This window comes from Sesamum indicum, linkage group LG1 (assembly GCF_026168435.1).
Source record: "Sesamum indicum cultivar Baizhima isolate 11 linkage group LG1, ASM2616843v1, whole genome shotgun sequence".
Lineage (NCBI taxonomy): Eukaryota > Viridiplantae > Streptophyta > Magnoliopsida > Lamiales > Pedaliaceae > Sesamum > Sesamum indicum.
In genome coordinates this window covers 1,562,724-1,702,213 of record NC_142657.1, presented here as the reverse complement: position 1 = coordinate 1,702,213, position 139,490 = coordinate 1,562,724, and the positions used below count along the sequence as shown (strand labels likewise).

At 34.1% G+C, this 139,490-nt stretch overlaps 19 protein-coding genes, 1 non-coding gene and 1 pseudogene across 37 annotated transcripts in view; 8 read left to right on the top strand and 13 right to left on the bottom strand.

Annotated features, from left to right (window-relative positions):
- GATA9 (GATA transcription factor 9) overlaps positions 1 to 1,651 on the top strand; it is a 1,747-nt gene extending 96 nt beyond the window's left edge. Inside the window, exons 1-2 of the mRNA XM_011093705.3 lie at positions 1 to 479; positions 786 to 1,651. The exon at positions 1 to 479 is cut by the window's left edge and continues 96 nt beyond it. Of these exons, the coding sequence (XP_011092007.1) occupies positions 162 to 479; positions 786 to 1,526 (1,059 nt within the window). The 5' untranslated portion in view covers positions 1 to 161 and the 3' untranslated portion in view covers positions 1,527 to 1,651. The remainder of the gene's footprint in view (positions 480 to 785) is intronic.
- A 3,341-nt stretch (positions 1,652 to 4,992) lies between these two features.
- Positions 4,993 to 7,859, bottom strand: LOC105172146 (protein NONRESPONDING TO OXYLIPINS 2, mitochondrial). 4 transcript variants are annotated; one of them, XR_848636.3, is made up of 4 exons: positions 7,631 to 7,858; positions 7,072 to 7,241; positions 5,840 to 5,913; positions 4,993 to 5,190 (listed from the first exon to the last, which is right to left on the bottom strand). XR_848636.3 is itself a non-coding variant. In XM_088877496.1 (4 exons), the coding sequence occupies exons 1-3, from the start codon at positions 7,756 to 7,758 to the stop codon at positions 5,885 to 5,887; spliced, it is 276 nt and encodes a 91-aa protein (XP_088733622.1). In that variant the 5' UTR covers positions 7,759 to 7,859; the 3' UTR covers positions 4,993 to 5,190; positions 5,840 to 5,884. The 4 variants fall into 4 exon arrangements, 3 of the variants coding, with proteins under 3 accessions (XP_088733622.1, XP_011091832.1, XP_011091928.1); XM_088877496.1 differs by having other exon boundaries at positions 7,123 to 7,241; positions 7,631 to 7,859; XM_011093530.3 differs by lacking the exon at positions 5,840 to 5,913 and having other exon boundaries at positions 7,631 to 7,853.
- Positions 7,860 to 8,373: 514 nt separating this feature from the next.
- LOC105171952 (Peptidyl-tRNA hydrolase II (PTH2) family protein) lies at positions 8,374 to 12,033 on the bottom strand. 5 transcript variants are annotated; one of them, XM_011093429.3, is made up of 8 exons: positions 11,173 to 12,033; positions 10,882 to 11,094; positions 10,234 to 10,294; positions 10,094 to 10,130; positions 9,304 to 9,381; positions 9,129 to 9,201; positions 8,976 to 9,015; positions 8,374 to 8,654 (listed from the first exon to the last, which is right to left on the bottom strand). In XM_011093429.3, exons 1-8 carry the CDS (start codon positions 11,209 to 11,211, stop codon positions 8,611 to 8,613), a joined length of 585 nt encoding a protein of 194 aa, XP_011091731.1. In that variant the 5' UTR covers positions 11,212 to 12,033; the 3' UTR covers positions 8,374 to 8,610. The 5 variants fall into 5 exon arrangements, 3 of the variants coding, with proteins under 3 accessions (XP_011091731.1, XP_011091577.1, XP_011091661.1); XM_011093275.3 differs by having other exon boundaries at positions 8,374 to 8,637; XM_011093359.3 differs by having other exon boundaries at positions 8,374 to 8,637; positions 10,882 to 11,088.
- Positions 12,034 to 12,174: 141 nt separating this feature from the next.
- LOC105171833 (uncharacterized) lies at positions 12,175 to 14,777 on the bottom strand. Of its 3 annotated transcripts, none has more exons than XR_016063755.1 (3): positions 13,805 to 14,777; positions 12,342 to 12,418; positions 12,175 to 12,232 (listed from the first exon to the last, which is right to left on the bottom strand). XR_016063755.1 is itself a non-coding variant. In XM_011093112.3 (2 exons), exon 1 carries the CDS (start codon positions 14,664 to 14,666, stop codon positions 13,830 to 13,832), a length of 837 nt encoding a protein of 278 aa, XP_011091414.2. In that variant the 5' UTR covers positions 14,667 to 14,776; the 3' UTR covers positions 12,175 to 12,418; positions 13,809 to 13,829. The 3 variants fall into 3 exon arrangements, 1 of the variants encoding a protein (XP_011091414.2); XR_848620.3 differs by having other exon boundaries at positions 13,809 to 14,776; XM_011093112.3 differs by having other exon boundaries at positions 12,175 to 12,418; positions 13,809 to 14,776.
- A 123-nt stretch (positions 14,778 to 14,900) lies between these two features.
- On the top strand, positions 14,901 to 21,376 carry LOC105171749 (nuclear pore complex Nup85-like protein). The gene is made up of 18 exons (XM_011093000.3): positions 14,901 to 15,373; positions 15,521 to 15,623; positions 15,704 to 15,814; positions 15,904 to 15,987; positions 16,511 to 16,582; positions 16,669 to 16,725; positions 16,976 to 17,095; positions 17,171 to 17,371; positions 17,532 to 17,642; positions 17,722 to 17,759; positions 18,024 to 18,180; positions 18,937 to 19,038; positions 19,167 to 19,223; positions 19,417 to 19,563; positions 19,989 to 20,059; positions 20,145 to 20,232; positions 20,485 to 20,541; positions 20,901 to 21,376. Exons 1-18 carry the CDS (start codon positions 15,012 to 15,014, stop codon positions 21,093 to 21,095), a joined length of 2,133 nt encoding a protein of 710 aa, XP_011091302.2. The 5' UTR covers positions 14,901 to 15,011; the 3' UTR covers positions 21,096 to 21,376.
- Positions 21,377 to 23,797: 2,421 nt separating this feature from the next.
- Positions 23,798 to 27,696, bottom strand: LOC105156117 (carotenoid cleavage dioxygenase 8 homolog B, chloroplastic). Its single transcript, XM_011072167.3, has 6 exons — positions 27,300 to 27,696; positions 26,248 to 26,991; positions 25,899 to 26,092; positions 24,402 to 24,591; positions 24,214 to 24,316; positions 23,798 to 24,137 (listed from the first exon to the last, which is right to left on the bottom strand). The coding sequence occupies exons 1-6, from the start codon at positions 27,633 to 27,635 to the stop codon at positions 23,989 to 23,991; spliced, it is 1,716 nt and encodes a 571-aa protein (XP_011070469.1). The 5' UTR covers positions 27,636 to 27,696; the 3' UTR covers positions 23,798 to 23,988.
- A 15,862-nt stretch (positions 27,697 to 43,558) lies between these two features.
- Positions 43,559 to 44,948, bottom strand: LOC105171657 (ethylene-responsive transcription factor TINY). The gene has a single exon (XM_011092883.3). The coding sequence runs from the start codon at positions 44,625 to 44,627 to the stop codon at positions 43,896 to 43,898; it is 732 nt and encodes a 243-aa protein (XP_011091185.1). The 5' UTR covers positions 44,628 to 44,948; the 3' UTR covers positions 43,559 to 43,895.
- Positions 44,949 to 56,414: 11,466 nt separating this feature from the next.
- LOC105171572 (putative glycosyltransferase At5g20260) lies at positions 56,415 to 59,855 on the bottom strand. 2 transcript variants are annotated; one of them, XM_011092767.3, is made up of 5 exons: positions 59,597 to 59,855; positions 58,158 to 59,151; positions 57,941 to 58,071; positions 57,424 to 57,772; positions 56,415 to 57,205 (listed from the first exon to the last, which is right to left on the bottom strand). In XM_011092767.3, the coding sequence occupies exons 2-5, from the start codon at positions 59,091 to 59,093 to the stop codon at positions 56,546 to 56,548; spliced, it is 2,076 nt and encodes a 691-aa protein (XP_011091069.2). In that variant the 5' UTR covers positions 59,094 to 59,151; positions 59,597 to 59,855; the 3' UTR covers positions 56,415 to 56,545. The 2 variants fall into 2 exon arrangements, with proteins under 2 accessions (XP_011091069.2, XP_088741840.1); XM_088885714.1 differs by lacking the exon at positions 59,597 to 59,855 and adding an exon at positions 59,441 to 59,590.
- A 947-nt stretch (positions 59,856 to 60,802) lies between these two features.
- On the bottom strand, positions 60,803 to 62,845 carry LOC105156097 (aquaporin TIP4-1). The gene is made up of 3 exons (XM_088886046.1): positions 62,634 to 62,845; positions 62,280 to 62,521; positions 60,803 to 61,283 (listed from the first exon to the last, which is right to left on the bottom strand). Exons 1-3 carry the CDS (start codon positions 62,758 to 62,760, stop codon positions 60,909 to 60,911), a joined length of 744 nt encoding a protein of 247 aa, XP_088742172.1. The 5' UTR covers positions 62,761 to 62,845; the 3' UTR covers positions 60,803 to 60,908.
- A 6,371-nt stretch (positions 62,846 to 69,216) lies between these two features.
- Positions 69,217 to 69,691, bottom strand: LOC148789308 (uncharacterized; annotated as a pseudogene).
- On the top strand, positions 69,227 to 69,331 carry LOC148789309 (small nucleolar RNA R71). Its single transcript, XR_016062622.1, has one exon. It is a non-coding gene; the product is annotated as a small nucleolar RNA R71 (small nucleolar RNA).
- Positions 69,692 to 72,342: 2,651 nt separating the features above from the next.
- On the top strand, positions 72,343 to 75,097 carry LOC105171421 (Major facilitator superfamily protein). 2 transcript variants are annotated; one of them, XM_011092655.3, is made up of 5 exons: positions 72,343 to 72,583; positions 72,921 to 73,138; positions 73,541 to 73,757; positions 73,845 to 74,088; positions 74,160 to 75,097. In XM_011092655.3, exons 1-5 carry the CDS (start codon positions 72,496 to 72,498, stop codon positions 75,022 to 75,024), a joined length of 1,632 nt encoding a protein of 543 aa, XP_011090957.2. In that variant the 5' UTR covers positions 72,343 to 72,495; the 3' UTR covers positions 75,025 to 75,097. The 2 variants fall into 2 exon arrangements, with proteins under 2 accessions (XP_011090957.2, XP_011090875.2); XM_011092573.3 differs by having other exon boundaries at positions 73,541 to 74,088.
- Positions 75,098 to 75,350: 253 nt separating this feature from the next.
- On the top strand, positions 75,351 to 76,730 carry LOC105171341 (ARM repeat superfamily protein). Its single transcript, XM_011092453.3, has one exon. It carries the CDS (start codon positions 75,571 to 75,573, stop codon positions 76,555 to 76,557), a length of 987 nt encoding a protein of 328 aa, XP_011090755.2. The 5' UTR covers positions 75,351 to 75,570; the 3' UTR covers positions 76,558 to 76,730.
- An 879-nt stretch (positions 76,731 to 77,609) lies between these two features.
- GULLO3 (D-arabinono-1,4-lactone oxidase family protein) lies at positions 77,610 to 81,263 on the bottom strand. Its single transcript, XM_011072132.3, has 3 exons — positions 80,415 to 81,263; positions 78,942 to 79,197; positions 77,610 to 78,536 (listed from the first exon to the last, which is right to left on the bottom strand). The coding sequence occupies exons 1-3, from the start codon at positions 81,087 to 81,089 to the stop codon at positions 77,710 to 77,712; spliced, it is 1,758 nt and encodes a 585-aa protein (XP_011070434.3). The 5' UTR covers positions 81,090 to 81,263; the 3' UTR covers positions 77,610 to 77,709.
- Positions 81,264 to 82,478: 1,215 nt separating this feature from the next.
- On the bottom strand, positions 82,479 to 89,188 carry EMF1 (embryonic flower 1 (EMF1)). The gene is made up of 8 exons (XM_011092284.3): positions 88,894 to 89,188; positions 87,748 to 87,925; positions 86,769 to 87,034; positions 86,519 to 86,626; positions 86,241 to 86,348; positions 85,127 to 86,133; positions 83,143 to 84,148; positions 82,479 to 83,049 (listed from the first exon to the last, which is right to left on the bottom strand). Exons 2-8 carry the CDS (start codon positions 87,912 to 87,914, stop codon positions 82,757 to 82,759), a joined length of 2,955 nt encoding a protein of 984 aa, XP_011090586.2. The 5' UTR covers positions 87,915 to 87,925; positions 88,894 to 89,188; the 3' UTR covers positions 82,479 to 82,756.
- Positions 89,189 to 98,651: 9,463 nt separating this feature from the next.
- LOC105171149 (protein tesmin/TSO1-like CXC 5) lies at positions 98,652 to 103,407 on the top strand. Its single transcript, XM_011092204.3, has 8 exons — positions 98,652 to 99,403; positions 99,741 to 99,848; positions 100,359 to 100,536; positions 101,405 to 101,671; positions 101,924 to 102,024; positions 102,170 to 102,264; positions 102,479 to 102,853; positions 103,021 to 103,407. Exons 1-8 carry the CDS (start codon positions 99,069 to 99,071, stop codon positions 103,047 to 103,049), a joined length of 1,488 nt encoding a protein of 495 aa, XP_011090506.3. The 5' UTR covers positions 98,652 to 99,068; the 3' UTR covers positions 103,050 to 103,407.
- A 233-nt stretch (positions 103,408 to 103,640) lies between these two features.
- On the bottom strand, positions 103,641 to 110,218 carry LOC105171058 (TOM1-like protein 9). Its single transcript, XM_011092101.3, has 10 exons — positions 109,767 to 110,218; positions 108,891 to 108,969; positions 108,555 to 108,653; positions 108,351 to 108,464; positions 108,077 to 108,237; positions 107,141 to 107,222; positions 106,764 to 106,849; positions 105,904 to 106,092; positions 104,764 to 105,224; positions 103,641 to 104,542 (listed from the first exon to the last, which is right to left on the bottom strand). The coding sequence occupies exons 1-10, from the start codon at positions 109,865 to 109,867 to the stop codon at positions 103,923 to 103,925; spliced, it is 1,992 nt and encodes a 663-aa protein (XP_011090403.2). The 5' UTR covers positions 109,868 to 110,218; the 3' UTR covers positions 103,641 to 103,922.
- A 208-nt stretch (positions 110,219 to 110,426) lies between these two features.
- On the top strand, positions 110,427 to 115,401 carry LOC105170970 (uncharacterized). The gene is made up of 8 exons (XM_011091985.3): positions 110,427 to 110,890; positions 111,321 to 111,479; positions 112,321 to 112,652; positions 113,618 to 113,957; positions 114,121 to 114,269; positions 114,353 to 114,446; positions 114,795 to 114,866; positions 114,973 to 115,401. Exons 1-8 carry the CDS (start codon positions 110,534 to 110,536, stop codon positions 115,015 to 115,017), a joined length of 1,548 nt encoding a protein of 515 aa, XP_011090287.2. The 5' UTR covers positions 110,427 to 110,533; the 3' UTR covers positions 115,018 to 115,401.
- A 1,475-nt stretch (positions 115,402 to 116,876) lies between these two features.
- ASP3 (aspartate aminotransferase 3) lies at positions 116,877 to 122,106 on the top strand. Its single transcript, XM_011091860.3, has 12 exons — positions 116,877 to 117,209; positions 117,694 to 117,765; positions 117,853 to 117,914; positions 117,996 to 118,079; positions 118,930 to 119,029; positions 119,129 to 119,249; positions 119,697 to 119,860; positions 119,991 to 120,128; positions 120,532 to 120,653; positions 120,834 to 120,928; positions 121,590 to 121,710; positions 121,877 to 122,106. Exons 1-12 carry the CDS (start codon positions 116,991 to 116,993, stop codon positions 121,959 to 121,961), a joined length of 1,383 nt encoding a protein of 460 aa, XP_011090162.2. The 5' UTR covers positions 116,877 to 116,990; the 3' UTR covers positions 121,962 to 122,106.
- Positions 122,107 to 122,532: 426 nt separating this feature from the next.
- On the bottom strand, positions 122,533 to 131,831 carry MYB3R-4 (myb domain protein 3r-4). Of its 6 annotated transcripts, none has more exons than XM_020697520.2 (13): positions 131,563 to 131,831; positions 130,912 to 130,987; positions 130,207 to 130,418; positions 129,764 to 129,818; positions 128,788 to 128,845; positions 127,002 to 127,096; positions 126,772 to 126,875; positions 126,385 to 126,513; positions 124,499 to 126,245; positions 123,746 to 124,080; positions 123,537 to 123,651; positions 123,217 to 123,453; positions 122,533 to 122,890 (listed from the first exon to the last, which is right to left on the bottom strand). In XM_020697520.2, exons 3-13 carry the CDS (start codon positions 130,284 to 130,286, stop codon positions 122,771 to 122,773), a joined length of 3,075 nt encoding a protein of 1,024 aa, XP_020553179.2. In that variant the 5' UTR covers positions 130,287 to 130,418; positions 130,912 to 130,987; positions 131,563 to 131,831; the 3' UTR covers positions 122,533 to 122,770. The 6 variants fall into 6 exon arrangements, with proteins under 6 accessions (XP_020553179.2, XP_020553183.2, XP_011089667.2 ...); XM_020697524.2 differs by having other exon boundaries at positions 130,207 to 130,390; XM_011091365.3 differs by lacking the exon at positions 130,912 to 130,987.
- Positions 131,832 to 132,706: 875 nt separating this feature from the next.
- On the bottom strand, positions 132,707 to 137,092 carry LOC105170443 (DNA ligase (DUF630 and DUF632)). 2 transcript variants are annotated; one of them, XM_088884098.1, is made up of 5 exons: positions 136,887 to 137,092; positions 135,551 to 136,543; positions 134,424 to 134,599; positions 133,903 to 134,126; positions 132,707 to 133,711 (listed from the first exon to the last, which is right to left on the bottom strand). In XM_088884098.1, exons 2-5 carry the CDS (start codon positions 136,533 to 136,535, stop codon positions 132,910 to 132,912), a joined length of 2,187 nt encoding a protein of 728 aa, XP_088740224.1. In that variant the 5' UTR covers positions 136,536 to 136,543; positions 136,887 to 137,092; the 3' UTR covers positions 132,707 to 132,909. The 2 variants fall into 2 exon arrangements, with proteins under 2 accessions (XP_088740224.1, XP_011089542.3); XM_011091240.3 differs by having other exon boundaries at positions 135,551 to 137,092.
- Positions 137,093 to 139,490: the final 2,398 nt, after the last annotated feature.

Sequence of the window (139,490 nt, the reverse complement as noted above, 5' to 3'; positions counted from 1 at the left end):
CTTCACTCTTCCTCCTTCAACTCTCTCTCTCTCTCTCACCCAAATCACACACACACACACTATACTCCATTTCTCCGACACTCGTTCCTCTTCTTCAATTCACATCCCATTTTTTGTGTGTTACTGTGTGTTGCGTTGATCAAGAAAATTATAATTCCAAAATGGAAACCACCAATGCGGACTACTTCTACAGCGCCCAATCCACAGCGGAGAAACGGCCCTCCGACGGGAAAAATGGCGACCATTTCATCATTGAAGACCTCCTCGACTTCCCTACCGACGACAACTTGGTGTCGGCCGTCGACACCGGCCTCATGGCCGTGTCCTCCACCGACTCCTCCACCGTCACTGCGGTCGACACCTCATGCAATTCCTCCTTCTCCGCCGTCAGCACGGCTGAGCCGCATTTCCACCCTGCCGACATCGGCGGGCCCCGTTGCTCCGTCGGTGCCAACTTCTCCAGTGAACTCTGTGTCCCGGTACGTAATTTCAACGGACACTTGCATCATTCATGCAACATGAAATTATATCTTTTATGAGCGATTAGAAAAGATTAATTAACTTTTGACGAAATTAAGCAATAAAAATCTAATAATTGTAGTTAATTACACTCTTCTTCTGTAACCTTATGAAAATGAAAACAGACAGCCCATTTCACTTTCTTGGGAGAAAAACCCAATAAAAATACACACAGAAAAGAAGGCTGCTAAAGAAAAAGTGTATGTTGCAATTCTTTTTTTTTTTTGTTTTGAGTAAATTAATGATTTTGAACATGATGTTTACAGTACGATGATTTGGCTGAGCTAGAATGGCTGTCGAATTTCGTGGATGAATCATTTTCCAGTGAAGATCTGCAGAAGCTGCAGCTGATACAAGGAATGAAGGCCCGAACCGACGAAGCTTCGGCCGATTACCAATATCAATTCCAGCCCGAAACCACCCATCCGGGTCCCTTGCTTCCACCGGAGACGCCGGTCCCCGCCAAGGCCCGCAGCAAGCGCTCACGCACCGCTCCAGGGAACTGGACATCACGCCTTCTCGTGGTGTCCCCAACGCCACCCGCCATGTCATCATCGTCGGAATCTGACGTCACCGCGGTGAAGAAGGCGGCCAAGCCGGGTGTGCAGAAGAAACGGGAAGGGCCCGAGACTGCATCCCCTGGTGGGGAGGGGCGGAAGTGCCTCCATTGCGCCACCGACAAGACGCCGCAGTGGCGGACAGGGCCCATGGGCCCGAAGACCCTGTGCAATGCGTGTGGCGTGAGGTACAAATCAGGACGGCTTGTGCCCGAATACCGGCCCGCAGCGAGCCCGACGTTTGTCCTGACGAAGCATTCCAACTCACATAGGAAAGTTCTTGAGCTGAGAAGGCAGAAGGAAATGCTACGAGCCCAGCAGCAGCAGCAGCAACAATTCCTGCACCACCATCACCACCACCACCATCAGGCCGTGATGTTTGATGTATCAAACGGCGATGATTACTTGATTCATCAACATATCGGGCCCGATTTTAGGCAGCTGATTTAGGCATGCAGCTAGCTAGCTAGTGACAAGGCATTATTGATGGAGATGTTTAGAGAATTTTTCCTAATTAATTTTTAATTTTTTTTACAGAATTAATTTATCTTAATTAGGAACATTAATTCCTAACTCATTGAGTTTTCGCATTATTTTTGTTGGACGATTTTCAGGATAATTAAAAGAAAAAAGAATTAGGGAAGAAGGAAAAATAGAAGATTTATAGGAACATTTGTTAGCTAGCTAGTGTCCTTTATTACAGTTTATTTAATTTTTTTTGGGGCAAATTATTGAACTAAATTTTGATTTGTCCTTGAAACAATTTTACGATTAATTTGCATGCATTTATTTCAAATATATATGTATGATGGGGTGTGTGTCGGTAGCAATTGCATGCATCTATTCTTTATATTTTCATACACTCTATATGTACATTCATTTCTCAAAAATAATATCACGTAGTAAGTCTTTTTTACTATATTTTGTATTAATTTGATTTAGTTTCCGTAAACGAATATAATATTTGAAATTGAAATTAGAGAAAATAATAATATATAAAAAAAAGGACCAACATAAAATTAAATAATTTTATAAGTAATTTAACTAGAGAATCCTCTTCTTTATTAGAAAAACAATTTTTATATTAAAATATTTGAAAATGTACTTAATTTATATATTATTATTATTACTATATATATTAGCGAATATATTTATATATGTAATAAAAATATTTAATAAATTAGGTGGTGAATTTCAAGTCCACAGTCATAAAAATGAGGGATAATTATACTTTTTTGAGATTTTCGTCCAACATATAAATTTTTTCGTTAGTTAAAAATTAGATATTTAATCTTAATTAATTTATTGCGAATCAAATATTAGTGCAACATGCATGCATGGATCTAATTAATTCAATTGTACCACTAAATGCTCTCAATATTGCTCCTCCAAAAATAAAGAAAGACACACTGCACATCAACTAATTACACAATAAACAAATTGTTCTTCTAACTTTTTATTTTCAATTTTATATTTTTTAGAAGATTAATTCAATTTAATTCCAACACAAAGAGGAGAACAATTTCTTGATTTTTTCAATATATATATTATAAAAAAATTATAATTTACAATTGAATTGTATGTCATCAATTCTATTATCGTGCAGTCAAATTTCTCCAAATATTTAAATTTTACCAAGAAAAGAGAACCAATGTATGAATTTTTCTAAGTTGAACAAATTAAGTTTGAGAAATTAATAGTACTCTTTTTTTTTTTTAAAACAAAATATTTTAAATTATTATTATTTATTTATTTATTAATTAGTACAGTGGTATATATGTAATAATGTTTGGTAAGAAAGAGGTATATATATAGTAGTGTAGTGTTGTGTAAGATCCCAGACATGGTACTGATCCATAGGCCTACGCTACTACCTATCTACTTTAATTAATTAACAGAATCTTAATCTCTCTTTTTTTTTTTTTAAATATTTAATAATTCTGCTGAAGCAAACAAGTAGTACAGTATTGTCCTCTGCACCATTAATTATTTAAGTAATTAATCTTTTATAATAATTGAAGCAAATGGTGCGTAATTAATGATAAATTATTCGTAATTATATCAAATCTCAGGATAGGTAATTTTAATTTACTCTATTATTATTATCATAATATGTTTAAATTATTTTAAAATAAAATTTAAAATATTACATATTACGAGCTTATAAATTCCTTTAACAGTAAGGATCGCAATAAATTAAATACTTTATTGATGATCATATTAATTTAAAAAATTACGATATGTAATATCTTATAACCTTTTTCTGATCTTATTTCTTTTAATTACCTCAAGAATTATACAATGGATGGATTTATAAAATTTATTCCATCTACTATTATATGTGGCAAACACACGCAATATTTATTTTATTTAAAAAAAAAATATATTTGTGACGTGTATATGTTGAATAGATTATAAAATAGAATAGAATTTGCAATAAAAAATTTGATCTGCTCGTGGGGCGCAACCCATGGTATTAGTGTAGTTGGTAGGGTAAAATACAATTTACCCCCTATATTAATAGAAAAGTGCAAAAAAACTTGTTGAAAAAATGAAGTGCAATTTACCTTCTTGTGATTTAAAAAATGATGCAAGTTATCTCTCTCTGCAAATTGACGGGGGAGGTAAATTGCATTTTGTTTTTTTATAGGGACTTTTTTATTAATACAGGAGATAAATTGTATATAATCCGTAGTTGCCACCCATTTTTAATTTATTTATTTTAAAAAGAAAAAGAAAAAAAGATTGATTGGTTGATGAAGAATCATTATTTAAATTCAGTGTATAATAATAATGTATATATAACGAGGTATTATGTATGTATCTTCAACGCCACTCCATCACTTTGACCTAAATACTTCTCAAATCCCCAACTGCCCATTGCTGCTTTCTAAATGCCTTTTGAATAATTTAATGGGTAAATTATGATAAGATGGCTTTTTTTAAATTTATTATGATTATAAATATATTTTTAAAAAATATATATATATATAAATGGTAAGTTGAATGGTAATGGGGTTCCACTCCATGCATGGATGGGGATATTTCCATGTTCTTTGTAAAGTGTTTGTCTCCAAGTCTCCACCACCTTCCTGACAAATTCAGCTGCATTTCCTTTTTATATTCCCCTCGGAGGAGAAATAAAAAAAAAAAAAAAAAGAATGACGAGACTTAGTTATCATAGTTAAAAATAAAAAAAAATTATAAATACAGTAATAAATATTAGATTCATGCACTGTCAAATCATGATCAGCCATTAAAAAAAAAATAAAAAATCATGATCAGTCATGAAATCAAGACCGTTTTGTGCTTAGGCCTTGATCGTCATCTCATGGCGTACTATTTTAATTTTGGGTTGATTGTGTTGACATCTCTAAATTGTTTCAAATATATAATAGAGAACTAAATTGTAATTTTGAAAGGATAAATTTATATCGACACCCTCTGAAGATAAGCTTAATTTTCTTTACAAAATTATAGTATACTCTTTGAACGGGTGTTAGTGCAATGCACTTAGAGGATTTTTCGATAAAGTTTCACGATTGAATGATATGCATTTATAATTACAATTACAACCTCAAAGAATGTTAGTACAGTGCACTTAGAGAATTTATTATGTAAAAATGTGGCTACAAAACGTATTTTTTGAAATAATTATCCGTATAATTTTTGTTAACTTGATGGGAGATGGAATACATTCATCAGATACTTTTAATTGAGGAAACGTTTCATCAGATAATTGATACCATAGTTTTGAAGCCCGACTGTGGAATTTAAACTCAAAACTTTATGGTCATGGGGTCTTAATTTCGTTAACTAAACTAAGAGCCATTGGCATGTCGGCAGTGGGCAGACTCTATAGCAACAGAAATGTCAATGGAAGCCATGAATAAACTGGAGAAGTGGACTTTGAGAATGGAAGAGAAGTTCAACTGGAAGATGCATAACCCAAAGTTAAATCCAGGAATATTTGCTTATACAAAATTGACAAGAGTTTTTGATGCTGGAGAATGTAAATGGAAACTGATGTGATAAGAAACCATGACCATCAAATCAAGCTTCTTCTTCGAGCTTTAGCATTTCATCTCTTATCGAGGTACGCTGAGACCTAGTTCTGAAATAAGAAGGGAAACCACGCATAAGGAATAATGCCACGTAAAATTGTGTATCAGGAGACGTAAAGCTAGAATCACCCAGACACAAAGGTAAGAACTGATTGAGAGAGACAAAAATCATCGACCGTATCATCTTTGCAATATTACACATTCCAACAACATACAAAAGAGTAACTAATAACTAACAGCATCTTGTTTCCGTCAAAAGTAAAAATGTGGCGATTTACTGAGACTGAGCAACTCTAAATACATAGCAGAAGGTATATGTTTGTGAACTTTGATTTGCATGCAGAGTTCTGTCGTTTTTGCGTTGCCCGAACAATAAAGAATTGCAAAATCTCAACCTTCAAGACGGCGTCCATATGAATAACAGTTAACAATAAGTGATAGATAGGAGATGGAGATCCTATTGTGATGCAGAAAATTCCGTTGCAACCTTCTTATATCTAAAAGCCTTAAGGAAAATAAGTTTCTCATTTCTTCCCAATACTCTACATATGATCGAGAAACCGGACAAGACCATGAAGAAACAAGACAAATCTAACAAAAGGAACTATGAAACAAAAATAACATTCAAACACAACCAACCAGCATACAGGAAAACTAAGGGTACGTTATCCATTTAGGGAAAAAAACATAAACTCTTACTTAATACATGAGTGCCGCAGATGTAGACACATGGTGCCTAACTAATCAGGTGGTAGGCTGGTGGCAGCAAATCCCTTCTCCAATTGTAACAAAAGAATGAGAAAAAGACTCATAAAAAGGCCAGGAATATGAAAAGTTCTGATGGAAAGTACAAGTGACTGACTCTATAACGTACAAGAAGGTCCCCAAAATAAAATGAACAGGATTATCACGGTATGAATTAGAAGCTGCAATGATTCATCAGGTCCTATCTAAATTGTTTACGAAATTAAAGGTCAAAATATTGTGAGGGAGACGATTAGGTATGTTTGATGTTATTGAGCAACCCCGCAGGCAAAAATATAATTGGTCTAGGTGAGAGAATACAAGGAAATCCTTCTCACAAGTTTCCAAAAGCTATTACTGCAGCAAAATACTTGAATGCAGCTTTAGATACCACTAAGGATAACGTAATTTACAAGCCCATGAATGCTGCCATAGAGTCGGTACTTGAAAATTTGAACTAATTGTGACTTCTACAACATAAGATGCTAAAACATTCCAATGCCTTAAACAAAGAAGTTGCCTAGATCTGATCCTAAACTTGCAAAATTTCTACTTAAATATGTAATTCCCCTTGCACTTGACGCCAATAACTTTATATTCCTTTTTAACTGAAAATGGTTATCAAACTTAATATCTTTTACTACATCCTCTGGCAATTCAGATAACCAAGGGAATGCGCATTCGAGAAAGAGTTTTTTTGGCTCTTATTAAAAGTAAAATATAACTCCGATACATATACGCGTATTCATTAATAATGTTTTGAAATACCAAGTCTTGTAGCTCAATGTTTGCTCACTGGTCTTAAATTCTGTCACTCCCAATACCAAACTACGACATTCAGTTTGAAATGAGGGCATAAAATACAGACATCTTGACTCCAATTAAGATCAATTGGTTGGCAGCCAGTAAATTCAAAAAGTTTGATCCTAAATTCATGACATAGTCCATTCCCCAGTAATGTTCCTAAACTTTTATTAACTTAAGCTAATCTGCAAACCAAATATCTGAACAGCTAACATGAACACCCCTACGTAATGCCCAAACTGCATAGGAAATGAATATGGCACATGAGAACAACGAAAGATGCACACAACAGAAGTAACAATTAAAATAAAGAAAGAAAAGATGGCATAAAGAAAAATAAAGAAACTCTGTTAGGATATGAAAGAACAAAGAAGTATCCTTACAGAAAAATTACAAAATCTATCAAACTCCAGGGTTCGCACTGCAGAGCATACCCTGAGACAAAGACCTGCAGCCCGTGGTGTCTGCACCTAGACAAGAAGTGAGCCTCGCCGAGGACACTGCAGTGTGGAGTGGCAATAGAGACTGGAGGGCAACCATTTGAGGCAATGGCCTGAAATGCACACATTCAAACACAAAAAATTAACACAGCCACTTAAAATGGCCTTCAACTTAGCTTTGGTATTTAATGAAATCAATCTAGAAAGCATAAAACTGAATCTCGATCCAATTATTTAAACAGGCCACTTAAAGAAACCTCTTAGGGATTTTCTGAGAAACCAAGCTGCAAAAAGATTATAAAGCAACCAAATTCCCAACGAGTGCCAAGAAAATGAAACCTTGAACCAAGAACTGAGTAACGAACATGATGAAGGTAACTTCGGGTAATTCAAAGCAAACCCATTTGAAAAAGAAGCTCATAAAGTAGAAATAACTTACAAAAATCAAATCTTGACTTAAGATTTTAAATGGTTATAGAATTCTAGGGTTTGAAGAGAGCACCTTGAGAAAAGGGTCGATGAGGAGTGTATTGATTGAACAGTAAAGGCGGGTCTGCTGGATGGCTTCGTAAAGGTGGTTTTGAGAAGGTTGGTTGCTGGTCTTGAGATTGCTCTGTAACGAGACGCCATTATCGCCGAACGGTAGCACAAGAATTGGCGGATTTCTTTGCTAGTCTTATTGGAGCGTTGGTCAGACACAGAAGTAGTGAACCGAGGGTTTTGAAGAGGTATTAGGAGCTGCAGCGTGGTAGTACGTGGTGCTTGATATATTGTACGCCAATATTTTTGATATAATATTTCTGTTCATTCAGTAGCAAGATTGGTTTTGAGTCTGAGGAACTGGTTAATCTTTTTGCAGTTGAACGATCAAATATTATAAAATAAATAAATAATTTTCTATATTAAAAAATATATTATAAATAATAATAAAATATATAAATTAATACATCATATTTAAAAAAAATAAAATAAATTACAACGTAACTCTTTTAAAATTTATTATAATTATAAATACTCGATCATTTCTTAACAAATTCTAAATATATTTATGAAATTACAAATACTCTAGCAAAAAAATTAATATATAGTGTTATAAACCACCATTTGTAAGTGAAATATATACATTTTTTTAAATATATTAGTATAGATAATAATGCAAATACATGACGTTTTAGAGTAGAGATGGATTTTGGGGGGGGGGGGGGGGGAGGAAAAAGAAAAAGAAAACAGGAAATTGAACACTGATTTAGAACATCAAGAACTGCTCTTTTTCCAGCTTTGCAAGAGATCAAGTTCAGTATGATAAAGGGAAAAGATCTTCCATGGCTGTGTTGGTAATGTTACAATAAGAGTAGAAATTCATAGCAAGGTCCTATACATTAGGAGGAGCTACAGAGAACTGAAGAATTATAGCAATCAGTCTCCAAGCTATATCTATGAAAGAACAGAGCCAGCATCGTCAAAGCAGCCGCAACTTCCCAGTCACTGAATCCACAGCTGATTTATTTCCTGTTCCGCCACAAAAACTTGTGGTTCATGCAGAATACATACGTCTCACAAATAGGGAAGCAATGATATATATACACACATCTTCAAAAGAATGTTCAGCAAGGTGACAGTTAAAGCATTTAGTATAATAGACATAGGTTATCATGCTATCACAGTGAAAATTTTCTACTTCTGCAGAATGTCGTTGCGTCCAGAAGGTTGAGAGAAAACCCGTATGTTGAGTTATACTTTCATAGTCAGTGATTAATCCATCACCATGAATGCAGAACAAAAGATGCAGATAAAATCGGGCAAATGTGATAAATAAGAAATAACAAAAGATTGGATGAGGAACACACCAGGTCCAATTGCAAGAACTGTTTTAGAACCAGCAGAAACCTGCAGAAATCAGGTAAAAAAAATTGTTTAGAAGTCCCCATAATTATGTATAAAAGTACAAGAAGAGGGATTCCGGGGTTTAATAATCTGATAACGCAAGAATTGAATAACACCTGAGTTCTCCCAGCATCGGCAACTGTGAAAGTTGGAAGGCCGATGCTCTCCGCAGTATCCTTCAGCTTATTCCTGATATAATCACAAAAGTATATTAGGTCATATATGAGCATATAAAAGCAGATTCGGCTATGGAGGATATACATATTTCCAGCGAAAAGGTCACCTGCTTACATTTCTTGCTGATTCTTGCATGTAACAACTATTTTTGGTTGCCCGCAAAGTTCCCATTGCCTCAGAAGAGACCGGTGGCTGCATTTAGGTATTTCTTAAATGAAGTCAGCAGATGGAGAAGCTCATAAAACTATCATAAGGAAGATGGTCCAATGAGATAAATCCAACCAGTGAAAAGCTAAAACTCTTCCCTGACATCTAAGGAAACAGGTTAAGGAGTTTTAATTTGTTAACTATAAGTAAAGATAACAAATGTAAAGGGGACTGAGAAATACGTGAGTGCACTAAATTCTAGATTACTTTAGCCATCAAATTTGCCCCAAAAAAACAAGAAAGGTAATTCAATCTTTGATGCATCCATCTAATGATTGTTGTGGGGCCATCTTGGTAGGAAAATCAACTCTCAAATTCCTAACCACTTTGCATGAAGAAACCCTATTCTCCACCCTTCTTAAGATAGTTCAATGATCCCAACAAAAAGACTGATAAAACAATAACATCATTCACATAATTACGAGGATTAACAAAGCTATTTACCACACATGTCTAGTGTTTAGACGAGATGATAAATGGAACGTAAAACAGAAACCAGGGAATGGAGTGGAAAGGTTGGAACGACAGAAGCTGGAGGAGTTCAAAAAGGCACCAATTAATATACTAACAGAGTAAGGGAAGAATATTTCAAAGAGCTGACCAAACTAACAAAGATACAAAAATTATAGGGATGGTGAAATGCATCAAATAGGCAATCATAACAAAATATCACACAGTAATTAGGTTAAAATTAGACCTGTACATAATTTCTGAATATATGCCAGTGGCAGCATCTGCAGAGTAAGCAATATAATCATATTTCATCAAGACGTAAAATTATACATTCCTAAATAAATAGGGTAACTATAAAACCATTGACTATCAGAAACATCTTACGAGCACATTGAGAAGCGATCTTTCCACATCCCATCTTCAGGTCTTGCCTAACTACTAAAACCTGTCAAACAAGTTCAGCTTTCAGTCAGCACACTCGTCATTAGTAACATATCATCCTTCAAGTAGACTGCCGTTTATGCACGAAATAGGCTCACATTTAGAGAAAAAACACTAAAGACATCAACTTTAGGAGATATGCTTAATTGTCTAATTCTATGATAGTAATACAGACTTTTAATAATAACATGGAAAAAATTCTCAAAGTTAATTGTAATTAAAAAAATGTTTATGTAAATTCTTTATTTACACTCAAAAAGCAGAACAACAAGAAATAGCATTCATAAAAAACCCAAGCAACCTATAATTTATAATTTACTGTCTCATTGCCAGATTACCTCAGCCACCTCGAGATCTTATACCAAAAGAAATTTCAGCATCACCAATTATATCAAGAGTTTAAACCATTTTCTACATAAAAGGCCTTCATCTTTGTAGTACCATTTCACCAACCCATGAAATCCTCAAAAACCCCAATGACAAAAGATGAAAACTACGAATAACTTCGAACTATAACACCACGAAATAGAAAAAATTCCATTCAATTCTTTATTTGAAGAAAAAGTGAGTATTTCATGGATAAGAGGACACCATTTTCAGCTCTTCATCACCGTTGGTGAACATAATTCTTGGTTGCTGATGATTTCTGCCAAGCACCGAGCCGCCAACTTTCTTCCCACCAGAAGTCTTGGCGGGCTTGGATAAGTCCAACAAAAACCCAAATATGAACCCGATAATTAGGCCCGGAATGAAGTTCTCTGGCTTGAAACTCACTCCCAACCATTCTCTTTCCTGTTTCTGCACCTGTTTTTTTTTTAATTGAAGATTTTTTTATCAAACTCAACACTTTACAAAAATACAAAAAGTTAAAAGAAAAAGAACCTTTTTGGAGGTTGAGGAAGCGTTCCTAAAAGTACCCATCGTGTGTTGGTGGATTTGATAGTTTTGAAGATATGAAGATGGAGAAGGTAGGAGGAGTGACTAGCAACGGCATAGTTGCAGGATAAAACGGGCAGGAGGAGATGAATACGCCGCCGTTTTGACGATGCTTCGACTTTTGCACATCACCCCGACATTATTAAGGTTAATGAATATTTGGGCCTAAAGTCCACTAGGAAAGAAACGAGCTTGTAGTATTTTAAGAATGTAATAGGAGTTTTTTTATTTTAGTACAAAGAGAATGGGGGTTCGATAGTAGATCGAGTTTAAACCAAGATCCTCTTCTTTTAAGAGAAAATGATGCAAACTCAAGGAGTCGGTATATAATTAGAGTTTCAAGGTGCATTTCTTTAGTTACTAAGAAATTAAAGTCCCAGAGAACAACTATTTTTAAATAATTAAATTTGAATAAAACCTTTTTCACCAATTCTACTACAGTATGCCTTGAACTGAACATGAAATCTCTGATTATAATTCTAGTCTAATCACCAGTCTACAAGATATATCCATATTGCCAGTGATGCATCAATAATCAAATAAAAAAGATCATATTTTAAATAGACGATGGGCACAAAGAGAATAGAGGACAAGATGAGATGTGCAGTTTGCTTCAGTGTAAGCTTCCGCCGTGTTAGCCTCTTCGTTTATAGCCAAAAAAATATGAATCTTTACCACCGCAGGTTGAAATCTTGTGTTCTATTTTCTAATGTCTTTCCATTTCTCTTTGCCACTAAAATCTACTCCAACTTTTGTAACTGTAATTCAATCAACTGCCAATTAGTTATTTTTTCTGCTTTAGTAAAAGACACCTTTGAGCAATCAAGTTTCTGGAGGGATTGAAATAAGATTGCATTTGCCATACGCTGAAAGAAAATTCACTGGTAAGAAGCAAATCTGAAAACATTAACTGTAGATGAGTGAACAGGTGCGGATGGAATGCAGGACTTCGTGAAATGTCTGCTGAGTATTCATGAAACTGTACTCCAATAGCGAAGAGATTGCTCTGACAAAACATATATTCATTGTCAAATACTGTGAAATTGCATCATAAAAGGACCCTGATTGTCAATAGATAAGGAAGCCTAGTTACTAATTGAACATCTCATACACACCATAGCAGGTCCAAATCCACCACTAGCTTTCTTGGGATAAATCTTCAAGGCAGTTGATCAGCTGAACTGAGAAATCCCTGCCAAAAATATGAGGTCATATTTCTGATGTTTGATTAAATAGAAGCACCAGTTTTAACCAATCACCTTTACCAAAATGCAATATGCTAAACATAATTCGCTGAATTAGATCAAAAGAAGTCACGGGATGTGCGCAAGCATATAGTTACCTAAGTCCTAAGAATAATAGAGTCTATATAAGCAGCCTGTGGTTTAGATATAAGGAGTACTGAAACGGAACTATGCATCAATGCCAGGCCTAATAAATAGAGGATATCTATTGATGGTAGGGGTGATAGTACAAGGTATCCAGTCCACATGTCAGACTCATGCTGGAACTAGAGCCAGCGAGTTGGATATTGTTAATAGAGATAAGATAATATTGGGCAAAATCTAATTGGAACCAACAAAAAGTTCCACTGCCCAATGATGATCCAACTAAAAGAAGACAGCAATCTAAAATCCAAAGCGAATTTGAATGAATATTAGAATTAGAGATTTGTTCACCAGAAACTTTGAATGAAACAAATAGCATAAAAAAGTGTTACAGTTGATATTGCCCATTTTGGATTCCCTCCAATACACCCACTTCCCACCCCTAATAGATGGCAATAGTGTAAAATAGTTAGATGGCTTCAGAGCTGGATAGACATTGGGTCTGCTTCAAGCCACACCAAAAGGCTACCCGAAAAATTTTCTTGATACAATACTAACTCAAACCATTAGGTGCACAAACTTTTAAGTTCGATACTAGAGAATAAGATCAATATAGTATCCACCTAAATTAGAAAATCAGAAAACTTTGTGATTGGAGGGTATGGAAGCATTACTATAAATGAATGTAGATGTCCAAACAATCTAAAAATTATATAGCCTACATCGTGAAACTATGATCTAAGCAGGCAGATACTGTGACCGGCATTTGTTCAAACTTTCAGGATTAGGAGAATTCTTGTATTATTTTCTGAATTTTCATATCCTTTATTATATCACTGACAGAAGACTGTTTAAAGACATTAAAGACGCTTCTATTCCACTTTGGATAGCTACAAAACCAACATACTCAAGAATGCGCAACACAATAGGCAGGAAAATATGTAAACAACTAACGAACCTAACAGGCAACTCAGAGCTCACATAGTCAAAGAATTCTTATCCTTTTACCACATCATTTAGGATACAACGGTGCATAATATAAATAATTAACCTTGTATCTTTCCATATACGAAATAGATTAAACTAACACCAAAACAAATATATGAATAATCAAGCAAGACAAATCTTTACAGATAATTACTCTAAATTGAAGTTCTGAATAGATTCATACCAAGTGCAACGATACTAGCACACTCAACATGCTACTTAATAATAGTGGCATTCTCATAACATCAGAGACCGATACTGACTCACCTAAAGAAATCACCTTCCTTACTACTGCTGATTCTGCGGCGCATTGGGCGGAGGTGGCATTCCAGGCCTTGGTGGACCAAACATCTGAACTTGTCCACCTGGTGGTGGAGGCGGCATTCCCGGTCTTGGTGGCTGCTGGCCAGGTGGAGGACCTCCAGGCATTCCCGGTCTTGGTGGCCCAGGCGGTGGTGGCCCCCTCATCATCTGAGGAGGGGGCGCCATAGGGGGCCTCTGTCCAAACTGAGGTGGAGGCGCAAACCCACCTGGTGGCTGTACACCGGGCCTGAACTGTGGCGGAGGAGGCATCGGCATTCCAGGCCTTGGCGGAAACCCTCCCGGCGGGGGAGCCACAGCCGGAGGTCTAACCACCTGAGGCTGCGGAGGATAAGACATAGGCGGAACTGATATCTGAGGAGGCCTAGAGATCTGGGGTTGCATCATACCCGGCGCGGGCCCACCGACACCGCGGACAGGCCCAGCGAGTCCAGGCTGGGCCTGGGTGAGCGGCCCAGTAACGACACCACGGCCCGCAGCTCGGCCGATTCCGGGCCCAGGAATTGCGTTAGCGGAAGTGGTTTTGAGACGAGAGTCGTCGGGGGGAGGAGGGCCTTCGACGGTGAGCGAGATAACTTCTTCGCCCCTGAGGAGGACGAGGCCTAGTGTGCGGCGGTCTTCGCGCTCTTCCTTGGAACCTTTCGTCGGGGGTAATTTGCGGAACTCTTCGCAGTCACCAAGGACGAGGTTCATGTGTCGGTCGAACGCCATGAATTTTCCGATGAGTTGACGGCCATCTTGGATAGTCACCCGCATTCGGTAGTTAATGTACTGCAGCATCTTGGAACTCTTAGACATCGACATTTTCGCAAGATCAAAAATTGCAACCTCTTTCTCTCTCTAGGGTTTTGAGTTTTTGAGAGGAAGGGGGAAGGGAGTGAGAAAGGGGCAGTAGGGTTTTATGAAATTGCAGGATTTCACATTTTCTATATAAAATAAAAGAAATAGAAACGCGTCTTTAGTGAACCTCCAGACCTTTTAATTATCCCATTCAAGAATCGCTTATCACAAAATAGCGACTCTAAGGTGGAAATTTTACCCTCGCATTTCGAACAAATTTTGAAACCCTCCATTAACAAGCTCTTCCGAGCTCTACATTTACTCTCTCTCTCTCTGCCCTGCAAAACCCTGGGAGAATATTCCGGCGATATGCCCGGCGTGACGTCAGATTCCGGAGAATTGAACTCTCTCTCCGTCGTTCCGCACACCCTCGATACACAAAAACCAAGAGTTTACCCTCTACGGCTCCACCGCGTCACCCGTCCACTTGCCCGCCTCTCCATCTCCTGGGCGCGTGGAAACACGCTCCGCGTGTCTCTCCTGCAAACCGATGACGCTGCTTCTGAGCAGACTCCTGGTGGAGAAGTGGTGGAAGTGAAGCTCGGCAGTGCTGATGCAGGAGAAATCCCCGAAGCGCAGTGGCGGAGAATTGCATATGGCTCAGTCGCCCCCTTTGCGCTTCTTCAAAGCAGAAAGAATTCAATGGATGCGTTGCACTATGAAAAAGATTGGTACTTGATTCTAGTTGCCTTTGTTTTATGTTAATGCTGATTCGGAAGTTGATTAATTTTCAAAAATATGGTTTGTTATTTGCCAATAGCGTTCTGTATATTAGCGGGAGAACCATTTGAGAAAGAAATAAACTTGTTGAATAATAGGTGGGAACATGTAATGGAGTACAGCAAGGAAATAAATTCTCTTCTTGGTAATACGAAGTCATCTGTTCCTCCAACCATTGAAGACCCAAAGACAGTACTTAAGGTAAATCTTGGTTTTTGTTTTTTTATTGCCATCTGATTTTTAGGATTCCTTAATTACTTGATGATTACATATAAAATCAGAAAGTTGAGGAGCCAACCTCTTTAAAAGCTGCCTGGGAGCTGATGGAATTGTTTTATGCCGACAAGCAATCTCAGACTTGGATCCCTGAACGCCTTCTTGATTGGTTAGCTGTATGAACTTTCAAATTTAAACCTTTCTCCCTTCATTTTGTATTCTTCTTTTGCCCATGGAAAATAATATTGCGTGTTTTCTTCTACAGGATTTTGATTGTCTGTTCTCTGGAACTCAGCCAACTGTACATGCCAAACTTGTGTCTTTCCAGAATAAACTTGTTACCATACAGGTCTTTACCTTGATGCCTTTGTAGTGTGATTCTGTGATGTGGGACTACGATTAAATTTCTCTTTCACCTACTGGTATCTATTCCTTGGCTTTTTGTGTTTTACATGGACTATATCTGATCCCACCATCCACTGTGGATGATATGGCAGCTTGAAATCACATTCCAAGTCGTAGGGTTAAAATTAGTAGTACTTCCACGCACTGAAAATAATGCACCGCCTTTAAATTTTATTCTGCAAAGTTTTTCTTGATTTCAGCTTTAGTTGAAAGTAGTTTTAGGCTTAACACTTGATATATGCATTTCATATTTCGATGGCTTTTTGGGATCTAAGAGTATGTAAATTAACTTATCTCTGATTATGTACGCTAGAATGTTAGTAGAAACCATGTCAAAGAGAATTTACTTTTGTTAATGATCATGTGGAGATAGATACCACTTAGTTCTTCTTTGGCAGAATCTTGATCAGCTGCTGTGAGTAAGTTATTGGACCCTTTTATTTCATTTCTTTTACTTTCTCTCTCAGGCAGTTGAGAATCATCCAGAATATTGGGAAATTATGTCATCAGCTTTAGCAGTTGGCTGGCTTGATGTTGTTGTAAGTCCTGTTTCATTAAACAACTTTCTTAAATTTTAAGGTAATTAGCCAAGGTGTATGCTCTATATTGAACATATTACTTGCAGGTAAAACTATTGCGCTTGCATGGATCTTATCTGTTTGATCAGCTAGGAAGTCGTGAGGTTAGTAAGCACTTCAATAAGTTTGAAATGGGTTTTTATGATAATATGTGTGTGTTTTTCATTGTTATATCATGTGCTATAATTAAACTTTTCCGGAGAATGAGTTCGTCAGTTACATTTATTCGTTACATATGGCATGCACCACATCCAAAAGAAACTCTGCTTGTCATTTGTTTCAACATATAATGATTTACTAATCACACATCTCTGATGAAGAATAACATCTGAATCTTTTTCTATGTGAACACAGATAGAAAATGGACTTGTAGAAGCAGTTGCTCTTCTTATATCAGAGATGCCGCGTCTGCGCCCTGATATGCCCACAGAAAAAATAGGAGAATGCTACAGCACTAAACCTGAGTTCATGAAGGTAATTTAGAGCCTTGGGCACTTTGTATCTATTGAAGACTAATCTGTGCTATTCTTGATATATTTTATTTATCAGGCATGGGAGAAGTGGCGAGCTAAAATTACGAAGTTGGACTGCAGCGCATTCTGGCTTCAATGTGATCACCAGCAGACTAGAGTTGGACTTAAAAATATGCTTCAAGTCATGCTGGGAAATGCTAGCGTTCTCTCCAATGTAACATACCACTGGATAGAGCTCTATATTTCCCACTTTTTGTACGTCAGGCCTTTCACTGTGGTCAGTGTGACTTTTATGATTTGGTTTCTGTAATCATGAATACTTCTGACCTAGCCTGCAATGCATAGTTAGAGAGTAACAAATGAAAGGGAAGTGTAAAGCATGCAAGTTAGATCTTCTTCAATTGGTGTGCTCATTCAAAATAATTGTGCTTTGACAGGGATTGGAAAGCATGTATAGCCTGGCTCAGAAATGCATGCATTTAAAACCAATTTCCTATCGCCATAAACTGATGGGACTTATAATTGGGATTCTAGAAGAAAATACAGAGGTAAGAATCTGAACTATTAGCATTATTTAATTGCTGGCCTCTCCCTCAGCCAGAAATGACAAGTCTTTTGATGAATAAGGTTGTTCTAGCGGAATGCTCAAGATCATTTGGCCCCTGGTAAGAGAACTCCTTTTTCCTTTTGGTTTCCAGATGTGGTTCAAATGTCTTTCACATGAAAAGGTTGTGAAATTTGTGTAAACACCTTTGATTAATTATATGATTGGATGGTGGTTGTTTTCTATAATTGAGGGAAAGATGCATTTTTTCTTGTAACCTGCTAATTGGCGAGTGAATCAATAAAATAAAGAGAATGGAGACCCGAAATAACATAATTGGTATCACATGTAAGAATCTTTATCTTTTTTTTTTATCTTTGAACAGGATGACAACCCATGCTATAGAGCTGATGGCAGCTGGGAGCACTCAAGCAGAAACACTTTTGCATGAAGAGCAGTCTAAAATTGGAGGGATCTGTATAGAGGAGCTCCATCGACTTACTTATGCCCAAATTCTATCCTCTCATGCCTTGACATGGAATGTAGGTTGTCATTTTCTGGAGTTGATGTTTTTCCCTCTTAGCATTTGGTTTCCTCAACTACTAAGTATTTAGTACAGGTTTAGTTTTTAATATGTGAATTTGGATTTTGGATGATGAATACTCTTTGGACATGTAGATTTTGATTCTTGTTGCTCTTGCATTAACATTAGCATTTTAGTGCTCTAGGTTGATGGTGGAAATTCTATATAGAAATTGCCTTGGTGCATTGAAGTAGACTGGAGAAAGTTCATTAATATTTGAGTAGATTAACATCAATAAGTATGTCTATGCAAGAGTTTAAAAAGCATGGGTATGCGCCTGAAGTTGCTCTCAGTTTTGGGCTTGGAAGTGTCAAATTTATCATGCATGCAAGCTTGCCCTTTCACCTATAATGTTTCCTGTGCATGCTATTCTTGCGTTAATGCTGGTCACACCTCTGGTGTTCTTGATGTGGTAAATCTTGAAATCTCTGGGAACTTATGTTTCTGCAGATGATTAAAACCTAATCCAAATTTTATTTAATGCTATTTGACTAGCTTGTTGCTATGTGATACCTATATTCCAAGAACCAAATATTGCATTCTTACAGAAGAAGATATTGTAGAATTGTGCAGTCATCAACAAATTACAGTGTGTCTTTCTGACTTTTTGTTGATTCTACTTAGTCAGCCAGTGGGATTCAATTTGACCTTTCAGCTACTCTATACCGCTTTCTTCCTAATATACCATCTAATTCTGATTACTTTGGTCCTTCAGATTGCACCTATTTATTTGACATCATGCATGAAGCAAGGACTGGGCTTGTTAGAGAATCTATTGTACAAGCAGCCTGTACAACATCATCTGGTGTTACTAAAGGTGATTGAGCTGCTTCTTGGTCTGAGTCTTGTTTACTCTATTTGCATCAACACTAACATTGATTGTTTGAAGTAGTGACACCTGCATTTATTAATTTGATCTTAGTCATATGTTGGTCTTTTAAGCAGAGCATGGAGATTTGCCGTCTCAATGGACTTGACTATGTTAGTTACAACATGATGAAGGTACGTTTTAAAGAAATTCAGTACTTTGTTCTGTGATTATGGCTAATGTGCTCAATTTACTTGAATGGTGTCTCATAAATAATTGATTAACTTTTATTGATCTGCTTCTCATTACTTTCTTTGTCATCAGTCTTGAAATTGATAATTTATGGTTGTAAAATTAATTCGGTCCCGATTTTCCATCTTTGAGCAGATTGCTGGAGTTCATTACTGGAAACATGGCAAGAAAGGTTCAGCTGTCTTCTGGCTTCAGCAAGCTCGAGATGAAGTTCGCTTAAACCGAATTGCCAAGCATTTATTTGATTTTGTTGGAAAATCAGTTTCTGATGAAAGTTTCAAGGTAATTATTGCTCTAAACTTGTATTTTCCAAGATAGGTGGATCTTTAATGTGAAGGTCAACTTGTTTCTGGTAATGATGAAAAACGTGACTCAGCATGCATATTAATCATACTGTGACTGGAGTGCACAAGGTGTCATTAGAAGATGAGGCATCAATGTGTAGAGACTCCTATGCCTGGCATAAATTCTTGGATACTGATCTTTCGCATTATCAACAGCAAGAACCTTTCTGCTGTTACAGCTGAGATGGTAGTATGAATTACATGTTGTCGTCCAATTTTGCTGCATAAATTTGTGCAGCATATGATTTCTACATCCAACATCTGGAAGTCCTTGCTATATAAATGAATAAAAAATTATTGTTTTTTCCTTATATGTACCATTCCCATGATTTTCTTTAAATATCTTTTTCCTTCCCTCCACAGCAATGGGAAGGAATGATTGAATTGTTGGGGACTGAATCAAAAACTGCTGGCGGGCTTGAGTTCTTGAAAAAGTATGTTTCCGAAATTAAAAAGTTCTATAGAGGCCGAGCTAGAGCTGTTTGCACTATTTGTCTAAGATTCATTTATGTTTCTCAGGTATAGGGATTTCAGGCGATCCCTTCAGCAAGTTCAGGAGGGAATCACCACTGATGCTGCTAGGAAAGCTGCAGAAGCACTTATATCAGTATGTTTGATGCATCTCTACAGAGATCTTAACATTAAATAGACTGCTTTTCCGCAAGCAATATGTGTCGCTGACTATGATGCCTATTTCAAGAGTTACATAATCTGTAGTTCTTCGTGAAGGATGTTATGCAATCACGCATTGGTCTGACTTGCTCATTATTGTGATCTCCTGGTTATCTGCAAATTGAAGAGAACATGTTTTGTTTTTGATGATGTCAATCTGAGATTTGCAATTTTATTATTTTTGCAGCTGATGAGAAACCCTTCGACACCTCAGCAGTTTTGGCTACCTCTCTTATACGACTCAGTAAGTCATTCTTCCCTTGTTAAATACTACACGTTATTGCGACATGACAGAAGTAATCCTTTGTGACCCTGCATGTCCATTTCCAAAGTAACTAAATCCAATTTGTGGTGTTAACCTGAACTTCTGTCAGCCAACAGTTAAACTAAATCCTTGTCCACCCCACCCCACCCCACCCCACCTGCGTGTATGTGGAATGTGGGATATGTGTGTTAAATCTTGCGGTAAATAACATCTTCACATGCTTGAGTAGTTGATTTTGTTAGCTCTTTATGCTTCTCACTCTTAATTGTTTTCCCCCATTTCATTAAGGGTTTTATAGCACACTTGCATGATTTGTCAGCACTTTTTACCCCTTGCAGCTGAAATTGCTGAACTGGCAGGAGGGTCCCTTGCTTAACGTTTCACAGACTAACCTTTTGTTGAATAAATTGCAAGAGTTATCATTGGCAAGATTGCTGCCAGGATTTGTGGATGCTGGCTTGCCACCTGAGGCCTTGCAATCTGTCAGACTGGCTCTTGCCACTAACTTAGGACGTGCTATCCTTGAAGAGTAATTTTCTTACATTATACATTGAATGTACCTGGAGCCATATAAATGTGTATAATTTTGGCAGTTCTCCTCGTGTCTAGGGCTCGGCCAGTACCTATTTAGACACTCTTTATCCCTGCTTGTTTGTCGTTTGTCGTTTGTTAACAGAGCCCTTGCCCGTTTGTTCCCCATTTATGTTTTTAACTTTGGTCGATACATTTGGACATTCCATATTGTAGATTCACGGATAGAGGTATACTGGGTTCCTGCCTGTTGAAATGAACAGTTATATGCACTTGGAAATTACAGCAGTAACATATCATATAACTGCACAGTTATATAAGGTGGACGTGACCACCCTTGATAGTTCTGGCCAATTTTAGCTAGGGGTGGCGGATGAGTCGAGCCGGCATGCGAGCTCGCGAGCCAGTTCGATTTGAGCTCGACTCTTCGAGCTCGAGCTCAGATATGGCTGTTCATCAGCTCGCGTATTTCTTTTTATTTTTTTATATATTTTTATTTTTGAATTTTTTATATATTTAATTTTATATTTAATATTTGATCAATTTTATAATCAAAATTGACCATATATTATAATTATTAATCAATATTATACATTTTATTTTGGATAATAATAAATTATGGTATTTTTATTTATACATTTAATCTTTATACAAAAATAAATTAATCAACAACTTAGTAAATTATAATATTTTTTATAATTAAAATTATTATTTAATATGATATATATAAATTTTATGTTATATTTTAATATATATTTGTACTTCGTTATACATTTTTTAAATTGACAAGTAATTCACTTATGATTTTTTATTATTTATAAATTTATGTCAAAATTTAGTAATTTCTATGAATTAATATAATAATGATGATGATGATGATGATGATGATGATGATGATGATGGTTGAAATTTTAATTATTATTTTATTATATATATATAATGAGATTAAAAAGTTTAATCAATATACGATATCTTAAAATTCGGGCATTCGATTCATACGAAATTTAAATATATACAAGACTGTGTCCATTAGATCATATTAGACGGTATGATTTAAAATTACATGGTCCGATTCAACGATACACCAGCTTGAATGATTGCTCTTATATTTCGAGTATGATATCTCGATATCTGTATACCTAATAAGCCTAAAATTTTATCAAATGTATTTTTCTGTAAGTTTTATCATGTCTAACGGTCTGATCTGAATTTTGATGGCCCAATTGATCCATGTTGTTCAACAATGTAAGACGATAGTTATATCAATATTATACTAACATTTATAAATATATAAAATTTGCAGATTGTGAACATATATTAATTTCAATTATATCTATGTAAAATTTTATGATTCGATCTCATGATTTAAAATAATAAAATTAATAAAATTAATAAAATTAATAATAATAATAGTAGTAGTAATAATAATAATAATAGTAGTAGTAGTAATAATAATAATAATAATAAAAATACAAAAAGTCAAAAATCCATCATTATGTTTGTTTTTATTTTTGGAGTGTTTTATTTTGTGTTTTAGAGATAGAGAGAGAAAAATAGAGATAAATAAGTGTGTGTTGGAAATAGAGTGTATGTTTGGATTTATTTTTAGAGGTAATTTAAAATATTTTAAAATAAGTGGTGTATGTTTGTTGTTGGGATTTGAGAGACAAAAATTACTGTTCATCGTCAAATCATGTATCTTTTATATATTTTTTATGTATAAATATGTATATGTAAATATTGTATTTTTTAAAAACAAAAATTACTGTTGATTGTTAAATCATATTTCTTTTATATTATATTTATATATATAAGTGTGTATATATCTATTATGTATAGAAAGTTCAAAAATAAAAAAACATACCATCAAGATGTAAAACCAAAGAGATAAATCTTGGGTGTGTTTTATCTTATTTCGAAAATTATCTAAAAATGAAACGAAACATAGTGCATCTTTTTCTCGTTTCTTCTTCATTTCTCAATCTCTCTCTCTCTCTCTCTTTCTCTTTCTATCTCCATTCTTTTCCCTCTCTTATTTCTTCCCCAAACCGATCTCTTAGAACCCTAACCCCCAAATTCATGGTAACTCGTTTCTTCTTCCTTTTTCTTTCTCTTTCTATCTCCATTCTTTCCCCTCTCTTATTTCTTTCCCAAAACCATCTCTAACTTTAGCCCCCAAATTTACGGCAACAAGAAAGGCAAGTAGTTGATGTCACAGGGGCAGAGCCCGCCGACGAGCCCTCCAAGAGTCAAAGGGGATCTTGAAAGGCGAAGGTCCCGCTCAGCAGAAAACGTGGATTTGATGTTTCAAGAGAGTAGGAGATCATCTTCTGCTTCGCACAGCTCTGAACTCAAGGTGGCAAAGCTTGTAGATGGATATTTACAGAAGATAGCCAAGGACGAAAATTTGGCGTTGTCAAAGTTCATTGCTATTGCAGAAGCAATTCCAGAATTTTCCTGCCGTCGAGCTCAACTCATTGCCAAGCCTAATTTTAGCTATGTTTTTCGGGTTTGGATTCAGAGTTCCTGGAGAAGGAGCTTACGAAAATCTGTCTCAAGCTTCTGCAGCGAAAAGTTACTGTGGTGTCACCTTTGCCTGTCTGGAAGAGAGGACAAAATATCGCAAATTCTTGATAAGTTACTTGGTTTATGTTTTCTCATTTTGTATTAATACAAAACACAAAATCAAACGTATCAAAAGAAATTTAAAAGCAAATGCACTTAATCATCTTTTTTTTTTAGAAACAGTCATCTCCAAACAAAAGCTGATGTCCTATTGGAAAAAAGACGGACGAGAGGTAGAATTTGCATAACAAAAGCACGAGTAACAAAGATACAACATCTGCATTGTCAATATGACTAATTAATACAAATATATGTATATAACGTATGCGTTCATAATGTGTTTGGAACCCAGCAACCGTGTAGTCCGTAAGGAAGGCCGTAGGGGAAGTTGGCTCTCGCAATTTCTTGGAATGTGGATCCATCCAGCAACACTGCATATCCTTCCCCGTTCTTGTCACTGATCATTGAGATCACTACCCCTGTACATGATTACATGCCATACACTTAGTAGTCCTTTTACCCCTTCAAAATACAAATATATTAATGCAATATTACCATCATCTTCGTCGGTTGCACCAGGACGAGCAACGAAGAAGGGTTCAGACGGTATGGAACCCTCATCGTGCCAGTTCTTGGCCTTCTTCTCCACCAGGTCAATCTGCAAAATTTAAGAATTGAACCATGTTATTAGTTCTTCATTTTTGAGGATTTTTTCTTAATTGTTTGGTTATATATAAATGTACCTTAGTGAGGGTGTTTGGGAAGTTGCAAGGCCTTTGAGCACCACAGGCATAAGCATATCTGTATTTCTTTCCAAGAAAAGCTGGATTTATGCTGCACATGTCCATCCCTTTCCCATGTTCATTTGGGTCCAATGCTGCCTTTAAACTCCCATATGGACTTCCATCCATTGGGATCCTGAATCTCCCAACCCTGTACACACACACACACACACACCAGCCACCCCATTTGTAAATTAAACTCTAGCCATATTTCTCATCAATCATCATTGTGCTCGACTCTAGGATGTATATTTGTCTTATATTGTTGTATATTTTTTTTTTTTTAAAAAAAGATCACGGACAATTACATGTCGTCTAATTTGCTGGATTAAGTCAGACCAGATATCGACAAAGAGTATTTTCAATAATTTGAAATTATAAACTCATATATACATATATGTTGAAATCATGCATGCATGCAAATTAAGAAAGTAGACTGTATAGGGTATACTATATAGTTTTGATTAGATCTCAACAGCCACCCAACTGCACTTTCCCATTCACAATGCCACAAATTGAAAGTGGGGTTCGAGCACTTAAGTAATTTAATTCAAATTTAATCATTAAGTAATTAAGTATTAGTGGACAAACAGCATATCAGCATTCATATGCCGGCCACCTATGACTAGGACCATCCAATGTATATATATATATACACACAATGCGCTTTTACTGTTGAAAATCTGTATGAAAATGAAACAGCCAATATTCTTGGAAATCCTCCTTAAATTGATCAATGAAAACAAAAGTGAAAATTAAGAAAACAAGTATGAGGCACATGATTTTTCTTTTCAATAATGTTTGCAAACTTCAATGATTGAAGAACCAAAGTCATTAAAAAATGAAAGATTAAAATATTAAAATATAAGACGAAAATTACATTTAATTAATCTGCATACCCCTAAGATTGATATCTATATGTTAATTATCAAAATACACTCTATTCTCATTATGCATAGAATCAATTTACTTGTTTTTTATTGGGCAACATTAATTAACTTAGGGCTTCTCTATCAGATACTTTCTCTACACTAAATACCGTAAATTTATACTTTTAGTCTTATAAGATAAGAAGTTTAATATTTTTTGTTTTTTACTTTATGGAATATTTAAAATAGTTCAAAACTTGATACACTTAGTCCTTTATTTTACCAAATTTTTGAAATAGTTAATTCGACACATTTAGTTGTATAAATCTCATAAAATGGAGGACTAAATATATCAACTTTTTCTCAAATTTAGAACCATTTCAAAAATCCCGTAAAGAGTATTTTTAATATTGGGACCATTTTTTTTAAAAATTATAGAGCAGATAAATAAAAGTATTAAATCTGCTAGCCGTCAAATTAAAAATAAAATTTTGGGGGGCTAAATACAAATATGAAGAAGGGCATACATGCAGTGTAAAAACAGACCTATGTAAGTTATTAATCTCATGATCCACTCAGAAAAAGGTACCTGGCATCTGGCAAGACATCTTGGCCGGAAAGTGAGCGAAGATTTTGAAGGCGGAGTTTCTCTAAGATGGTGGTGTCAGCGTTGTGCTCGCAGCAATCCGCAATGATTGCCCTCACTCTCCCCTCCTCATCTTTCTCCTCGTACGCATTGATGAAATGGAACGTCACGTATAGAGGAACTTCCACGCTCGCCACCTTCGTACGTACATATAAAGTATAAATCTTTTATTATAAATTTCAATTTCTTACAATATAAACTCATTTATAATCCTTTCTTTAAATACCCCTTAAATTCAAATCCAATTTCTGTTAAAAATAAACATACGCTCATAAACTATAAAACCACTTACAATCTTGCCACTAGCTTTGCACATAACATGCATGTAGGCTTTGGAGTGAGGGTGCCACTCGAATTTGAACAACGGTGTCGGCTCTGCCTTTAGCAAATTCTTTGCACAATACCTCAGCGGCATCTCCGGCACTACCACATAGTTCTCCGTCACCGGAAAAGAATGAACCCACCCCGGGGCCGGTCCGCCACGACAACTCACCCGCCCGATAACCCTCCTCTCGTTCGTACCCGGCTCCATTCTCACCACCAAGTACCCGGGATTTATTAGATCGGGCAACAAGGTCAAGAACTCATTGTCCGTGACAATCGGGTGGGCCGAGTGGATCAACCCGCCCAACTTGTCACTGTACTCGAACTTCCCTAACGTGTCCAACGTGTCTGGGTCGATGATAATGGACCCTTTGATGGTCTCCGTCAGGCAAACCACCCGCCCGTCCCCGAGCTTGACGACTCCGGTGTTGGCGTTGTCGGTCAATGAGGCGCCGGAGAATAGGTTAACTAGGTCGCCGACGTAGGCAAGGAAGTTTTCGGGTTTTGGTGCCTCGGAGAACTCGCGATAACATAGTTTGTTGTTCTTTTTGGCGGCCATGTAGGCGTCAGACTCGATTTGACGGTGGCTCATGACGAGGCGGCCGCCGTGGAAGTGGAGGCCAACAAGGGTGGCATAGCCATCGAAGAGGTGGCGGAAGTTGTAGTCGGCGATGTGCCATAGACCCGGACCATTCCGTAGGTATGTTCCGTTCTGGTTGTAATAATCATAAAATCAAATGCACAAAACATTACTTCTTTTTATTGGAGAAATGGATTGAAAAATAATTATATATATATGAATTTGGAATCATGAGACGTTCCACGTGATCATCACCAACCCCATGGTGTCTTAATCTATGTACGTATTGATCGAAGATCTTAATTAATCATAAATAAAGTTGTAATAATATTAATTACACAGAGGGAATATTTGATGATATAAGAACATACTCCAGCTATGTCAGACTAATTATTAATTTCTTGTTAGAAGTAACACAGATTAACACACAATAGAAGTACCAGCCAGAGTGGGATTTCCCCTTGAACACGAAGCTCTCCTTGCCACCTCTCCTGCCTTACACTAGTCCAGGCGACGTGATCCCGATCATTTTCCATCTCTTTTTCAGATTGATCGTCAGAAGCAACATGAGAAGGAGGTTTAGTTGCAATATTTGTTATTACTAAGCCGTCACGATTATTTCCACATAATTTCTTACACGAATTCATTTTACCACTGAAAATGGACGAATATCGATCATTTTGTGCAAGAAAATGAGATTGAGCTGATGAGAGAGGTGGGATTTTGGTGGAGGAAGTGTAGGGTTTGATGAGGGTAGAAAATGCAAGAGAAGCCATTGATGATGATGTTAAACTTTAGCAGGTAGCTTTAGGGGTATACGTGACAAGCTGGGGTTTGTTTTTCTTGAGGTTGCCATGACAATATATATATATATATTTATAGGATCTAGGGTGATGCGTGGTGCTTTGTTTTGGAATCTTGATTGGTGGAATTCCTTTGTGCTAGAAGACATATCTACCTGTAAATTTTACAAGGGGAAATAACATTTTTCTACCTGTAATGTAACCTAAGTATTTTTTTTATTTTTATCCCATTGATTACGAAATTTTATTTTTCGTCTTTTAACTTTTAAAAAGTAATAGTTTTGCCATAATAACACTTTTTGTTAGATGTTTAACGGAAAAGGCCACGGAATCGTTAAATGCATGAGACCAAAAGTGTTACTTTATGAAAATTACGGAATTAAAAGTGAGAATCTCTTAATATACAGGACCAAAAGTGTAAAGGTTCAAATGGTAAAGATGTATCATGGGACTTAAAAATGTTACTTTTTAGAAGTTAAAGGACCAAAAATAAGAATCTCATAATCAATGGGACCAAAAATGTAAAGATCGAAACTTACGGATGAAAAGTGCTATTTATCCTATTTTAGAACAATATATACTCAATGTGTTTCTTTGAGCACAAAGTTACGTGAAAAACTTTTACCCAAATCGAATTTGGTCGAATTAAATCAATCATAAAGTAAGTGTACGTAAGATATTTGCTACATGATTGATTATTTTTCTTTAACTGTACAAAAATCAGATGACAAATGTAATACACTTGTTATATAATTAAATAGGTTGGATCAAATCGGATATGTATTAGAATTTTCCAAGCTATGGAGTCCATAATAATTTAGATAATATATAAAATCGATATGAAATAATTAGAACTCCATCGTCTTCATTCAATTATATACAAATATAATTAATTGTAGCATTGAGCGTCGAGTATATATATAATTAATTAATAAATTGTTGGCCTGAAATTCAATGTGATTAATTAGTTGAGAAAATTGGTTTCATTTTCAATAATGTTAAATGATTTCAAAACATTGTTTGTGGCCAATGGAGAGTTTCGAAATTAAATAGATTTTAATTAATTATCACTTGACCCCGCTCATATATATATCAGTACTACTAATTAATTATTCTTATATATATACAGATTAAAATTCATATTACCAATATGATACCCAAAATATTCAAATAAACTTGTGTAATAAAAAAAACAAACCACATATCCCCTTGTATAATAGTTGTGAATAAGTGAAGACGTACATATGACGGCAACATGGTCAGATTGAAAGATTCAGCTAACATTAACTTTAGCATTTGTCTTATAAAACACAAATTTCGTTTGAAATTTGTTGTCGTATTAGTTTTATGTAGTTGACGCTAATTTAATTATGTGGTACGTATTGTATCAAGAGACAATTCTGCGCCTTCTATTGGTTCCTCAATTGTTTTGGACGTGGTACGTAGCCCTCACAAGACAATAATGTCCGTGCAAATAAAACATAAATAGTGGCCTATTTTGATGTTTTATGCAACCAAATTGCTGTTAATTTTGGTCTTATTTGCATAAATAACGATAAATAATCATACATTACATAATCGTCGACATTATTAATTTAGTGTTCATAATGATCTTCAATTATATTAATTAAACAAAATTATATTACAAGGATAATATATATAACAATTCAAAGTGGTGGAGGGACAAATTGTTTTGGTATGCATAGGTCCGAAATTCAAGTTCAAGACGATGATAATGCCCTTTTTGAATGTACGTAGGAGGAATGATGAGAGATCTAATGCCTCACCATTTCTAACATTCTATTACTTTCTTTTTTTCATAGTCCATACCTCTTTAGGACAGTGGTTTCTTGCTTTCTTCATTGTACACATACTATATCTGTACAGTAAATTATATTTTTTGTTCCGTCAAATGTGTGGGTGTTATTTATTTCATGTGAATTTATTGTAATATTAGTTCTTGTACTTTGAATTTTATTAATCGAATCAATGTATCCGTGGGTTTATTCAAATATAGATGTGACCTTTTTTGTCAAAGTTTCACTAATCCAAAATTTAATTCGCTTTCAAGAAATTTGGTGTGATAAATAGTTTTATGACCACTAATTAAAATTTTGTCATTTTTGATAAATGGGATGTTAAATTTCTTCCTCATTTTGTTATTGCAAAATTAGTGCATGCTACATATCATGCCATTATCTACTTCTTGAAAATAATGTCCGCATTAATTAGGGATGACAATGAATTTCATGATTTAATTACACTTTGATACCACATAAATGTATGATTAATATATATTTCTTTTAAAAATAAAATATGCAATTAAATTAAACTGTAATTTAATAAGATGTATATCATACGCGTATTATATATGTGACACTATAGTGTATTAATAATAAAGTGGGATACAAATGTTGAAAAATGGTAAATGATAAATTAAAGAACAAAATTTAAATCATAACAAGTGATTGGTTATGATGTGTCGGGCATATACATGGATAATGATTGACGGCGTCCAATTATTATTGGACCGTGTCTAATCAATCGTATAGTGCATCTCTGGTAGAAATGATGTGTCAATTGTATGGAATACTTGGGGTGAAACGATGATCCCATTTAGGTAAAATAATATGTCATCTGGCGAAATGATGCGTCGATTCAAATTGAAAATCATAAATCAAATGAGATTATAAATTAGTGTATCTTGAAAGACAAATAATAATAATAATAATTGGAAGCAAGCCCACTTGATCCTTAAAGTGCCCTCACAATGTGGTGGAACAATCTCAATTGCTACCGTCTTTTCATGTTTCTTTGATTCCCACAAATAATATCAACTAATTAGTAATATTTAATTATCTCAATTGTGGCAGACAGAATTAATATTTCACCACAAAAAAGGCAACACTTAATTTTAATCAATTTTTAATTTTCCTCTTACGGAAGAAGTAATACTTTATTTTAGATGAAGTCGAAATAATTCAGTTTTTATTCATAATTTATCTATTTAAATTCAAAATTCATTATTATGTGATAATGTAATAAAATAAGGACCATGCTTCACTTTTTTTTGAGAAAAGAAAAATGAATAATTTCGTATTTTATTTGCCCATAATTTTATTTCAATAGAAGTACGTCTCAATAATCGAAAATCCAATTTTAATTTGTAATTTTTATTTTATAGTTATTATTGAATATTAGGGCCAGTTTTTTCTCCGTCTCTAATATTTCTATCAATAAGAAAACAAAAAGTAAAATAAAAATATATAATATTTACTTCTATTGACTTATTAGAGGTTAAATATTTTTTTTTTCTGACCAAACTATTCTTATAAGAAACAAAATTATACCTCATTACATGCATTCACGAATGTGAAGATGTACAAGCGGTAGTATAACTCACCTTCTTTGATTAGCGACTATAGCCCAACTCAAATTGTTTGATTAAATATATTAATATTTTTAAATTAATAAACATATTTAAAATAAATTAAAAAATAAAATATTATTATGAAAATTAGACAATACAACCACGTAACGACTACTTAAAAATTAGACACCGATTACGCATTCTTACATCATAGTTTGTTGAATTTCTTTCACCATGCATGATTAAGACACCTGATTAATCCATTAATTTGGTAAATTAAGAATGGACAAACTATTATCTTACTCCCATAAAATAAGGGATATAATTTTTTTTTATACTACAATTATGGCAGGTGGGGCGTTTAGTCCCACAAATTTCAAATTCACATATTTTTAGTTCCAGAAAATGTGATCTTGGGCCTTTTTAGTCCCAAAACTAGAATGCATTTTTAGTTCCAAACGACGCTTTTTTAGTCCCAAAATCACAACGTACGCAACTTTTTTGGACTAAAAAATATGTGATAATGAATTTTATGGCATTAAAACCATATCTATCGAAGTTGTGATACCAAAATAAATTTTATCTTTATTTTATGAGATCAAAAAAATATTTTTTTTTCGATAAAGGTAAATTGCATTAAAAAAATTGTAATGTACAGTCATATATGGCTGATGTTGTGTGCCATAGTCTATACAATGCTATCGTACTAATTTTATTCGACAATCCTGCATTAAATATACGTATTCTAATTTCGTGTAGAATAATGTTAACCAATATCGACGAGCAAGACTAAAAAAGTATTTTGATGGCATCTTCAGTTTAATTGAGGTGGAAAGAGAATCAAACAAGTGTTGGAATGGTTGAAGTGAACAAAAGCCAATTGTGAAGATGCTTCTTACAAGAAAGGTGAGAATTGAGAGTCATATACTTACAAATAAATCATGCTTAATTAATTATTGCTTACTCAACTTAATTATTGTTTCATCAAACCATGGGCTAGCCTAATTAGGTTGGTCTGTATTTATAGTAGCTATTTTGGGATTTTTTTTATAAATGATTTTATTTTCTAATAAAAATAATTAATTAAATTATTTACATCGAGATATTGGGATTATTTAAATATATTGATAAATTTAATTTTTTTAAAGAAAAAGTACGTTAAAATAATCTCTTAATTGTGAGAATTTTCGACCGTACTTTTGCCTGCTGAGCTTTGTAAGCTTTTTAGAACAGTATCGTATGAGATGTTGTAAAGTGTTTGTTATGTTTTTCAAAAAATATATTTGAATTTATAAAATTCAATAAATAAATAAAATAAAATGTTACCAAGCTTATTATAAGCTCTATTAAAAAAAAGTAGAAATTCCCAACTTATTTTAAAATTTTCAACCAGTTAGTTTAATTTTCTTAAATACATCATCATCACATGATTGATTAATTTAATATTATCTCTTTAATATTTAGAATTTCTTTTAAAGAGATAAATATCGAATTATTTGTCTTGATTTGATTGAAGCTAGTGTACATGCAATTATTCCACTTGGCGCTATCTGATTGGCTTAAATCTTTGCCTACGAAGCATAATTTGATTAGTTGAAACACTTCAATTTTGGCACTTTTACCAGCCATTGATCAAATATAAATTAACATATCAATTAAATTAATTGTTTTACACTTGAAATTCAAATATAAATAAAAAAAGAAATATAAGTATTAATTAATATATATTTTACATTTGTCATCATTCGATTAGGCATGAAATTTTACATGTATGCAATGAGTTTATAAAATTCAAAAAATAAATAAAACAAAATGTAAGCAAGCTTATTATAAGCTCGTCAAAAAAAGTAGGGAGTTCCCAGCTGATTTTAATTTTCTTTGAGTAATTATAAATAGCATATTATAAGTTTTATAATTTATTTTTATCCCAATATTTCGATCGCTTTCTCTTAAAATAAGATTTAGTATCTTATAAGCTGAAATAATATTTTTGTAAGATGTATGAACTTATAGGATCGTATAAATAAGTTTAGCCAAACAGCCGTTAAATAAAAAATTAGAAGAGATAATCTTGGCCTAAAATTAATTAGAGGACATTTATAATATAATTAAGTTTATATGAAACAATACTGCAAAGGACATTAATTATGAATGTTTTGTCGTTGTTTAGAAAATTACGAATAATTTTTCAGATGAAATAATTATGTATTCCATAGACGTTGAGGTGGAAATTATACTTTGCTCTTGTTTTAAAAGGAAAAAAAAAATTAAGAATAGGTAGAGTAATAATTCATATAGCATATTAATACTTAAAAAATATTATAAAATTACAATTCATACTTTAAAAGAATATTTTTGTCAATTCACCACAAAATTTGAATAAAAATCTAACGAATTATTAGATGAATATGAAATTCAGAGTATTTAAAATTATGTCAAACGGTGGATGCAGTTTACCATCTAATAAACCCAAAACCCATGTGATGAAGGAGCATTTCTAAGCCCATTAGATTAGCTTCTTTTAGCAGTTTTGGGCTTCCAAAATTGGCTTCTCTAGTTATGACTTGTTAATAGTTACACAAGTATTTGGTAATATTTATTTAAATATTGTATATGTTCTTATATTTTATTTTAATAACTATAATTTATATGATCATAAATTTAAAATTGAAGAAATTTGTTAAAATAAGTCGAGATCTCCTTAGTTTCTCTAGAAAAGCTTATATATATATACAAAACATTTTGAACATTTAATCAGCTCTCAAATATTTATATACTGACACCCAAATACCGGCCCGAAGTTTATGTGAATTGGGCCTGATTTTTATGGTCATCTTCAACCTCAATTATTCCCCTTACACTATATACATATAAAGAAAAAATTATTTATTTCTTACGGTATAAATCACTATAACTTTAAAATAATACTATTCATCATGATTAAATAAAATCGCAAGTAAAAGCATAAATTTGATAATTTCAATGGAGAATTGTAAATTTAGAGAATTTCTAATTCTTTTTATTTTAATTTTAAATTAAAAATCTTTGATGAATATGGATGAGTTACAAATTGAGTCATTGAAAATCGAAATACATGAATGCCAAATGCACCCTAGGACTGATGTTTTTGGATTAATGGGGGTGGGGAGATTGTAATAATGATTCTAAAACTGCAGAGCAGCGGCACTCATGACTCTATAACTATTTGTTAATCCCCGGGTGTTGGTAGGGCTACACGTTTAGGACGCAGACAAGACGCGTCCGTACAGAAGGCAGCCCACCGCGACTGGGACGTGGCAACATCAACATCACTCGACAAAGCTGATCGCGTACATTTGACCCTCATATCACACGTCAGTCGTCACCGCCTCCTCCTCATGCCGACATCCCGTTACTAGGATGTCTACTCTTTCACCTATTTTTCACTATACTTCTTTTTCATTTTAAACAACTTAGTCGTCATCTCAAACCCTTTTTGCCCATCCAAATAAAAAAAAAAAAAAGAGAAAATGTCTATCCCGTTTTGTAATATATATAACAAATAATTCTGTATATTTTAAGATTTATTATTAAAAAATTAAAATACATAAATCAGTACATTAATTTTTAAAAAATTAATCTATTGGTCAAGCATATATGTTCTTATGGTATTCCTCATTGTTGCTTTTTTTTATTTTATTTATAACTATTTTTCTCATAATTATTTACTGAATTAAATGTTGGAGTGCTAACGTATTTTTTATAAATTCCTCTTTCAAATTTGCAAGAATTTATATAGACTCAAATATCTCTAATTGAACTTGTCGAAACTAGCAAATATTTTATTTGTATTAATATTTATATCCGCAGAATTCGATGTCACTTTTTATTAGTTCAAAATATTTTTGTCGTGCAAAACTATTAACTAAATGGGGTACTTTCAAACCAAAATGAAAAAAATGTAAAATTAAATAAAATAAAATGGGGAAGAACATTATAGAATATTGGTAGAGGGAGATGGCTGAGTAGGAAGCAGGTCGGCTCATGATATCAACTGGTCCATGTCTGGAGGCCGACTGTTCTTTTAGGCATTTAATTTGACAGCAACCATTGTCCTAAATATTAAAGCAATCATTTTTTCATTATACAAACTATATATCAAATCTTAAATTTTACATTATTTGTATTAAAAAATTTAATAATTATCTCTATATTTTATTTATGACTGAATACTATTAATATCAAAATTGTGAAAAAAAATTGAATTTTTTTTCCTAATAATTACAACGATCGATGCTTGATTTATAATAATTTCGAAAATTTCTGGTTTTGACACTGATGCACATTAGAGACGTACACATGCATGGTCCTACGTGTTGAAAAATTGTACATCATCAAAATCACAATTCAAACACTTAATTATATATTTTCTTGCTTTGGGCTTTAATTGATTTGTTGGTATTGATTGATCAACGTCAATTTGAAAAAGGAACTTTTATTAATTTAATTTGAGATATGGTGGAAATTATGGTGGACATCAATTTTCAGAGAAAAGACTATAAAAAATAAAATAATTAAATAATGGAGTACTTATGTTTTTCTTATTTATTTATTTTTTTCTTTTTGATAAATGCCATTCATATCCAAATATTAAAGACAGATTATTAGTCAATATGTGATCCAAATTCAATAACCTTTTCAAAGAAAACAAGAAAGCAATGATAATAGACATATACTCACTCAAACAAAATAGATTATTTTCTAAATTATAAAAAACAACGATTTAAAAATCAAGATAAATTAAATTTTTTATATCATATTTATACAAAACTACTATAAAATTTTAAATTTTGACCACAATTACTCAACATGTATTACAGATTTAACTATCGCTAAAGTATTTGCCATAATTTTTTACTATGGCTAATGTTTGACCACTCCTGTAAAAACAACAGCTAATAGTCATTGCGCAATCATGATTAATTTGTTTTTATTATGGTTTTTTGCTTTAACAGTGTTACCTAATTGACTATGACAAAAAATTATATTTCTTCTAGTGACTCTCAATTGTGATGTCTCAACTCTAACACTTAAACAAGATCAATTGACTAATGATGTTTTATTCTAGTAATTTCGGCTAAAATTGATGTTTCATGAATAAATTTGAGGCCATACACTCATGGCTTCGGGTCTTACTGGACGTGTAGATATTTATCACAATTTATGTGAGTTATTAATTATTGTTGGGTGGAGAGCCCATAACATTATTGCAGAAATAATACACAAAAATATACAAGATATTAATAAGAAATTACATCAACATAAATCAGCAAAAATAATCGATCAAACGAAGGCTCAGAGAGCCAGATCCATTTCTTAGGCTTTACTCACGATCACTAAAATCGGCAGCCTTAAGATAAATCCCACAGTTGCACACAATTTTGGCACAAAGCCCTTGACATAAAGGCTATAACCCTCGACCACACAGATCTTCTTAGCACACAGTCACTGAAACCTTCAATCTCTCTGTTTCACAAAGATTTGCACTGAGTTTATTGGAATAGTTCACTGTTTTAAGATAGGAGGAGTCTCCTATTTATAGGGCCGAGAGAAGAAATGGAGATGGAAGATAGGGATCACCTTCCATATACCATCAGCTTGGTTTTGGAAGGAGACCATCGTTGCAAGAGGAAAGTGAATCACAGAGAGGGAATAGAGAGATGTGAGATATGAGAGAATATGAGGGTTAGGTAGAAAATAAGTAACCAATTCGGGTCGGGTTAGGTCGTGGGTCAGTTTGTAGGTTGTGAGCTTGGGCCAAACCGTAGCCATCCAAGTGGGTGTATTGGACCTCCCTATTTTTGGTCATGGGCCATAAATTTTCCAACAATTATGTTATTGTAATTTGTTATTGCTCTTAATCTTATATTGGTGTATTGATTGAATCGATATAATTCGTCATTATTTTTAGTCATATTGATGTGTTGGTCGAATCAATACATTAATAATTAAAAAAAAAATGAAGATTAATTTATGATTTGTAATCAACTCACATGTTATAAGTAATACTTATTAATTACAATACTATACTAAATCATTAGGAGCTATATAGGTAGGCAAGGAGTAGTACTAAAGTAGGATAATTAAACCATTAATTAAACAATGTCGAATTAATTATGTCCCATAACCTACCGACATACCTCGATTAATACTAATTAATAACCTTAATCCGAAACTGGAATTACTACAAGAAGTAGATTAGGGTTTTTCCCTTTTTAGATTATTTCCTCATTTTGATGATATATAATTAAATGGAAAAGAATGCCACTACAAAACCCTAATTTTACAGCCACCGTATATTAAAATCATATATGACATATATACGAATATTAAATTAAGATAATATAATCAAAAGATATGCAAGTAATAAAATATTAATAGTGGTAATGAAGCGAATCTTAACTGAATCATAAGGGGACACACTAATCATTTGTTAATTAGATTGTACACGTAGGTATTTTTGTTCGTATTCCATCATTATTTATTCATTTTTTATATACAAAATATCTTCTATTATTATATATATATATATATATATATATATTGCTTTTACATTGATTCTACCTAATATAGAAATTAAAAATTGCAGAATTGTTACTATTTCTTTATTATTATTATTATTATTTTTCTATAGTGAGGGTGGGTAAAATAAATGATCCATAGAGCATAGTAGTCTATAAAAATATTTTTAAAAAATTCTAAAAAATATATAAGTTTATAATTTATTATCTAACAGGGAATTTTGGTCAGTTCACTATAAAAATTAGACAAATGCAATAGGCTTGTTTTTTTTAGATGGGCGTTAAAAAATCAGAGGGCTAATTATAATTTTTTAAACAACGAGAACAAATTTATAATTATATCAAATCTCAGAGAGATGACTGTAATTTGCCCTATATGTTATTTTAAAAAAAGCACGGAAAAGCTTTAGTTTGTATTTACATATACACCTATATATATCTCCATTGCATTGATTAAGCATGTAAATTCGAGTCCCATGAATATGATGTATATCTATTTTTGTAGTTAGTTATTTTTTTATTTTTGTCTTGTTTGAATTATTAATGTATTGAATCAGTTTTAAAATTTAAATATATTGAATAGAGTAATAAATTATATATTATAAAAAAATGATTAGAGAGGCATATAGTAACGGGAAAATTATTATTAAATGCAAAAAAAATAAAAAAATTAAAAGAATGGTGGTATTTTAAAATTTTTGAAAATATAGGCAAAATTGGGATTTCAAATTTTAATTCTGACACAATTTTTTTAAAAAAATAAATATATTTTTTTTCTTTTTGTATTTAAAAAGTGATTTTCCCTATAGTAACTACCAATTAGCTTGTAATGTGTGTGAACCAAAATATAGTAAAAAAATCAAAAAATAAATTTTTTATTCATGCATATATATTTTGAATTAATTAATTATACATGCATGTTTTTATTTAAATAAATATAATAAAAAAATTAAATTAGACGTATACATGAAATGTAGATGCAGGAGCAGTATATATACTATACATTATTGAAGTAGCTAAGGTTCGACCCGTCAATCTCGTCCCACTCTGTTGTACCAAAAATAAGGTCCTCCAACTCATATTGCAAACTTGCATTTATGATGCTGTCTTCTAAGGATTTTATATATGTATTTAATTAATTCATAATATATAAAATTATATATATATACATATGTATGTATTTTATCAGCTTTTGGGCATGTAACGTACCATCATATCAAATAATTGCAACCATATATATACACCAGAGCATGTCGACTTGAATTCATTTGTCCGATTTTGATAATTAATGTACTATTTTTATTATGTATAAAATACAAGAAATAATAAATAAATAAGAGTTGGTGTCGCATTGGCCATTGCTCTTTAATGATATAAATATATATATATATATATCAGATATAGATTAATATATATGATATATATATATATATATATCGCGAATGAGATTACATATACAGAGAAGAGTTCTTTAAAAGTATTTTAAAACGACTGTGAAGTAATATCGAATTTTATTTAATTGTCATGCACTTAAGACGCGAAGGTAAATTACATTTTTAATCTTATAAATTGATATGTTTTTCTTTTTTTTTTTTCCCTTAACTTTTGAAAACAAGAGGGAATCTATTAAATTGTCAACGGAAATAGTCGACGCCTTCGGGTGATGTAATGGGATCAAAATTGTAATTTATCCTAAGATGAGACATTGACATAAATACTAAAATACATGTACTATTAATTTGGAGACTTGACCTTAAAATCTACACATCATAGAAAGTAAATCATGATTTTCGGACGACCAGAATGTTGCTATTCTTCATTTATCAACACTAGTTGTTGTCGCACGCGGGCTACGCGAGCATATATAAAGAACCACAGTGTAAGATTAAGAAAAAAATTTGAAAAGATATAAACATAGTCTAAGGTTAGAAGAAAAAAAAAATATGTGATAAGAAATAAATATCTCAATCCATAAGGACATATATTTATAGTCTCAATCCATAAGGACATATATTTATTTTCTAACTATTTAATTAATTTTTTTTAATTTCACATTAATGGAGACAACTAATATATGGTATTCAATACGGACTATATAAATGAAGTTAATCATTTCGTAATTAACATTTATTTAATTACAATAATTAACGCACTAATTGATATTGATTTAGGGCAGCCATTCGTACAGTGAATCCTAATTCAATTTTGTTGCTCCTGAGGCCCCATAAATTAATTAATTAACGTGATGATTATGATTCGGAGATCGCTTTCATGTGAAAAAAAACAAAAACATTCAAATGTATATTCATAGGATGCACTAAATCAAACCACTTTAATTATTGAGAAAGATTGTCGGGGAATGATTAGTTGGTTGATTTGACTAATTAAAAAGGTTTGTGAGTGATTGAGTGTTGGATATATGAATCTGGGGGTTGCTCATTCATTATATATCTATCTATATATTCATCAATCCAAATATATATATATCACTAATTAAGACAGTTTAATTAGTGATGAAAAAACACGTGATTAACGTTATAATTAACTATCAAAATCCCTACTAATTCAATTGATAATGATGTTTTTTTGGGTTGTACTATATATATATATATATATATATTTGGTCTTATTGATAATAATTTGCTCTTGTATCTTTAAAAAAATAATATTTAACAGAAAAAGCCATGCAGTTGTGCATGCACGGAATCAAAAAGTTCTACTTTTTGAAAATTATGGGACAAAAAATTAAAATTCTGTAATCAATGGGACTAAAAGTGTAAAGGTCCTAGCGTCACGTGCTAAGCATATGTCATTTTTTCATTAAATATCTAAAGAAAATGTACTATGGGACACAAAAATGCTATATTTTAAAAGTTACAAAATCAAAAGTGAAATTTCATAATTGATCAAAAGTGAAAAGACGGTAAGTTATGGGATGAAAAGTGTAATATCTCCTTCTTTTAACAATATCTCATACAAAAACTAAAATCATGATGTGTGAGTACACGTAAGATCAATATTAGTACAACATAGAGAAACAGCCCATAGACAATGGGGTCATGATTTTGGAGTATTACTACATATGGGAGTTGAAGATTTTGGTGTCCCAACATTTCCCAATTTTGAGTCACCTTTATTTGTGGGGTAATTTTCTTTTTGGGATACTTACAATCTCCTCCTATATAATTACATATAAATCTCTTATAGTTTTAAAAATCACATTTAGTATTTTTGAGGTTTGCTTTCATCTAATAAATAAGTCCTTCATTAGTTAAAATTCACTGAATTTATTGATATTAATAAAAAACCGAATGAAAATTGATATTTATCATTGATTGACTTAAAACTAACTTATTGTAGGTCAAATAATTTTTTTTTGAACTAAACTACCCTTATAACGGTGAAAATATACCTTCATATGCATTAACGCATGAAGACGTATGAGGATAATTTGATTATAAAAAATTTTATTTGACCTGCTATAAGTCAGTAATAAGTCAATTGGGGAAAATACAGATTTTTTTTTATATATTTTGTTAATATCAGCAAATTCGGTCAATTTTGACTAACGAATGGACTTATTTATTATACGGAAGCAAACGATGCTGGATGTAATTTCTCACACCACAGGGAGTTTACGTGTAATTACACAAAATTTCAAAAGAAGTGAGTGTATTGTCCCTTTCGTTTTTTGAGGTATAACATCAACTTTGCATTTATGAGAAAACAACCAACTCGTACAAGTGGTTAGTTCAAATTGGGTTTGTTTAAATCTAGCTAATTATATGTCAAGTGTAATACAATTATCTTGTGATTGGTATATAATACGATAAAAGTGGTTAATCACACACTTACTACATGATTGGTTTAGTTTGATAGGATCTTATCTGAAAGATCTGTATGGGCGGATTAAATTTTCTATTGTAATTCATACTGTATCTTTTATTCTATTTCACATATACATGCCATGTATATAAAATCTTTCATTTAATGAAATTAATAATTTAATCTTTACACACATAATATATATATATATAAAATAAAATAAAAGATAAACATGAATTTTAATAAAAAATTTAATTCCAAAGTTGCACAAGTAATAGTTTTGGGGCAGTATGTATATATATAGTTCTTTTAAGTTCACCGAAAAAGATAAAAATTATCTGTCACATCCCAAAAAAAGCGTAGAAAGTGAGATTGTTTCTTTTCCCCTTAGAATTAAAGGGGAAAAAAATTGATTTTCTTGAAAATAAAGTAACATAGACAAATGTCTTATATTAGTTGTAAACGATGATTTTTAAACGGCTAAATTATAAGTCCCATTAACTCATTTCGCCAACAAAGTATTTTTTCATAACAAAATTGTAAAGCTTAATGTAGAGGGCTTAATGAGGTCGAAAATGATCTAAAGGGCTTAATGTAGTCGAATAAACAATAAATGCAACTTATCATAAATGTTTCTGGACAACAGTGTTTATAAGTCTAAATGTCCATACATAGCAGGCCCATGTGGCAATATTTTATAGAGTGCCTATTAGAAAATTCAATGCCTGATAATTCGGGTCCTAATTCTATTTTGGACAGGACGGGTCGGTCCAATGATCCAATCCAACAAAAAGTACGTAAATTCTGTGTTATTTTTATTATTTTTTTTTAAAGGTATTTTTGTCCTATTGGCTTATAGGGTGGTTAGCACCCCTATCATAAATAATGCATATGCATAAACAAGAAAAATAGGGAATATTAAATCATTTAATTCATATCCATTTTTCAGCAATAAAAGTAAAAAGAAAGTAATTATTAAGAGGATCTTTCGTCCCATGAGTTTATGTGTGTGTATATACTATAAACAATTTAATTAGATCTTCTGTCTTGTAAATATACACGTGGAATACAAAACACTCAAAATACCATGTTAAATGGTTTTTTCTTTTTTTTTAAAAAAAAAATATAATAAAACACGGTAGAAATTTTGAATATAAACTTGATATAATATTAAATATGTAGTTAAATATATAAAAATATTAAAAAAAAATAGGGATAGTTACACTCTTCTCTCCTGAAATTTGATGTAATTACATATAAACCATTTGTTGTTTGGACAGTTACATCCAGTGCCCATGAAGTTTGTTTATATCAGTACATTAGTCAAAATTCATCAAATTTGTTGATATTAATAAAAAAAAATCAAAAAATATTTCTATATGTACCCCGAGTTGACTTTTTACTAACTTATAATGAGTCAAACAAGTTGTTTAGATCAAATTACCCCAATACGTCTTTACGCCATAATGCATTTGAGAAGGTATATCTTTACTATTATAAGGATAATTTAGTTTGAAAAAATTTGTTTGACCTGCAATAAGTCAATAATAAGTTAATCGATGCTAATTATCAATTTTCATTAAATTTTTCTTACTAATATCAGTAATTCTAATGATTTTGACTACGGAGGAACTTATTTGTTAAAGAAAAGCAAACCTCCAATATGATAAATATAATTTTTTAAATTATAAAATATTTACGTATAATTATATTAAATCTCAATAAGAAAAAGTGTAATTATCGGAAGAAATATTTGAATGTTACCCATTACTATAAATTACTAATTCAGCACGACCACCGAAACAATTTGAATTCTGACAGTGGTGCAGAACAACTCCTATACAGGCGTTTTTTAAGTTGAAGAGGAAAGAAATTGACTGTGTAATGTCCAAAAATGTACTGATAATTATTTTTAGTATTTTCCTTTTTTCTGAGTGATAAAAAATAAATGGATAAAGACAAGAAGAATACCGTTTAAACCCGAATCTGGTCTTATTTGACCTAAATCGATTATATAATAAGTGTAGTATACACATTTTATATGATTATTGATTAATATTAAAATTTACAAAGAATAGCCAAATTTTATTTGTCAATATCAACAAGTTAAGTAAATTTGACTAACTGAGGTACTTATCTACTAGCCGAAAGCAAACATCAATATTACTATATATAATTTTTCAAATTACATGATTACTCCGAACCTATGGAGAAGGAAGTGTAATTATGCCTAATAAAAATAATAATTTATGTACATAAAATATAAACCATCTAAATGGTTCTTATTTGATGCCTGAAATAAAAAAAATTAAAAGAAAATAAATAAAAAAAATAAGAGTGGGGTGGGGGGTAGAGGTTTGAAGAGACCTAAACTCTGTACAAATGGATTGATTGAACGACGAATGATGAACAAAAATCTTTACACCTTCAATGGAAAATGAGAAGGCACATAACATGACGTATATTAATACACAATTATCAGTAATTCCACAACATCGTCTCCAAGAAGCTGGATATTCCACCGTCGTCGGCAGCGCCACCACCCCACGGCGGAGGAGGGTCCAACCACCCCTCCTCCACGCCGTTATCATTGTACACAAAGTCATCCCTCAGCTCGAAACACGACCCCAGACTCGGCAACTCCACGATCTCACTCAGTTCTTCCGACGCTGTTGACAGGTCCACCGAAGAAACAAGAGACGTCAGCGACGAAGAAGAGGAAGTGGTCGACGAAGAAGACAGAACATCGAATTCCTCCATCGCCGCCGCCTTCGCGGCGGCAGCCTGGACGTCTCGTGGGCTGAGGGAGACAGGACGGGGGAACGCATTTGCGAGTTCGGGGAAATTGAGGGTCGCGGAGGCGCCCTTGATGCTCAGGGCCGCCACGTCGTGCGCACGCGCCGCCATTTCCGGGGTGGGGAAAGTCCCCAACCATATGCGCGACTTCTTGCGGGGCTCCCTGATTTCCGACACCCATTTGCCCCAGTTACGCATTCGGACACCCCGGTAAACCGGGTGCTTACTGGAGGTGGAACTGTTGAAATTGGGGTCTCGAATCCTCTTGATTTTCTTGGCGGCGGAGTCGTCCGGCGACGCAGATTGATCTGCCCGAAACAATAACGAATAAGACGACGACGACGATGATGATGATGAGAAAATTGAGCAGCTGTTTGATCCAGTTCCTGCCCCTCCTGAATTATGATTCTCCATGATTCTTGAAGTTGTATGATCGTTATGATTAGGATGTGTACTTGTAGAGCAAGAATGGAATGATGATCATCAGTGTGTGTTGTGTGTGTAAATCATGTGCATGTAGGATTCTACTACATTTCCATACTAGGAAGTCATATGTGTGACTGTGTGTGTGAGAGAGAGAGAGAGAGTGAGTGTTTGATGATATGAAGAGAAGAAGTTGAAAAGGTTTGGGAGAGAGATGCAAGTAATATATAGCATGCAGAGATACATACATATGGAAGGTTGTAAGTAATGGAGGGAGGTAGGCGTAGGGTTCATACTGATAATGAGCAAGAGGGAGTTTCTTATCTTGATGGAAGAAATTATGGGTCATTTCTGGTGGGGCCAATGTGTGGGCTCCACCCCCGGTATCATACATTATATACCAACCCACCCCTCATTTAATTTTTTAACCTTTACATCAATTTCACACTCTCATTTATGATATTCCTTTTATAAATAATTTCAATTTTGAGTTTTGCATAAGTTAGAAAGATCACCTCATTAAATGTTTAAACTATCATAGCAGAGAATAATTTTTTAACACCCTCTCTTTGCTATAAATATGTTAAAATATTTTCACACTCCTAACCTATAACGTAAAACCTTTCTTTGCTCGTAATCAGATTTGAATACAAAATCTTTTATTTGAATTAATTCTGATATCATATTAAATAACTACATGTGTATCTGTATGTGTATTGATCGTTATAGACCTTTGTTTTCTAAGTTGTTCTTATAGCTGTAGTATTCAGGCACATATATACACTAAAAAAATTAATTTTTTTGCTATAAACGACCACAGTTTAAAAACTTTGACAAATCAATATAATTAATCATGATTAAATAATATTAAAGTAAAAAATTAAATTTTTATCACCATTAATCAATATTCATCATGTTTTTTGCTCGTATTCAAAATATTTGTCATTTTATATTTTGACCACACTTGCAGTGGCTAATGGCCGTTGCAAAGCGGTAGTTGATTTATATTTGCCATGATTTTCTTCTTTTGACTATAGTAATTAATTAAGCGTAGCGAAAAATTATATTTTTTTATAGTGATAAAGGGCTAATTATACTCCACTTTCATGAGGTTTAGTATCATCATAGATAAACTCTTTGTGGCTGAAAAAATTACATTTAGTATTCCTGAAATTTAATTAATGGACTGATCTATTTATTAAATGGGAGTAAATTAATTTCAAAGATACTAAATATGAACGGTAATTATTCTCTATATATATATATATATATGTAATACAAGATTTGCTCACAGTTTTGTTGGTGGGTTACATCAATTTAGGGTTATGGGTTTGAGGTAGCAACGTAATTGAGAAATCCTGCATTATAGTATATATTAATGTTGTTGCGTACTGTTTGGGGACCAAAACATATCTGTATATATTAAATAAAAGTGGCTTTAATTTCAGAACGTGAAAATGTTTAATAGATTGTGGACTATGTTCAATTTGGTCCCAAGGAGAAGCAAACCAAACACATACTCAACGGATTTCATCAATGGGTCCATTTCCAGTGTGTGTTGCGGGGTTGGATATTTGACATTTAACTTTTCATGTGTATGTGTTTGATGAGATGTTTGTCTTTCTAGCAGAAATAGAAAGAAATTAAACTCCAATTATAAGATGATTTTTTTTGGGCTCATTGCAGACAATTTTGGGACAGGATCAAGAAACCTGGTAAAGAGCAAAATAGGTTGCAAGAAATTAGGAAGAAGAAGAAGAAGAAAATTTCATGTACAAAATATATATCAAGTACGTCATTATCAGAATGTAAACGAGTCGAGTTTGAGTTGAGTTTATTTTTAGTAAAAAAGCTTCACTTCTAACTCGAAATATCATCAACTTTGCTTTGGGAAAAAAAATAAAAAACTAATTTCTCTAGAAGAAATATATTATGACCTTTTACTATAGTTAATTAACACGATTAAAAATAAAAAAAATTATTTTGGATATTAATTAATCGAGATTGTGCAATGGATATTAATTGTTATTTTTATAAGCGACGCAAAAATATTTGTTCTTGCTAAAAAGAATGGCAAAATATTTTGGTCATAGCCAATGTTAATTATTCATAGTAAGAACTTAAGTTTCTACATCGATTTTGTCTTACTGTGATAAATAGCTAATATTGATTTACAACGATTTTTAAATTTATAGTGCAGGAAACAATCGATTTTTTTGTAGTGTTGTTTTACATTTGAATTTGACCTTCATAATTCATTGTATCATGGCATTCAAAATATATTATTATTCTTATTATTATTATTATTATTATTATTATTATTGTGATTTTTACACAAATCTAGTCGATTATAAACCAATTTTTAAACAGAATGAAACGTTATAAATTTTGTGTCTTAAAATTACATTCTTTTCATATTTTCTGCACACGTTCACAATTTGACTAAATATGATTATCATAGTGCTAATAATAACTTCTTAGTCTTGCTTCGAAAAAAAATAGGATCTTGTTTAATTATTAGTTTTCATTACAGGTTTCCTCAACTCATACATATTATAAATAAAATTGATCTTATTTGGGACGCAAACAAAAGAATTAAACATCTTCTAACAAGTATGACTCTGATGTTTCGGACCGTTACTCGTTGCTAAGAATCTGTCTCAAACTCAATAACTATAAAAAAAGTTTGATGCTGATATCAGCGTCGGCTAATTAGCAAGAAAAATTGTTGTAAAATTTGTTGCTAATTTAGACTATCTAATTTATATGTGTAAACTTTGCTTATGATCATAAATTGAAAATTGCAAACACAAATTTTGATGATGAAGAACCAATTTTCCCGGTACTTAAATTATTTGAGGGGTCCAACGTATGTGTTTGTCTTCGCTACGACGACTGGGGATTTGGACATTGTTTGATATATAGGAGTTGCACTCATCCTCAACTTTATCAACCTCTCACAAGTCACCATCTCAATTTGGTCCTAAACCAGTATATATAGTTATATTGCTTTCATGATCCACATTTTTCACTACCAAAGAACTTAGTGATTAGTGATTTTAATTCTATTATTTTTTAACTCACCGCATTTAATAACTCCAAAAAATTTGCTATTTTAGTCCTATATTTTAACTTTTTTTTTTTTAAATATCTGATGAAAACAACCTTAATTACCCTTGAACTCGTATGTTTGTGTTGTGTTCATTACAAATTTGACAGAACCAAGGCTCGTGGACAAAAATTGTAAATTTTCTTTTGAAGTTATGGGATGCAATGTAATAAATTTAAAAATAATGGGGTCGAAATCATAAAGACGTTAAATTATGGGATGTAAACTGCAATTTTTCATATATATAAGGATAAATTACAACGATCTCCCCGGAGGTTTGTCATAATTATGAATCTCTCCTTATTGTTTGAAAAATTACAAATACCCCCTGATGTTTGATGAAATTATGCAATCCTTCGATGGAGGTATGAAATGATTAATTTTGTCCTTATCGTATCTTTTTGTTAATTTTTAAAAAAAATTAAAAATTTACAAAAAAAATTGAATGGGATGGATGAAAAAGTTTTAGAAATTATAATAAAATTATCCACTTAATCCATGAAAAAATTAAAAATAAATAAAATTATAGTTTTTAATCCACAAGGGCATTTTTGTCAGTTCACCACAAAATTGAAGACGTTAAAATCAGAAGGTATTGGTAATTTTTTAAATAATTATTAGATATTTATAATTATATCAAATCTTAAACAAGATGATTAAATTTACCTTATATATAATCAACGACTCCATAATTATAATGAAATAGATAGAATTAGGCCAATCAAAGAACTTTTGGAGTCGGTGATCTAACAGAAGTAATTGATGGGTCGTCTTTTATTTTAATTGATGAAAATTTATTTTAATAAAACTGATTTTTATATGTAAATTTTTATTTTTATTTTTTGCATGGGTTAATTACACTTACGCTTTTTAAAAAGTATAAAATTATACTTTTTCACAAAAAAAAATTTGAAAACTCCGTCTAAAAATTCATTGTTTAAACTAAAATTCTTTTTATTAGGATTAGAATAAAAATATTGGCGCTAACAAAAAAAAAAAATTACATATATTTTAAATTTTACCCCTCATTTAATAATTTCATGTTATGTAATAATTTTGTGCTTATAAAAAAAATATAATGATGTTAACTTCATTATATATATGTTACATTTATTCCTTTATAAGTATAAATATATACATGAAAATATTAAATATGAGGCAAAATTAAAAATTTATGTCATTTTTTTAGCTTACACCAGCATTTCCATCCAATTCTTAACGAAATCGGACCAGATGTAATTCAAAAATTTTGGGGAGGGTATAAATGTAATTTTAAAATTTTTTTAGAAAAAAACTATAACCTAGCATTTTTAGAGGAGGTTTGACTATAATTAAACCCTCTTGTATTTATACTTTTTTTATGAACATATTACAATCCATGGATCAATTTTTTAGAAAAAATGAGAAATAATTAACTTGATTATCTTCATAAATAGAGTTGAAATCAACCATTTTTCGAATGTTAATGAGGTCTAATTTAGTTGGCGAAGTTGAGACTCTATAATCAAAGCATCCAACTTGAATGTGTGTGCGGTGTTGGTTTACTTTTAATAATAGTTATTGATCAGTTATAAATATTAATAATTGTCGTGTATACTGACTGTGATTTCACTATAAAATGACCATATTTAACTTATGTTAATTGAAATTTATAATATAATTATAATCGATTTGTGTGACGTGGTATTCGCCACATCTCAAGTACTCTTGTACTAGTTTTTATTGGTATTAAGTAATGAGCCTCCAAACAAGTACTGATTTAGCAATGACATAAAAAGGTAAAATGACAACTCAATCCCTCTAACATTCTTTAATGGCTGAATGAGTGTTTCAAGACTTTTTGGTGAAGTGTAAGAGAGAAAATTGAATGCATTTCCTATCAGAAATAGTATGAAATTTGAACATCCAAACCCAATTTTTGTGACCTTAATGGCACGGGATTTAATAAAGATTGGGACATTACAAACAAGAAATTTATGGCACCAAAATTTTTGTTCCCTGTTACAATTAATTATTACATTTATCTAAGACTGCCCATTCATTACCAAAATTACAGATTTTACACTATATACTGTATATATATTGAGTTTTAATTTAAATTTTCATATGTTTCTTGTGGAGACTATAGAAAAAAATTTCATTTTTTTATCTGTATTAATATAGAAAAACTCACAATCAACAGTTTGTGACATCACTACACCAATTTTTTCTTATTTTTTATTTTTTTTAAAAATGTGAGGTGTTGGTTTATATATTTATTTTTATTTATAATCAAATATATTAATATGAATTTTGTGGTCTGTCGGATTATTGCATACTTTATTATTATAATTGTGTTTTACTGAAAAATAGTTTAGTAAAAAAGTTAATTAATTTTAATTGAATTTTTTGAATTTGAAATTAATTTATGTGATGAAATATATTTAATCCAGTTTTACATTGAAGTATTTTAATATGAATAAAAATAATTATATTATTTAATATTAAAAGCACCATCCATAAATGTGTTATGAATAATTTTAATTTTTTATCAATAATACATTTTTATTTTTGCTAGTTTTCCATATATTGAAATTCTCATTTCCTATTTTTGGTGATGAAATTGTAAATTTTTTTTATCACATACTACTAATATTTCATCTTATGTCACTCTTGCGGCAATCATACTTCAATATGATTCCGTCGCAAATTCGGTCAAGTGTGTCGCAAAACTTTTCTTCTTACATTAATTTAATAAATAATTTTTTTACAACAACAATTTCATTAATATAATTCGTGGAAACACAATCGAGAATGCTTGACGAATGTGTTGTCCCTAACAAGCCGTCTCAAAATTGGTAAGGATTCATATCATCCCAAAATAGTCACGAAACTTCGTCAGAAGCTACTAATCTAGCAATGACGGACAACTGTTGCTATACCCGGAATTCCTTCGCAAGTGTTTTTGTGACAACCTCTTTGTCGTTGCAAGTTTCCCATACTAGAAAAATGAAATTTGTGACGATTATTGATTGCAATCTTTAGTCACTTGTTGCTTTATAGTTTGCGTCGCAAATCAATAGCCTTCCATCAAATTTTTATTTTGCGAACGTTCAAAAGTATTTTATTTTTTGCACAAATTTCACTAGTAATTTATTTTATTTTATTTTTAGTACTTGTATAACAATAACTATGGGTATTATAATTATAATATTCAAAACATAATCATCACTATTGGCCGTGAATAATTTATTCCAATCTTGAAAATAAATATTTTTGGAAGTAGCAACATAACATATAGGAATTAGGTATGTATGTACGCACGTACAGAAAAATTTGGTATGATTCATGTGAATTTTGATCTGTATATATAAATTATAAACTGTTGAATTAATATGATGATATCATATATAATTTAAATATTGATATGCACTTTATGTGATATAAATTCACATGATCGACATCATTATGTCCGTACGCATTTGACATAGCTATTTATTTCTCCAAAATTAGTATGATTACTTGACCTGCAAGATGATAAATTAAATTCCCAGATGAAAATTCTGACAAGAGTATCATGTCATGTGATGAAAAATTCACCTTTTCTTTTGACCTCTGCCCTTGGCAAAATTTTTACCATTTTTGGACTCTTAACTTCTCGGGACTTGTCATCCTTTTTTGGGGGGAAAACACAAATTCACTCATTATATTTGTTTTTATCTTTAAATTATCTTCGAACCAATCAAAATATACCCAAAACATAATATTAAATATATAATACTTGCGTTATACTTGCGTCCTATCATACCTTACTCGATTCCTTGATTTATCACATCTGGTGTGAACGTAATCTTTGATGTTTTGATGGGAGACATTGTGATTCACGAACTTTGGGTACACTTATTCTTAAAAGTGTACGACAGAGGATTCTTAGTGTTCAACTTTCTTATGCTGTTAGTACATGCGCACTTTATCGTTTATGACGGATTCCTTGACCTGTTGAGGAATCCACCTAGTTGATGCTTGTTGTATTGTACTTATGTACCTCCTTTATTTAATGAAATTTACATTTATCGAAAAAAATACTTATTTTAGATTATCTCCAAAAATAAATTCAAACATACATAATATTTCTAACACACACTTATTTATCTTTGTTTTTTTTTTCTCTATCTCCACAAAACACTTAGAAAATGAATCCAAACACTATGACTATGTTTGTTATCGTTTTTAAATTATTTATGGGATGGGCAAAATATACTTAATATTTGTCTTCATATACAAATATCATATTTTGGTATTTTTTAATCTCATTTGGCATAAATACATACATATATACACACATATATATGAATATATACAAAAAATATATGATTTGACAATAAATTTGTCTTCCAAACCACAACATTAAACATACAATATTTATATATATACATATATATAAATATATATAAAGAAGACATGATTTCATAATGAATAATAATTTTTGTCTCTCAAAACACAACATCAAATATACAACACTTATTTTAAATTATCTTTCGACAAACCCAAACATACACTATCTCCAACACATACTTATTTGTCTCTATTTGTTTTCTTTATATATCCATAAAACACAACAAAACACTCCAAAAATGAATCCAAATATAGCGATTCATAATTTCAACACTTATTTTAAATTACCTTTCGACAAATCCAAACATACACACTATCTCCAACACATACTTATTTATCACTGTTTTTCTCTTTATATATCCATAAAACACAACAAAACGCTCCAAAAATGAATCCAAACATAGTGGTTCATAATTTCAACACTTATTTTAAATTATCTTTCGACAAATTCAAATATACACACTATCTCCAACACATACTTATTTATCTCTATTTTTCTCTCTATATATCCATAAAACACTGCAAAACACTCCAAATATAAATCTAAACATAGTGATTCATAATGTTATTCATAAGAATTTGGGTAAATTACAATTACTTCCCATTAAATTTGACATAATTATGAATATTCTCTTATTATTTGGAAAAATATAAATATCCATCTCAAATAAAAAATATATTAATAATGTAGCCTTTCAACGGTGAAGCGGATATTACTACTTTATCCTTACTAAAAAATAAAAAAATATTTAAAACAATGTAAAAACATTAAGAATGGGTAAAATAAATAATCTATAGAGAATTTAGTCCATAAAAATATTTTTAAAAATACAAAAAAATCTATAAAATTATAATTTATAATTCAAAATGATATTTTAGTCAATTCACCATAAAAATTAAATAAAAACTAACGAAAGCTTATAGAATGAGTTTGTTATTAGACGAACGCTAAAATCAAATAAGTATTTTTAAAATAATAAAAAAAATATTTATCAAATTTTAAAAAAATAATTATAATTTACTTTGAGAATTTTGGTCAGCTATAAGTTCTTCCGTTACATCTGATCGAGGTAGCTCTCATTCTGAATTACTTTTTCTTGGTAAAGAAAAAAGAATTCAAATTTTGAAAATTTTGCTCTTCTCTGTCCCTGAGGGAAAATTTTACCTATAAATAAATTCAAGATAAATTACAAATGGCTTTCATGAGATTTATTATAAATACCCTTAAAATTAAAGACGATCTAACAATACTCCCCATAATGACTATCATGAGAGTATTTGTTAGACGAGTATTAGTTTAAGAGAATAATTATAACTTTTCAAACCACAAATGAATATTTGTAATCATGTCAAATTTCAGGAAAGTCAGTTGTAACCTATCCTAAATACAATATCTCGTTCATGTACATAAATATTTTATTTGGATTGTAATTATACTTATCATGTGATTAGTAGAACTACATGAAACTCAGTGTATCTGAATATTTCGACATAGCAAGAATAAGGGATGGAAGGAAATAGTTGAAAGACATGCATGCATTTACAGGTTCCATCTTCCCCTACGAAGAAGTAGGGTCAAACATACATCATTATGTATTTATGGTAACTTTTGAGATCACTCTATTAATACTTTCTGTTTCAGTCACAAAACATACATTCATGTATTATGAGTATACCCATACCATTATTGAAAAATTATTATTTATATTAAGTTTGGTCCATATAAATTACATTTAATTGTACATCATTCACACTACAAATATAGATATAGTGATTTCGATCTGACAAAATTCAATTCAAATTAAAATTTTTCGATGATCAGTATCATCTATTTTATTCTCGGCTTAGTACCTGAAACATGAATATGGCATCCACTATTAAGTACATGTATATATATGTATGCAACAACTCACTATTGCCACCAGTGATCTGACTTTCTATTTCAAATTGTATTGTTTCTCCTATTTTATTCAAAAATATCTTCTAAAATAAAATAAATGATCCCATCCTTTCTTGTATGGAAAGTATTCCATCAGCATCCGTTTTAAAATATTTTATACATGACGAGGTCCGATCTCCAAAAGATCGTTCATCGTTCGACATTTGGGCTCGGAATACGTGAAACTAGTTTGGAATTTGCACAAAATGACACGTGCCCAACTTGACTCAGCGTGAGCACTCCGATGCTCAAGTTAGATCGTTTGTATAAGTGGGTCGTATATCAAAGTTAATAGTAAGTTACCTTGACCATCTTAAATGAAGAGTTTATATACTTGTCGAACAACATTTGTCTGTTAAGGCGATGCTGCCACGTGTTCTCTATCCTTGGTTTTCTGCCTACTTGTGTAATCGATGGACTTTTTTAAGTTTTTATCTATAAGTTGTATCATTTCTGAACATACTTTGGACCCACTTTATTATTTTGAGCCTCACTTAATTTATCCTCGTCTATACATATAATATGTATATATTAAATACAATATAAAAGTAAGATACCAATAAAATTAACAAAGACGCAGTAAATTTTGGAATAATAAATGATCTAATTTATTGCAATTGGGTCTCGTCCAAAGACAACATCACTCATGTTAAATTATCGCTATTCGAGGTTAAATTTTATGAAGGCGTATATGCAGCAAAATATGATAAAATATATTAAGATTTCCAATATTTCAGACAGAAACTCAATAATGTAGAACTAATTAATGTCTGAACAAAACAATGTAGGGTAACATTAAATCAACTCAAAAAACAATTCGGATCTTCGGCGGGTACGGGTCAACCGGGGCATAAACTTTCCAAGTGCATGGCTCAATAGGGGTGGATGTGGGGCAGTACCCGGACAGTACCTCTTTGTCCCCGTACCCGAATGCTATAACACCCACATCCAAAGGCGGGTTGGGTCGTCGGACCTCCATTGCTCCGTTCATCTCCGGAGCACAAGATGATGACCCGTGAGGTTGGCTGGCGGGCGGGTTGGGTCGTCGGACCTCCATTGCTCCGTTCATCTCCGGAGCACAAGATGATGACCCGTGAGGTTGGCGGGCGGGCGGGTTTTCCATTTTGTGTTCTTTGGATGAGTTGAACCAAGAGAGGAATCCCATGACTGAGAAGCTGCAGCAGACAGGTCGATCGTAGGGTTATGGTGTGGGAATTATGACGTATATATTTAGGGTTTTTTCCCTTTTTCTTTTTTCTTTATTTTTTTTTTTGTGTGTTTTAATTGGAAGTTGTTAATTACATTGTATTTAAGGTAAGATTTGAATAGTGAAATTTCCTTACAAGAAAAATATTTCGTATTATATTCCGGAAGGAAATCAAGTGAAAAGATGAAAAATATTTACCAAAATTAAATTTGATCGAATCAAACTAACCACAAAACAAGTTTGATATATACTATTTCTGTATAATTGATATAGTAAGATATTTGTTGATTGATAATACGTGTAATTCTATAAGCTTTTAAATCATTTAATTATTTTCTATTGATTACCATTAAAATACTATTAAAATAATCAAGAAATTTGTAGGCGTTCAATTATATCAAACATTATAAGAAATATGATTTTTATTACAGTTAATTATCATAGTTCAATGAAAAATTAAAGTAAATACTAATTAACTGTAATTGCGTATGGTTACTAATTATTATTTTCGCAAATAATGCCAAAATATTAAATATTTTTGTTATATTTAAACGGCTAAGATACTTTTTTAGTCCCATAAAATAAGGAGAAAATTTTTTTTTGGTACCATAATTTTGGCAGATATTGCTTTTAGTCCAATAAAACTTATAATCATGTATTTTTAGTTTAAAAAGTAAAGTTCATTGTGGTTTTGGAAAAAAAAAAAAAAAACGCGTTGCTTGAGATTAAAAAAATATTATAATTTTGAAACTAAAAATGCCTAAAATCACATATTTTAGAAATAAAAAGTCGTGATTTTAAGTTTTATGGAACTAAAAGCGTCACCTGCCATAGTTGTGTTATAAAAAATAAAATTCTACCCTTATTTTATGAGGCTAAAAAGATATTTTGCCCAATTTAAAATTATTAAAAAAAGAGCCGACGTTTAAATATTTGCTTTGATTTTATATAAATGTAGTATAAAATATTAATTATTATAATTTGTAAATTAACCTTGATAGTTTATAATATAAGAAATTAACTTTTTTTCCAGTAATATGTATATTCTTAAAAAAATACTTAACTAATTTGATTTTTATGTATGCAGTGAAATACAAGATAAAACACATCAAATCTTGATCATATAGCAACTACAACTACTCAAAAATCTGCAATTTCAACTGTTGATATATATTTCCCCATTTATTCTTCCTCACAACGGAAAAGAATATTTCAATTTCGGCTGAAAAATTCTAACTCAAATCAAATTTGTTTCGGATGGACCGAGATAGATTAATCAATCATCTTGGGGTCGGGGCCGACCGCAACACTCTATTGTACCAAACTGAATGAAGTATCATATGAAAAATGTCATACTTCACAGGCACATTATGCCAAAGAAAATGCTGCCTCACCTGCTCAACTCGATGCTGCATCACAACATACCTCCTCTCCGAAATTGAAACTAATATGTTCTTCAAATTCGGGATATCCTTTTCCAGTACGAAAACGGTGAAGGATTCCCAATTCAAAACATCGAAAAATGGAGGCACGAAATTGTCCGACAGGATCACTGGTACACAACCGTAGATAATTGCCTCCACCACCCTTGGACTGTTAACCTCGTAGCCCTTAGCGCATATGCAGTACTTGCTGTTTTTCATGTGCCAAACATAGTTGCCGGCTTGCATCCGTCCAAAGATCTTCATGTCGGGATCTTTGTTCTCCCAGTATTTTAGTAGGATCGGACGAACGTAGCCGTGCATCTTGCCAGCAAAGAAGGCGAGGATTTTCCGCCCGGATGGAGGGTTGCCTCCGATTTGTTTCATTGGATTTTGAGGTGACTGGATGTAGGTCTCTGGGAGGGATACGTCCTTGCCTAATTGAAAACCTTCTTTTACATCCGCGTTGCACAATGCTCGTATGCAGTTTGCCATGAGCCGCTTGGTCTCAAAAGGTGCCTGAAAGAACAGAGAATGTTCTCAAAATGGAGCATATCAAGTATTGATCATGACAATGAAATTATGATGGTTGAAGTTCTTTGATAATAAGCTTCTAATCTTACTACAACTAGCATATGTGCGTGTGTTAATGTGTGTTTTCCAGTATGCATAGATTCACGCAAAACCATAGATTCAATGCAGAATAACAGATATCACGAAAGAGCCTCGAAACATACCCAATCATGGCAAGCAACAAGAAAATGATCCGCTCCATCTGTTCTATTCCAGAAGGGGTAGTTTTCCTTGATCGTGCCGAGGTAGTTCTTCAAATATTCAAGGATGTCATGAAAAGAATGAGAATCCGGCACGTAAACATAGTCCACCAACAGTTGAGAGCTGAACGGTAAGTAAAACAAGTGTGCTTCTCCCGGATTGCTGGTCAGAAATTGGTTACTTGCTTTCAGGAGTTTCATGAACCAACCCTCCGAGGCGTAGATCCCTTTGAGCCTTGGCTGATGGAAAACGGGCCTTTTTCCATCCTTGTAGATGTAAACCTTGAGCTTCTGTTCCATAATTTCATAGCTTCTGCATTCAATAATCAAAAACAATAGCGTATGTTCTTATCATTATCAGACAATACCTACTAACAAAATCCAAATGTAATTCGGACAATTGTTGATATCCTAAGCCCTTTGCAAGAATGATACTGTACAAAGATTTATATCAACTGGAGATGTGGATATATATATGTACCTCGTAAACATTGAAAGATTTCGATAAACAGGTGCGTATAATCGGGGATGATCCATGACAACAGCTACATTTTCAATTTGGAATCTCGCGCCTAATAACTCTTGATCAGCGGCTGAAGGCCATACCGGACTCTGCAACAAGAATTCTCATTGAGGAGTTCACTTTTTTCAACAGATAGTTTCAAACATATCACTCAAAGCTTCTTACACGAATTTACCTTCATGAAGGATGAAACACGACTTCGGATCAACATATCGTTCATCTCAGATATTGATACTACAGACGCCAATGGTCTCCCTGGCATTTCCTTTGGAGGAGAAGGACTATTAGGCACCGAAAAATGTTCTTCCGTTGGAGAAGGTTTCCAAGTTGTCCCGTTTTCGTTTCCAATAGTTTGGGGACTATAAGCTACCACAGTTGCCCCAAGCCCAATATCCACATTTCCGTTAGAGACTGATTGAGACGGTGAAATCACGGGTACTAAGGCAACGTTCTCATTCAACACTAAGACGGTGTCATTATCTCCAAAACTAGCAGACGGGCTAATATCAGCAGCAACATTTTGTGGCGAAAACTTATACTTTGCATCACTAGACGGCGAAATCACGGGTGCTAACAGAGCATCCAAGTTCATTGGACTTGCAGCAATTCTTGCATTTTCGCCCCACACTAAGACAGTGATATTTTCTGCAAAACTAGGAGATGGACTAATATCAGCACCAGCATTTCTTGTCCAGATCATATGCTTAACACCACTATCCGGTGCCGGCGGAAAATGTAAACTTGACGGGCTAGCAGCACCTTCGTCTTCCACCGTATAAGACAAAGGTGGACTAATCTCCGCAACTGGCCGAGGTACATCATTTGCCATTTCTGCACTAGGGTTCATCTTTGCAGCGTTTTCTAGCACAAAATTTGTAACATTTTCATCCCTCGACCTAGGAATCAACTGTTTTTCCTTAAACATTGCATCTCTGTCGGCCCGGCTATTGGCATCGAAGAAACTCTTGCCAGAAGACAACAGTGAGAGCATGCTATCTCTATACGGTAGCTCGAAATACTGAATTATCAAAACTGATGCAAGAACCAATGCGATTAGCCATAGCACTCTCCTGGTTTCCACTTGACATTTAAGGTTGAAATCGTTACCCATTACCACAAATCGCCAAGACAAAGTGGTCTTGATTAATCTGAGATCACCTCTACAGTTCCTGCAATACAATCCAACCATCCAAATTCAAAGAAAATATATTCAAAATATTCCCATAAATTAATTATATAGCCCACTTCTTTTATATATGAATCCAACGTGAAAATACCAAACATCGAGAATTAAACATTAAACCACTCGAAGAAAGAAATTCACACGGCATTGCATGATCCACAACGTTAGATGAAAAACAACCGATTGATCATGTAAGAAAAATTACTCAACAACTGTTAAGAAACCACCGAATTAAAGAACAAGAAAAAAAAATTTTATCTCAGATTAAAACTTACCATTCAACAGATTCGAACAAAACATCTTAACACCAAACCCACCAAAAAAAAAAAAAGAAAAAGAAAAAACTTAGAAGACAAAGAATTCGTGATGATATCATCATCATCAGGAAAAAAAGGAAAATTATTACAAAAACCAGAAAGCAAATAGTTTACCTAAATAAAAGGAGAATTCAAAGAAGTGAGATTCTCCACCAAACTTCAATAGTCTACAAACTCCGAGTATGTGTATGATGAGTTGTTGTTTGGGGTTCCCATGCATTGGCTGCCGCTTAACCAGCTTTCTGGTGGCTTACAAGTGTAGAAACCACGTGGTCGTGGCTTACAGCTTTAAGCTTCTATCTGGTTGGCTAGCTTCTGGCTTTTGGGCTTTTCTGGCTTTCCCCAACCTACGTAAAAAAAGCAGATTCAGATTGAGATTACTATTCAGCATTCATCGTCATGTATGATATAAGTTCAGACATCGGAATTCCCACAGATTTTGCTTAAACGCCACTCTTCTTGCCTGATTAATGCTCTTTTTCCTATTCTTTTAATCGGCAGCTTAAAATAAGTGGCTTCTCCTCTATATGGGTATCTGTATCTATTCAATGTGTTGGGAAATTGGGTTGAATTTGTGGACTCATAATTTAATATGTATCTATATGTAATATAAAGTTTGAATTTTGAAAATAATTACTATAATTTTATTTGAAATAGAGTTTGTAAGAATCTTGTATTTATTAGTAGTATTTAATGGTTATATATATATATATATATATTTAATCCGAACCCTTTTAGGCAATTAAGGAATGAATTAAAGGCAGGTTAATTAAGAAGAATTGAGTGATTTTATATGTATAATTATGATCATTCAAATATTTGATTAATTACAAGTTACCATATTTATTGTATACTGTAATTATTTGGTATCTTTGAGAAATTAGAGAGAGGAGGTATATGGTTTTCATATATATAATATATACTATGCATGTTAAAATATTTTCAAAATTGAATTTTAGTTTAAAAGAAATATTATTTTTTATATTTTTATGTATAGAATAATATTTTTTTTATATGATTTAAAGAAATTTGTAATCAAACGGCGACAATTATGTTATTATGTTATCTTAGTACGTAATTAAATAATTAATGTATCTAAACTAATACAGAATTGGTCAGGTCAGACTGACTGTGAAACCCCATATTTGCAATGGTTGATTTCAGTATTCTTGAATGAACATTTATCGTCCATAATGTCTAATCACAATTCTACCCCTACTGTGCTTGGCTTCTTCCTTATATTCACTACATGTTTCCAGGGGTATATCCGTCTTGCTGTCTTGAATCTGAACCACTATCTTTACGTATTTCGGACATAGATCAGAGAAAATTTTCACATTTTTATTGTAATTTGGTACAATCCCAAAGGCAAATTAACATACAAAATAAGTGAAAGAAAGAGTGAAAACTCTTTGATCATCATAGCTTAGAAAGCATCGTCTCCTGAGAGTGGAAGGTGAGACCTAACAATGAAGAAATTCTCATAGATGAAGCCTGCAAGCCCACCACCGATCAGAGGCCCAACCCAGTACACCCAGTGGTCAGTCCAATCTCCACTAACCAAAGCAGGCCCAAAAGACCTAGCTGGGTTCATGGAGGCCCCAGAGAAAGGCCCACCAGCCATGATATTCGCCCCAACAACGAGCCCAGTAAGAAGTGGGCCCAGCCCATCAATGATGCCCTTCTTCGGGTCCACTATTGTAGTGTAGACTGTGAAGAGCAGCGAAAATGTCAACACAATCTCCATTATCACACCTTGTGTGGCCCCCACTCCACTTGCCAGTGAATGTATTGGCGTTGTCTGCACATGTTTTTCAGAATTAGTTATCAAATAAAATATATCTCCACAAAGCCGGTCTTGCGTGCATATAATAAATATTTTTTTATATTTTAAAATATATTATAAATTAGAATAAAATATACAAATCAATACATTACGTTAATAAAAAGAAAGAAAAAAAAATATCAATGCACGTAAATTTTAAAAAGTTGAATAAGTTAGTTATTTTATCATAAAAGATTGAGATCTCATGAACAAATTCAAAATCATGGGCTCAAGTCCCAGGAGATGTATGGGTATTTATCTCTCACTTTATGTGGTTGTTGTAATTTATTTATCGTTATTAGTCATATTAATAAATGAATTGAGGTACTACTTAGTGTATCGAGTTATAATAATTTATTAATCATTATATTAGTAAAAAAAAATGTAATTACTATTATAATAAATCAATAAATAATATTAAAATAAATCGATAGCCATGCATTTTAAAATTCGATCACATCACATGACAACTTCACCAACTAAGTTTGGTCGCACGGGCATACCTAATTGAATGTGACCTATTGATAAAAGTCTATATCTTGTGTGTAAGCATGCAAGTGAGATGATCATGGCTGTCACCAATATATAATAACTAAATCAATTTTCAACAGCCATAATTGAAACATATATACATTAAATTAGACAAATAAATTAAATCCATAAATTTTAAATTTCTTTTATACATAATTATTTGCATCGAATCACGAATACTATTATTATTTTTCTGGACTCATCATATATAATACGGATCTTATATTTTAAACCTGTAATTAAATTTTATATATACATGGCATGTGCGTATGTGTACCATATGACACATTTTGTAGTAAAAAAGAATATTAAAACAAAATATATAAGGCGATGTATCAATTTAAAGGCCTGAAATATAATTTTAAAACCCAAAAAAATATAAATTTAATTGCAAATAATAAAAAAATAAGCAGTGTGATGAAATGGAGTAGGGGAGTTTACCAGTCCACCAGTGAGATAACTTAGGAGAGCGCATGCAGCCACAGAAGCCAACAACTGATCAATCCAATACAGAATTGATCTAACTACGGTGATATGACCGCCGACGCAAAGCCCAAGGGTGACGGCCGGGTTGAGGTGCCCGCCGGAAATACGGAAGCCCGCCGATATCATCACCGCCACCACCAATGCGTGTGTCATCGCCACGAAAAATAGCCCCACCAAAGGATCTCCAATCAACTTATCTGTATACGCAAAAATATCAAAATTGATATAATATATATATATTTAAATGCACACTTTTCAAAAATATATATATATATATATATATTTATTAGTTGGGGGGAGGAGGATGACCGGTAGCCATGGCGGATCCGACACCAGCAAAGACAAATAGGAAGGTGCAAATGAACTCGACGATGAGGGCTTGGAGACAGTCCGGCTGCAAGGCCTCTCTGAAGCTGCCTATTGCAATTTTTGCCATAATTGGTCCAACGGAATCCTGAGTGAATCAGAAGAGCTAGTTGATTAGCGCTTAATAAATAGCAAGTATAGTAGGGACAAAACTTGGAAAAAACCAAATATGTGTATTTATAGAAGCATATTGCATTATTATTCAAAAGTGAGAATAGTCCACTAATTTAACTAAATAATGATAAAAAAGGAGACAAAATTATGCATGTAAAATATTAAAGATTCCATAATCTTGGGGAGGTGGCATGTGAGGGGTAGGGATTATTGTACTTGGAATGACAAATGTACCCCTGGACTTGTTATGTAATGTCGGAATTGTCCTTTTCGATGTCAAAATTTACCTTCTTAGACCTTTCTAAATAATTTACCTCTTTATGTCTTTTAAAATGAAATAATTTATCTCTTTAAATAGGAGGGTAAATTACTATATTTTTTTAGGAGATACTTTGTTCATTTGCAATAATTAAAGGGGTAAATTGCTATTCATCCATAAATATCATAATAATGAATAACCATTGATCTTATTAATGTGCATAAAAATAGGCTAGCTCAAAGAGGTTCAAGCGATCCAAAAAGAAGAAAGAAACAAGAGGCCCGTAACATTATAAGAGGATCTGTCAGGCGGCTTTGGCGGGTGCCCCTTAGAAAACAGATTGGCAAAAGGAGGAGGCCCAAGACATCCCCCTCAAAGCCCGACAAATATTCGGTCCAAAAGGCACACACACGTGGCAGCCCACTTTCCCACGTGGCATTTCATCAACCTATGTGTTAACAACCACCTTGGATCACATCGCTGATGAAAGGTCTCCCTAAGTCGGAGATAAGAATTCAAAAACACGTCCATATAAATATATGTTTACTTTTCCATACTAAATGCACTTCATGATACCTTCTTGACACATTTTCTCATTCTTTGGACATCCCCCTCATGTCCTTCACACTTTTTTTACTGTCTAAATTATCTCTCTCACTCTTTAAACATTCTATAAGCACTCTACAAGCACATTATCACGTATTCTTGCACTTTTTACTGACTTTATTCACCATATCCTGATTGTCCATATCAATTGAATCAGTACGTAGTTTTAAACCATCACTTATAATGATGAACAATCATTAATATGGTGGAAAACATTATACTCGATTAATTAATTGGCTTTGTTTTTTAAGTTGAGAAATTGAGTAGACTAAGGAATTTAATTAATTATGTTCTTGAGAGAATATATATATATATATATATATAAATTTAAAACAATAATGGGAATAGGTGGAATGCATGTGGTGGGAGTTGACCAGTAATTAATCATGAAATACATATACTCTCTTTATTTATCCACCACCAATTCATGCAAACCCTTCTATCTTTTGCTGTTCATCAAGTAAAATTTCCCCACTCTGCAATCACTATGTTCCATTGGTGACTCATTCTTAGTTGTCCTTTTCATTTTAAAAGGATTATACACACACACATATATATATATATACACACACAAACAACAAAAGATTGATGTATTTTAAATTCCACAAATTAGTTTTTTTTGTAAATTTAATTTTGTATTTTTTAACAATGGAAAGTTGGTCACATTTTTTAATTATACACCAATAATACTGCAACTATATTGCACTTGTCACATAATTAATTCTGATTGACGGTCAAACTCGATCAGAGTTAGAATTTCCCCCACGATATTGCACCCCAATAACTCCAAAAGATTTACAATTTTAGTCTTAATATAAGTCTTAATTCCATTAGAGTTCTAACAAAAACATCACGTGCATGGCACGAGCTCCGTTAAATCTTGAGGGGCACAGCCCATGTTTTTGTAAAAAAATTAATGAAATTAGAGAAAGCCTCTCTTTGAAATACATAATTTCGACAGAAATGAGCGGTCTCTGTCAGCCTCATACGTACATATCACTAGATTAGGGTTAGGTCTTAGAGGAGGGAAGCACCTTATGTTTCATTATAGCTAGTGTTGTTGATCTCTCACACGTAGGTTGTATTTTTCAATCAAAAAATAATTATATATAATAAAATGTAAATTTTCTGAAGATAAAATAGTAAGTTGATAAAAAAATCATAATAATAAAATATAAAAACGGACATTAACCTTTATATTTTTATGTCAGATACAATCACGTAATAACAATACAAAATCATCTCAATCAAACTCATATTTTTCACCAAAAGTGATTATAATTTGTAATTGCCGACCACGCAATCAAATACTGTTTCTATCGATGATGTTTGAAGTTAGAAAAGAAGACATAAACTACTTACATTAGCTGTCACAATTGAAAACTATGGTTCCTTTGACTTCAAGGGTTCTTTTTTTGTTCATTGACTTTATTTTTAAATATATAGCTAATTATTATTATTATGAAGATTTTAATAATTAACATGATTTTTTTTAAAAAAAATAAATAAATAGTTTAGTACTATGAAGAATTTATTACTTTGGAGAAGAGGGCTTGGGCAGAATTGTTTTCATGGCTTTGTAACTCATTAATGCAAAATAAATTTTAATACTTTCAACTAGATTTAAAAAATGATTAAATTATTAAAAGTTGTAGGAGTTCTGGGCACTAGTTGCATATGCATCCCACCCACTCATACAAGTGGTACATATATGCACATATTTTAAAACCTAATAATTATCTATTCAACATTAAAAAAAATGACAACATAAGACTGGGGATTGTTACACTTCTTTTTCTTGAAATTTGGTATACTTAAATGTAATTTATAAAAATTACATATAGTACTTTTGAGGTTTGTTTTCTTCAAACGAATAAGGCTCTTTGTTAGTCAAAATTCACTGAATTTTTGTTGATATTAACAAAAAGAAATTGAATGAATTTATGTTTACTCTCGATTGACTTATTATTGACTTAGTGCAGATCAAATAATTTTTTTCGGATTAAACTACCTTTATATTGGTGAAGATATACCTCTTCACATGCACTAACGTGTAAAAATGTATAAGGATATTTGAGTATAACAAATTAATTTTGATCTGCTATAAATCAATTGGGTGGAAATATATATTTTTTAATCAATAATTTTGTTAATATCAGCAAATACGATAAATTTTGACTAATAAAAAACCTTATTTATTAGATGAAAATAAACCTTTAGAGTACTAAATATAATCTTTTAAACCAAAGAAAATGTATGCATAAATACATCAAATATTAAAAGAGAGGAGTATTATTATCCCTAAAGCCTAATTAGCTTTGCCTCAAAGTACCACACCTACCAACCAAATGTGCAACTTTTTTTTTATAAAAAAAAATAAAGTAGAAGAAATAATAATAATAATAATTTAAATAAAAAAATATTGGGAAGTGCAATGCTCAAAGGTTGCTGCTTTGTGCATGAATAGCATAATAAATGAGATGGTGGCAGAAAAATTATGACAGACAGGCATCTACTTTCAACCTCCATCCCACCCATCTATCCCCTTCAATATTCAAAAAAGATACATCACCATCTGACAAGGGGTGATCCAACCAGTTGAAGAAGTATCATTTTTTATTATAATTAATTAGTGTGGTAAAAAAAAATCTTAATGAATATAAATTAATCATGATTCGGCGATGGTCATTAATCATTATTTCTACAAGTGATGCTAAAATATTATTATAATTAAAACTATGACAAATATTGATTAATTGTAAAATTTGAGGTTTCGCATTGATTTTATTTGATTGTGATTAAAAGGGGGAAATGACACTCTTCGTCCTCTAATTTAGAATCTTTTAACCTTTGGTCCAATTGGTTACGAAATTCTCACTTTTGGTCCTGTAGCTTGTAAAAAGTAGTATTTTTTGTCCTTATGATACATTTTCATTATATATTTTAATGAAAAATGTCACGTGCTTAGCACGTGACAGTTAGAGTCTTTACACTTTTGGTCTCATATGTTACATGATTCTTACTTTTGATCCCATAACTTTAAAAAAATAGCACTTTTGGTCTCAAGTACTTAATAGTGGCCTATGTTATATTTACAGGCAAAACACCTCCTGTGTCATTTAAAAAAGGCAACAAGATACCCCCTCTTCGTTACAAATTAACAGAGAGTGCATTTTTACACGCCTAAAATGAGAGTGGGTATCATTTTTGGCCTTTTATAGGATTACTTTATGTATGCAAATGTCCATTTTAACCCCCTTTTTGACATGTAAATATATTTTAATAAATAATATATTATTGATTATTTTAAAATATTATTTAATTAAAATATATTTTAATAAATTATATTATTTATAAAATATATTAATTAAATATCAAAATACCTAAAAATATATTAAAAAAATTTAAAAGTTAAAATTTTAAATTAAAAATCACCATACAAAAATAAATATACTCAAACTCACATTTTAAATTTAAATATTGATATATATAAATATTAATTATTATTAACTAAATTAAATTATTATATAATTTAAATATATTTAAATAAATATATTAATTAAACATAAAAATATTATATTAATTTTTAAAAATTATATTATTTATATTAAATTATCATAATAAGTATTTTAATAATTTTTATTATTTTTTAAGATTTTGAAAAATTATTATTTTTACTCATTTTTGAAAAAAAAAAATAACTACCACCAACCACGCTTCGCCGCCACCACAGACCACCATTGACCTGGATTTGGACGACAGCGATGGCCCAGCGAAGTGGACGACAACCACCCCCTTCTGCAGGCGCGACGACAATTATGAGCGACGACGTGTCGCCGCCAATAGAGGGGATCGACTGTTGTATACATATATATAATTAATATATATTATACATATAATGTATATATATTATATATATAATTATTTGTATGTAAAAATAAAAAATATATTTAGATTACTTTAAATTTGGACCGTTGATTTTATGTTATCAATACACTTGGCTAAATCTGCACTGTCAGTTCAAAGAGTATTAATGTTATCAATTGCAAATATGTCATGTTCATTCTTGTGCAGATATTTTATAGGTTTAAACACATTAAAGTCTATATGTTTATCATTAACTCTAAGAATGAGTTAACCTTTTTGCAAATTAACCAATGTTCTACTTGTAGCAAGAAAAGGTCTTCCTAAAATTAATTCATATCTAGCACAATGAAATCAACACGGATGACGAATTTTTCCACTTTGACCAACACATCCTCCACTATTCCCAAGTATACTTAATGCATCTATCTACTAGTTGCAAAAGTGATTATAGTGGGAGTAAGCTCATGCATTCCAAGTTTCTCAAAAATACAATATGCCATCAAATTAACATTAGCACCTAGATCACATAAAGCTTTATCAAAAAAATTGGTATTCCTACGGTGCAAGGGATAGAAAAACTCCGTGGATCCTTAAGCTTTGGTGGTAGCTTGTTTTGGAGAATCGCCGAGGATTCTTCATTAAGCTTCATCGCTTCACCTCCTTCCCACTTTCTCTTGATGGAGATCATCTCCTTAAAATTTTTTGCATAGCTTGGCATCTGCAAAAGAGCATCAATTAGAGGAATATTTATATGAATCTTTTTGAATATTTCTAAAAAAATTTCAAATTATTTATCCAAGTTAGCTTTTAAAATTCTTGAAAGATATGAGATATGTGGGGGAATATCATCTGAATTAAGTTTAGGAGGACTCCCTCTTATTTCCTCTTAAGGTTCCTCTTTTTTTTTTGAGTTTGTGTTTTCTCCACTTGTTCATTTGTTAGCTCATCTCCAATGATTTTTCTACTTTTGAAGGTGATTGCATTGACTTGTTCCCTTGGGTTTTTCTCGGTATCACTTGGGAATTGTCCATCTTTTCTTCCAGAGTTATGCTTACCAATTGTCCTATTTGAACCTCCAAATTCCAAATTGATGCATCTTGATTTTGGAATCAGGTGTTTGCTGCTGTGATGAAATTAGAAAGCATGTATTCTAGATTGCTCTTCTTTTCTTGTTGGGCTTGCTGTTGTGGTTGATGATACCTCAATGGTCTTTGTCGTTAATTATTACTCCACGAAAAATTGGGTGGCTACACCATCCCAGATTGTATGTGTTGGAGTATGGATTGAAATTAGACCTGCCACCATGAGAAATAAAGTCAGCATCTTCATAAATGGAAAAATTAACTCAATACCTTGCAGTTTTGACTTAAGTGTCCCATTTGACCACATGCACCACAAGGTCCCATGGGTGCACCATTCCGTATAGCAGCCCCAAGGTTATCCATTTTTTGTATTAGTGTAACCATTTGAGCAAACAATGTGGTTATTACATCGACACTGTGAATGTCAGCTACTCTTTTGTCGGTTCTCTCCTCCATACGAATATAGATTGACTGTTATCTCATCAATGATGTTGAACGCTTCTGATGACAGTTTTTTCATGATAATGTCACCTACAACTGCATCAATGGTAGCTCGATCAGCTAAAGTGACACCATTGTAAAAAGTTTGTACTTATCGTCACACGGGTAATTCATGATGAAGGCATCTTCTAAGCATATTCTTGAATCGTTCCCATGCATCATACAATGATTCTCTATCTAAATGCGCAAAGAAAGTAATGTCATTTAACATCTTAGCAGTTTTAGTGTGAGGAAAATATTTAGCAAGGAACTTCTTAGTTAATATAGCTCATGCAGTGATACTACTAGCAGGTAAGGATTGAAGTCAATTTTTGGTGGTATCACTTAATGAGAATGGGAAAATTATAAGTCTAACAACATCATCGCTAACACCATTAAACTTAAAAGCATCACATATCTCAAGAAAATTAGGAAGATGTTTATTAGGGTCCTCATTAGGCAAACCAGAGAATTGCACACTTTACCGGATGATTTGAATGATGGGGTTTGATCTCAAAATTGTTTGTCTGGACGGTAGGCTTGGCAATGCTGGAGATTGTCCCATCAACTGTCGGAAACGAATACTCCATCATCTTCCACGGTTCCCACGTGGTCCATGGTTGGCTCAATGTTTGCAAGTTCTTCGGTATCAGAGTTTCGACTATTTTGTGTCATAAAGTTGTCAACCAAAGAAAGATAATAGATGAAGGTAAAAATAAAATTAAAAAAAAAATGTCCAAACTAACCAAGATAGAGAGTTATGATATTATGTCAAATTAAATCCGCGATAACGGCGCCAAAAACTTGATTGCTAAAATATATATAGGTCACTAGCAAATGCACTAGCTATCAAGTAGTATAATAAATATCATTGCCATGAGGATTTAAATGCAATAATTATCAAAATTATAACTAATCTATGATTATCTGGATGACTGTGAATCAAGTGATAGATTAAATACTACTATTACTAAAAATAATTACTAACTAAAATAGATCAGACGAACGTGTTGGAGAAGATTCAAATATGAGAAAGATGCTAAGGCAACTAGTCCACTTAATCGATCCAATGAATGCAGAAATCACAAATTAATCTAACAGGTAACGCTTTCATACTCTAAGGTTCCTCCTAGGTTAATTCAATATACTCTCTCGAGTTATATCAAATCTATTATTATCAAGAAAATAGTATATTCCTCCAATCTAAAACTCGTGACAATAACGCATTAAGATCTATGAACAACTTGTGAAACCAGGTGAATCACGTCTATGTATGGCCACATATAATTCAATTCACGCCATAAATTACCCTTTCAACTATGTTGAATTCCCTTCCAGTTCATCAACATAATTAATTCAATCTAAGAAATGACCAAGCTCTTGAATTATAAAAACAAACACAGTAACACATTGATATATTAAAGCAAAGATGTAGATTAATTTGATAGCACAAAAGAAAGAAGATAGAAAGACTCATGAAGTTGGAAATCGGGATCAAACGGTCTATCTTCTCTGGTGTCGGATCAGCTTCTATTTTCTTGTCTTCTCTTCATATTTTGATGTGAATTTCAGAATTAACTCCAGCTAAAAAAACTCCTTAATCTTCTTCTCTTCCTCCTATTTATAGTAATTCCCGAGAGTCCTAAGTTTAGTCTAATTTTCATTATTTCTCTCCTAATCCTATTGTTACTAAACTTCTCAACATAATTACAATGAAATAAGCTGCTAAATATGATAATTTGACTAAGCAATTATGTTGGGGACTCTTTAATTTCTGTCTGATAACTAAATTCGATTCTCTATTTCGCAGATTTCTGATAACGCATGAGTCACGGGTTATTTTTTATACACTTTTTTGATGCATTTCTAGATTTGTCTTGCATTTGAGATGTTTTCTTGCAACTCGTTCTTTTTCCATGAAAGCACCTAAAATGTAACAAATAAATCCAAGAACAAACATCATATTATAAGAATATAGAAATATTAACGGCAAAATGTATCACGTAATTTCCACTAATAAGTCTCCCCCACCCTTAAATCATACTTGTCCTCAAACATATAACTATTCAATCATTCACCTTTATGTATTTTACTTATGTCTTGTAATTTCTTGGCTCTTATATATAAAAATGAATAAATTAGATGTAATCAAACGATACAAATAGCTACTTGAAGCATTCAGCCCACCAATTTAAGACTGCACGTTCACCCACAGCCCACCCTTTATATCACCCTCACTCAAGCCCGTAACATTTATGGACTCTGTTCTCAAATCATAAATTTAATTAATGCTATTTTTTTTAATTTTTAAAGATAATACATATTAATAAATTGTGACGGTAATATCAAAATGGGATAAACACATCCTTATCGTTGGAAAGATATGGTTTTTTTTTTTTTTTTTTTTTTTTTATAAATAAAGTACAACAAAGGTACCCTGTCTTGAACTTTGTCGGTTTCTAGAAGTGGGCAACCGATATATATCCTTATTAGTCACCACCTCAATTTCTGGAATTTGAATTCAAGTCCTTGATGAAGGGATTGTATAATGTCACAATGAAGAAGAAATATAGTATGAATTCCTTAGTCCAACCTTTTTTTCTTCAGTCAAGTACGATAAAGTTGATGCCTCCTTCGTTTTCTAGACTCTAACTTTAAATTATACTTTTTATTAAAAAAAATTAATAATAAATCAGGTCTAGTCAAATCAAATTAATTATACAATAAATTTGTTATATAATTTATTTTTCTTGAATTGTACACTAATTATATAACAAGTGCATTATATTTATCTTACAATGATTTGAATTTGACCAAACCTGATATGGATTAGAATTTATTGAAAGAATTTCAACCAAACACAACCTTAATGGATTATTTTACAAAAAAACAAAAAAAAGAAAAAGAAAAACAAGAAAGTATATATATAAATAAATTATAACTATCTCTCCTGACGTAAATCTATAATTATGTTAAATTTTGTATAGTTGTAATTCATATATATATATATATATATATATATATATGTTACATGGAAGTTAATGGTGAATTGAAGGTGGGCTGCTGCAAGATTGGAAGTTGCGCAAATGAAAACCTAATCCTCGACACCTACTAACTTTTAATGCCAAATGGACTTCCACTCTCAGTCGTTATCGAAAACCTTTCATTGAAGTAAATAATAATATTTCAATTAGGTAATTTTTAAATCTAAATAATATTGCTTGGCAACATCAAACAATGTCACGTCATTGATGTTGCCGACGTAACACTTTTCTCTACAAATCCCATTTCTTAATTACTACTCCAACACTGCACTCACCACTGTGTGTGCTGTGTGTGTATGTGTTTAAGAGTGTGAAGAGAGCTGAAAAAAGTTCATGTTTGGGAGAGGTTAGAAATGGAGGAGAAGAACACAATGCTGGAAGAGCATCTCTTGGAGAGAACCGATCAAAAGGGCGGATTCAGAACTTTGCCCTTCATAATTGGTGATTCTCCCCTTCTTGCATTCATAATATTAGATCAAAATCCCATCTTCTTTTTTAATTTTTTGTGTCGTTCTTGATCATGGGACTCTGTTTTCTTTTCGTGTTCATGATGTCATAACAGATCAAAATCCCATGATAATTCTCGTACAAAGTTTCATTCTTGATCATGGGACTCTGTTTTCTAGCTATGCATGCTCATAGTTTGATGAATTTTCACACACTTAAGCACCGAATAAAATCGTTAGTTTTTCTTTTTTTTTTTTTTTTTTTTGCTCTAGTTCTTTTCTTGCAGTGGTTGGCGTGTTTGGCTTTGCTTACGTTTGTCGTATTTGAATAGGAATTGAGGCACTGGAGAAGATGGCCACTTTCGGGCTGATGCCAAATATGACTCTGTATTTGATGAAAGAATATCATATGGGAATGACCACTGCATCCAATCTACTGTTTTTCTGGTCAGCAGCCACCAATTTCATGCCACTTCTTGGAGCTCTTGTTGCCGATTCTTTCTTGGGCAGGTTTTATACTATTGGGATTGGTTCTGTTATCTCTCTCATGGTAATTTTTATCTTCATTCTTTTGTTTGGACAATGATCATAGGTTATGTTGCTTTATTACATTATTTCTATGATGAATACATACTTATCTCGAGTAATTCTGAGTTTGATTATTGTGATATGTCTTGAAAGTCGTAGGATCGAATCCATAGTCATGTTCTCCCCGGAGCGGAGTTATGGGTTCGATTGCTATGATTTGTCTTAAAGATTTGGCTCGAAGTCTATAGTCTTTTTCTCGAAGAGTAGAAAAAGGCTTGATTGTTAAAGACGAACCCTGGTATTAATTACGGTGTTAATAATGTCTTTTTCATGAATAGTTGATCTATTCTCCTTTGAACCCTTCTGTGTTATGCTCGTCTTTTGTGCTTTAATCCTAAGATTGATTATATTTTGCCGATTGAAGGGGATGATTCTTCTATGGTCAACAACAGTAATCCCACAAGCGAGACCTCCTCCATGCAAGCAATTCAATAACAGTTGCAGCTCCCCGACGACTTTCCAGTTCATGTATCTATGTACCGCATTTGGGCTGATTTCTGTTGGGGCCGGTGGCATTAGGTCTTCTTCCTTAGCCTTTGGTGCTGATCAATTGGAGAAAGGTGATTTCAAGAAAAGCTCAGGTCTGAAACAGAGCTACTTTGGCTGGTATTATGCTTCATATATGTTCTCTGTCCTCATCGCTTTAACTTGTGTCGTTTACATTCAAGACAACATGGGATGGGGAGTTGGTTTTGCAGTGCCTGCTGTGTTAATGTTGATTGGTGTTAGTATCTTCTTCTTAGCTTCCCGTTTCTATGTCAAGTTGAAAAGTAAGACAAGCTTAGTCACTGGTTTCATTCAAGTGGTCGCAGCTTCTTACAGAAATCGACGTCTAGATTTAACAGACGGTGTAATCAATGTTTGCCATCGCAAGGCTGGCTCAGCACTTGTTTTCCCTAGTGAAAATCTCAGGTATGAGAGTTATCCTTTCAAGATTTATCTCAAGCCTCTGAGTAACGAGTAGTTTCACTTATGATCTTTAGGTTTCTAAACAAGGCATGCATAGTTAGAGATCCCGACAAAGACTTGACAGCCGACGGCAGAGCTGTAAACCCATGGAGTCTGTGCAGTGTCGAGCAAGTAGAGGAGCTGAAAGCCCTGCTCAGGGTACTCCCTATATGGTCCACAGGGATGATCATGTCCATAAACATCAGCCAGAACTCATTCCCATTACTCCAAGCTGTGTCGATGGACAGACGTATTACGTCAAGTTTCACGATACCAGCAGCATCATTCAGCACGTTTACGGTTATATCCGTTATACTATGGGTTGCTGTCTATGACCGTGTGTTTCTCCCCTTGGCATCCAGAGTCATGAGAAGACCCGTTCATATAAGTACCAAAAGAAGAATGGGAATTGGAATAGTTTTCTCATTCTTGGCCATGTTGGCATCAGCTGGTATAGAAGCTATTCGTCGATCGCTTGCAATAGATGAAGGATACTTGGATCACCCACTAGCTATGACCCAAATGTCGGCAATGTGGCTGGTGCCACAGAACTGCCTAACCGGCTTTGCTGAGGCCTCAAACGCCATCGCACAAAATGAGTTCTACTTCTCGGAGTTCCCAAGAAGCATGTCGAGTATAGCATCGACACTGAACGGGATTGGGATGTCGTTGGCGAATTTAGCAGCGAGTTTAATAATGAATGCTGTTGACAGCCTCTCAAAGGCAGGGGGGCAGGAGAGCTGGATTTCGAGCAATATCAACAAGGGTCACTATGACTACTATTACTTGGTTCTTGCTGCACTGAGTATGGCTAACATGATGTATTTTCTTGTCTGTAGTAGCATGTACGGGCCTCTTAAAGAAGAGGGCAAGATAGCACAAGAAGAGGATGAGCCTTGAGATGTTACGTCCTACCGGCTTGTAGCAATGGGTGTTGTAATCTTGTACTTATTTAACTCCTCTTTTTTTTTTTTTTTCTTTCTGCAAATCAATAACTACTAACTATTGATAATTAATACAATTATATATTAGTTATTAATATATATATCTAATTATTGAAATAGAATGATAATTACTATTAAGATATAATAATATTTCATATATTGGTTTCACTTATGACCTCGAAGTCTGTGATTTTTCATATCGGACCCAACAATATGGCCCGAATTAATCTGAAAAAAGATAAGGCCCGAAATGACAGTTCTTGATTGGGCTTCCTAGCCCAGCTAACACGATCATTTTCTTGTCAGTGAAACAAGTCCCCACCTCTCCTGAATTCTGCAAATTTCAGTACTGTACATGCAAAGTAATGCAGAAAAGGGATAACGCCCACCTGATTTTTAATCTTCACCCCTTCCAGTGCCAGTGGGATTGGGACACAAATTACATCAACTCCGCCGGGAGGAGCTTGTGTTCTTGATCCTAGTTTTTGCACTATCCGACGCCATGAAAACCGACCAACCCAAGCTCAAAACCACTCCCCGTACTCAACTTTTTTCATGTGGCTTCTTTCGCAAATGCACGCAAACTGTCCTCAGTCCCACAACCTCCACTCCACCGCCCCTCCCTCAGGCGGCGCCGCCTCCTCCTCCGCCCCCAGCCCAGCTCCCACCGCCAGCCCAGCCTGAGTCATCCTCCTCTTCTTCTTCAAACACCTCCCAGAGTTTCACTCAGTGGAGATTCCCGCTCTCCAACTCACCCATATCCCACCACTCATACTCGCAGCCGAAAGCTGAAGCGGTATCCGAACCCGACCTGAAATTGGAGGTTGTTCCACCACTCCTCACCAATGCCAGCTTGGAGGAGCTGTTCCATGTGGCGGAGCTCCAATTCAGTTCCGGGTCGGACGCTGGTCGTCTCGGGGCCGTCCACTTGCTGGAGCGTTCCCTCGTCCCGAACCCACGTTCCGCTGTTGACGGCTGCCCGTGCCCGGCCGCGGTGGTGGTTGGGGTGGTGGCGTGCTTGCGGGAGGGGATGGCGCGTAAGCCTGCGAGTAAGGTTTTGTTAGCACTTTGTTTGGTGGAGGGGAATCGGCGAGTGGCGGTGGAGGCGGGCGCGGTGACGGCGGTGGTGGAGGCGCTGACGGACGCGGAGAGCGCTGTGGCGGAGAGGTTGTTAGCAGCGTTGGAACTGTTGTGCACGACGGCGGAAGGTGCGGCGGAGGTGAGGGCACACGCCCTGGCGGTGCCGATGATGGTGCAAGTAATGGGGAGGATGGAGGGGAGGGGGAAAGAGCACGCGATAAGCGTGTTGGCGGTGATCTACGGTGGTTTGGAGGAAGGGGTGGGGGTGGCACCGGCGGAGGAGGTGGCGCGTTCGGTGATGTTGGCATTGCAAGGTGATTGTAGTGCAAGAGGGAGGAGAAAAGGGGCCCAGCTTCTGAAGATTCTTCAAGAAAACGGACGGGTGGAAACGAGCGAAGAGGAGAGATAAGCGGTCAGGATTGTGTATTTTCAGTCAAAGTTGTAAGATGAAATAATTACTGTATGGCGCCTGCGCATCTGAAAGACGCCCAAGAGGGAGACATATCAGATATCATCGTTTGTGTAGGAACGATAATAAATGAATGTGAATTATTATTTTTCTATAATATTAAATTTTGAACATTTACAATTTTTCCCTAATAAAAAATAATAGTAATTATGTTGGTAAATAGTAATATTATAATTTTTAATACACATTTCGATAAATGTTTTATACATATAATATATAATTGTGAAACATATTCACGTGAGGTGGGGCTACCCCTACACCACATTTATTAATTTAAATTTTTTATTCTCGTATTTTTCATTACATTTTATATATACACATCATGTTTCACTTTTTTTCGTATATATATATTATTTATATAAAAGTTCTTTTTAAATAATATTGATGGTATAATTTTTATACATATGTAAGATAGTGTTTTGTCTTGAATTCATATCGTATATAAAATAATTTTTGAAGTTCTAGATGTTATGTCACGTCCATATGTTCATATAATAAATATTTTTTTACGTTTTGAAATATATTATACATAATAATAAAATATATAAAAATCAACATATCATATTTAAATAAAAAATTAATTTAAAAATATTATTGATACAAAAAATTTAGTATCTTTGTCACAAACTGCTATTCGTGAGTGAAAAAAAATCTTTATTTTTAATATTAGTACTGATATTATAGATGAGAAAAAGAATTTGATATTACAAGATAAGTAACCACCATTTTTTGAGTAAAAATGGGCTCTCTTTATATATATATATATATAGCATAAATAATGCACGATCACTTGCATAAACACACAAAGTAGTTAACTATTTAATGAGAAATTTTAATTCAAATTGAATTTGGCCAAAGTAGAACCAATTATATATGGTAAATGTACTTGAAGAATAGTGACCAATCACATAATACTAATAAGTGTATCATATTTATTGTATAATTATTAATCAATCATAAAGCAAGTGTGATATACTTGTTACGTAATTGATTACTTTTCATAAATCGTACTTCAATCTCATAATAAATATATTGAGCTTATATATAATTGATTCAATCGATAAAATTCAATTTCATTAATTTTTTTTATAATTAATTCGATTCGATCAAATTTGAATTAGACAAATACCTACATACTCGAGCTGCAGTGTAAACCAAACCCCTTGTGCAATAATACCCATTTCCAGGGCTACAATGCCTGTCCTCCGAACAAACACACCTCCCCTCCAGCGCACACCCATCGTCATCCACCACCCCTCTCCCGAACACAATTTCATCCGTCCACTCACTCCCGAACACATTCCCCGGATCCACCCTCCTCTTCGCCTCCACGAACTTCCCGAAACTCGGGTACTTCTTCTCCACACCCACAAACGCGACGTTTCTGTTCTTACCCCAATGCGGCCTCGCCCCGTACTTGAAGAACGCCATCTGCTCAGCTTCTTCCCAGATGTCCTGATTCAGCCTCGGCGTCCAGCCCTCGTCCGCCCGATAGTAGTTGAAGTCGACGACGACTGAGTCCTCGGGCTGGCCCAAGTAAGCGTCGGACTTGGGGACGAAACGGATGAGGAAGCCGTTGTAGATGTCGACTCCGCAGAAGCTTTTAGGGTTGATGTCGCGCAGTTTCTTGATGTCTCGTATGAAGTCCGCGAAGTTGGTGGCGGAGAATATGGCTGTTGTTTCGTAGAAGAAGAGACCTTTGATTCTTGGGTCCCAAGGGCAGACCGCGTCTTTGGCTGCTTGGGGCGAGTATAGACATGAGCCTGAGGTTTGCATTTTGGCCTGGTGTCCGATGACGGGGTAGCCTGTGAAGATTAGGTTGTTTTTCAGTCCGTTGGCTGTCAGCTTTTTGTAAGCTAAGAAGGAGGAGGCCAGCAGGCATTTCGCGTCTGCGTTTCTTGCAGCCTCCGCTGATTTTTCTGCGTAAGGAGAAGAAGATTACTTTTAACTCCTTCTTGGAGTATACTAATTGTATTAATTCTACTTTTGGAAAATCTATTACACATTGGATTTTATAATACAATTTTTTTATTGTATTTTTTCTATTTCATCTTATATACACACTGGGTGTAATAAATATGACGTCACCAATCTTATTCAATGAAAAATTTTATGTACGTAACGTATATATATGAGAAGATGCAATAAAAATTACAACAGAAAATTTAATCCCAAAATATTACACACATGATGTATATATGTAAACTGAAATAGAGCATGCAACAGAAACTGTAATACAAAAATCCAATCGGATGATGCAGAGTTTTCATAATCTTAGGATAAAATTTGCATGCATGTATGTATGTATGTGTTTAGGTGGGTACCTGATGCTCTAACAGATTTGGGTATGATGGCAGAATTTGATTGAAATCCGACAAAATCATAGACCCCATCTCCGGAGGTGTTGATTGGAAGTCGATGATCGTATCTGTAGACTGCTGTATGTGTTGATGGGTACCACTGAATGTCACCAAACTCGAAATGCTTGCCATGTTCCATGAATTCATCCTCAATCCCTCCATCTTTTGTGAAGTTTAATGTAATGCTCCTCTTGAATCCTCCTTCCACCATCAATCTCACCTGCATGCATCTAAATCTAATTATCATCACTCTCAAATTTATTTTCCTTTTTCTATTTTTTATTATTTGTTTATTTTTAATTGTACTGTATATCATGTATGTTCGAATTTTTCTAGACAATGACTCATTTTTAAAAAAACAAAATTAGGGTTTTCATGAGTTCAGGTAATTAATTTTAGATCAATGATGTGGATAATATGAAAAAAAATATTAGTTTGTTGTTAATTCTTCTCGCTTTTAAATAAAACTTTAATTATTTAAAATTATTTTTATATATATACTTGATTACTTTTTAAATTTTGAATATATAAATAATAACAGATTGTATTTATTAAAATAAAAATCTTATACTATATATCTTTCATTATTTTTCTCTCAAATAGTAAATTCTCTCTTTTTTTTGATAGTCTTTGTTTGGATTGATGTATTTGGATCTGAAAAAAGATTTCAAATAATTTCACATAATTCTTTTTTAAAATTTATTAATATTTAATAAAATATAATTAAAAAATAAAGCTAAAAGATTTCATTTGAAATGATCCAATTATTTTTAGATATTTGATATCCATAATTTCAAGTTCATCGATCCAAGTATATTATGATTAATTTCTAACATTCACAAGCAAGATTCCAATTTGGAAAATTCTAATCGAAAATCGATTTAGTCGAATCTGAATCAATTACATGGCAAGTGCAATACACTTATTGTGTAATGTATAGTTTAAGGAGAGTAACCAATGACATGACAAGCGTATCACTCTTGTACTTTGGTTCAACTGAACTTGATTTGGATAAAAAATATTTGATTTACAAATATATATAAAGTAAACTCTATTTTCACTTATAAGCAATGGTTACTTACACTGCAATACCGATTTTTTAAATTACCAAAAATGTCCGAATTTATTTTCAACCACCTCTACTCAAATTCTTCTTTTAATCTATATATCTATGACTATCTAACTATACTAATATGAAAATTTCACTTACAAACAACAATATATAAAGCAGCAATATCAATTTTTTTTATCGTTAATATCGCTAAATTAATTTATTTTTAAATATAATGTGTTGATTTATATATTTTATTTTTATTTATAATATATTTAATTTAAAACACAAATAATTATTTTTTATACTTATTTGTAATATCTTTTAAAACATAAATAATTATTTATTATATGAAGGACGTGGCCTAAGTATATATATAAACTGACCTTAGAAATGACTCCGAGCATTCCCAGAGACACTTTTGCAGCATTAAGAAGAGGATCATCGCTCCTCAAGTCTAAAATTCTCGCAAAACCCTCTGATTCTTTAGCAGGAACGATCAATCTAATCCCGACCACATGATCATGAACAGCTCCCCCTCTGCCCCGCCACGAGCTGCCGTGGGCGCCGGTGCTTATCACCCCTCCTACACTAACACCCTCCCAGTACGGCGCCGCCACCAGGCTCAGCCCCTCCGCCTCCACCCTATCAATCAGGGCCCGGAGCCCGACTCCGGCATCCGCCGTCACAGTCATACTCGGCACGTCGACGTCTATACTCGTGTTGTACTTCTCCGTGCTTATTAGGATCGCACGACTTTGATTCGTGGGGCAGGCGAGTTTAGGTATAGTGTGTGAGAATCTGGACACGACTTTTACTTTGAGGTGGTTCTTGTTGGCATTGGCTACGGCTGATCGGAGCTCCTCCTCGGTGGTTGGGTAGACGACGGCCTGCACGGGGCAGTCTTTCCGGTCGCCCCAGACGCCGTAGGAGTTGTAGAGCTTGCAGCCGGTTTGGCTGCACTGGATCGGATTTGGTGGTGGCATGGCGCGTATGAGGAGAGCTGAACCCCATATGAGAAAGATTAAACCGTGGCAAATCCGTCGCAAATAGTTTGCCATCGAGATTGTTTGGATTTACTGCAAAACAGATGGAGGTGATATTTCTGGTTTTCTAGGTATAGAGCTTTCGAGTCGAATTTACGTTCGTGAAGGAAGGATGGTGCTCAACTCACGATCAAATAGTTTAATAGTGACATTTTATTCTTTGTAAAAGATATGCAATTATGTAAAAAAAGTTAAAAAATCAGTTCTTTTTATCTTTTAGATAAATATTGTTATTCAAATTAGGTTTGATTGAATCAAATTAGGTTTGATTGAATCAAATTAATTATAAAACAAATGTAATACTCTTTTTATGTGATTGATCACTTAACCTGAATTATATATCAATCACACGACAAATATATTATATTTATTATATAATTTATTCAAATTCAATAAAACACGATTTACGTCAAAAAAAATTGTTGAAGAAAATACGGATTGTGCTTTGAAGGGAAGACAGAGAATGGATAACTTGGATTGGATATTAAGATTGGACCTTTTTTATATGTTAGTCGTTGAGAGAGAGAGAGGGAGAGAATTTAATGATGTGTATATTATAAATTGCAAATAAAGGCAAGCATTTTTAAGGAAGGTATATGTATTAATATAGGGTTCTTGCTTGGGGGACTGAAAGTGGTCCATATCTATTTAATAATATATATATATATATATATATATATTTAGTACAGACAGACATAGCATCACAATGTACAAATAACATATATGTATACATACCTCCAAATTCACCCCGACAACATAATAAATTAAGCTCAACAAAATAATTACAAAGTTTTAATTTAAATATTAGAATTGATATGAATTACCAACATAAATATCACAAGAAATTTCTTTATTTTTATTCCGATGAAAACAGTTAGATGTACAAATATCAAAAAATAGTAGCTAGTAGAGAAAATCATTATTACAAAAATAGAGAGACTGATACACACTCAATAGGGTTTGTTGGTAGCTAATAAGATTAAAGTCATTTCAAGATTCATTACATGGTGCGACTGTATGAAGTAGCTAGTTGTGGGCATATCCAAAAATTCTTGATACGTACTTATAATGTCTGCATCAAATCCAAATCCAACAACAGAGCACATCTCATCATTTTCCTCTTCTCAGTAGAATAGGAAGGAGGCAGAATCATGTTACTGTAATGGAAGTTTAGAAATAACTACAGCCACATTAGGATTAAATTATATCCACATGTACACTGGCCCGCCTTCAAATTTGTCCTAATCATAAACACATTCCTGGTTGGTTCGGTCGAAATAGACGACACTCATGCTGGAGAAGTGTGCAAGTACAAAAACGCCCTTGAAGTTACTCTTCAAATTATTATAAACCGGCTGGCTGCAAATAAGTGAGACTAAAACATACATATGCCATTCCATAGGCTCCAGATCAACTTTGTAGTTATTTCCACATATCATTAATCTCAACATAAATGATAATTGCAAATCCCACATGTGATCTGAGTTTGTGTACATATATTAAGAAATCCTGAAAATAAATCAGCTAAAAGAAATCCCGGTACAAAGAAAAAGATGAATGTTGCCCTCGATCATCCACCCTCAAAGCATAAAAACCAGACAGAACGTTTTAAATTAGGAGACGAGCAAATGAGGTGGAAGATGCAGATAAGAAACAACTCATAAGCTCAAAGGAAAAGTCGACTATTTTCTTGGACACTCTTTGCCCGAGGCATCTTTTCTCGCCCTTTGTCTCTTCTGGCTCTCCATGTTCACAAGGTGAGATCTTTCTTTCAAAGCATTCCTCCTCCTAGATTTCAAATCTTTTGCACTTATAGTAAACTCGTTTCTTGCGTCAGGAATGCTGAAATCAGCAGGGTTTCGGTTGAGAGTGCAAACACCCAATGATTGATTACCCCTTGATGGCCGAGTTACAAGATTACTGGGGCCCTCCAAGTTGACGGCTTTTGAGTTCCCCTGCTCTGGATGCATTTGACCTATGAAGAAAGCATCATCTCAGAATATATAATACAGCAATAAAGAAAAACATGCAATGAATAACATCAACCTTTCAGCAAGTTAACATTTACCTTGTAAATAAGATTTCTTCAAGCTTTCACCAGAAAAGCAAACACCATTGAGCAAACCAGGGAAGTCTTTAGTATGGCTACTTTGTGAAAAGAATGATGCACCAATGAACTGGTCGTTCTGGTTTTCATTTCGGTTCAGCCGTGGGTGGTGGTTGCAGGGAGAGAAGGTCTTATCGAGAAAGCCATTTGGGCCCACTTTGAATGAAGAGCCGGATACAATTCCCCGGTCCATCAAAGACAGCAACTGCATTGCTGGAATTGTATCATTGGAATAAGCATCTAAAGATCCGACAGACTTGGGGTTGGACCCAATTCTCCCCTCTTTGACTGAAGATTGATCACGTAAAGATTTTTTGCCGTCAACCTTTGTATCAGTGATGGTTTTTCCCTTGTAGCGTTGGTCTGAGAATGGATGCAAGCCCAAGCCATTAGGCTGAATGGAATGGTTCTGGTTAATGCTCAGATGAAAGGGAACATTTTTTCGCCTTGGAGGCCATAACAGATCTGCTCCTTCACTAGGCCTTGGCCCTGAGACGATCGAATTTGTGGCTGAGTACTGTGTTTTCCTCTGTTGGCTCGACGTAAATGAGCTGAAAAGTCTGAATTGGCTCTCGTCCAGATGGCCCATATCCAACTGACAATTTTTTACCTGGTGGAAATTTAGGACTCCCTGCCCGACTCCCGTTTTGCCACTACCAACAGTTACACCACTTCTTGTGTTGGTGAAAGGAAAATTTGTCATGCCAGGGCGTCCGTCCACATAGACAGCAGGAGACCCTCTAATAGAATTATTAATCTCCTCGGGCAGGAGATGCTTCCTCGGATTTCCAAGGGCCCTTTCACGTTGATTCTTGGCCAAAAGCTCGACTATTTCCATGGGTATATCATCTTGAGCTCCTCCAGGTTCTAAGTTATTGTCCATGTTTTGGACAACTTGCGGCTCAGAGACTCCCAATTGTCTCTTGCCTTCTCTAGCCATCTCTTTACTGCAAGACGCAGACATTTCCTGGAATAATTAACAGAAATTCCAGTTAGTAACACCAAAGAAATGAAAACAATTAACATAAAACACCAAAACTAAGGAAAAGTATTATCTGCCACTAGAACATGCATTCATAGGGTACAAATCAGGATTAAACAAAGTGATTAAAAGTGAACCTATTTATTTTTTGTTTTTGTTTTTATTTTTCTTCTTTATTTTGTACTTTTGAGGTCCGTCGGTCAATCAAGATGGGAAACAAAGAACTATTAGAGAAGTACTTAAAGATGAGAACATGTTTGTGACTCCTTCATATTACCTTGAAAATATACTTATGAAAATCAGCATGATATGCAAATCATATCTCCGTCAATGTGATTGCAATTGAAGAAGAATTGTTAACAAAGCTAAACAACATGGTTATGTATGATTAAGTGATTAAATTGGCACCACAAGGTTGAACCTCAACCAGAAGTCAAGAAGCTACCATCCCCATTCAATTAAAGCAAACCAAACCCAGATTCAAGTTATTGGAGGAATTTTTTGGTCAAGTCAAGTTTCCATATCATGAAAAGAAATAAGAAGCTAACATTGGTGATCTTATACCTAGTTTCAAGTCAAATCCTCATAATCAGGCAATTACATTGGTCTAGTCGATGCAATACTCTAATTTATTCAAAAAAGATTTAAAATGGTTCTTGATGCACATGTAAGCTTACAGAAAACAAAGTATCCATTGTTAAACATCAGCTTCAACAAGAAATATACAAGTTGCAGATGTATATTTTTCAAACTAAGGAGAAACCATGAATTATTACCAAGCTTTACAGCTAGCTCAGTAATTGGGATCTCACTGAAAAGTTCATGCTTTATTTGACACCTCAAATATCAATTGTCCACACCACTTTACCAATCAGTTTCGACACATAAGACTGAATCATCCACATTTAAGTAACTAAACAGCATAATAATCAAGCAATTTATGAACAAGTGAACCTAGCATACCATATTTTTGTGCAGAGTCAAACTCCTGTTCTCAGGAAGAGTTGGCAATTGCTTCCCTTGCGCTATAGATGTTTTTTCTGTAAATGACTCATTGAGATCTGGAATGCCCCTAGGTTGTCTAAAAGATACTTGGTGGTTGGAGTTTATTTCAGCTCCCATGTAGCTGCTGAGTGAAAGGTCTAGAGCCACTTTTCCTTGGATATTGCAATCTCCCAAGATGTTCTTGCTTGGAGGCATTAAAGGACTATGATCAGCTTCCACTTCAGGTCTCTTACTCTTTGACAGATTGGAGAGTCTATCCATTTGTTGTCCAGATAGGAAGCTCCCGAAATATGGTCCCGTTTCTCCTCCCAGAGTGGAAGGAACATGTACCGTACTACCCAAACCAGTCTCGGCAGCAATGGCATGTTTCTGTGTAGCAGAGTGACCAGAATTTATCTTGGGCACCTCTCTCATTGTGACTGTTCTGTTGTCAACATTGTTCTGCCTCGTCTTTCTGCTCATATCAAGAGCTTTTTGTTTCCTGGGCTTGATCTGCTGAGTCCTTGCACTAAGTCGCAAATCCAAACGTGTAGGCACATCCCTTTCTGATTCTGAATCAGAAATTTCAACTCTCCTACATGTTTTCTCTGCCTCTGGGATAGGGCCTTTCGATCTTTTAGCTGTACCAATTGCATAAGTCATTTCCAAAGGTCCTCTGTCTTCTTCAAGAGCAGCAGCCTTTCTTTTCCTCTGAGGACTTTTGGAACCTTTTGCAACATCTGCAGGAACATCAAACTGAAGCTGAGGATCTAAATCAGCTTCCATCTCAGTAGATTTGACCTGCATACCACTGGATGACGTAGATCTCACTCGAGGATGATCACTTGTTGAATTATTTTCTTCCTCCATTATATCGGCCAGAGAACGCAACTTCGGTTTTCGCCTATGTGGTAATGCACTAAAAGCACCATCGCTTCCTGATGAAGCATTTTCTGGCTCATCAACTCTAGCAGAAGGATTCTCAGCTGCATATACCATATGAGAAGCACATGTCACAAAGTGAATGCTTTCATCTATCTACACCTATGCATGCTAAACATTTCAAAGCAAGTTGCAAACTCACTCAAATTACCTGCAGTATCATTATGTCTCTCTCTAATCTGGAATCGATTAGCTTCTATACTACACTCACATGGATTTCCACCTTCATTATCCCCAACATTTTTTTTCTCTTTGATGGCTGCACAGATATTTGGAAGTCACAGATCTAAGTATACGAGGAAAATGATTGAGCTATAGCACAGTTAGCTGAAAAAATAACTTGTGGAAAAGATTTGTATTTTGAAAACAATGCAAAGTTAACCAATTTGAAAAAAGTCTTCCTAACTGCCTTATGTAACAAAAACGTACATGTGGTAGCTTTATGTCCCTCAGTGCACCATGGATTATAAATTATAATTTTATTACTTGGACTATTGTCTTTCTCATCCCCAGCATCCCTTGACCTGTGCTCATCACCTGAAAAAATAGTCGAGAAAATACATAAAAGAAAAACAAAAGAAGTTAGAAAAGACAGTGCTGTTACATCATTTCTGCATGTGTAGGTATCCAGAATATTGAAAAACATACAGCACTCACAATCTCGAATGTTAACATGTACCTGTATTTTGTATGTTATGCGAGAACAAGCCATCTTTTCCTCCATCAATATTCAGACAAGAACTTGTACCAGCATTACTTCTGTCTCTCAGTGGCATTTCTGGTGTGGGTCTCTCAGCAGAAATATCTGGGACACAGTTTGTACACTGCCACCATCGGAATCTGGGAACAGATAATGGAGGTAGATTATCCACCACAGCATCACCTTCTGAAGCAAACAGCGAACACATCTTCCTATCTTTTTGCCTCATTCCAGCTACAAACCCACTGCATCCACAAATTGAATGCTCTCCCTTTTATTATTGTCTAAAAGCTCTAAAAAATACTGTATAACTATTTCTACTTCAAACTATTTTCGAGAAAACAAAATGTAAATCAATAATCAACACACCAAGAATAAAAATCAATAAGAAAATCAGTCCCAGCAGGCTACATATCTGCGTGTGTGATACACATGGTCACATCATATCTAGAAAGACCAGGAAGAACAAAATACTTTAATGTGGAAAAGATGGAAACTTAAGCACATAGGTACAACTGAGACATAGACGAACATCTTTGAGGGACACTAAAGGAGCTCAGACATACAAGATTTTAGCATCGCATTCTCATTATACAGACATAAGAGAGTCTATATTTTCAATGATATAATATATATACATATATATATATATATATAAGTCAATAAAATTTCAACTGCACACAGTATCATCTTTTGTAGCCTTGCAGTTCTCAATCCCTGCATATCCTTCGTGACAGCAAGCACTCACCAATCCAATACAATTGTTTCAAGATATTGTATATCTCTTATAAAGACTATAATTTGGCATGCATAAGTGCTGATGAAACAAATTTCCCACTTAAATATCATGCACCATGCAGAAAAAGTTTTCAAATTAGCCAACCCTCAATGCCTATTGATAAAGGAACTAGCAAATGAACGCACAAGGCTCAAGCCTAGCAAAGAAATTAATGCTTACCGTATTGAGAAATGCTCATGAGCTGGTGACTCAATCTCTTCCATAGCACAACTAATATCTATAGCTATTGAGTTAATTTGAACTAGTGATCCCAAAGACTTTGATGCAGAAGCCAGAGAATCACTTCTCCTATGATTTTCATCCACAGCCACAATACTCTTGTCCATTTCAAAACAACCTAAAAGCATCCAATATAACAATTAGTATATAAATCATTGTATGCAATACCTGCACTTGCTTCTAGAGAGTTAAAATCACAACATCGAATCTTGTTAATGCTGTGCAACAGATCCACCAGCATATACAGCTAGTCAACAGTAAAATTAACTCCACATGCGATATAAGAAAAGGAATGAAAATCTAAAAGGTGAACTGAATGTAAATTAATCACAAACTAGAAGAAATGATATGAAACGAGAGAGAGAAGCGATTAGCAACTAGCCAAGTGACAAGAACAATGAGTGGCGGCGCAGGCGTTTAGGCCTTTACCCGAACAAAGTATAGAAACCCTAATTAGCAATTCCAGCAAATGCAAGGCTGTATCCAATTAAAGTGTTCAGATTATATCATAAGTTACGATTGAAGCATAAGTAAACGCATCGAACAGAAAGCAAAATGAGTCACAAAAGGAATAACAAGAATAAGGTAAAGCAAAATTAGGGTTTCTTTAGGGAAAAAAGGCCAATCTGGCTTTCAACGAGATCAATGAAAAGAAAGATGCATCAACGGCTGAAAAATTAACTCAAAACCCATCTCTCACATACAATGATAATTGTACAAAAATGAAGCTACCGATACTAATCTTATGCATTCATTTCAGTAACTTATATTAGGGTTTAACGAAAACGTTACGATTATTTGTCCAACTCCGACTAGCGAGCGATGCATCAAAAACAGTAAATAGTAAGTAAAAAAAGTAGCATGAAATGATAAAAACGTCAAAAGAAATCTAAACCAAAAAAGGACATAAAATAAATAGACCAATAAAATTAAATGAAAAAACCCACTTCAGATAAATAAGGAAAAAATCAGCTGAAAGTCAGCTAAGACCTAAGTACGGATTACAAGGGAAGAAGATTCAGACATCGAACGAACAACATCAAGAAGAGATAACAGTAGAAGACATAAAAAAAAAAAAGGCCGAACCTTTATTTGATCGAGAAATCAGATCAAAACCCCACTGATTGACCCAGAAAAATGCCTCCACGGCTCACTGAGAAACAATCGCAATTTGATAGAAGAGAAGCTGGAGAATCCATCTATATGATCTTCTTGAAGTGATTCGCGAGCGGCTCGGAGGAATTAGACCGCGAAATGTGAGAGAACCCTAGAGTTTTTTAGGTTTGAAAAATTCGCTAGAGAGAAGGGAAAAAATGTTTTACAGAGAGAGAAAAAGAAAATGAAATGAAGACAAAAGCATTGAGAGAGAGAGAGAGAGAGAGAGTATAGTGTGTGTGTGTGTGTGTTTGTGTGCGTAAATTACTAAATTTTTAATGTCAGTTTACTGTCGACACATACGGAGTATTTATACCATTTTGTCGTGTATACATACATACATGCATGTGTATGCAGACCGAGGAGAGAGAAAGCCCTCACCCAATCACATCACGCCACCCAGGCACCGAGGTGCGATGCTTATCACCATCCACTATACGTTTTCTGAAACCCTAGTCAAACGAGGGTCCGTGCGTTCCCCCCACGCACCGATTTTGAAGGGTAGTTGAACAGTCACTGTCTTGTCAAAGGATGGTCCACGCACTAATAAGCTATCCCATTGGTGCGTGCGGCTCACCGCACTTGCACCTGAGAGTGGTGGAATTTTTCTTGGACATGGAAAAGAGAACCCTAAATTTGTGTGGTAATAAAGAAGGAAGGTAAAGGTGGGGATAACCCTAAAGCCTGACTCTGAGGGAGGCCATTACACTTACAATTACAATTAACTAACCCAAAAACAAAAATCAAAAATTAAATGTGGTTAGGTAGATATAAAGATGTGTTAGGGTTTTTTTGGGGTTGTATTCTTGCATGCCAACTTCTAAGACATTCTTGGAAATCATTCTTGTATTTTGGCCTTCCTTGTACAATCTCATATATATATATATATGTATTGTCAACATGTAATAATTTTGTTCTCGATTTCATGACGATGTTATATTGTTATAAAGATATAACCTGAACTCGATTCTCTTTATATGACTTAGATCTGATTAAAACATGTTACTTTTAACTGCTCATAAATAATAATTTTGTTTAAAAAAAACGGAATGTGTGGACAATGGGCCCACATTTCGTGGATCCATGTGGAATAATTAATATATGTGAATTTTAAAAAATAAGTTGTACAACTTTTGTCTGAAAAAATAATTGCATTATCAAAATTTCGTAAACGAATAAATGAAAATGGTACTGAACATTAATATAGTTTCTTTTCAATTTTATGTATAAAAAAAATAGATGAATGTAACTGTTTTTGTGAGTTTCGACTGCAAAGGACACAATCAACATACAAGGGCCGATTCCCGGAGGTGTCTCACTTACATGTTGTTGTGTAATGATGTAATCCCATACTTGCTAGTCGACGTTGGTATAAAGAGGTCGGAAGTATTCTATTATGATAGTATAATCATGATTGAGAATATATGAACTATATACTGTTGATATATACGTGAAAATATATCTGGCTCAAGATGTCTTTATCTGATTAAATAACAGTAACTGCCGCCCAAAGTAAATGAAAATATATTATTGGAATTTTCATTTATTTTATTCATTCTCGAGCATACAATACACACATATATACATGTTGTAGAACACTTTGTACGAGATATAGCAAATATCAATGTAGTTATGATGAATGAAATATATACATATATATATTATCTATAGTGATGATATATGTATATATATATATATATCATGTTCAAATTAGTACATTAATTTCTGTCTATATATTATATAGTAATTATGATTAAGTAAGAAGGTTTGTAGAAACATGGACCTACCCGAAATCATGTCAATGCATGTGAACAAACCTGCATTCATCGTTCACTATAATTGATAATGTATATATAAATGTGTCCCAGAAATAAGAGGCAGCCCAAAATTACGTTAAGGCCGGGGACAATGAGAATGGTTGAGCACATTAATTAAAATGTACGTATTTTTCCTTCTCTCTCATCAACTACTTTCAATTCATCATTACGTATATACGTATATATATACATATATTACATGCAAGAGTATATATATACACACATGTACATGTTGTTGTCCTAAACATGACATAATAAGGTCAAATAAAACCCTACTGGCTAGCTAATTAATTAGTCTAAATGTAGAGGCTTAATTAGTGCTTTTTAATTAGATGAAAGGGAAAATAATGACTAATCAACTAATCCCTTTATTATATAGTAATTAAATTGATAATTATTAGTATATTCATGATTAAAAATGTGTTTTTATTAATTAGACCACTCCTCTTAATTTATTTGTAAAATAATATATATATATATATATACATACATATGCCAACATTATAGAGTTAAATTAATTAATGTTAGCAGCTATTTTATTAAATATTCAGTAATTATATATATTGCTAATAAAGATAGACAGACTACAATTATGAAAAAGTCAAAAAGGAAATTAAAACCAATTATATTAATTATTTGATGAGTTGGAGGAAATTGTAGCACTGCTACTACTGCTCAAGTAATTAATTTAAGGCAAAATTACATTTTTGTGATGTTATTTTAAGTTATTAGTATTTTTGGTCCTATAATTTTAGGTTGTCAACACTTTTGGTCATGTAGCTTACTTTATTTGCACATTTGGTCCTTTTTTTTTTTTTTTATAAATTTAGTCCTGATCATCTCACATTTGGTCATTTTTTTAACAAATTGAATCCTATGTTGATAATTTTAGTCCCCTTTATAATATATCTCATTTTTGTTCTGTAACTATGAGTCGCTAGGACAAAAAAAAATTGTCAATACAATACTAAGTTTACCAAAAAATGATCAAACGTGGGATGTTCAGAAAGAAAGGATTAAATGTGTAAATAAAATAAATTATATGATAAAAATGCTAATGATCTAAATTTATAGAATCAAAATTGTAATTAACCTTAATTTAATGATATGATATGATGATATGCATATATATAGAGAGAGATACACAGTTTATATATATAGTTAAGAGGGTATATATTTGTCCAAAAGGTGCATTAATATATGTATATATATTAGATTAAGTATAAGGTATGAGTAAACTTTCCTAAATAAATTAATTTAGATAGTTAAAGCAGATTTAATTAGTCAATAGCTAAATTAATTAAGATTATACATAATATATAATTAATTAATGAATTATAATTATATATATAAATAAATATAACATAATTTATATATGTCTCGTAGCTATATATATATTCATTTTTTTTCTATAGAGGTTCTTGAATTCAGTTCTGACTAATATACATAGCTGTGGTGTGGTAGAACTATATATATATATATATATATGGGTTTAAAATACAATTTTGATTTTTCACAATTTTGTTCCATTAAATTCACCAATAGAAATAAAAATCCCAAATTAAAGAAAAACACATGCGAGTCACATGCTTTTTTTTCAAAGTATTTGCAAATTCGAACAACTAAAGGATCAAAATTACGAAAAATTAAAAGGTACGGAACTCTTTACTACTTTGAAGATATAAAAAATTACGACGTTAAAAATACGAAAAATATGGGACAATAATTACATTTAATTGTGTGTGTGAAAAAAGAGATATATATATATATATATATATTTAATTAATTCAAGACTCATTTATTGGTACGATGAAACTTAAAATATAGATCAATTTATAGGAGCAGAAATACAATTCCAAATTTTAAATATTATATAGAGTTTAAGTAGGTGGGACCTCCAATGTAAAGGAAAATATATCGTATAGTATAAGCTTTTTTAATTCATATATATTGAAATTAATTAAATATTAAAGTCCTTTATGAAAGGTACGTACATCGTACCATACAAAAATATTAAAGTAGTAAAAAGCAGCTTAAAATTGGGCCATATCTATCGGTCACATTATCAAATATTGTAGCCCAAGCTTGCTATTACAATGAAACTAATTAATTAAAGCATATAAATTACGTCTTTCAATTAGTCATGTTAATTAATTTCTTGAGGCGAGAATTATATAATTACATTATTATATTAATAAAGTAAAAATAATAAAAAAAAGATAAATATTCATATTGATGCATTAAAAAAATACACGGGTCCAATATATAGATATGAACTATGCTCAAAGCTTGGGTCGAAGCGTATGCAAATCCTGAAGCGGAGACCTTTAAAAAGGCGTTAGCACTCCGACGCCCAAGTTAGTATTGGATTTGAGATAGAATAAAGCCAAAAAGTAAATAAATACAACTGAAATTGAAATATGGTGAATAAAATCAGTAAAAAGTGCAAGAATACGTGATAATGTGTTTGTAGAATGCTTAGAGAATGTTTAAAGAGTGTTTAGAGAGTGAGAGAGATGATTTAGAGAGTAAGAGATGTGTGAGAGACGTTAGAGGGTCTCATAAAGGTGTTTTGAAGTGCCCTAAGCATGGAAACGTGAACCTGTATTTAGAGGTGGTGCCCTCTTTCGATAATGCTGTGCATGTTTCCTTTATTTTTTGGAAAAGTGGATGAAGCCCGTTTTGGATAAGCCATAATTTGTTCTTATCTTCTGTTAGAAGTGTTTTTGAATTCTATCTCCAAATTTGGGGGACTCTTCATCAGCAAGGACTTCTAACCGTTAGGGAATCCAAGCTGCCAAGGAGTCTAGGGCTTTGGGAGCACCTTCCTCGTCTGTGAGGAATCTCAGCCGTCAGGGAAGGTCCTCCTAAGACTGATGTGGTCCAATATGGCTGTTGACGGGATGCCACATAGGAGAGTAAACTGCCATGTGTGTGAGCCTTTTGGGCCGAATATTGTCGGGTTTTGATCATGGTCCGAGTAGGGGATGCCTTCAACCTCCTCCCTTTCTCAATCTGTTTTCTAGGGGGCACCTACCAAGACCGCCAGCCTGTCTGCTTTTGGGGGGCCACCTGCCAAGGCCACCTATTAAGTGTTTTTAGGCCTCCCATGACTTGGGTCTCCTAGGATGTTACGAGCCTCTCGTTTCTTTTTTCTTTTTGGATCGTTTGGGCCAACTCATTTTTATGCACATCACATGTGTTTAATAAAATTTGAACCCATAACCTTAGGCAAAATTGCATAGAAGAGTCTTTTGTTTTATGCGAATTGTCAAAAATTGGACCACACATTAATTTAGTCTCACCCCCAACTTTCATAAAAATAAATAAATAAATAAATAGGCTGTAGTCCCGCATATATAAGAGGTTGTTAGTGTTCGAAAAATTATTGGGATTAAAAGTATTAGAGCCTCCTATTATATGGGATCAAAAATATATATATTTTTAAATTAATTACCTTATCTTTTTTATGAATAAAATATACTTTACCCTTGACTATGCTTGATGTAACATTTATCTCCTAAATTAATAAATATAATACTTATCCCCTTGGTTGGACAAAATGTCCCTCATTTCTTGAACAATTATATTATTCTCAATATATTTAGAATTTTGCATATTAAATCATCACCAAATTATTTTTTAATAAGTTGAGAATTTAAATTAAAAGTGGAGTATAAATTAATATATATATATATATATATATTAGATATAAAACAAATATAATATGACCAATAACTCATACATATTTTTTAAAAGAAATCGATAAATATATATGTTTAATCAAAAGTTAAATATATTTAGAAATAAATAAATAAATATATCGTATCATATTTTTTAAAGAAAATATGTTACAAAAATTGATATGTAATTACTCACTTTTATCTAAAAGAATAAATAATTAATAACTTAATTTTATTACCAAACTAACAAAAAAAAAATACAATTTTAGTCCTGTAACTTATAAGAAACAATTTAGTCCTCTAACTTTAAAAATTTGACAATTTTCATCCTTGGCCAGAAAATTACATGCGATTTGCAGATGCCTCAGTTAAATTGTATGTTTTAGTCCAGTAACTTAGGGGACATTGGTATTTTTAGTTCTATAACTTAGGAGAGTTGGTATTTTTGATCCTACATGAATTTATTTGCAGGACTAAAATTACAAGTAAATTGCAATTTCCAACCAAGTTGGCCAAAAAAGGACTAAAATTATCAAAATTATAAAGTTACAGGACTAAATTGCGAAAACCAATTCGTACAGGACTAAAAATGCTACCCCTTTAAATTACAGGACTAAAAATATAAATTTTTTTTTATTAATAAAATCTTTTCATGAAATGTTTTTGTGTATTTGTTATACTCCTTGATTACTTGACTTTGAGTGTACAAAAAAAATACAATTCATACTATTTAACTCGCTGATTATATTTTACTTTATTATAAATAAAAGATATTTTTTTTAATTAAGAAAACCTTAATTAAACTTAAAAAGCAAAATTGCTAAAAAAAATTCAAACTAAATAATTTAGGAGGACAAAATGTATTTCCCCCCCTTTTTCCCATTATCAATCATCAAATGAAACACGTCTTTTATTTAATCATTAAATGATACTCACAACGTAAATAATCTTAAACAACAAAATTGATCCATGTAAATCTATAATTCTTTTAGAAGTCGCATTAGGAAAAATTGCATTTCACTTTTAAGTTCGGTAGGGAAAAATTGCATTTTTTGTCCCATTAGTTGGGAGGGATCTACACTTTTGGTCCTAATATAACGGCCACGTGCAATACAAATGATTTTGTCGTATTTTTTAACACCATTTAGACCTTGAGACTAAATGTGTCGGAAAAGTCTAATTTTGAGACCTTTCAAAAAATTGGACCAAAAGTGTAGACACTAGACATCCCCTGCCATGTGGAACAAAAAATGCAATCTTGCCCGTAGCCTTAATTGGTAAAGTTGAGGCCTCACAATTATAAATGATATTTTTAGTAGTGAGTTCGAGTTCCACGAATGTGGGTGTATGTCTACTTTCAAATATTTTTTTTGTTGTTGTTTCTTTTTCTCGTTTAAACGTATCCGTTAATTTGAATTATCGATGTATTTAATCTATTTTTTTAACTTAAATATATTAAATAATATAATGAATTGCATACTATAAAAAAAATAAAAAAAATTCTCAATATCTAATATTTGTAGCAATTATATTTCTATATTGCCCGTGCCCAATATACATTAGCGTTACATTTTATTAGAATAAATTGTGACTTTACATAATTATTGCATCATGGTCTGGGGTATTAATAATTAATCTTCATTTACATTATCCTATACATTATTAATTTTCGCACTATCTATTAATGATTATAGTGTGCTTATTGGCATTTGTTTTTTTTTTTTAAAAAATTGAAATGAAAATAGCAGCAATATGCATGTCGTCTTTTTGAAAACACCACGTGCTTTGGAAATTGGACACAAACATGTGGTCACGATGATTGATTATATATATATGTGATGCATGCATGCCCTTTTGTGCCATACCAAATTTGATTATTAAATATTATTATATAAATATTAAATTGGTAACTTTAATATATTTCATTTTTAAATAAGATTAATTATATATATATATATATTTTCCACACGCATGCATGCAAGTCAATTGATCTTTTAAAAGAATCACATTTGAAATTGTTTAATTGAATTAGGTAAAAAATAAAAAAAAGTTCAATTATAGCCAATATTAGTTTGTAAAAAATGTTGAGATTTTTTGAAAGAGCAATAATTTAAAGTTATTCAACAAAAATTTGTAATGTGAAATTAGTACTGCGGTGTAAAATGAATTATTTGTGCTAATTTATAATGTTTATGATGTAAACGTAAACATATATATTGATATATTTAGTTAAATTGTAAAATTTAGATTAATTATTTGTATATATATATATATGCTTGAAAATTATGTGGTACGGATAAATTTTGACATTTTTGTATTTAATGGAATATCTGAAGATTGTAAATTCAAAAAATAAGATATTTAGGAGCGTTCTCTATAGAGAATCTCCATCTTATTTAAAATTTATATATATTTTTTTGGATTATAAATTATGTGAAAATTAAATAATCATCATTATTAATATATGTGATGTAAATTAACTTATTTTATTTTATTTAAATGTTTCAATATTATTTTTTATAAATAAAATCATATGTTTGTAAACTTCATTAACATTTTATAAAATTTAAAATATATATATATATATATATAATTTTCTCAAAAATAAATTTGGCCAAACATCCTCTGACTCGCGTGGTATTACACCAATCTTTTGCCCACTTTGAAAATTCAAGTCCGATTCAAATCCCATGTGATGTTCAAAAATTTGAACCCTCTCACAGTCACTAAAGGCCAAAATGGGGTCGTGTGGTGGCCCACAAACCTTTGGTTCATCTTTGAGATCTATCTTTGCATCTATCGTGACCATACACGTGTATGGTGCAGCTAGCCCTACTGCATCTGGACTTTTCCTCTTTAGCGCCAAATTTCATCAGGGACTTTATTACTCCTCTCCCCGGTGCTCTTTGCTCCAGTCCCTCCAGTTTCATAGTATGTTTTGTTACAAACATATAATTTTACGAACTTCAAAAACGCATATGATCTTACTACCCGCGCACACAAAAACACACAACAAAATAAATAAATAAAAAAAATCATGAGTTTATTACCTAGAATGAAGAATCAAAACAAACATCCAGGTCAAAGGGCATTATGATTCTATTATTCTTATTCCAACTTTAATTAAAAAAAAAATTACAACTATTTTTTATGAAATTTAGCATAATTACGCGTACTTTTTGTTGTTTAAAAAATTACAAATACGTCCTTCAAATAAAAATAACTATGTAACCCCTTGGCGTTGAAGTGAACATTACTACTTTATTCTTATTGGTTTTTTTAAGATTTAAAAAATATAATTTTTTTAGAGTGGATAAAATAAATAATCCATAAAGAATATTAATCCATAGAAATATTTTAAAAAATATATACATTTATAATTCGTAATATAATTGGGCATTTTGATCAATTCACTATAAAAAAATGATTAAACATAACGGAATGAACTTGTTGTTAGATGAGCATTAAAATCAAGATGATATTTTTAATTTTTCAAACAATAAGAATATATTTATAATTATGCCATATTTCATAAGAAATAGCTACAAGTGACCATAAAAAAAAATTATGTGAAAATGGTAAGTATTATATTGTAAAATTTAAATTGCGCTTGAAGTTTCGAATTAGATTAATTAATTATTTATTTAAAAAAGAATGCATGTGATATATATACAAAAAATTAAGTCGTTATTTAATATAAGTCGCTCCTTAATTTGTGATATGTAATTCACATAAAGTCGTATTTATATATTTCAATATTTTTATTATTTTTAATAGCATTACGTCTGATTGCATAATTACAACCAAACGATTTTTAGAGAAACGACCCTTTTATTACTTTTTCTCCAAAATAGTTAGGTAGCATTCTTGAATAACTATAAACAAATATTAAAATTTTTAAAATTTAATTTTAAAGTTTTCAAGTGTAATTAAATATACAAAAAATAATAAACAAATAAATGCAATGGTGAGAAGAAAAAGCTCTTGATTTTAAGTTTAATTTCTTGAATATATTTATAATTTATCTGTTGAAGAATGGTGAGAATTGGACAAGAGGGAACAGGAGAGAACGCATCTACCAATCCGACGATCCCTGAAGCGTCAGATCAAAAGTTTCAATCTCGGACGTTGGACCAACCCTACTTATCATCCGGCCGTCAATTTCTGTAAAATTGAAATTTCAAAAGAAGTGGAGAGGGAGTATAAAAATCAATGAGAGTTGTACTCAAAGTACTCCTCCACTAAGACCTCAATCTCACATCTCTCTCCCCAAAATCCCCAAAATTTACCCTGTTTTTCTACTTCGTTTCCAGAAAGAAAGATTCAGTTTTGAGCGAATGATGGGCGTGAATTCAAATCCATATTCGTTTCTTGAAACGGAAAGTGAGAATGAGAGTTAAGAAATTCAATGCCCATCAGATTTTTTTTCTTTTTTTTCCTTGGAAAAGTGAAGATTGTATTTCTCTTCAATTATAGATTGCGTTCTTCGCTCCAAATTTGCCTTTTGGGGAGTGGAAGAGCAAACCCGTGATTTGTTTTCTTTTTTCTCGTTGTACGAAAATCAAAACCCATAAATTTTTCTCAGTAATTTATAAAACTTGGGGTGATGGAGCAGAGCGAAGCGGCGGCGCCGGTGGTGAGGCAGTTGGACTTTTCTGTTAGCTATAATGCTTCGACGAAAGCCAATGCATTGGCCAAGGGTATTTTGATATTGCCTGAGCATCCGCAGGCTCAATTGCAGTCCAAGTTGCTGGCTTTAGCACAATCCCAACACTTGCATGCACGTGCAAGTTCTTCATCGCAGCCGCAAAATAAACGGCCGCCACGGAAAGTGGTGGCAGTGGCGGCACACAAATCGCCGCCTCAAGAACTTCCTCACATGGTGGGGCTACTGAAATCAAAACCAATAGCCCCACGGCTGGCTCACCCCGTGAAGCCAGTGTAAGGCATTTTGGACTTATTCTGTTATAATTTTAATTTGTTTGTACTTTTCACTTTGCATTTTGAGTTTTGTATAGTTATGATTTTTGGGGAGATTTCACTGATGATGTTGGTGCAAATTGGGCGGTAGTAATTATCATCTTTGTGAATTTTACTTTATCTTCCTCTTCTAATTATAATGTGAACATTTGTTGGGCTCAAGAAAATTTAAGAGGATTGAAATTAATCTGTTTAGTACAATATTTACTGATCTGATCCTGCTTCCTCTTAAAGGAAGCAATCGGACTACTAGTTCGTTATATGAGATTGTAATTGTTAATATGTATTTTTTCTTCAGGAAGACAGAGTCCCCAAAATCACGAGAGAGGTGTAATATAGAACCGAAGGATAGCACTCCCAAGAAGCAGAAGCAATGCAACTGTAAAAATTCTAGATGCTTGAAGTTGTAAGTACACTCCACATATTGGTTAATATCTGTGTATTAATTCGACCTTGTTCAGGGATTTGCTGCCTATAATTTGATAAAGCCAAAACTGAAATGCTGACTGGATGAATTAAAAGGTGTGGTCTGATTTTTCATGTGCCCTTCCTTCTCAAGTACCAGGTTCCGGTCCATGAATTAAAGCTAGTTTTATGATTCTTATGCATTGTCATCCCTAAAACAGTGTGCTTTTATTAACAACACTGAGGCGGGAAATTTTAGATTCTGTGACTTGGTAAATGGGTTGCTGGATTTATTTTCCTTCTCTTTTGGTGTTCGTTTCTTTTGTTTTATTTCTTCTGTGGTAACACTTTAATTGAATGTAGCCAGGTGTAGAATGTAAGATCAAGCTCTGCTAATTAGGATTTCAACTAAGTTCACTTCTCACTTTCTTAATATTTGATGTGAGCATCAGAATCCTGTTAATTCTTTTTTGTATCAGTTCTCTGATAACCTGGTTGTTTTGACCGCCAGGTATTGTGAGTGTTTTGCTGCTGGTAGTTACTGTGATAACTGTAACTGCATCAACTGTCACAACAAAATAGAACATGAGGCCGATAGGAAGGGATCGATTGACGCAATTCTAGAGAGAAATCCCAATGCGTTTACACCAAAGATAGCTAATAGTCCACATGGAGCTACAGATGGTGGGGTATGACACTTTCTGGACAGTGTGCTAATTCCTTGCCTTGCGGATTTGTTGCTTTGATTATCTTGCTTTATGTATCTCATTGTTTTTCTTCCTACATATCATCTTCCTAATCTTGTGAATTTTTAAGGAAGAAGGTTCAAATTGAGAATTGTTAAATGCTGAAGATATGAGCTTTCCTTTTGAATGAACTTAAGCCTTTAGATGAGGTAGACATTTAGACTGGAAATAGCGAATCCAGAGCTGCAGAATATATAAGATTGAATAATTAGTTCTCAATACGACCAATTTTAACTACTTTGTCTTGGATTTCAGAGATTAATAATGAATTTTGTTTGTACCTTGTGGAGGCACATTGAATATATTTGACAAGCCTCTTCCATGTCACAATTAATCTTTTAGCCTTCTTTCGGTTTCCAGAATATGTGTTTTTCAAAGCTCATTACTTATACAAAAGGGCATCAGAAACAAAGAATTCCCTGATTTAGGTCTTTAAACATTTTGTTAGGCTGAACATTGTCATGCTTTATTTAACATAAATGAAAATGAAAATTTAGGTCTTGACAGTATGAATCAAATTTGTATATTATAAAAGGAGATGGACTTGATGGATATGGTGGTTTAGTTTATCTCGAAAAAGTTCTGCTTCCAAGAGTTAATATGGTCTGCCAAAGATGTGGCTGCTGCTGCTGTAGTAAGTTATGGTTTATCTTTACCTAGACTGAAGAATCAACACAAACATCTACAAAGATGCTTGTCCCAGTGAATGTAACTTTTTAACAGTTCAATTAGTTGATCGTCACCTGTGAATTGTGATAACTTCAATTCTGTTTGGCATGTACACACCTTTAGCTGATTTCGTGAAATTCAGGTAGAGCACAAGAAAGGATGCAATTGCAAGAAATCTGGGTGCCTCAAGAGGTACTGTGAGTGCTTCCAGGCGAATATTCTATGCTCTGACAAATGTAAATGCATGGACTGCAAAAACTTTGAAGGAAGTGAAGAAAAGAAAGCTCTTTCTCAGGGGCATCCTGAACATCAATTGATGTCCATCCAACAAGCAGCCAATGCAGCCATCAATGGAGCCATTGGGACCCCACCAAGCAGGAAGAGTAGAAATCACCAAATCGATTTCAGGGTAACATCTAATGAACAATTGACTAGTCCAGTTCCACAATTCTTCAATTGCTTATTTGATGGCTTTTGGAAATTCTATGTTTTTCCGTAAGTACGGGAAAAAGGTTTGTGGACATCCAATGAATAACTGCATCATGTTGTATTCTTGACTCTTGATAGCTAAGAAAAGCTATCATGAGCTAACCATCTCACAATGCCTGTTCTTACAAAGTTGGCTTAGACATTTGATGAAATTTCTTTTCCTGTATCTCAGGAAACTTGCTCCACATCCTATGCCTCTTGTTCGCCATTATCTGTTCATGTTTCTAAACTTGCCTCTTCAATGACATTGGAATCTTCCAAACCCTCTTACAGGTAATCTTCTTTCAACATTTGTTTTGTTATTATATATTCTCTGCAAGTTTTGGTAGTTGCAATCTATCTTTTCTCCTGGGGCTTGGGATATGAATAGACTTGTGTTTCACCTTTATGGTCTGTCACGGTCTTACTGTGATTGAAGGGCTCCTTTAGCTGGAATTCTCCAGTTACAACATGTGAAGGACTTTTGCAGACTCTTGGTTGAAGTTTCCGCAGAAGCAGCCAAGAGTCTTTCAGGTAGATTTCCTAACTTGAGAATTCATGATTTGCACAACAGAAATCAAAGTAGGCAACTTTAATTTTGACAAGTTGCTTTGCTGTTTGATCAAGTGATGACTGAATGGTGAATCATACTTGGTAATGCAATTGTAAATACTATTAGGCATAGATTAGAGATTAATCTATACGAATTTCAAGGTTCAACTTTTGTAATCTTTACTTGCTTTTCCAGAAGAAAAGAAAATGATCAACAGTGGCATGGATGTGAATGTGACCGAAACTTCAGTTGCTTCATCACATGAAGATGGTAAAGGCGATCAAAATGAACATGATTCTCTGGGATTATGTGGAAACCAAGAAAATGGGCTTCAAATTTTGTTGTCTGAATCCGATGGTTCTTGTATTCAAAACAGAAGACCATTGTCCCCAGAAACTCTCGCATTAATGTGCGATGAAGAGGATACAGTATTTTTGTCCACTAGCACCCCACCTACAACCACACAGTCCACCCTCGGCCTCAATCCTTTCTATGTTGAACAAGAAAGGCTTGTACTAATGAGGTTTCGCAGTTTTTTGAACAGACTCATCACGTGTGGCTGCATAGAAGGTGATGCGCATGTTCTCAGATTTCTGAACCTCTTCTAATTATTAGCAGAAATCGAAATATTCAACATTTTTAACTTCCTGCCCACAAAGTTCAACTTGAGAACGGGCCTCTTTATTTTCTGGAATTTTGGTGCACTAGTGTTGACAGTCTTAACCAATACATCGCAGAAACAAAAATAGGACGAGAAGCCGACTAGGACTCGTGCAGCTAGCTATCTGCTGACTGATGAACACATACAGATTCCAAAGTTCTGTCTGAGTTGAAAACTGGATAATATTACTGCAGGAGTAATGTAGCTTTGAGTAGAGGCTGGCAATTTTGGGTCCTAATATAGGGGACTGGTGATGCAACAACTTTTCTATTTTCTTGGTTCTTGTGTTATATAATTGCTAATCAGCAGACTCTTGTATGTAGCAATAATCAGGTTTGTATTAGATTAGAAAAAAAAGGGTCAGGGTTGTCTATTTTACTTTGAAATGAAAAATTCCTTCTTAACCAATCACCATATGTACGTATGTTTGGAAGAAAGGTTGAGGGTAATTGTTATTAAACAATTATAAGGTCTTTTTTCTGCAACTGTATCCAGATTGTCAGTCACTCGCTACATATGATTCATACGATCTCAAATCTTTACTTCAAAACAATATTGTATTTCATATTTTGTGATGTATGTATATTTCATGTATAAAATCATACCATCTATATATTAGAAACATGGTGTAGAATGTGACTGCATATTAATTGAAATAAAATTAATCGAATGTGGGACTTAACAGAATTATCGACAAGAGAATAATTGATGCCTTATTCATATCCGAACAAAATAATGTCTTATCCCTTCCTTTTATATGAGTTTTCCTTTCTACATCAAATGTACATCATTATAATAACAATATGAAACCCCAGAATATTAAGAAGCAAAAACGAAAGAATTGAAGGCAATACAATTGATGAAGGTGAGGAATATATCAAACGAAAATTAACCCTCGAAAAAGAGAACTACAAAAAAGAACTAAGGCGGCCGAGCAAGTTAGCAAGCAAAATAAAGGCAAATGGCCATCATCAGTTGTCACATGCTTCCGGCTCTACCTGGAGTGGTCTTCCCCGGTTTGAATTTAGAAATGTCGACAAGGTCTCCAAATAGCTTGTCCTCCGGCTTTGATGGCTTTCCTGATGGGACATACGAGGTTGTGGAGACTGAGTTAGTGGAATTTCTCCTGGAAATATCGTCCCTCACAGACAATCCAGACATGCTTTGCTCTAGGAACTGGGCATTTTGTTGTTGACCTTGGCCATAACCATAGCCATAACCGTAGCCATATGCAGCCATTTGGTTACTATACATCTGTTGTGGATACATATAAACCATCTGTCCAGATTGCATTGGTTGAGGAAGCATGCCCATTGGTTGAGGATTTGAGCCCCTTGGCATTTGGCTGTTTTGCATAGCTTGGTTGTTGATCGCTGGGAGGTGGCCACCAGTGATTGGCTGCATATGCATTCCAACGACCTGGTCATTTGTCATGGTTTGTGATCCCGGAAGAAATGTGCCACTTGGTGATGATGGCTGAGAGGAACTTGCTGCTACTTGTGTAACTTGCAATTCTTGAGGCTGGCTAAGGGCGGAGTCGCTGTTGTCTGGTTGAGCTTCCCAAGGAGGAGGAGGAAGAGCATTGCTACTTTGAGCACCTACATGCAACACGAGCAACTCAGAAACTGCTTCTAAGAAAATATGTAAATCCCCACAAAATGAAAGAAACAAGGATGACATCACTTAATAAGATTAGACGATGGCCTTGATTGAGTCATGCAATAGATATTCCCAAACTATACAATGCATAAAACAGATTTTTAACTTAATTTGTTCTTTATCTAAAGAATAATGCATCAAGAACAAAGTAGAGATGCACCGTAAATGGGCGAGGCCGGCTGCTGTTGCTGGGTTATCTGACCATTCCAGGCAGATGCAGAGCCTTGAGAATAAAGTGACTGTTCATGTTGGGGTAGCATAGGACCAGAAATGCTTCCATTTGGGAATAAAGAAGGTTGTGGAGATTGAACATTTGTTGGTTGCTGGAAACGAGGTGATAAAGGATAGGCTTGTCCAGCTGCACTTGAAGATTGATGGTTGTTACTCTGAGGATACATTTCAACAAGAGCAAGAGCATTCTGCTGAGTTGCAAGAGGGCTCGCTGGCTGAGGCTCTCCAGCAGGAACAAGTGCCAGAGAGTCTATTGTAAGAGAGTTGAATCCATCTCCACTCAAAAGATCTATCTTTGGATCAACTTTTGTTGGAGTTGCTAATTCACCATTACTTGCTGGAGGAGCAGGGAGCAGTAACTGTGTCCCTAAGCTAGCACTGGATGCAGATCTGCAAATGATATTTGCATCGTTGTTGACATATATAAAATCATTTAAAATTCAAGTCGACAAACCCGCGAAACTTTACATCTTCTGAAGCACAAAGAATAAAAATTTAGAAGGGCGAAAAAGAAAAATTAAGGTATGTCAACTGTAGAAATGTGTATAAAAGTGTGCCCTTGTATAAAAGTCGCAGGGCACCATTTTCAATATCTAAATGATCAATCAGAAAACTTCCGAATTGGCCACATAGTTTTTTTTTTGTGTTTTAGGTAAAATCCATCATTAGTGACACATGTAGGCTAGCATTCTTAATCAACCAATAGTAACCTTTTTCACTATTGAGCATGAGAGAAGGACAAATCTGTGCAATGTATGCTGAAATTTTATGCCTACAGACTGGAAGTAATTAGTCAAAAACAAGAACAATTCCATGATGGCTCTCAAAAAGGAATTTAATGTTTTAAATAATTATTTTGTACGTCAGATGCCCTGTTGCAGTTGATGCATTCTCATTTTATCTTTGCTCCAAAGATACATGAAGAAGTCATTGAAATAATTGTAAAACTTCAGGTTAACAACCAAGTTGGATAACTAACCCGAGCAGTTGAACTACAAACAACCACAAACAAGTAGAATAAACCCAATAAAAATCTAAATCATACTTAACAAGCAGGATTGAAATTTACCCTTTGTCTGATTGTTTATCACCAGTGTCAATAAGCGGAGCATCGATGTCAACCAACGGTTTATCTGATTCAGGTTTTTCCTCCTCCAATTTATTAGAGATCGCTCCGGAGGAAAGTGATTCATGCTTAGCAAGCACACGTTGCAAGTCATCGTTTAGTGCTAGTCCTTCACATAATAGTGATTCATCCCTACATCGGGTAATATGCAAGAAACCGTGATGGTTAAGAATGACACCTGTATTTGGACCTCATTCATCCAGAAACTAGGGTGCATATTCTCAAACAGCATGAGACTTTGAAGATTTTCCGCCAATGGATAAATACATTCATTAGTTTCGGACATAAGAATGTTTTATATGATAACACTAATTTATATCAACATCAATAACATAGCAGGTCACTTAGTACAAAAGTTTCCTAGACAGTTTGTTCAACGAGCATGCAACTAGGATACAGCAAGTGTTATTTTAACAAAATGAACTCTACAGTCTACATTTACAAAACATAATTTCACCTGATGTATAAATCTTTCAAATAGAAAATACAAATAAGAAGCTTGTTAATACGAGAAAGTTCACCAGAACTCTCAATAGTCTTTGGTATGATATGTTGATGTCACATATGATGCAACTTATCGATGCCCTCATAAAGAAGAAAAAATATCTCAGGTTAATTCATCTAACAGATGGTCCTGCATGAGGTTGGTTATTCATAATAGTTATTTTTCTCAAAACTCTGTTCTTTCTCCACATCTCCAAAATAAAAACAAGACATGCAAGCATTGAAAGGTGGAATACTGAGATCCAAATGGCAAAACACATTCCATGGTAAGCAGGATTCTATGTATAACAAGGCCTTACGCTGTGGAATTAACAAGGTGAACAACTCTATGCTTAAATGAACGACACTGTTCCACCAGATCAATGATGACATCCTGCTGGACTCCCTGCCACCCAGACAAGAAGTTATACTAAACACTCAGAGTTTCATGTAACAAAATGCTCAGCAAGTTTTATGATTAATGGATAACGTTGTAATGTTATTTACTAAACCAGTTTTGCTCTCATAGAAGGAAGTGCTTCCCAATCTTGTAATACAAGCAATTTCAAACCCTAAAAGCATTTTTAACAACTTCACATACTTGTAAGGGAAAAATTGATCCAATTGAACTATCATTTTGCCCCAATATTCTATCGCTGATTGTGAGCGAATTCAACATTCTATAATGTGAGCATACCTCTTTGTTACTAGGATCTAAAGCATTCAGCATTTCTGCAAGGACATCCATAATACCACGTGCATTTTGAATTTCTGTCAAGCTAACCAAAAGAGATCCACAGTAAAAAACAAAGATCACTAACAACCATAAAAAACATACAGTCTTACAAAATAAAGTAACATAACCTAGTTTATCAGGCCTGCATTTTATGCAGTTCCGAATTTAACGTTCACGGAAACATAATGGAAAGCTACTTGGTAAGTGGCTTCAATAACAGAGAAAAGATGAAAGTGATGACACAATATCAGAAGAACAGAATCACATGCCTTTACAATTACAGTTCACCAAATGGAATACAAGAAATAAAAGCTCAGGGAACCTATCAAACATTAAAACAAATTAACATCAGTAATCAAGACATGTACTACTGCTATGATCTATCAATGGTAACAACAATTTCCACAGAGTAAGCTAATTATCTGCATCTAGCAAGATATTAAAAATCAATAGCATATACCAAGTCTAACCCATCAGTTCTAAAACAGTTCCATTTCTGGGACAAACCTTCCCAATATCCCTTCACCAAATATATTCAACCAATTACATTAACTAGGAGATTATATTCTCCAACATCAAAAGCCCAACAGACGCGAAAAGATTTAATCATCCAGAGAATATCATCAAGGCACCAACAGATTAATTAATGAATTCTCTGTCCAAAAATTAGCATGCATTTTTGCACTATATAAATCACGCGTCACAATAAAGAGTAAGAAGTCAGGAATTAGAATTCATCCTTCTAAAAACTCTAGTGTAACTACTTTACACCCATAGAAAATTGGCTGAAAAAATAAATCAGCCTATCATACTCCAGATGAAGATTGCATCAGCATTTTTCACTGTAAAATTCTTCGACGAAAGAACATTTTGAAGTTAGAATCCAGAAAAATGTACCTCAATGTTGGAAATTCATCTTCAGCAGATGACTCAGCTGCAGCTGCTCCAGATCCAGGATTACGAAGATTTTGCTGATAAGATATAGGAGGACGTGTCTCTGGTGCTGCAAAATTTGGTGCCGATGTCTCAGCTCTCTGAGGGAAAACTGTCCCAAGACGCTGATGAAAATGCCATATTGGATAATAACAAAGAAACAAAGATCATCATTGCATAATCAGGCATATAAAATGAAATAATAAGGATAAGTCAAGAAGATGCTAGCATGACTTACCAATAACTCCTGGTACGCCACAAAGTATTGGGGATATCTTGCCCTAGGTCCTCCAAAAGCTTCTTGCCAGGTATCTATTAGAATTAAGATCTTTTCTCTCACATGAAAGTCAGGCTGCAACAACAAATTTTTCCGCCAATAAAATTGCTGCAAGAGATTTGGGAATAGAGACCAACAGTACCCACAATACGTGAATTAAAATACCTTCTTTTTCACCATTTTCACCATCTCATGAGGTAACTCTTTCTCAGCAACATGCATATGGACAATATCACCGCAGTTCTTCACAATGGTCTCCAACAGCTAGAAAATGAAATGACAACCAAATAATTCAACTAAAATAACTATTCAATAATCACAACAAGAGTTTTGTGGCATCCAAGTATAAATCACCAATAACCCGACTAGGAAGCATTAGTTTGATTTGGGGAAAATGGAACACATAGGGTGTAAGAGGCGCAATATTTGTGTTCAAGAAAGAAAATTGGGAATATGAAATGATGGGAAGTTGAATGTTCAAGAAAGAAAAATAAAGCTTACTGTTAAGGCAAGAAGCTGGACTTTCGGTTTTTTGCTACGGAGACGCGCCTTTATACCTTTTACAACGTCTTTTGCTTGTCTGATACAAAGAAAAGAGAACATCAGCTCGCAGAAGGCATGATTTTCTCAAAAAACAATCGTTACATATCAAAGTGAAGCTACATGTGCTCCAATTGCCAGCATTGACCATCAACAGAACATAGAATTTGTTTAAGTCAAAAGAGGAAAAATCCTCCGGAACTCTCAGAACACCTCCACTCCATGGTGCTGAAATTATCTCTCCCGCACTCGGTATTCCGCTCCTATAAAGTAAAAGTCAACTCGAAGCACTGTAAATTGGTCAATCTAATTAATCAATTACGAAGTCTAGAAGCATAGCCATCTCTTCTGGCTGAAATCTGCCTTATTCACAGGATGAAGTATAGTTCTACGTTACATCTACAGCAGACTGTCAGCATTGATATGTGCAAACAAGCAAAGCTACAGTGATCACAGAAGAAACTAGTTAAATAGAATTTTAAAACGGTAACCATCAAGCTGTAGTTCAAGTTAACAACATTCTGGAATTACTCTCAGAGATGGTCATTTCTGCCTACCAGCTACCTTTCAAATTCTAATTGTCCATCAAATATACATATATATATATATATATATATTGCTTCTTTTCTTTTCAAGATATTAAAAGAACCAATGCCCAATTAAATAAAATCTTAACCGTGAAAAAATCACGTAATCACCAAAAGGAAGACACACAAGAATACGAAAATACAGTAAACATTGTCTTTCTTTCGAATCCTTCGTTACAACCAAAAGGAGCGGCTATCAAATAAACTAAAATTCAGAAAACAAAGAAAAGAGCAAGAAGAGAAAAATTACGCAGGATCGTGATTGCAAATATCAGAGATCTCAATATTCATCGCCCAATCTGGACCGATAAGCAAGTCGCTCGTCGCTCTTTCCACCATCGAATTGACCATCTTTTCTCCCGTTACTTCGAAAATCCGTCGCCAGAGACAAATCGGAATCGCAATCAGCGTCGCCGCCTCACTGACGGCTGAAGCTCTCCCGAAATTCTAGAAATACACCCAAGAATCGAACTTAAATCCACATAATAGAAATTAAAGAAAATGAGACAAAAATAATAATCTCGAGGAACCCGATCTCTGGCTTATATCAGTTCGATTAAGATTTCTACTGAAACGAGAAAAATGGAAAATATTCGGGAAATTATGAAAAATTGAAGAATCCAATAATATCAAGACACGTGTGGACGCGACTTCGTTGTTCTTCTTCTCATTATTTTTAAAAATTTAATAATTAATGATAGATGAAAGATGATAGATGCCTCCGACCATCAGGATCAACGGCTAAGGTTGTTTCCGGAAAAAGGAAAGTTGCTTTAGAGATTGTTGTGGACCGAATCAGTTTATGGCCCTTTCTTATAGCCTAAAAATAATACAGGATAAAGGCCCAAAGCCCGCTCCAAGACTTTCCATTGGGCCCACTTCTCTTTCTCACTCTCCTTAGGGCAGAATCCAAGCAAAATTCTCCTCTCTCTAGAAATCTTACTCCTCTCTCTCTCTCTCTCTCACTCTCACGCACACAGAAGACAGGCAAATTCCCGTTGCGAGCCAAATTCCGCTATGACAATCACCGGTACGATGGCGTACGAACGCGAGCAACAAATTCCCGGTGACTACGACCCGAATTACGTACCTGACTCCGTGAAATCTTTCGTAGTTCACATGTACCGCCATATACGGGAGAAGAACGTCTACGAGATCCACCAGATGTATGAGACGTCGTTCCAGAGCATCAGTGATAGGTTTTTCAAGGATGCGCCTTGGCCTTCTGTCGACGCCGTGGCCCCATACGTTGATAACGATCATGTCTTTTGCTTGCTGTATCGCGAGATGTGGTTTCGACATTTGTATGCCAGGCTTTCGCCTACACTCAAGCAACGGATTGATTCATGGGATAATTATTGTAATCTCTTCCAGGTTAGTACGGTTTTGTGGAATTTGGTGTTCCCTGGTTTTTGGATAGGGTGTGTGCCTTTTTGTAATTGATGCTAACTCGCATTTCCAAAAGCGGTGCTGGTTTCTAATCATTGAAGAGCTATATTCAGAGATCTATTTTTATTCTTTTTGCTGTAAAGGATTAGGACTGGATTCTCCAGCTCCTGATATCTGGTTCAGTGGGCGTTTCCGCTATAATGTTCCCCCGGGTGGTTCTATTTCGGCTTGTTATTAACGGGATTGTTTGATTGACACTAATTATACCGTGGACCATTTAATTTAGGGTTGAGGGAGAAAATTTACATAGTTCATATTGCAGGAGAGGTTTTTGCTCCAGACTGAATAAGGCTTTTAGCTCGATTTTATGGATGTAACTGCGCTAATGTTAATTTCTCAAATTTGTGGTGTACAGGTTGTATTACATGGGGTGGTGAATATGCAACTTCCAAATCAGTGGTTATGGGACATGGTTGATGAATTTGTATACCAGTTTCAGTCATTCTGCCAGTATCGTGCTAAGATGAAGAGCAAGACTGAGCAGGAGATTGCGCTTCTGAGGCAGAATGGTCAGGTATGGTGGTGAAAAGGATGATGCTAATTTGGTAGTAAGCTTGTACAAATTGCTCTTAAGAGTAGTGATATTATAATTATGTTTTGTAACTATTCTGTCTCCCTATGCTATTTTAATACTTAGTTCGTAGCCCTATATTAAAGTAGTGAAACAATGGGATGATTACATGATACCATTCAGTGTCCCTTGTCATTTCTGAGGTTTGTTGGTTTAGTAAAAGATTTCTATCATAATCACCATAGTTTACAAGGTGTGCCATGGCGCAAGCCCAGTACCATATGGTGTGCCCCAGGTGAAAGCCCAACCTTTTTAAGGCTAGGTTGATCCACCCAATTTACTTGGAAGATTGGGCTTTCCATTGTTAAAAAAGGCTAGGCTTTCTGGAGCGCAGCCTTTAACTTATTTTTTCTTTTAAAGAAGAAAAAAGAAAGATGTTGATTGCTACAAAGCCGACGGTGAAAGAGATGGTGACAGATGGAGAAGAAATGGACTCATAGTGATAGATATTTTATGTTTGTTTGGTTTATAATGATTATGTAGTATTTGCTTAATGGTCTTGCATTTTTGGAACACTATTTTTCCCAATACGTTGTTTTACATATTCTTTTTATGGTATAATGCTTAATATAATTTTTCATTTCTATATTTAATTGTTTTTGTGCATTATTGATGTTAAAAATCTTGATCTATGGATATATAATTTATTTCTGCAAATATGCATCATGCTTTAAAAAGGTGCACGACACGCTGTGTGCAATGGCTCCAGGGCACCTTTGTGATATGATGTACCATGCGCTTTTAACAACTTTGCTAATCACAGCTGTGTATGCTTATTTCTCAGGCATGGAATGTGTATGGTGTCCTCAATTACTTACAGGCACTTGTGGAGAAGTCTATGATTATTCAAATCCTTGAGCAGGAGAAGGAAGGCCTTGAACAGTTCACTGCTACAGATGGATATGACTACAGCGGTGGAAGTAATGTATTGAAGGTCTTGGGATATTTTAGCATGATTGGTCTACTTAGAGTTCACTGTTTGTTGGGTGATTATCATACTGCCCTGAAGTGCTTACTTCCTATTGACATAAGTCAACAAGGCGTTTACACCAGTGTTATTGGAAGCCACATCACTACTATATATCATTATGGATTTGCAAACCTCATGCTGAGGAGGTAGATTTGTTAATATTTCATACTGAAGTCTGTACACCCAGCTTTCTCGCCGTGTTTTTATTAATCTTGTTTGAATATCATTATTATTTGTTTGCTTATGTGATTAATCCTCAACTTTTCGCGCCCGTGTAATGTAAAGTATTGCTATCTGATTGGTCAGCTTAAGCAACTAGGAATCCTCTTACACTGAATTGATATCACTTGACCGCTCCCTAAAAGTTCCATTTACAATTTAGATATGCTCGTCTTTATTTATTTCAATGATGATTCCTGCTACTTGTATGTCGGAAGTGGTGTAGCTATGGTTCAGTAACACATATTCTCCAGTTTGAGAAGATTCTTCCGGATTTCTGTTTATGGGTAATTATAGCTTGTGGCAAAACATATTTTTTGAGTACCTTTTACTTTTTTACGTAGACCTTAAGTCGAAGGAGACATATTCATCTTCTTTCTTCTCCGCAAAGTTTTGGGGTACTATATTCGTTTTTGAACTTGCATAAGCATTGAATGGATTAACTCAATCTTCATCTTTCTTTAGCATGGCATACATAAATTTTCTGATGGTTCTTGCATGGTAAAGTTGCTTATAGCTGACCTTGTTGTCTATTATTTTTGCATTCTGATTGTCCATTTTAATGGCAAGGAAAGCAATGACAATGTTGTGATGTTCATCTGGAATTTCCTAGCATGTTTCCTTTTTCTTCCCGTACCTTCCAGGATGCCTAGTGCTGGAAAACCAGTATCTTTCTGGCTGATATCACACTTACTTGCTGTGTGTTTCTGTCCCAGTTCTTTGGAATGTGATTGTCTAAAGTTGGAATGTTTTTGAATGTCGCATGTCTTGATATGTGGAAATGTGCATGCTTAAAGAATCATAATGAAAGACAAGGTGCATCTCTTGTTAAATTGGAAGAGATCTTTGTCCAAGGATGCCATGTAATGTATTCTCAATAATCATTGTACAGGTATACAGATGCAATTCGAGAATTCAACAAAATACTTCTTTACATTTTTAAAACCAAGCAATATCACCAAAAATCCCCTCAGTATGAGCAGATACTAAAGAAGAATGAGCAGATGTATGCTTTGCTTGCCATTTCTCTTTCCCTTTGTCCTCAAGTGAAGCTTGTTGAGGAGGTTGTGAACTCTCAGTTACGGGAAAAATACGGTGAAAAAATGTCAAGGATGCAGAGATATGATGATGAGGCATTCGCTCTATATGATGAGCTCTTCTCTTATGCCTGCCCAAAGTTCATTACTCCCTCTGCCCCAAGCTATGAGGAGCCTCTCGTAAATTATAACCAGGTACAAAAGATCATTCAAATGCAACCCGCAAGTGGTTTTCCTTGTTTTTATCAGTTTCTCTATTCTCTCAGTGTTTGTCTTTTTGTATTCAACTAGCTGTGCATTGCTTATTATATTTATTTCCTTCCCTTCTCATAGTATTTGCTGAATTTAACCATTTCAGGATGCTTATAGACTACAGTTGAAGTTGTTTCTTTATGAAGTAAAGCAGCAGCAACTATTATCAGGCGTTCGAACCTTCTTAAAAGTGTACTCAACAATCACCCTCGGGAAGCTTGCTGCATACATGGAAGTGGATGAACCTACCTTGAGGTAAGATTCTATATCTCCCCCCAAGGTCCTGTCCTTTTTCCCCTTGTACGCAGTTTTAAGCTGTATTGCATTTCTATCCACAGGACGATCTTGATGACATACAAACACAAGACACATGCTGTAGATTTTGATGGAAAAATCACCTCGAATGCGGATATGGATTTCTATATTGATGATGTGAGTTCTTTTGCTTGGTCGTGCATTGGCAACCTAATTCTTGCAGAATTGTACTTCATTCTATTTCTTAAAGCATGAGAAAACTTCATTTTTTCACTGGATCTTTGCCTCGTCATATATTTTCAGTGGAAACATGTTTTTCGTTCTGCCAAAATGAATAGAGAATTCTAATGTGCATATGAGCCATTTTGTAAGAGTTTCTTCCAGCACCTATCCTCTCCAGAGCATCTTTGGGGGGGGGGGGGGGGGGGTTTAACCAATCCAGAAGTAGTTTAAAGTTTGTTATTTACGCACTCATTATTTCTTTCATAGTTCAGGATTCAGTTGACCTGTTCTCTCTGATTGCAGGACATGATTCATGTTGCTGAATCAAAACCAGCAAAACGGTATGGAGATTATTTTATGCGCCAAATTGTCAAGGTATGGCACCCACCAGCAACAAATATAATTCCTGATTTTCTTGATACAGAATGCTGGTAATTTTATTCAACTTTAAAAAGAAAAAAAAACTTATATTTGTTTGCAGCTCGAAGGGGTAATGACCGATGTCGACAGGATAAAGCTGGAATAGGCATTAGAAATTTACTCTAGGGTTTTCTGCTGCTTCCCTTTGTTTTTTCCATGTCGCCCCACACAAAAATTGCAAGCAACTCAAAATAAGAGAAGAATGATAGAAGGTGGGGCAGTTTTGGTAAGTATCATTGTTGGAATGGTATTTAGATTGTGATTCATTGTGAAAAATATACTTCTTCTTGGTAATGACAGCTAATAGGAAGAGAATGTTATGAAAGTGAAATCAAGTTTGCCTTTCCTTTTCTGGCCGCTGAGCGTGATTAACTTACTGGAACTGAGTGATCACAGTCAAGGTTTTCTCTTTCTGTTGATCTTAATATCACTTTGCTAGTATGTAAAATTCTGTTTGTTCTATTTTCAGTTAAAGGGTGCCAATTACATATCCTTCAGTTCAATCACCAGGTTGTCTTATTAGACATTGTGACCTTAAATCAACCAACCAACTACCGCTCTTAACAATAAATGTTATGGTGTTTCATAAAACGCCAAAGTGGATAAGGAAAAATCTCAAAATATTTCTCTAAGTACTGAATTCTTTTATTTATAGAAAATGGCATCACTGAGCATGTGAATTATTAGGTATTGTGTATTCCTAGAAACACGCCAAGTGACTATGGATGTTTCATCTATATTTATATTTGTACTAATATAAATGAAAAAATCTCTGTACATTCACAAATGACAATTAATAATACTGCCTTGTTAACTTTTTACGAAGTGAAGAATATTTTTCATAATAAAATAATTAATTTATTTAATTTTTTAAAATTTACATTAAATTGATAAATTATTTTTTTTTCTTTTTACTAATATAATATATTGATTTATATATTTTTTGTTTATAATATATTTTAAAACGTGAAAAATTATTTATTACATGCACGTAAAAACGACGTGTCACAACGGCGAATGCCTTTATATGAAAAGTGAGAAAAATTGTTTTAGTGGTTATGAATAAATTTACTTTTTTTTATAGAAGCAGATGTGTTATTGAGCATATTCTCTGCAAATATATTTCAAAATTTGCCTTCATATTGATAATCTGGACAAGGGTCCATAGGCAATCAAGAAGGCTCTTTAATTAGGTTGATGATCTCTATTGCACTTGAGAGGATCGTCAACTTAAGGTTGATTCAAGTGATGGAAACTACGACTAAAGGAAATAAAATTTTTACACAGAGATGTAACGCGTTTTCTCAAATAAAATATAACATCCATCAACAATCAACTTTTGTCAAACTCCACACTTAATTTCTTGATTTTCTACGAAAATATCGTCAATTTTTTTTTTATCTAAAACTGACTTCTTTTTAAAATTCAAATCTATAGTTTATGTGTGGAGCATTGTGATGATAAAATTTCTAGATTGACGTGCCATATCATCTCTTCAAATCCATTACAGACAAATTTTTATTATTTATATTAATATAAAAAAAAACTCCTTCCCACAAATCATATCAATCTTTTGTAAAATTAAAAATAGTCTTTAATTGATAAGATAATTATTTTATTTAATTTTTTAGATTATATTTAATTAATAAATTATTTTTTTTTAATATGATATAGTGATTTGTATATATTTTTATTTATAATATATTTTAAAATATAAAATTATTTATTATATAAATATAAAAATAATGTGACAACTATTATGTAATACGATATTCTACGGTTAGCCACACCGTAACAGCTAGACGCCCGCCGCGCCTACCTTGATCTTCGTGCCATCAAAACCCAAACACCGCAAAGCATCCATCTTTATCTTAACGTAGTAAGAGAAATAGACAGTTCAGTGGGCCCCACCCCCCGCGCGTAATTCCCTCCCCCCCCCCCCCCCCCCCAATTCCTTCCTTCTTAATATGAACCCCCGCACCGCATCAAAGCCAAGCCGAGAGCAGAATAGCGAAGCGGTTGCCTGCGTAATTTAACACAAGCCAGCCAGTTGAACATAGTTGAATAAAGCTCGCTAAGATGCACGGAGGAGGGAACACCTCACCATCATTCTCTTCGTTTTCGTCTTCCTCGTCGTCAGCCGCTGATCGGAGGTTGAATGCTCTGGTTCGCCACCTGGAAGGATCGTCGCTCAATGGGAGTCGCTCCATCGCCGCCTCTCCCACTTCCGGCTCTCACGGAGCCCCGAATTCCGTGTTTGATCATCTTGTTCGGGCGCCTGAAGATCCCATTCTCGGCGTAATTATTACTCCTCCTCTCTTTGTGTGTTGTGTGTGTGCTTGTGCGTGTACGATTCAGGTTTTCAGTTGTTGAATATATCACAGGAGATAGTGATCATGCAAGGATACTGTTTCGTGGATCTTTGGAGAGTATAAGATATGGTTGTACGGAATTGGAACTTAAAAGGAAGAGTTGAGATCATTATTTTTTTGGTGATGAATATTCTACATAATTGTATTAGAAAGATTTTCGGTTAACGGATGATCTCTTCCTACTAAATAGATTCTTCATCTTTTGCCTCCTGTAACCGGATGAGTTTAAATTTAGATAGCTGCACCAATATATGGTCTTCTTACCGTTTCTTTTATTTGTGATGGTGGTGATCAATGTACTTAACATGACTTCTCTTTCTTTCTCAAGTTCGGCGTCGACTTCCAGTCCCTTTTGAACTTTCCCTTTTATATGAGTATATAAATTATTTCTACAATTTTTGGATAAATAGGTGACTGTTGCCTACAATAAAGACCCGAGCCCTGTGAAGTTGAACCTGGGAGTTGGTGCATATCGGACAGAGGTGATTCTTTATGTGCTTGGCTTAGTTACATGATCAAGTACAAATCCTTTATCAGTACCTTTTAGCTTGATACCTATATTGATATAGGAAGGAAAGCCTCTTGTTCTGAATGTTGTTAGAAGAGCAGAGCAGATGCTAGTGAACGACCGGTACATATAGCTTTCTCATTACTATTGTATTTGGACATTATGGTTTTACTGAATAGGTATGTAAGGCCGAACTTTTTGCAGCTCTCGTGTGAAGGAGTATCTTCCCATTGTTGGGCTGTCAGATTTCAATAAATTGAGTGCTAAGCTTATACTTGGTGCTGACAGGTAATGGTACTTAAACATGATAGTGGACTTTAAAATGCTTATTATGCTCTCAATTTTGATTGTATCTGATGTTAATCATGATAGACGCTATCCAATAGTAATTAGAGCGACGATATTTGGTCCAATTGTACATGATCCTTATTGACAAACTACACTATCCTTTTCCACAGCAGTTAAATATGTAGTTAAATAGTTCTACCACCAAGAGATGAGCTAATGGTTCATTATTTTGCATTGAACTTTTCTTTAGGCATATATGCTCAGGTTACTGCCGAGGATCTTTAAGCTCATAGTTAATGACATAACATGTCCATCTGTTTCCTTTTCAAGAGCAAAATTTTCAGCTTTTAATCGCATATAACTAATTAGAACTGCATGCTTGGATTCTGCATCTGCCTGTCTGCCTCTTGTAATCTTCTGGTGTAGCCTTCTATGGTCATTAACCTTGTCCGCCAAAAAAATCAAGTTACAAGCTTGCTTATTTAAAAAGAGAAAAAGAATTAATGCCCACCTGTTTATTTTCTGGTCTAATCATCTATTCTTGATATTGATGAATTAGGAGATCATCCAGTTTTTGCAGAACATTAAATGAGTCTTCTGCTTTTTTTGAGTCGTATAAAATTGCATGGTTAGCCTTACGCTCAAATCAGTGATAAAATCACCACTAATTCTCTCCTCTATATGGACATAGCATTAAAAGTTGCATTGTGGCTTGTGCATAAGGTTTATTACCTATTGCAGTATTTCTAATTGATTATTGTTTAGTCATAGCTTTCTTTAGATATTTGTTTCTAATTACCTGTACGACATTGGTCTGAATGAGTCCTTTTACTTGCTTGCTTGGAGATAGTCCTGCGATCCAAGAGAACAGGGTTTCAACTGTTCAGTGCTTGTCTGGTACGGGATCATTGAGGGTTGGAGCTGAATTTTTGGCTCGACACTATCATCAAGTAAGTTTAGATGACCTCATTCTATCATTTACACAATGTTTCTTAGTCAACAGCAGTATACAAGTATCCAACACCTACCTCTTGTCCATGGATTTGCAGCATACTATTTATATTCCGCAGCCAACATGGGGAAACCACCCAAAAGTTTTTGGTCTGGCAGGGTTATCTGTGAAGACTTATCGCTACTACGATCCAGCTACTCGTGGACTCAACTTCCAAGGTTCAAGACTTTTTTCCTTGTAAACTCAAAATATCTGGCCATCTTGTTAAAGGGAGTCATAATTTTTTTTTGAGATGGAGGCCATCATCGATTACTCCAGCAAGGTGCACTAAATGGCATGCTCTCAAAAAAAAAGATGCAAATAGTTAGGCTGTGTCATTTTTTAAAATGAGAAATTTGTATATTTTGGTCATTTTCTTGGAATGATTTCTGAAATGGCCTTTTTTTAAACAATTTTGAGAGAGAGACACCTATCTTCAAAGCCTGCACTTCATATGTGGCCTTTAGTCAAGTTCTACTTGTGGACTCTTCATCCCTACTTATATACCATTTGATGAATTTATCAACAGAAACTTCTTGGAAAAACTTGCACATGCAAATATCTTCTACCATGAATCCTTTTGGTTTCTTGGAGAGACTGTGATGCATACTTTTGGCAAATAACAGGCTTGTTAGAAGACCTTGGATCTGCTCCTTCAGGAGCAATTGTGCTTCTTCATGCATGTGCTCATAACCCAACTGGTGTTGATCCAACCATTCATCAGTGGGAGCAGATTAGACAGTTGATTAGATCGAAGGCATTGTTACCTTTCTTCGATAGCGCTTATCAGGTAACTAAATTGTAGTTTCACTGAAGTTGGGAGTAGTTCTGATCCTTTGCATCTATAGCTTCTGAATCTGAGTGATTACTGATCCATTACCAAAGAATATATGTACTGATTTTCAAGTCAAATGCTGTAGGGTTTTGCTAGTGGAAACCTGGACGCAGATGCACAGTCGGTTAGGATGTTCGCGAAAGATGGGGGTGAATGTCTGGTGGCTCAAAGTTATGCCAAAAACATGGGGCTTTATGGGGAGCGTGTTGGCGCCCTAAGCATTGTAAGTTAGCAATAGAAGGATTGTTCATCTGTAATGAGATAGATGTAGGACCTTTCAAGATTGTCACTTGCTGCCACCCTGCTAACCCCACTGACTGGAAAAGGTATCCTACAACCTAGAACAAGGCTACTTGTAATTCCCGGTGCTTTAGTTTGCTAAGTACCAACTACCTGTGGATCTGTCTGTTTCAAAAATGACTTCCCCAATCTCAAAGTTCTTTGTCTACGTGTCATCTTATACTGATAATTCTTGGAAAGCTGTTTACATGTTTTTGCTCTCTCTTTCATTGATCATGTTGAAGATAAGAGTGCAAAATAGTACCTACTCTCGTTGTGGTTAAGTTTATTGGACATTATATCCGGAACAAACTAATGTTGTTGCTCAACTTTTTCCACATTTACAGGTTTGCAGGTCTGCGGATGTGGCCAGCAGGGTAGAGAGCCAGTTGAAATTGGTTATCAGGCCCATGTATTCAAACCCTCCCATTCATGGGGCATCAATTGTGGCAACAATCCTCAAGGACAGGTGATAAATGTTTCAATGTATACTCAATATTTGAAATATGCAATGCAAAAGCAAGTCCAACTCGCATGACCGAACAATAAATTTACAAAAAGCTAAATGAAAACGAAACACAAAGAAAATTATATCTGAACTCCTATTATAATGTCAATAGGTCTTACTTGTAGCATACAATTCCTGCAGATCCATGTACCAAGAATGGACCATTGAGCTGAAGGCTATGGCTGAGCGTATCATCAGCATGCGCCAGCAACTGTTTGATGCTTTACGTAGTAGAGGTAATTATCTGGAGTCATGTTCTCTCGATTGGTTATTACTTGTTGGTGCCCACACATTTACTCTCTTATTTAGCCATCTATTCCAGTCATATGCATGCTCAACCTTGGCACGTAATCCAGTGCTTGTGCCCAAACTTCTTGTTGGTTCAAGAAGATAGTTTTATTTCTCCTTTGTAATATGGTTTCTTCTTTTTGTCCTTGTTTCAAAAAGTGCTCTTTACTTTTCAGTTTCTGATGGCAAATGCTTAGTAATTCTTTTTAGTATCTTCAACCCCAAAACCACCAATTGTTGTGGTCTAGGTTCAAATGTTATCATATCCACGATATCGGTTCAAACCTTGTTGAGGCTTCTGCTGGGGCTAAACATAGGTATTGATCTGGGTGTTGAGTCCAACATGGTTAAGCCTTAGTTCTTTGCGGCGGTGAGTGCTTTAGGGACCCTAGTTGCCACACGTGATGCAGGCCCAATCTGGATAGGGTGCCAGCCCTATCTTCCCATTTAGTCTACCAAGAAAAAGGAACTTTAAACCCCAAAAGCTTCTAAACATCAAACTGCGGAATGTTCCTTTCCATTTGTATGTGCTTCATCGCAATATGCCCATCTTGAAATGCTCATGTATTGTTTCATTTATCTTTTGCATGTGCCGTCGCTTGTTGGCAGGTACACCTGGTGACTGGAGTCACATCATCAAGCAAATTGGGATGTTCACTTTCACTGGACTTAACTCGAAGCAAGTAGCCTTTATGACTAAGGAGTATCACATCTACATGACATCCGATGGGTAAAATATTACTGCCCTCCACCCCATCCCACCCTCACGTCACACATAAACACACACACAGAGAGTGAGAGAGAAGCTTATTAGAGAGAAACGTCTAGAAAAGAGAAGTAGAATTAGGTTTCAAGAGTTTTTGACAATATTGGTCTAATTGTTTCTGATCTTGCAGGCGAATCAGCATGGCTGGTCTGAGTTCAAGGACAGTACCACACCTCGCAGATGCAATACATGCTGCTGTCACAAGGGTAGCTTGATTCTGTTTTCAAATAATTTCACTCTACTGCAGCCATTTTTCTGGCCTTGATAGAGGATTTTTCTATGGTTTTGTACAAATAAATGACGTGCAATTTTATCTTGTGCCGAAAAGAATTCTAAGTAATAAGCTTTCCTATTTATTAATCTTGTTATGCTAGTAGTACTTGAAAGCAGTTATATATTTAGTTCTTGCAGCTATGACAATCAGAAGTCAAAGCAGTAACTTCTCCTGCTTGCAAAAATCGATGATTGAGCGGTTATTCACTTATTACTTCAAAATTTTATTGAAAATATTAACCATCACTATAGGCTTTATGCATTTCAATTCTTATATGTTTTTACGTATGTCATTAAACATAATTTAATAATAACATAAACTAAAAGTACATATAGTTCAATTGAATCAGTAAGAACTTAACGTGATGCGACTAATCAATCAAAGACATACCCAAGATGAGTTAAAGGTAAGGTAATTGCATTCTGATCCAAACACAGGTTCATTTTTGCTGAGGTGTTCTTGATAAGTTATTGTCATCTCATACCACATACACAATAGAGCAACAATCAGCCTAAAGAGTAAGTAATTGAATTAAATCCATACACACATCAACCTCAAGAATGAATAGTTGTTTTTAACAAAATCCATACCCCCTCTTGGGTTGGTTCTTTTATAGTTAAATTTGGGATGTATTTAAATCAAGATAAATGAAAAATAATACAATATAACGACACACATGTATGTAACTATCATACAAATATAGACTACAAGAAATTACAGTTGGATGATGTTGGCATGAATGCCTGCCTTCTACCTGCATTCCTTCAACAAATAAGAAGAGGGGCTAGAGAAACTAATGCTGTTTGAGGACTTTCCAGTTTCCTTCGCAGGCGTTGCGCATTCACTAAAGTCAAGGGTGCGTCTTTCTGTCTGCAACGGTTTTATGCTAAGTAAATCAACTCCAAGTTTAAAATGACTGTAAGAACAGAATTTGGAAAAAAAAAAAAATATGCACACAGAAACATGCACAATATAAAAAACACAAGTACCTATTATCATGATAAATGTGTAAAAAGACCCGCAGGGAAAATTATATCCGCTCCTTGAATTGATGAATTAATCTGAATCTTTAATTTTATAGATTTCTATTAATTCGATTAAAGTACTAGAAATGAAAACGTAGTTTTTGTGACCAAGATTTCTATAACAAAGAAGAAAAAGGGCAGTTCAGTGTAACAGTTTCTGGAGAACCATACCATGAAATTTGCAGCCAAAGCAGAATGATATTCTGCCTGAGAGTTCGGACTGTTATTGTTCTCCTTTCTTCCTTCATGGTTTACGGAGCATTGCCCCTTCATTATTGTTTCAGGGGTTTCATCTCCGAGAACCTCTTGGGCGTCAGCAAATGCACCAGCAGTCTGCTCTCCCAATTGCTTCATTAAACCAATGGCATCATAACTTCTGTCCCCGGGACTCAGAAAGTAGCCAATATCCTACAAAAACTCTTTCTATGAGATAAATAGATGCAGAGGGAAAAAAGAAGAGCTCAAAGCAGATTACTTGAGTAAAAGATTACCTCGATTGTTATATCTGTATCGATTCTGGGTCCGGGAACAAAAGTATTAATAAACCAAGGAGACTTCCAAGCCAAAGGAGATTCTATGCTCCTCTTAAATGGTGTCTCCACAAATCTGGAAACCGAAAATTGACAAGGAAAAAATTAGAAACACCACACGACCCATGGAATGAATAAAAAATTGGAATAAGCAGCCTCAACAGTCTTACATGCTATTGTTTTCAGAAGCTACACCTGTGCCAGAACTTTCGGCTTTCTTATCTGAAGGACTCAAGGACTGAAGAGATGTACTTATGACCAAATTAGTTCCATCCTTCTTTGTACACAGACGAGGAGAACAAATAACAGAAAAACATGAAGTCTCAGAAGAGGATAAGATTGCACCATTTTTTGATAAAGCATCTAGTCTTCGAGAATACTGATTTCCAAGAGCTCTAGGACTCGGACCAATTGCTCTGTCATTCTTACTTCCAAAACGGTCAGGAGAAAAGAATATCAAGTCATTCATATCATGTTCAACAAGGATTCCAGAAAACTCTCTTGCCTGCCATTATTGAAACAGTAAGGGATCAGATTCTAAAACCCCAAGAAGGCTCATGTGAGCAGTTAATTTTTTAACTTTTTGTGCACCGTTCTATAGGCTGCATCACTTAAATTGGAAAGTATTTATGATGTTAAAAGAAAATAATCAAAATCATCAATGTTTCTGGTGAGCAATGCCCTGTCGTACAAAACAACCAGACCCAGCCTTCTAGACAACATTCTCATGTAAGTGTTAAGTAATTCGGTTTTAGTTAAAGAGTTCACAAAAGAAGGCATTTAGGTTTATCTTATGGATTATATGCATTCCAAAACTCAGAGAAAAAACTCTACATTCAGGGTTATATGAATTTGTAAAATTCAGATATTCCTGGAAGTGCCCTTTAACTGATGCCAGTGGAGACGAAAACGAGAGTACTAACCTTTTCGGTGACATTATTTCCTCCACCCTTAGCTTTCACATCTGCAACAGCAGTTTGTTCTGTTATCTTGTTCAAAGAATCACTGCTATTGAACTCTTCTATTGATATTTTGATTTCTGGCACGATGATGTTCTCATTGCCCTCATTTTCTGCTTGTCCACAAGGAGGTGGCGCGTTTTCTTTTTCTTTACAGGAAGGTTCGGAGTTTCTTTTATTTGGAGATAATGACAACAGTGGTCCTTTCTTCTCCATACATTCATCAAACATAACCTCCAATCTGGAAAAATCATTGGTCAGATTGGAAAATGATTCTTGCTTTGAAAAACCTTCAAGCTTCTTTTCAAATCTCTTTTCTGACAAAGGAGACACCAAATCACGCTGTCTTTTCTTCAGAATTGATGGTGTGCTAGTAAAAGTTTTGGCTGCACTTTTCAGAACAGCAACAGGGCTATCATCTCTAGATGGTGAATCCCACAGTTTGAATGGAGTCATGGAAGATATCATCAGCTGGCGGATGCCGAGTGGACTGTACTCTTGATGCAAATCACTGCCAGATTGTATAAGATCACAACTGAAGAACGGTATATCCAAGCTTGGAAAACGAGGCGGCTCATAGAACAAAGCTCCAGACTCTTTCTGTTCATCAGATTTGATATCTTTGTCCTCAGAAGAACAGTGAGAATCATCACATGGTGCCAAGACAAAATCATTAGCTGGAACTAGTTTCGGCGCTTCTCTTGCCTCATTACAGTAATCAGACTCCTTGGAATAGATAAAGCGACCATGTGTACTTGGTGGAATACATTCCTGCCCTGCATTCTCATGTGAAGGATAACTATACTGATGTGGATTCATACTGAACATAAGCGAAGCATCAGCTGGAGGAAGTTGTGTAGGGAGGAGGGGGAGAGGTTGAATAACTGAATTGCCTGGTGGCATATAACAAGATTGTGAAGCAAATGTCTCATCTTCAGGAATCTGAAAATTTGAAGAGCGATGAAGCAATGAATCTGTAAGTCCATCAATGTCGCTAATAACATTTTCAGAGGGACAACATACGCCCAGGTCAGCCTCAGGGTATACCATTCTGTAGTCTAAATTAGCTATGGGGTTAGAGGTATTAGTGTCCCCCACCACTTTTTCCACGGAAGTAGAAGCACCTAAAGGAATAGAAGATTCTTGTGGAAATGGTACTGCTTCATGATTGTTCCTGTCACTCACAGATGGCAGGACCAGTCCGGATGACTCTTGCCCCAGATCAAGCAAAGACATGTCAGGTAGCTCATTCGCATTTAGTTGCCAATCTTTCCCTGCAAAGGTCCCCCAATCTAGTGGGAAATCATGTTCAAGGTACTTGTCATCCAGTTCACAAGGTACTTCTGGTATACCATATGTGGCTTCTTGAAATGTAGTACAATAATCCTCAGGATATGGAATTGACCCTGATTCTTCAGTCCCTCTGCAGTCTCTTCTGGGATGTGCAATTGCATCATTTAGAGGCTGAGAGAAGTTGGCAATTGTTGAACCTTGACTGCATTCAGAAGCTTCCTCCACTTCTACTCCCCCTTTAAAAACACTATCATCTTCGCCACTTTGTTGTGCCCTTGAAGAAGAGGAAGCTGCTGAGTGATTTGGACGGCTAACAAGAGGTGGACCTTGGAACTGTGAAAGCAATCCTGAAGCCAAATACATGTCCAATTTCTTCTTGACAGAACTATTCCAATGATTCTTTATTGCATTGTCAGTTCTGATGGCAAACATAGGCAACAAAAGCACTCCAAATGAGTGATATCTAGGAGAAATAACATAATATATCGACAATAGATATGCTAAATCTCTGAACACTATTGAAGTATTGCTTCCTGTAACTAAATGAATCCAAGTACCTCCCAGGCAAGAATTTGGTTAACTCTGCCCACTTGTTTCCATAAATTTGATGGGCGCGAATTAAAGCCAACTCCTCCTCTTGTGTCCAAGCTTCTTTATTTATGTTGGGATTAAGATGATTGTGCCACCTGAAAAATGAATAAGATCAACACACAAACAATATTGTATACACAATAATACAAGAAACAGAAATCTACTCTTTGTATGGGGCAAGGCGTGAAATTTGCACCTCAAGCCCACAACATCAAATCCACAATGAATAATGAAACACAAATCTTATATACCTGTAATGGCTAAATTTTCTGAAACATTCCAAATCTAAGTTCTGAACAGTGGTAAAGCTCTATATGAACTACAGATATCAATAAAAGCTCCTGCAAGCTCACCTTTCTCGACACTGCTTCCCAATACGTCCAGGAAGATGCTGTGCAATGGTAGACCACTTTTTGGGCCCATATTTACTGACCAACTCAATTATTATTTCATCCTCCTAATCACATAGTAAAAGAGTAATAAAATGGGCTCTCATAGACTTATGAAACAAACAAATGATGTGGTAAATGCATGGTAAATGGAAATCATATCCACAAATAAAAAACTAAGAAAGTTGCCTAACCTCTTTCGACCATGGACCTTTGACAAGTTCTGGATTAAGAACCTTCTGCCACCTATGTAAGCACTGTACATCTGTTCTATCCTTGAAACATTCCGCTAGATAAATAACATGCCATAGATTCAATACTCACAATTCAGCCAAACAAGAAGTAGATTTTGAGTTATTGATTGTTATTTTGGATTTGCAATCAGCAAACTCAAACATAAAACTTTTCCACGAATATTTACTCATAAAGAATGGATCAAAACAGTGAGCAAGAAGGAACAAGGAGCAATGTTGTTACTACTTTCTGCTTAGGTGGTAGCTTAACCATATTATTTAGTTAAAAATGTTTTGGGCAAATTGATGTGTCAAGTCCAAGCACAATATAGACCATAGAATGGTAACTTGATCATTTCAGAAGATAATAAAAGAAAATTTTGTGATATTAAGTGACAAAATTAAAAAGTAATTTACAGCGTTTCCTGAGTTATAGTGAAGTAGATCAGTAACCAGAATGAGGGTAAGGATTAATTATCAGAACCTGCAAGCTTGACATAATCAGGGAAGAAGCTAATTCTACCTAAGTTAGCTGGAAACTGCAGTTCTTAATGCATCGGAGGCAAAATTCCTTTGTTAAATAAGATGAAATTGTAGTGTGTGCCGGTAAGTGTATATATCTAGTGATGCAGATAGAACTCAAGTCAAGGAACTTTACCCACGCTCATCTAGGACCTGCTATATGTAACCTCTTTCATTCCACTCTTATCAAGTCTGACTTCCAAAATGTTCAGGCTCATCCTTTTCTATAATTCAACTCCTTTCAGGTCAGTATAGGTCAGTTTCGTTCTCTGTGTTTACCATTTTTTTATTTGTTTATTAATTTCTTCAGTGAATGTACATGGAGCCCTTTGCTAAATGCCCAACAATTTAAAATGACTCCCAACACTCATTTAATCACATTCCATCGTATGCCATTCAAATACTTCCTCTCTCTCCCTTTCAGACTTCCACCCTGTAGAATGTCATTTTCACTATACCACTTTTATGTAAAACTTATATATTAAGCCAATGACCACCTCACGTGTTGTAGAAATCTCATAAATTTCCTTAGGCAACACCTTTAACAGCATTCATTCACTTGACCTGCCTTTGTCACTGGCACCTCCATATTACATTCTGTTAGCTAGTCTATCTTCTATAGTAAGTGTAAATCCTTTTGTTTCTGAATACATACTAGAGAACTCCAACATGGCAAATCACTGGGGCCTTGCATCCACTGCACTACACAATCAGCAAAAATCAGAGACCACGGGATTTCAATTTCAAAAATTTTCATTGATTCATCCATAAACCAAAGATGCACTGCCTCAAGTTAATTGAAGCTGCCTTACAGAAACTAAAATTCAGAAGACTCATGATAATAACAAATTTACAGTGTCATTAATATGGAATTCACATAGCCAATTCCTGATTCCTTTAGAATTCTGAAATTCATCGGCACGTTTAGGAACTCTATACTTTGGTTTTCTAGATTAAGGGAAAAGGAAAGATCTGTCACTGTAGCGGACTAATAAGTCTTTAGATAAAGGTTAAGGTACATCTTAAGACCAAAGAGTTTAAGTACTCACTTCTTTCCATCAAGTATTCATTCTAGAAAATATTCATCAGGAGCACCCACAAGATTGAAAAAACAGCAGGCATGATATGAGGATAAGATTTGTATAGCAGGAGAAACCAGAGAACAATTGGACCCATTTTCAGTTACACAGGTATAAAACATAAGGCCTCAACTTCATCTTTCTACCTATCTTTTTCCAGTTTTTTCCTTTGAAGCGTTGAACAGCAATTCGTAATATCTCATCCTGTAAGAAAATAGAAAGCATTTAATTAGAACCACAACTCGTCATTGTCCACATTTACATTATGACTAACTCATGGTTAACAAATATAAATGAAAACTAAAACTGGAAAAGACCAGAAAAATTCTAATAACTGTATATATCATAATGCCCATTTGGAAATGAGAAAGCTAGAAGAAGATAAACCTTAAATTTTTACCACAAGGCTCCAATCAGCCACACTCCAAAATTTAGGTTGTGCAAGAATTGCTTATTGATTGCAAAGGACCTATTTCATACTTAGACAGCTAACTATTTTCTTTAGGGAAAAAAAGGATATTCCTCTCTTCCAACTAGAGCAGATTTTGTACAATTGTGAAAAAGTTGTCTTTACATTTTGGAATACTGATAGATCACATGATTGGTTTGGACTCTAAAATCCATGATCGACTTGCAATATGCCACACCTTTCTACATAAAATCAAATGGAATCACTATCTTCTTGGACTTGTTCTTCAAGTTTAAGGGAACTCATGCGCGACAAGGTAACTCAGCTTTTAGAAATCAGTACCATGTCATTGTCATTGTGGAGAATCAGTACTATGAAGAATGTTGACACCCAAAATACTAAGAAACTGATCACTAACAAGAATGAAAATAATTATACTTCGAAGTGTAGTTCATCAAGTGTGAGGGTGAGATGGTTCAGACCAAACAATTTTTCCCTCTTGAGTTCATGAAGCAAAAGGTATACCGTCATCCATATTATGTTTTTCTTTACCATCAGATATTCTTGAACATGCCCAATAATCTACCTGAAAATAAAATGCATTCACATAGAGATATAGATGGCTTTTCCAATACTTTGCAGAGAAAAGAAAAAAAAAATGAAAGCACAAGTTGCTGATGTGGATCATTTGCTACTATCGAAAAGATTCCAACCTCTTCTGCTGTCCACTGTCCCTTTGTGGAACGCCGTGTTGGGCCAGTAGTCCTCCTACATAAACAGTAGAAAGTTGCATTATAAGCACGGCTAAGTGTGTTTTGATTTGTGCTCATCATATGACTATGACATGGAGAATGGGAAAGCACGCAGTCTATTTTCCTCCAATAAAAGTTCACCAGATAAAAGAAATTTACAGCCAATCCGCAACACATATGTTCAAAAATTATAAAACTGTGTAAAATGTAAACCAGTTAATAAACGCTACAACTATATTGAGATACACTGATAAACCTTCAAACATGCACATAACATTTTAGGGTAAACAGAAAACCGCTTCACCTCATCAAGCATATCATCAACATATCACAGACTACAGAATGAAACAGATAAAGAAACACATAACATGAAGAATCAGCATTCTGTATGCTTCAAAAGTTACCCATGTAAAGGTCGAGCTCTATGTAGAAACTTTCTGCCTCCATCAGATAGCGTATTGTTACTTGTCCTATCACTTTCCATATTTACTTGACAAAGATCTGCATACGCCAATTCCAACACGTTGGCAATTTTCTCCAGGATGTCTTCCCCAAATCATTATATGCTACCCTATAACGAGGTAGGCACTGTCCGAATCCAGGATGAAATCAAAGACTAAGAATATGGAAGTCAGACAAGAGAAAGTCAGGATGCATACAAGTAAAATGCAGATATGCATCAATAACTAACATATGTATAAGCCCTCAAGAAGCATCCATTTTCTTCCCTATTTATATCGGCCATCTTACATTAAGAAAACAAAAGTAGGCAAGTTATTACTTGTTCAAGAAAATTATGTAGCTGTCAAGATTTTCTTGCATTAACTATCCATTGGATATATTCAATTTCAGAAGATACTTTTCCTGTGATATAGCAAAAGAATTAAATACGTTTGTGGGGTTTGAAATTTGAATTAACTCAATTGCAACTTAGTAAAGGTACAATACGAGGCAAATGGAAAACTCAAATTTCAAAAACCACTAGCCGAAGTTGTTAATAAAATTCCAATCCCATGAATAAAAAGTTAAAAAAGCATCATTTCCTAAAACAAATGACAAATCAAATAAGAAAGGGAACTACCAGTCATGGAAGTTCCTTATCTAGTTACCATAAATTTTTCTTGATTAAGGAAGCACAATGCTCTCCCTCGCATAAAAGTTGAAACTCTCTCTCAAGACAATAAACTGTGAAAATTATAATGACTAATGAGAATCATCAAATATAATAATACCTACATAATTTTACTTATCCAACAGAAAGAAATGATTTCATAAATTCCAAGCAAAACAATAAGCTGGTTTCTTAATTACAAAACTAAAAACCCACACAAATTTATGCCCAAATACCAGCCAGACAAACAAATATAAATAAATCAAGAATTCAGGAAAAGGTAACTCTCAAATTAAAAGGTCAAGTTCTGAAGCCAAAGAAATGAAGATAAATAAAATTTTTTATATTTTAAAACACCAAAAAAGAAAAGAAAAAAAGAAGATGTTATAATTATGCTATAGCCAAAAAAAGATCATACAGTAGAAAATATTCAAGGAAGGAACAAATAGGGAAATGACCCGCAAACGCACATATAAAAGAATAAATCAATCTCCAAATTCAAATTTAAAGTTCCTCTTCACTAGCGTCCCAAATTCATGCTCTTCCTAATACCGGCACAGCAACAACATTCACCAAGAAAAGAAATCAAAGAATTCGTCTCCAATCAAATAATAACACAACACGGGCTAATGAAGATTCAAAAACTCACCAAAACGAGCTTGACGAATTTCGACCCAACAACAGGAAAACTCGAAGTCCGACCGATCGCTTTGACGCGCATTTGCAGATCCAAACAAAAATTCATATATATCTATACATTTAACAATAACAGGAAAAAATAAAAGGATCTACAAAGGCACGCCGAAACTCGCAGAAATTGTACAGAGGGTATGTGAGTAGAGGGGTTTGAGTGAGAATTTGTGTGTTGGAGCGAGAGTAAAATTAAAAAAGAAAAAAGAAACGGTCCAAAGAATTCAAAATAAAAGAGGCCCCTGAAGGTAAACATCGAGCAACTTATTAGGTAAACAACGGCTCAGACCCTGCCACGTGCCGGTATCTGCCTACGATGACTGTTCTCTTCTTCAAAGTTTTTAAGGGCAACGGTATTATTTCCACCGGATACCTTCACTCTCGGGTACAACTTGTTTATGAGTGCGAGAATATTAAAAAAATAAAATTAAAAATTGATTTTTACTTCAAGAAAAAACAAAAAATATAAATACAAAAATTGACATCATCATCCACCAAACCCAAAGTCCATCTCATTTCATTTTTGAGAAATAGCTAATTATTTATTTGTAAGAAAATTGACAATTTTGTGATGATTTTTTTTGGTTGTTGGGATGCAATCATCATTTAATTATCATGCTTGTTTTTATGTCCTTTTCTTATTTTTTAGCATAATTATATTTACTCCCTTTTAATTTATGGTTTATTTATAAAAATTATAAATACACTCCCAAAAAATCTATATCACTTATACAAATCATTCTTATTTTTTTAAAAATTACACGTAAACCCATAAATAAATTACACGAATGGTTATTTTAATTATGCAAAAGACATAGATAATTTACGACAATAAATTCATAAATAAGGGAGTTTAAATGTAATTATTTCTTTTTTAATAAATTCATTATATTACAATTTTCAGTTAATAAATTAATTAATTAATAATAAGATATAATTAAGTAATAGTTATTCATACAGATATTATTATTATTACCAAAATAATCAATATATTAATGGAATTTGAATTCTTGACTTTATGATATATTAGAGACAATTTATGATATTAAAAAGAAAAAAGCTTAAGAACACAAAAACACTGTTACAAGAGTTGCTCCATAAAGTAGAGAAAAATCTTCACAAGTTCATACCTAAATGAAATCAATCACCAATAGGAGTCCTCAAGAAGCTGATAAAATAACTCATTCGAACAACAGTTCTACAAGAACAATATTGCAAAAACTGCAATATGTTAGACAACATAAAGAAACCTCCAAGAAACTTAGTCCTCTGCAAAAATATTGTACACAGGTTTAACAAAATCGGATTATGAAGCCCTATCTGGATGCTGTGATTGTGTGATCAATCTCAGTCTCTCGTAGGCATCGAAACACGCATGAGCATAGTCGGACAGAGCCCGGAACAGCTCCGGCAACCGGATTTTCAGACTCCCAAGTGATTTCTCCCTCACTTGAACACAGTGCTTCTGGTGATCTTCCATTTCGTCTTCCAATCTCTTTTTCAGGCTTTCCACCAGAAACTGCCTCTCGGAGACTGGGTCCTTGGCATTCGTTTCGACGGCCTTATCAGGGTCCGTCTCGTCCGTTGGTGGTCGTCGCTGCATGTATTTTTGGTACCATTCTTCAAAGGCCTGTTTCTTGCGGAAGTACTCTTTTCTCGTTTCCTCGTACTTATCCTTCAACTTCATTTCTTCTTCCTGATGAATGATAATGGTCTTTATCACTGCAGCAAAGGACGCGATTGCACTTTTTGCCACCTCGTCAGGGAGCTTCTCGAGGTGGTCGTGCCAGGAACGGAGCAGTGGCTGGATGGGGGGATTCAGAGTTCTTGGAGGCGATGAGACTTTTTCCTTCAGGCTGCTCTCGATGGGGATGAGGTTTAGTTTCAACCAGTTGTTGAGTGAGTTGATGTAATGTCTTTGATTTGTCACGAGCTTTTCAAACTGCAAGTGCCACTGCTCGACGACATTCGAGAGCTGCTTGGTACGCTCGTGATGGTGTTTGCTTGTTTCGATGAGAACCCCGGAGACATCGAGGGATTTGAGGTCGGTAACAATCTTCAGCTGGCTATCATGGTGTTGGCACATGGATTCCCACATATTGGTCATCCTTTAAGAGTTAAAAAATTAATCAAAATATGGGGAAATGTTACACAACCATTCTCAAATAGAACGAGGACAGGAATATTTGATACTGATGAATGCCCCAAGAAATGATCACTTGTTTGGAGTTACTACAGGATACCTTGTAATAAGCGACTTGATAAGTTCAAAGAGTAGATAACTAACAAAGAAACTCACCCTTGAACAAGAGCCACAAGTTTTGGATACAACTGCTTGTCACGTATATCATTCACTTCCGCGACAGTCGAATCCAATGATTGCATGTCAACTATATACCGTGTATGCAAGTGGCTGACAGCAGCTTTTGCTTTCTCCAGTTGCTCCGAACTAGCATTGCGTTTTTTCAGTTTGTTCAGCACGGCAACTTTACGCTGATATTCAAGTTTCATCAGCTCACCAGCCTATTAGAGCAAAGACAAACTGAAGTCAATTTTCCTACCAATTACCCACATAGGGAGTGGTTAATGAAACAGCAACTTGAGTCTTACCATCATCAACAAAAATGTAACATGGTACTAAGGCTAATCCCAAACCTCAACAGAAAAACAACCAAGATAATTGATGCAATAAAACAAGTAATAGGTTAAAACTGGAAAGATGCTTGTCATGTCCTGCTGTAAATTAACAAAGATGCAAAGAAAGAATCAACAGTACACCGAGATGGAATACAGGATAAATGAAGCACTGATTCAATTCACCTTCACTTCTTCATACAACTTCTTCTCCCATGCTAGCAACTTATCCAAAACAGTGGCATGTGTCTCATAATCTTCTGCATCAAGGATACCTTTTGTGCCATCACCATTAGGGATGCCTCTGAAAGACTTGTTCCAAGTAATAACTTGCATGACCCTTGCAGCATGATCAATGTGTCCTGAAATGCAGACACCATTAATCTATCAACCATAAGAAAAATGCCAGCTGATATATTACCACACTCCATAATCAACATCTCTTACAAGCAAATCGATAAGGAATAAGCTTAAATTTTCTTTCATTTGGCATCATTCTCTTTTGAAAATTATGACGATCATATGATCTACACTATCACATACTACATTACCTTACATACTTGATAAGAGTCTGAGGCAGGTGACCCCTTACTCTTAGAAATGCTAAACCAATAATACTCTACATATTAACTTACAATTCTGTAGGCTTGTCAAAAACAGCTTTCTCCACAGATGAAAGGCAAAGGGAATATAAACTTCAAAATGATAATTTAGTACATGTGGGAAACAAAGTGGTCAACAGATCTCTTCAAAATCCCAAGAAATAAAATGCTCAGCTTCTACAATTCAATAATTTCATGTAAAGGTCACACGCAAAAATTATTTTAAATAAACTACTAATATAATATCATCAGCCAGTCAGGTAGTTGATCCTCCAACAAAGATTTATAAGCATGTCCTATAGAATAGCATCACAAATTTAATAGTGGAGAAGCTAGAAAAAAACATTATTTCTTCCACAAGATATTCTTCTGGAGCCATGAAAAGATGGCCTAGACTAAATTTCGCATTTAAGATTCACTAATCCATGCACTGGAATATATTATAAGGTTCTCTTCTAATTGTGTACATTAGGTTGAGATATGGAGATTTTTAAGTTCCACTGATGCATGTATTTGGTTCAGGCTTAGTTCGACTCTCAAAAGACAGACACCTGCAAGTATAGATTATAACATGTTAGGGACGCAGCAATAAGAAGACAAGAACTCATACCCTGGGACAACTACCAATCCTTTATCCAGTAAAAGAAATAGTATATAAAACCAAATATAAAGCTAATATGTTAAACGTAAATAATAAAACAACATGATCACCTCTGTTATCAGCAAAATTTGAATGGTAATGCAACCTTGTGGCCTCTAGCATCTTTGAAACCTCCTGGGCGCTTTGAGAAGCCTTAAGGAAATGGTCATCAATCTCACTCAAAACTCTCAACAAATCCACACTATTTTTATTTCCCCCAACATTTCCACCAGTGATTTCAATCCTACTCATCGCAGGTGGCGCTGTATTTGAATGCAGAAACTGCTTCTCAACTCCCACACTTGCTGGTGTCTCTTCGGGTGTCTTGAACTCTTCAATACCCTCAAATCCCACTTGCTTCTCCGGCGTCTTAAACTCGACATTTCCTCCCACATTGCCAAAATTCCCATCAATCTTTCCATTTCTCTCCTCCACGTAACTCTCTTCTTCCTCCTCAACCTCTTCCAATGATTCTCGCGGCATATTGTCCATAAAAAAATAATCCCATGCCATTCCTCTAATCTCCGGCAGAGTAGTAGGATTTGGAGGAGTCCTTACCGGTGTCTCCACTCCAACCTCCTCAACCCCTTTCTTCCTCCTACGAAAACCTCCTTTCTCTTCTTCCTCTTCCTCCTCTTCCTCTTCATAAATATCGCTCTCATCCATGGCAATGCCTTTCATCTTTCCCTTCATATTCTCTGAATGCGATAATGCTGGCATCGTGACAGCACGCTGAAGTGGAGGCATTGGGGAAAAGGTTGGCAGTGGAGGAGGAGGGGGAGGGAGGCTAGACTCCATGGGCGGTGGAGGGGGTGGCGGGGGCTGCTCTGTGACAGGTGGGTCGGATGGGGCCACCGCCTCGGGTGGCGGAGGGGGAACCTCACCTTGAGCATAATCACTCAATGCGGCGCCAGTATCCTTAAGGGATACAGCATAGCCAGAGTGGGCTGATGCAAAAGCGTTCCTCACAGAAACAGCCTCTTTCATAATATTTCTCCTCTCTTTACATCTGGAAACTGACTCTTCATTGTCTATCTTTGATTGAGCACAACCCATTTGTATATCTGGGCTTGAATCGAAGAGGTTGGTGGGTTTCACATGTATAAATTTATTAAGTACATTTATACAAATATATACAACCAAAAGAAGAAATCACGCAGAAATGCGTCCCTATGAGCAAAATAGGAATCTTTCTTGATTATTTCCTTTCAAATGAAAAGGGCTTTCTGGGTTATACAGTTCATAGAAGAAACTACATAAAAATCACACATAAATACATCTCCGCATGTAAAAAAGGAACCCGACTAGATTTATGTCCACAAGGGTTTGAAATAAAAAAAGAAGGGTTTCCAACAAGGAGGATGAAACAGCAGTTCATGAAAATGAGAATGCATTCGCGAACATCACCTGTGTGTGTGTGTGTGTGAGAAACTCCGACCAGCTTCAACAAAATGGTGATGTATAGATACGATTACTCCTTCCTTATCTATCCGTGAAGATTCAATTTTTACTTTTGATTTTCTTTGCCCTTTTTGAAAACGGTGGATGAATGATGAATGCTGAGGAGGAAAGGAGAAACAGACAAATTTTATGCAGAGACAGTGCACTGAGAAGTACAGAGCGGCACGGAGAGAGAGAGGGCTCGGATTGTCTCCAGTCTTGCTTCGTGCAGTTATATTCTTTTTCAACTACCTGGCCAGGCGAACTCGTGCGACTTCATTAGCATAAAAGGAGCAAAAAGAAGTGGCGCTTTTGGATAAAATTGAGAAGTAAAGGAGTTTAGGTGCGAATGGGGCTCGCGGTTTTCAAAAACGGAAGGTGTAACGGTCACAATACTCGAGGTATGACGACGTCGTCTGGTTTTTTAGGCAATATTTATTACACATTTATATGCTTGCTTACATTTTTTATAAAAATTTACATGCAAGGCAATGTGAAAATATTGCATATTCTGAATCATATTGCTCGAAATTTAATTCTTACTACCTTTTTTTAAATATTTTATTAATTATGATCCGAATTAAGGTGGTGAATAACCTGCATGCCTAGTGTACTAACGTGTCCCTATCTTTTAACTTTTTCGAACTAGACTTGCAGCACGATTAAACTTGCTAAAATGGCCTCTAATTGAACCCTCATAAGTACAAATCAGAAAGAATAGAAAATATTTATAAAATTGTAGTACTCGATCTCAACATATTAAATACATACCTTACAAATAAAGACAACTTCTATTTATAAGAGCCACTTGTACGAACTGACATTGGGACTGATATTGGGCCACGTGTTAGATCTCTATTCTTTAGATAAATATTATATAGACGTCTGTGATTTCAGATATTCGGATCAGAATGGTCAGATTAAAAAAGGAAAACAAAAGCATGTAGATTCAATCTCTCTTTATGCCATGTTTACTTCAACTTATTGGATAAATGTCCCAAATATTAATTTGTGATTGTATAAGACAAAAAGACCCGCCATACTATGATGAATGGACTAGGACACGGCAAAACGAAAAATTTTAAAAAAAATTAGAACACAATACGACACTAACACAGGCACATATAGATATTTTTTATTAAATATATATTCTTAATTTTTCATAAAATTAAAAAATATTATATAAAAAATATCAAGATAAAATATAAAATAAACATGTCTTACATTTAAATATTTAATCAAATATGACAAAAATATATACATAATCAGTTTATTTTAACAAGTATGCAATGAAAATTTTCTAATCATCTAAATTAATTAAATCATCAAGACTGTCTCTCAAATTTTAGTAATTTTATCTCAAACTTAGTCCGAGGAATTAATTATTTTTTGTTTTATTAAGCCCATAACTTTAAAAGGAAAAAAACAATCTAGAAGTTTTTGAAAAATATAAGAAAAAATTCTAAACATGTCGAACACGCCAACAGAAGTGTCTAACACTGTGTCCTTTTTTTCTTTCCATTTTTTTATATTTTTCAATGCATAGATATCATGTCCGAAGCATGTTTGAGTCATGTTTGTATCTAACACTGTATCAAATAATTGCATTACAGTAGTCATATGACTCATATCAACCCATCACATTAATTGATTTATCTCCCTCTTGCTTCATCATGGATGATTTGGGTTGTCTTCTTCTCATCTTCAAAGAAATAGTCTAAAAAAAAAACTCTTAACTTGTTAAGAAAATGTTAAATTTCTTAATTAATTTTAAATTATTTCATTATCATCATTTTTATTTTTATATAAGCAATTGGTTATAATATAAGTAGATCAACATTTGCATATTTCAACTCAAAATTTTTTTATTATATTAAAAATTTTAAAATCCCAATTTTAGTTTAGGGTAAATTACGTTTTGCCAAACTATGCCCATTTTTCAGTTTCCTATCAAAAAGAAAATTCATGTCAACTTACCATCTCAACTTTGTTAAATTTACACTTTACCATATATGATCATTTTTATTGATTTTCTTGCCGAAAAACATTACATGTTGTACAAATATGAAAAACATTACATCATATAACCCTTAATATCACTTGTGCATGCATGTGATGTTTTTTTGAGAAAAAAATTGATTAAAAAATAGTTATAAATGACAAAATGCAAAATTTTTATAAAATTGAGATGGTAGTCGACACAAAAAGAAAAAAAACATTAAAATGCCAAAGTATAAAAACGGCGATAAGTCGGATGGCAAAATATAACTAACCCTTTAATTTATGCTAAATTCTCATTCTTTAAATTAGGGGGGAGAGAAAAAAAACTTTAATTTGTTAGATTGCAAGAAATCATAAATAAGGCAAATTCAGAAGCTAAACAAAAGGGATGCATAATTTATAGTCCAAACTGACTTGATCGAACTTTAATCAATTATATGATAAATGTAATATACTTACTGTGTGATTGATGTATAATTTAAAAAAAGTGACCAATCACATAATAAAACTTATTTTATAATTAAATTGATTCGACCAAATCAAATACGAACAAAAATTTTTCATAATTTC

Coding starts and splice junctions, on each gene's coding strand:
- LOC105170970 (XM_011091985.3), top strand. CDS start 110,534: ATGACAATCACCGGTACGATGGCGTACGAACGCGAGCAACAAATTCCC. Junction 114,270..114,352: donor GTGGATGAACCTACCTTGAG/GTAAGATTCTAT, acceptor TTCTATCCACAG/GACGATCTTGATGACATACA. Junction 114,447..114,794: donor TGGATTTCTATATTGATGAT/GTGAGTTCTTTT, acceptor CTCTGATTGCAG/GACATGATTCATGTTGCTGA.
- LOC105171341 (XM_011092453.3), top strand. CDS start 75,571: ATGAAAACCGACCAACCCAAGCTCAAAACCACTCCCCGTACTCAACTT.
- LOC105156097 (XM_088886046.1), bottom strand. CDS start 62,760: ATGGCAAAAATTGCAATAGGCAGCTTCAGAGAGGCCTTGCAGCCGGAC. Junction 62,522..62,633: donor CGGATCCGCCATGGCTACCG/GTCATCCTCCTC, acceptor TTGCGTATACAG/ATAAGTTGATTGGAGATCCT. Junction 61,284..62,279: donor GTTATCTCACTGGTGGACTG/GTAAACTCCCCT, acceptor AAACATGTGCAG/ACAACGCCAATACATTCACT.
- LOC105171657 (XM_011092883.3), bottom strand. CDS start 44,627: ATGGAGAATCATAATTCAGGAGGGGCAGGAACTGGATCAAACAGCTGC.
- GULLO3 (XM_011072132.3), bottom strand. CDS start 81,089: ATGGCAAACTATTTGCGACGGATTTGCCACGGTTTAATCTTTCTCATA. Junction 79,198..80,414: donor TGCTCGGAGTCATTTCTAAG/GTCAGTTTATAT, acceptor AGATGCATGCAG/GTGAGATTGATGGTGGAAGG. Junction 78,537..78,941: donor CAAATCTGTTAGAGCATCAG/GTACCCACCTAA, acceptor CTCCTTACGCAG/AAAAATCAGCGGAGGCTGCA.
- LOC105171952 (XM_011093275.3), bottom strand. CDS start 11,211: ATGGGTACTTTTAGGAACGCTTCCTCAACCTCCAAAAAG. Junction 10,295..10,881: donor GTGATGAAGAGCTGAAAATG/GTGTCCTCTTAT, acceptor CTTGTTTGACAG/GTTTTAGTAGTTAGGCAAGA. Junction 10,131..10,233: donor GATCGCTTCTCAATGTGCTC/GTAAGATGTTTC, acceptor CTTACTCTGCAG/ATGCTGCCACTGGCATATAT.
- LOC105171421 (XM_011092573.3), top strand. CDS start 72,496: ATGGAGGAGAAGAACACAATGCTGGAAGAGCATCTCTTGGAGAGAACC. Junction 72,584..72,920: donor AACTTTGCCCTTCATAATTG/GTGATTCTCCCC, acceptor GTATTTGAATAG/GAATTGAGGCACTGGAGAAG. Junction 73,139..73,540: donor GTTCTGTTATCTCTCTCATG/GTAATTTTTATC, acceptor TGCCGATTGAAG/GGGATGATTCTTCTATGGTC.
- ASP3 (XM_011091860.3), top strand. CDS start 116,991: ATGCACGGAGGAGGGAACACCTCACCATCATTCTCTTCGTTTTCGTCT. Junction 117,766..117,852: donor TTGGTGCATATCGGACAGAG/GTGATTCTTTAT, acceptor ATATTGATATAG/GAAGGAAAGCCTCTTGTTCT. Junction 120,929..121,589: donor TGATGCTTTACGTAGTAGAG/GTAATTATCTGG, acceptor GCTTGTTGGCAG/GTACACCTGGTGACTGGAGT.
- LOC105171749 (XM_011093000.3), top strand. CDS start 15,012: ATGCCCGGCGTGACGTCAGATTCCGGAGAATTGAACTCTCTCTCCGTC. Junction 17,372..17,531: donor ACGTCAGGCCTTTCACTGTG/GTCAGTGTGACT, acceptor GTGCTTTGACAG/GGATTGGAAAGCATGTATAG. Junction 19,039..19,166: donor ATCATCTGGTGTTACTAAAG/GTGATTGAGCTG, acceptor TCTTTTAAGCAG/AGCATGGAGATTTGCCGTCT.
- LOC105171833 (XM_011093112.3), bottom strand. CDS start 14,666: ATGTCGATGTCTAAGAGTTCCAAGATGCTGCAGTACATTAACTACCGA.
- LOC105172146 (XM_011093530.3), bottom strand. CDS start 7,758: ATGGCGTCTCGTTACAGAGCAATCTCAAGACCAGCAACCAACCTTCTC. Junction 7,242..7,630: donor TCATCGACCCTTTTCTCAAG/GTGCTCTCTTCA, acceptor TGTGCATTTCAG/GCCATTGCCTCAAATGGTTG.
- LOC105171572 (XM_011092767.3), bottom strand. CDS start 59,093: ATGGGTAACGATTTCAACCTTAAATGTCAAGTGGAAACCAGGAGAGTG. Junction 58,072..58,157: donor GTGTTTCATCCTTCATGAAG/GTAAATTCGTGT, acceptor TTCTTGTTGCAG/AGTCCGGTATGGCCTTCAGC. Junction 57,773..57,940: donor AATCTTTCAATGTTTACGAG/GTACATATATAT, acceptor TATTGAATGCAG/AAGCTATGAAATTATGGAAC.
- LOC105171149 (XM_011092204.3), top strand. CDS start 99,069: ATGGAGCAGAGCGAAGCGGCGGCGCCGGTGGTGAGGCAGTTGGACTTT. Junction 99,404..99,740: donor GCTCACCCCGTGAAGCCAGT/GTAAGGCATTTT, acceptor TTTTTTCTTCAG/GAAGACAGAGTCCCCAAAAT. Junction 99,849..100,358: donor AATTCTAGATGCTTGAAGTT/GTAAGTACACTC, acceptor TTTGACCGCCAG/GTATTGTGAGTGTTTTGCTG.
- LOC105171058 (XM_011092101.3), bottom strand. CDS start 109,867: ATGGTCAATTCGATGGTGGAAAGAGCGACGAGCGACTTGCTTATCGGT. Junction 108,654..108,890: donor TCCAGCTTCTTGCCTTAACA/GTAAGCTTTATT, acceptor TTCATTTTCTAG/CTGTTGGAGACCATTGTGAA. Junction 105,225..105,903: donor GATAAACAATCAGACAAAGG/GTAAATTTCAAT, acceptor TATCATTTGCAG/ATCTGCATCCAGTGCTAGCT.
- LOC105170443 (XM_011091240.3), bottom strand. CDS start 136,535: ATGGGTTGTGCTCAATCAAAGATAGACAATGAAGAGTCAGTTTCCAGA. Junction 134,600..135,550: donor AAATTTTGCTGATAACAGAG/GTGATCATGTTG, acceptor TCTGCATTTCAG/GACACATTGATCATGCTGCA. Junction 134,127..134,423: donor AGTTGTATGAAGAAGTGAAG/GTGAATTGAATC, acceptor TTGCTCTAATAG/GCTGGTGAGCTGATGAAACT.
- MYB3R-4 (XM_020697520.2), bottom strand. CDS start 130,286: ATGGAAAGTGATAGGACAAGTAACAATACGCTATCTGATGGAGGCAGA. Junction 126,876..127,001: donor AAGGTCCATGGTCGAAAGAG/GTTAGGCAACTT, acceptor CTATGTGATTAG/GAGGATGAAATAATAATTGA. Junction 123,454..123,536: donor ATACAGATATAACAATCGAG/GTAATCTTTTAC, acceptor GAGTTTTTGTAG/GATATTGGCTACTTTCTGAG.
- EMF1 (XM_011092284.3), bottom strand. CDS start 87,914: ATGGACAAGAGTATTGTGGCTGTGGATGAAAATCATAGGAGAAGTGAT. Junction 87,035..87,747: donor CATGAGCATTTCTCAATACG/GTAAGCATTAAT, acceptor TTGTGGATGCAG/TGGGTTTGTAGCTGGAATGA. Junction 86,627..86,768: donor GCATAACATACAAAATACAG/GTACATGTTAAC, acceptor CTATTTTTTCAG/GTGATGAGCACAGGTCAAGG.
- LOC105156117 (XM_011072167.3), bottom strand. CDS start 27,635: ATGGCTTCTCTTGCATTTTCTACCCTCATCAAACCCTACACTTCCTCC. Junction 26,093..26,247: donor GCAAAGCTAGTGGCAAGATT/GTAAGTGGTTTT, acceptor GTACGTACGAAG/GTGGCGAGCGTGGAAGTTCC. Junction 24,317..24,401: donor TCCCAAACACCCTCACTAAG/GTACATTTATAT, acceptor TAAATTTTGCAG/ATTGACCTGGTGGAGAAGAA.